Source organism: Hippichthys cyanospilos, chromosome 19 (genome assembly GCF_059441005.1).
Source record: "Hippichthys cyanospilos isolate Australia breed blue-spotted pipefish chromosome 19, RoL_Hcya_1.0, whole genome shotgun sequence".
Classification (NCBI taxonomy): domain Eukaryota; kingdom Metazoa; phylum Chordata; class Actinopteri; order Syngnathiformes; family Syngnathidae; genus Hippichthys; species Hippichthys cyanospilos.
This window is the reverse complement of record NC_142387.1, coordinates 2,730,161-2,835,792: the sequence shown is the minus strand read 5'-3', so window position 1 is coordinate 2,835,792 and position 105,632 is coordinate 2,730,161. Positions and strand designations below refer to the sequence as shown.

At 38.6% G+C, this 105,632-nt stretch overlaps 5 protein-coding genes across 11 annotated transcripts in view; 4 read left to right on the top strand and 1 right to left on the bottom strand.

The window, feature by feature from the left end:
• Window positions 1–1,342: 1,342 nt before the first annotated feature.
• On the bottom strand, window positions 1,343–23,073 carry rsu1 (Ras suppressor protein 1). The gene is made up of 9 exons (XM_088402453.1): window positions 22,926–23,073; window positions 22,671–22,781; window positions 20,711–20,761; window positions 18,258–18,378; window positions 14,629–14,747; window positions 11,849–11,931; window positions 8,517–8,631; window positions 5,542–5,674; window positions 1,343–3,448 (listed from the first exon to the last, which is right to left on the bottom strand). Exons 2-9 carry the CDS (start codon window positions 22,777–22,779, stop codon window positions 3,346–3,348), a joined length of 834 nt encoding a protein of 277 aa, XP_088258579.1. The 5' UTR covers window positions 22,780–22,781; window positions 22,926–23,073; the 3' UTR covers window positions 1,343–3,345.
• Window positions 23,074–23,621: 548 nt separating this feature from the next.
• trdmt1 (tRNA aspartic acid methyltransferase 1) lies at window positions 23,622–40,792 on the top strand. Of its 2 annotated transcripts, none has more exons than XM_088401704.1 (12): window positions 23,622–23,870; window positions 27,184–27,293; window positions 27,372–27,448; window positions 29,737–29,808; window positions 31,461–31,526; window positions 33,373–33,442; window positions 33,538–33,615; window positions 34,561–34,886; window positions 36,714–36,771; window positions 38,391–38,520; window positions 39,786–39,901; window positions 40,639–40,792. In XM_088401704.1, the coding sequence occupies exons 1-11, from the start codon at window positions 23,807–23,809 to the stop codon at window positions 39,890–39,892; spliced, it is 1,158 nt and encodes a 385-aa protein (XP_088257830.1). In that variant the 5' UTR covers window positions 23,622–23,806; the 3' UTR covers window positions 39,893–39,901; window positions 40,639–40,792. The 2 variants fall into 2 exon arrangements, with proteins under 2 accessions (XP_088257830.1, XP_088257829.1); XM_088401703.1 differs by lacking the exon at window positions 40,639–40,792 and adding an exon at window positions 40,038–40,630.
• An 818-nt stretch (window positions 40,793–41,610) lies between these two features.
• trappc11 (trafficking protein particle complex subunit 11) lies at window positions 41,611–75,789 on the top strand. Of its 3 annotated transcripts, none has more exons than XM_088401701.1 (30): window positions 41,611–41,652; window positions 41,966–42,194; window positions 42,339–42,508; window positions 43,290–43,360; window positions 45,320–45,434; window positions 46,747–46,846; window positions 47,785–47,858; window positions 47,925–48,021; window positions 48,395–48,528; window positions 52,613–52,754; window positions 56,458–56,551; window positions 56,645–56,724; window positions 56,811–56,889; window positions 58,354–58,408; window positions 58,532–58,677; window positions 59,717–59,778; window positions 62,239–62,371; window positions 64,436–64,566; window positions 66,965–67,090; window positions 67,651–67,832; window positions 67,941–68,089; window positions 68,881–69,002; window positions 69,164–69,283; window positions 69,345–69,410; window positions 70,900–71,053; window positions 71,250–71,361; window positions 71,866–71,957; window positions 73,013–73,146; window positions 75,109–75,273; window positions 75,488–75,789. In XM_088401701.1, exons 2-30 carry the CDS (start codon window positions 41,991–41,993, stop codon window positions 75,530–75,532), a joined length of 3,354 nt encoding a protein of 1,117 aa, XP_088257827.1. In that variant the 5' UTR covers window positions 41,611–41,652; window positions 41,966–41,990; the 3' UTR covers window positions 75,533–75,789. The 3 variants fall into 3 exon arrangements, with proteins under 3 accessions (XP_088257827.1, XP_088257828.1, XP_088257826.1); XM_088401702.1 differs by lacking the exon at window positions 41,611–41,652 and adding an exon at window positions 41,661–41,842; XM_088401700.1 differs by lacking the exon at window positions 41,611–41,652 and having other exon boundaries at window positions 41,661–42,194.
• Window positions 75,790–81,526: 5,737 nt separating this feature from the next.
• On the top strand, window positions 81,527–101,677 carry pdcd6 (programmed cell death 6). 2 transcript variants are annotated; one of them, XM_088402375.1, is made up of 6 exons: window positions 81,527–81,777; window positions 86,040–86,101; window positions 95,904–95,948; window positions 96,215–96,385; window positions 99,484–99,593; window positions 99,666–101,677. In XM_088402375.1, exons 1-6 carry the CDS (start codon window positions 81,695–81,697, stop codon window positions 99,762–99,764), a joined length of 570 nt encoding a protein of 189 aa, XP_088258501.1. In that variant the 5' UTR covers window positions 81,527–81,694; the 3' UTR covers window positions 99,765–101,677. The 2 variants fall into 2 exon arrangements, with proteins under 2 accessions (XP_088258501.1, XP_088258502.1); XM_088402376.1 differs by having other exon boundaries at window positions 81,532–81,777; window positions 96,215–96,373.
• Window positions 101,678–102,093: 416 nt separating this feature from the next.
• LOC148407626 (uncharacterized) overlaps window positions 102,094–105,632 on the top strand; it is a 34,118-nt gene continuing 30,579 nt past the window's right edge. For all 3 annotated transcript variants that reach the window (XM_088402621.1, XM_088402619.1, XM_088402618.1), the window contains exon 1: window positions 102,094–102,324. In XM_088402621.1, the coding sequence (XP_088258747.1) occupies window positions 102,222–102,324 (103 nt within the window). In that variant the 5' untranslated portion in view covers window positions 102,094–102,221. The remainder of the gene's footprint in view (window positions 102,325–105,632) is intronic.

The window sequence follows — 105,632 nt, the reverse complement described above, 5'->3', positions numbered from 1 at the left end:
AATAATTATAATGACTATAATAAAAGTCAATTTCATTTTACATTTATTTTTACGAAATATATATATTTTATAGATACAATTATTCCCCATATTCTGTTCTCTTTGTGTCTTTTTATATCCATTTGGTTGCACACCTTGCAGTGCTGTAGTTTTAGGTTAGTTTCTAGCCAATTAGAATTTAGCTAACTTGTGTCGCTATGTTGCGTGAAATCTGCCTTTGCTAGCAGCCAGGGCATGGCGCGGCTTCTGCGCAAGCGCAGATGGATATGTCAGTAGCCCTAATACTTAATGGACAGCCGTAATAGTCAATTGAGCCATAGGTTCGTCATTTGATCCACCATGTTTAACATTGGAAGTAGTTAAATAAAGTTATTGAAAAAAACAAAAAAAAAACATGTTGCTCAACCGTAAGCTAACAGCAACCATGAGGCATTGCGTACATTGAAGCCTGACATGCGGACATTTAGCAGAATATTAAAATCTAACCTACTCTTTCGAGGCATTGACCAGGTCATGAAGGGGGCGAGGCAGGCATACGGTAAAAAGTGCAATCTCTGCTAACAAGACATTTTACTTCCTGGTTAGAAATATCGGGACCATAAAATTCATATTTAAGAAGAAATCAAATTGCCAAAATGACAGATGTAATATATATGTACATATGACACTGTGGAAAGTCTGATATGTCATAAAATATCATTAAGTCTATTTAAACCTGCTACACTTGAAAACAAATATACTGTTGTTCAAAAACATTTGGGACCATTGAGCTATATGTTTACATGTGGCATAAAATCCAAAGTGGATTTATAGATTTCTGTTGCTCAAAGCACTTTACAAAGGCTCACATTCACTCATTTACACAACATATACATGCACCCAGGACACAACACATACATGCACCCAGGAAAGCTGAATTTGGGTTCAGTGTCTTGTTCAGGGACACTTAGTGATATGGTCACCATGATCGGGGATCAAACTCATAACCTTCCAAATGGAAAATTAACACTGCCACTGATCCTTGCTGCCCTATATACTGTATGCATAGATGCTGTGTGTGTGTTGGCCCTATTCCTCTTGTCATCAACATCATCACTTTTCGGGAAACTCTAAGTCTTGACCAACCATTAGAATTAGGGGAGTAACAATACACGGGTTTAATTGACGTGTCTGACCTACAGTCCAGCTGCATCAAATTTGTGCTATGTCCAGATATTTATTGTCATCATACAGTATGTTGACAACAGTTTTTTTTATGTTATTGATGTCACGGGGGTGCTCGGCGGGTAGGAGTGCTGGCGTGGTTGCCGAGGTGGGGGACCCAAAAACAGGGAGGCTATGATGCAGGGGCTTCATGTAATCCATATTTATTGACTTAACGAACGAGAACAAAAGCGGGAAAAACAGGACGGCAAAACTCTAACTTAGGGCGCACGCAGGCTGGCAAAACAGAAAACAAACACTACGGGCAGGCTGGCAGAAAAACACGGGCTGACAGACGACGGGAGAGACACGACTATACGACAATATGACAATGATCCGACACAGGCTGTAACAAAAACTAGGTTTAAATACATTCACACACTAATCAGATGAACACACGGCAGCTGGGCAGGGACAATAGGCAAAGGGAGCAGATTGGAGGACACGAGGGGCAGGTAACGCGGACAGGTGGACTAAATCAAAACTAACGCAGGGAGACACGAGAGGAGCAGAAGCAGGCACTATATACGTAAACAGAAAGGAACAGAACCCCTCAAAATAAACCCACAACCCAAAATCCAACAAACCATGACAATTGATTGCTTGGATATCATAAAATAATACTATACTCAAAATCCTCATTACCCCTTTACTTTTCTTAAGGTTTTAATTCATTTGTTAAAAAGTTTTTACGCATTTTTAGTTCATGCATGTCATCTTCAGTTGCCACCGATTTATGTCTGCTTGAGACACCATACATGTACCTGGATGGCATAGAAAAAAGTTGAATTTTAAGAGGAAGCAAAGCTTTTATGTAGGTGTAAAGCCTTTTGAGTTTTCAAGAAAGATGATGCCGTGTGGCTTTTGTAAATCCAGACTCAAATGTAACAAGAAACCAACAATTTGTGTGATGTACGTAGTGGGATGGATGAAAAAGCTGCTGCCGCCAATAAAATACTCAATAATAAATCTAGCTGTGTTCAAAGAATTACATATATTTGTGTAAGCACGTTGTCTACACAAAATAGTGCATACGCATAGTCTGTAAATGAAGTCCGTTGAAAGCATGCAACGAAGCATCTTGCTATCGACATGTACAGCAGCTGATATTTTTAATAGAATGCTGGATACAACTCTTTGACAAAATTGTAGTATTACTTCCCTCTACAATGGAATACAAAGAACCATCTTCTTGTGATTATATAATAAGTCAGTGTATAAAAAGAGAACTATCGGTAGCTTGTTCTGTTGCACGTTGTTTATGTTAGAATATTAATGGATGAATGGTTTCGGAGAAATAGCTTGTTCTGCTAAGTTGTTTTTAATGCATTTTCGTATCAGTCAAACGAAATTGGCTTTAAAATATGCAATTAAATAGGATTCTATTATTTTATATGGCATTACATTTATTTTGCATACGTTTATACGCATACGTTGCATACGTTTAGCAATTTCTATTTGTACTGAATCATTAGGCCTTAAAAAAAAAAAAAATCGGACCGCTACACTCCTGATTAGTTCATGTATCATGAAAAAGAGCAAACCATTTCCAACATAATAGACCAAACAAATCTTCAATTCCATGCTAGACTCTAACACAGTGGTATCAAAAAACTAAACATTCTATTTCTTGAAAATAATGGACACATTTTTTCAATATATTTAAGATAAAATATATGAGATGAGTTTTCACAAAATCAGGCTCTGAAAGGCAAAAGTGAGATTCTAATTCTACCCCTTTTTTCCTTTAAATGTATATCTCATACATGGAAATCGTTCAAAAACTGACAAAGTTAGAGCAATTTGAATGTTGCCAAGTTGAAATCCCTACTTTTGAGAAAAAAACATTGAAAGTTTTGCGACATTCTTGGAGTGGTTCGCATCAAATAGAAATCCCTTATTTTCATACACTTCCATTACAATTTGAACCTTTGGGCTGCTGGGAAATCAGTCGAGACCTTAAGGAGGTTGTTTTTGTAGAAAAATTGATTAAAAAATTAATATTTTCGTCAATAACTCAAAACTAATCTCTGTGACATAAGCCTGGTTTTGTGAAAACACAGCACAATTGTTTTTGAAATGAAGCTAGTAAAAGGCACATGCAGTGAGTAAGGCTCGTAAATACAAGAATAACAACTTTTCTTATTTGTTTTTGGCTGCCAGTGGTTTGCGGCTGATCTTCTTAGTCTTGTCGTTGCTCTTTTTTGGAGGTTCTGGGTTGGCCTGCATGTGTCTACTGTACAGACTGAGGAGATAAAAAAACAAACAAAAAAAACATTTTGTTACGTGTACAGTAAAAAAATTACATATATTTTTCTAAACATTTCTATGTGTACAGTATGTGCCTACTGAATGTGAAGTTAATCAACAAAGTAAATATTCCGAGGTGTAAATGTTGTCAGTCCGTCATTATTTCAAGCCGAACCAAAAGTGTCTATTGTCACTCTGTCATTCTTATTTTAACCATGCTTATGTCATCCCTAAACTACATTCTTCAAAACTACTTTAGGACCATCAGAGTCTTTTTGGCCTTTTTGATTTTTGCACCGTCAAATTGTTCTTCATGTTTTTTTTGTTCTGCATCCAACCCTAGCTCATGACATGACACAGCTAGAGGAGGGTAGGCCTATAAAAAGGTATGCAAATGTATGAGAGTCAAGAAATTGACAGAGATAATGCTGAATCTACAACATAGAAGTGAAAGCTAAGCACTTCACTAATTAGTGTTAGCGAACTGTACTTCCAGTGTTACCTTTTGATAATAGTTACATGATAAATGATCTCAATTTAGGACAAATGAAGATTATTGTTCTCAACCTTTTTTCAGTGCAATACTCCTGTTTTTTTTTTTTTTTTTTTTTCAGCCAAGCACCTCCAAACTAGTGCAAAGCATTTTTGGATGGGGGAAACATAAAATACTGTACGTGGAAATTTGCCATACTATTAGTTTCTGAATGAATACATTTTGGAACCACAATGTAGTGCTATCTGGGTGTAATTTGTTCAGCGACTCCAGAAGATAAATTGTGGATCATCATCTGTTTTATTTCTGGCTTGTCTATTTCCTACCAAATTTTGCAATCAATTGCATCATGCTCCAATTGATTTGCTCTTACCGTAATTCCCCAAATGTAAGATCCAACTGATATTGGCCCTTACGGTAATTATTGTAATTAAGAATACGGCTGAAATAAAAATGCACATCTGTGCATCAAAACAGCTTATGTGGCTGACAGATCAATCAACCTAGAATGGTGTTGGAAAAAAATAAAATCTTATTTTTAAGTTACCGTTTATAGGACACAACACTAATATTGGCCTTCATTTTGTGGGGAAAAAAAGTGCATCTTATATTTGGGGAATTATGGTAATTGGAAAACAAAAATAAAGTGTTCCTCTCATGGCATTAAAAGCATTAAATCTGAATTTCTTGATACCTGCAGAAACCATGTTCAAATTTCACATACCCCCTGAAGTGCCTTCAAGTACCCCCAGGGGTACAAGTTTGCCCATTTGAGAAACACTGTCTTAGCTTTTCTTATTCTTAGCTATTTATCTTGGGAGGTCAGAATTTGGGGCCGGGGGGTTATTTTTATTTTGAGGTAAATCAACATGGATTTCCTCTGCACACTGACAAAGTGAGATTGCAGCTTGGCGGTGAACTGCTGCCTAGGCAAACTTAGACATGAATAAGAAGAGCGGCTCCATTTCTAATATGAAGGTACAATTTTAGTATCTGTAAACTTTTGACTGAGAGAAGTAATACATTTTTTAACAAGCATTTTCTCATTCTAGCATTTAGCAAATAGGATTAAAAAATATACTGATATATTTCTAATTGACCTAAAAGAGGAAACGTGTTTTCTCTCTTCACAACAGACATTGAGAAATGAAACCGAAATGTCCTGTTTCCACTGCAAGGAGCATAATACGACCAATTGCGGGGAAACCAAGCCTTCAAAAACAGTGAAAAATTTAACTGTATCCATTTTAATTTGCGTAAGTTACAAAGTGATCATTTGTAGCACGGTGGTAAAAATGTATTGCAGCTAGAACAGGGGTCTTCACCACTCGTCCACAAGTGCCAGTGTCATGGATATTTTGAATGTCTCCCTTACACAACACCCCTGATTCAAATAAACAATCAGCAAGGTCTACAAAGTATCGTTCTGGTCATTTAACCAGGGGTCTTGCAGCAGGGAGACATACGAAACATCGAGAACACCGATCCTCGAGGTCCAGGAGTGAAGATCCCTGAACTAGACAAAGGATTAAATAACAGAAATTAGATTGTTAGATCATATGCATATTCATGTGGAACAGTGTGCTTATACATACTATTTGTAGGTCTCAGAGCGAACATATTCAAAAACATGTGAGACTCCCAGTTGGAACTGGTCAGAAATGGGAGTCACCCAGGGATTGTTCTCCGCTTTGAAGACCTGCTTTGGACCAGTCAGATCCAGATTACCTAAAGGTGAATAAAAAATGTGAATAAAAAGACTTTTAAGACTTGAATCAAATAAAACAATCTTCCGTGGCATAATGATTTATTTTATTTTTTTTGTAATTCATTACTGTAATTTCCGCACTATAAGGCGCACCGGATTATAAGGCGCATCATCAATTAATGACATTTTAAAACGTTTTCTGCACTATAAGGCGCACCGGATTATAGGGAGCACCCTCAATTAATGACACTTTAAAACTTTTTCAATCACAATACAGTAATACTCAAAGTAATAACAATAATAACTCAAATAATAACTCTAAACTCTCAATAGCATAATAACTCAATGTGAATATGACCAACCTTGTTCAACTGGAAACACACAAAAGAAAAAGGTAAAGCTTACTTTATCAGTTCATTCCCCATCTACGAATCCCAATCTCAATATTGATCCACATATAAGGTGCACCTGATTATAAGGCACACCATCAGCTTTTAAAAAAAAATTAAGGCTTTTAGGTGCGCCTTATAGTGCAGGAAAATACGGTAATTTATATTCTAGTCCAGTGGTTCCATGATGTTTTAAACAAAGTACCAAACTTTTTAACTCTCAAAGTACCAAAACCATTATGAACATTAAACAAATAGCATAGCAGGATTGAACGTTCATCAAAAGAGGAAGGTGAAAGTCAGAATAAATGGTGAATTGACAAAAAAAAAAAATCTGTATGCTCATTTTTATCCCTCAAGATTGACTGCTCTAATCTCATTTGTGTGAAACATGCCAAAACACACATGGCATGTGTATTTGGTACTCTAAACTGTCCTTAGGTTTGATTGGGTGCGTGTCTATTGTTCGTCCCTATGTGCCCTGCGATTGGCTGGCAACTGGTTCAAGGTGTCCCCTGCCTACTGCCCATTGACAGCTGTGATGGGCACCAGCAAGTCAGCGACCGGAGTGAAGAGAAGCGTCTTGAGAATATAGATGGATGGATGTTAGTTAGCAAGTAGAGGCGTGCCAAAAAAGAAAAAAAAAAATCACATACATAGAATCAATATTTTCATCTACTAAGACAGAGCAGTCAACACTTACGCATTGAGTGTGAAACTGGGATTTCTATCTAGTGTCACTCTCACGCAAAATTTTGAATTTCTCAGGCAAAGAAAAAGTACCAGTGGGAAGAAAAATGTTACGATACACAGTGACCACTGTCAAAATGATTGCTGGACTGGCCTGCATTCAATGCACTGCCGTACCACAGAACAAACCTCTTGAATTTCTGATTGGGTGCTCAAGCACTTGACGCGGGTAGGTGCATTGGTTTTGTTAAACTTAATCTAGTCAGTCTGGTTCGTGGATCACTTGATGAAAAAGATGTTTGCATTCTCACGAAGTCTGCATGTTCAAGTGACGTTACACATTGGTATACGGAGAAAGAGTAGTTGTGTCAAGCAATCATGTAAGTCACATGTATGGGAGGATTTTGGCAACTTGGGGTGAAACAAAGTCCTTGAGTCATGCAGGTACGTAAAGTATACAACGACCCTCCCCCCATTTTCCACTCCCATGTTTGTTCATTTGAAGCCTACCATTTTAACAATAAAATGACTTAACACCAACTCGCTACATCAACTTCAAAATAAATTAATCAAATACAAAATAAACATCAATAGCAATCGTTTTCCCAAGCTCTTACTCTCAGGGATCTCCTCTACGAGGTGTTAGCATTTTGATTAGGTTGACTCTTCATCCATCTAATACAGACATGTTCAAAGTCCAGCTCGTGGGCCAAATCCGGCCCGTGGTCAAATTTATCCAGCCCGCAGCCTTTGTCACAAAATCACTAACATCTGGCCTGCACGTAGACCGAATACATTGGGCAGCAGTACTGTTACCAGCACATGGCGTAGCTTACACACTAAATGCTGTTTACCCACTAGAGGGCTCCACCTCCTATGGCGCTTTGCCAGCAATTTTTTTAAATGGCGACAATGAACAAGAAAAAGAAAGTTGACTGCAAGGGCCGATGCTTCAAGGATGGGTGGAAATTGGACTCTTTCTTCACTGAAATACGCAACAATTGTGTCTGCCTCATTTGCAAAGAGACAGTGGCCTGTTTTAAAGAGTTCAATGTCAAGCGAAATTACCAAACGAGACATGCTGACATGTACGATAGGATCACAGGGAAGGAACGCAGCGAGAAACTGAAGTAACTCGATGATAGTTTAATCACACAGCAGCAATATTTTGCAAGAGCCCGAGACTCAAATGAGTACGCTAGGACAGCTAGTTCACACTTTAGCTCGATTACTGCTTGCGTCCTACCTCGAACAATTTCAAAAACACTGCGTGAAAGTAGCATAAGCATAGCTGCGGTAATTTACAGTGGTAACTCAAGCCAACAAACCAGGACGTGAACGTGAGAACGTGATTGGCAGCCAAAGTGATTGGCAGCCAAAGAGTATGTCACATCGAGATCAGGGTCCCATTTCTGGTTAAAATTGCCTTGTGTGAACCAAGTGTTTCACAACTTCCCTACAAAAAACGTTGCGTCCGGAGGGCGCACGTTGATTTAAAAGTATGGCAAAAATGATGTTTTGTGGACACAGGCAAAATGGAGCACGGATGACTTAACATGAGAGTTGTTTGACTCAACTGACTCAATTTGCTTGAAATTAAATGGTGACTCAAAATACTAGATTTTTTCCCCCACACAGTAATTTAAGAATTGCTTGAGACATGGATGTTCCGACTCGAGACTTGCATGTAACTCGGTCAGAAGTGACTTACTCCCACCTCTGGTAATTTTAACCTACATGTTTTTGCTAAATGGCATTGTCTGCAGATCAGTCTGGTCATTACCAAGTTCCGGAGGTAGTACAGTCAGTCTATTGCCCTGAATGTGAAGCTCCTTGAGTTGGACCAACTCTCCAATATCCTTTGGCAGTGAGATCAGATCATTGTCCCGTAGGCTCAACTGGGTAGAGGGAAAAAATTCATTCAATTAATAACAGGTCATTACAATTGCAATAGACTAACATTTGTACTGCATGGTCTAACTCAGGGGTTCCCAAGTCCAGTCCTTGAGACCCCCTCTCCAGCCTGTTTTCCTTCCTCCTTCCTTAACCTTGGCGCTCTAATGCACGGATGCAGAAGCTAGTTTTTGGGGCATGGAATGTCACCTCACTGGCAGGGAAGAAACTTCAGCTGGTGTGCGAGTCCGAGAAATTCCGCCTAGATATAGTCAGATTTGCCTCCACACACAGCTTGGGCTCTGGTACCAGTTCTCTTGAGAGGGGTTGGACTCTCTTCCTCTCTGGAGTTGCCCACGTTAAGAGGTGCAGAGCAGGTATGGGAATACTTATTGCTCCCCGGGTCAGCGTCTGTACGTTGGGGTTTACCCCAGTGGATGAGAGGGTAGCCTCTCTCCGCCTTCTGACTGTTGTTTGTGCTTAGCAGTTGTGGACAGCAGTCCAGAGTAGCCACCCTTTTTGGAGTCTTTGGAGGGTGTGCTGGAGAATGCTCCCTCTGGGGACTCGCTCGTCCTACTGGGAGACTTCATGTGGGAAAAAACTGTGAGACCTGGAGGGGTGTGATTGGGAGGAACGGCCCCCCTCATCTGAACCTGAGCGGTGATTTATTATTGGACTGCGCTCATCACGGATTGTCGAGAACAAACACCATGTTCAAACATAGGGGTGCCAACATGTTCACTTGGCACCAGGACACTCTAGGCTGCAGTTCGATGATCAACTTTGTGGTCGTGTCATTGCAGCTGCATGTTTTGGGCACTCGGATGAAGAGAGGGACGGAGCAGCGAACTGATCACCACCTGGTGGTGTGTGGGCTCTGATGGTGGGGAGGATGCTTGTCAGACCCGGCAGGCCCAAACATATCGCGAGGCTCTGCTGGGAATATCTGGCAGCGTCCTCTATCAAAGGAGCTCAACTCCCACCTCCAGCGGACTTTCTCTCATTTCCCAGGGGAGGCTGGGGACATTGAGTCAGAGTGGACCATGTTCCGCACCTCCTTGCAGTTGTGGCCGTAAGGTGGTCGGTGCCTGTCGTGGCGGAAATCCCTGAACCTGCTGGTGAACTGCAGCGGTAAGGGATGCTGTCAAGCAGACTCCTACCAGGCATTTATGGCCTGTGGGACTCCAAAGGCAGCTGACAGTTATCAACTGATGAGCAGTGTGTGGCTTCAGCGGTGTCAAGGCAAAATTTCAGGTGTGGGAGGAGTTCGGTGAGGCCATGGAAAGTGACTTCTGGATGGCTTCGAGGAAATTCTGGTCCACCGTCCGGCATCTCAGGAGGAGGAAGCAGTGCACCATTAACATTGTGTACAGTGGAGATGGGGTGCTACTGAACTCTACTCGGGATGTCGTGAGCCGGTGGACAAAATACTTCGTCTTCCTCTGACAAAGCAGAGACTGGAAGCTCTGAGGTGGGCTCTTCTAATTCTGGGGCTGAAGTCACCAAGGTGGTCAAAAAAATTCCTTGGTGGCTGAGCCACAAGGGAGGATGAAATCCACTCGGAGTTCTAAAGGAACCTAGAAAAACCTCTCACAACAAACTAGTTCCTAATCGTGTTCGTGTATGTTGAAAGATCGCCTATACCACAACATAGTGAAACAATTTATTTAATCCAGACAGAGCTGGAAAGTATACGGGGAACCCACTATTTTATTTCTACATTGGATTTAAAAAACATGTTTTTCCTTTAGTTTCTAAAGGCTATGGATGTTGTAGGGCTGTCCTGGCTGACACGCTTCTGCAACATCGCATGGACATTGGGGACAGTGATGGTCCCCCTGTTTAAAAAAGGGGGAGCGGAGGTTATGTTCCAACTACAGGGGGATCACATTCCTCAACCTCCCCTGTAAGGTCTATTCAGGAGTGCTGGAGAAGAGGGTCCGTCAGGAAATCAAACCTCACATTCAGGAGCAGTGTGGTTTTCGTCTCGGCCGTAGAACAGTAGACCAGCTCTACACCCTCGGCAGGATCCTCGAGGGTGCATGGAAGTTCGCCTGACCAGTCTACATATACTTTGTGGACTTGTAGAAGGTGTTTGACCGCGTCCCTCTGGGAGCTCTATGGGGGGTGCTTCAGGAGTATGGTATGGGCTGTTTAGTACCCGTACGACCGACGTCAGAGTTTGGTCCGCATTTCTGGAAGTAGGTCAAATCCGTTTCCAGTGAGGGTTGGACTCTGCCAATGCTGCCCTTTGTCACCAATTCTGTTCATTGCTTTTATACACAGAATTTCTAGGTGCGGTCGAAGCGTTGAGGGGCTCCGGTTTGAGAGCCTCAGTATTGCATCCCTGCTATTTGCGGATCATGTGGTGCTGTTGGCTTCCTCAAGCCGTGACCTCCAACTCTCATTGGAGTGGTTCACAGCTGAGTGTGAAGCGGCTGAAATGAAGATCAGCCTCTCCAAATCTGAGACCATGGTCCTCAGTCAGAAAAGCATTGAGTGCCCTTTCTGGTTCAGGGATGAAGTCCTGCCCCAAGTGAAAGGAGTTCAAGTATCTTGGGGTCTTGTTCACGAGTGGGGGCGGGATGGAACGGGAGATTGACAGGATCACAAGATTGACAAATCTGCATAGCCTGCCCCTCGTCATCATTGTTTATTTTAAAAAGATGTGTCTATATGAAACTGCATAGTGCAGTTTCAAGTTCGTCTACAAGCATACCAAGTCGCTAGTCGGCAGTAATGTCGCAAATTCTGTCCAAACAGAAGGAACCTCCACCTTTGACATCTCCAATCGGAAAAAAACTCCACCTCTGACGTCAACGGTTTCCGCGTCTTCTGCAAGAAAAAGAGTAGCGCGATGACGCTAATTCCCGTTGAAGCTGGTCACACGTAACCAGGAGGGCATCCAGGCTGGTCCCACTGAGAGGAGGCCCCGGGGTCGACCCAGGAGACGCTGGAGAGAATGTCTCTTGTCTAGCCTTTAAGAGGACCTGGATGAAGTGGACGGGGAGACAGAACTCTGGGCTTCCCTGCTCAAACAGCTGCCCCCACGACCCGACCAACTACCTCAATTTTATAAAGAGGTAGCTAATGGATGGGTGGAATTTGCAAAACATCGGCCACCCATTAAAAGTAGTTTCACAACAAAACACACTGCTGGACTGTTCAATTGTGTCTCTCATTGTGCCAAAGTCTCATGACATAGATTTGGTATTAACTTACTATTTGAAGCTTGGTCATCTTTCCGATGTCAGCTGGCAGGACTTCAAAGTCATTATCACTCAGATATAGAGCACGAAGAGTCGCTGTAATACAAGCATCACAGTTAGTTACTGGTTGTTGCAATTATGTTCCAGTATTGTTCCAACATTTAACAGCCACTGGAATGTACCAGAGAAACGCAAGTAGGTTTGGAGAGGGAATTATTCATTACTAAAACATATACAAAATTGCATCATATTAGACTTCCCCTGGTGAACCCATACAAATCAGCCATACCTAGAGAAAGAGAAATCTCAGAGGATCTAAGGAAGGGGGTAGTCACTAGATATGTGCTGATGACCGGATAGACGATGTTCCGTGATTTTAAAAGTCACAGTTATTTAAATCCATCCAAATCTGCCAAAACCGGTAAGTTATTTTCCCTTCTGCATGGTCTGCCTTGTTGAGCAACTGCACTGTGCAGTGGGAGCCTCCTCTCTCATTATCTGTCAAACGTGAGTCCTCCTTGGCTGCCTTCGCCAATGACATTACAGCTGCTGTTGTCTGTACAGAAAAATGCTCGTCACCATGCTAAGGCCCTTCATTGTAATATTCATTGATAGATACAGTAATTGAGTGATGGTAATTCAAAGTGAAGTTTAACTCAAAGCGATCATATTTTGTGTCCTTGTTACTCCTAATACTCAAAAGCTATAGGTCCAAACTGGAATACCGTGGGCTCCCATGTTACGAGATTAATCCGTTCCGCGGTTGGGCTCGTAAGGCCAATTCATTGTATGGCGGGCCATAAAAACCTATGTTAAACATCTAGGTAAAAACATCAAAATTGTACATACAAATTAAAAATTGGGACCAAAATAGTATAGTAAGTTCTACATATATAATATACATGTATACAATCAGAAAACATCATAAATAAAAAGTATAGAAAGGATTCATTTACCTTTGAGTGGCACGTTATGCCCATATTACTTAGTAAGGGTAGCCTAGGCTAGGCTAGCTTCGTATTTCTTGATTATCTCCAGCTTTGTTTCCATATAAATCATCTTACTTCTCTCTTTAACATCATTAAATCTTCAATCTTGGAACCCATTGCTAACCCATTCAAGTTTGAATTAAGCAGTAAAATGGTCTATAAATACGGTTTTGTAACCACTCATGATAGAACAAAGCTTTACCGCTATTTTGAAACGAGTGAGGGTGACCAATAGCAGACCAGCATCTCCGTGAGGAGACGCTGACCAATAGCAGACCAGTATTGTAGTGACACGTTGTTCAGTATTCCACATCGCAACATGAAAAAAATGTAAGACAGGGACACTGTAACCCGGGGGTCCAAAGTATTTGGAGTCCCAAAAATTATGCGGTAAAAAGGACAAAGTAAGTCTAAGGTTAAAAATCGAAAACCCAAAAACAAAAACAAAAAACAGATCCCAGAGTCTCTGTAAGGTGCTATTGTTAACATCCCAATAACCAGAGATGCAAATATTGTACACCAAAATATATTAATTCAATATCTCCTCTTTCTTTTCACAGTTTAAGTAAACGGTACACCATACGAATGAAAATACACATTTGGGCTGTGTCACTCTTGCATCTAATCTTATGTCCAACAGCAGTGAGAGACGGAGTCTGGCTCACTCAGCTTACTGAGTAGGCTTGCAGTACTCATTGCTTCTCCTTTAAGAAAGGGAAGAATGAAATGACCCAGGTAGGGTAGACATAAGCCACTTTCACACCGCAGGAACTCTTCTGTTATACCCTGGTAGCTTGTGTTCCCCTTTTCCTTCACACTAAAAAAAACATTCCGGGTAGGGAAGGTTCTGCTAAGCATCTAGCCGGAATCTCTGAGCTCCTAGTTGCGACTAGGGTCGGAGTCTCCGTACCCAGGTAGCTGACATGTATACTGACGTGAAAGGGGAAAAATAAGGGGGAAAATAAATAAAAGGAGACTTGACTACGCATTGGTCCTGTCGTGTTGTGCTATTTAGTAAAATGACAGCAGAATTGGGACTCAAGGTTTTATTTATGCTTTGGTAATCCAAGAAGCTTCCTCCTTCCCCATCTCAAGTTTACAGATTGCACAGATCAAATAATATAGATGAATTTACTAGTATCAAACTAACAAAGCTGCAAATAAAGAAAAGGGTAATGTTGGACTGTTTGGTGTGAAAGGGGCTATATTTACCGAGCGGTAACTATTAGACAAGATCAGGTTTTTTTTTTGTTTGTTTTTTTTAAATTCAGGGTTAGAGTTAGCTTGTTGGGCCAGAAGTAAAATGAGACTTATAGAGAATCCACTGGCTGTCGAGCAGCTCTACTTTTGTCAAGCAGCCACACTTGCAAGGAAGCCAGACAATGCTTCAAAATAAAATGTTGGATATCAAGTAATGTATGAAACGAACGGCATTGGAACACTTTTATTTTGTAGTTGATCCCGGCAGCAAGGTCGTGACCTACTACCTGATCATCTTTACCTCAGAGTGAGCAGCATTCAATGTTAACAGCACTGTTTTTTTTTCTCAATTGCCGTTCTTTTTTTCTTCAAACAAACAGGGCAGACAAAGTTGTCAAAAATGTTGATAAGTGGTCAGGTTTTACTGAACAAAAGAGTACATGATGATAAACATTTTGATGTGGAAAAAAAAACAAAAACACATTGATTTCAAAGTACGCGTCCCTGTCAAAATATATACTTCTAGGATGCAGGGACGCAAGCAAACAAGAGCATTGATGATGTAAATGTCAAAGTAAAGTAAAGTGCATGTGCATTTACTCACTGAGATAGAAGAAGTTTCCAGGCAGGGAATTGTGACTGAGGTTATTGTAGGTGAGGTCCAAAACTTCAAGTGCTGGTAAAGAACCAAAGCCTCTAGGCAAGTTGTAAAGGCGGTTCATTCTGTGCATAAAATTGAGCCATTGTTTTAGACAAATGTAAGGAATCAAGAGCACACAAGAGTACTGAACAGCAATCAATAAGCCCTTTAGTAACATTGATTTCAAGAAATCATACAGTAATAAACATTTTCAACAACTCAACAACAGCTAAAATGTATTAAATTTTTCCTGTTCACACACGGCAAAAGTGAGGTGAGGCACCAATTGGCAAAGCCCCGCCTCAGATTGTGCTTTCTCCAGAGACAGCATCGGCACATGCAATTGGTACATGACTATTAGTCTTTTTTCCATGAGCCCAATCATTCACTCTGTTCCACATTCAGTGTAGTCAACTGGGTTTATTTGATGGTTTAAAAGAATGAATAATTACATGTTTAAATTTTGAACACAATACTTAATTTTTTAGAATTCCAATTCAGAATATGAACATCCTATTCAGTTGGTGTTATGTATTTTGCCATGTAATGTGTTCTTTACAACCTTAATTAAATGTGATTAAGTATTGCTGTTTTGATTAGTACATTGCCATTCTAGTTTACACCTTGTACAGTCGGCCCCCGGCTTACGAGCACCCTGATTTACGAACAATTCACCTTACGAGCGTGGATCAGGGAGATTTTTGTCCTCCGCTTACGAACAAATCTCTCGCCTTACGAGCAATTCGACATGCCGGCCATTGAGTATGTAGAAATGTTCTCGTTTATTTGCGTCAATTAAATCAACAGTAGCGACATCATCAATCATCAGTAGATACTTGTGGCAGTAACGTGAACGCTATTGCTCTTACAACGTCACACTAACTGTCTCACTCACGGTGTCTAAATATATTACCATTTAAGTGTAGTGTTTGTACAGCTAAAGGGAAAAACAGCTGACATGAAATTAAATGTGCCGATTGCAGGACAAAGAATTGTCATTGGTTTAAATGTGTGTGTTTTTTTTAAATTAATTGTCAATACATTACAACCGTTTAAAAAAAAAAGTGCGAATAATTATCAGTCAGTCACGGAGATGCGAATATGCTATTGGTCGATTAAGGTCACCCGGTCTCACTCACGGAGATGCTATTGGCCGGCGTCACACGTCAATCACAGAAATGCCGATATGCTATTGGCCGAACGCCTTTATCTAGCTTGATGGGACAAGATGGAAGGAAGGAGAGAAAATTAGTGAAAAACGGAATGTTGTGAAGACTTTGCAAACTTTATCTGTTAGACATAGCTTCTAAAATTACTAGCAGCGGTAAAGAAAGAAATAAGAGGATGATGTTTTAGTATCTGCGTGATTTGCACCCTGACTGAAAGAGTTACTGTAACACTGTAAGACCAATAGCATATCTATCACCTTATTAACTTTTGAGCGTTAAACTCTGCCCCCCTCTGCTTACACCCAGCTCAAGTCTCGTCGTTTCAAAGGTAAAAGCTATTTATTCATTGTAATTATCATGTAATGCAAGTGTACAGCAGATTATGTCACTCAATTTTAATATATATATGCAGTGTGTCGTTTTTACCTAAGGCTTCGGCGCGCGTTGCACGCATTCACGAATTAACATGGGTTTGGATTGCCCGCTATACGAGCAATTCGAGATACGAGCGTAGCCGCTGAACGGATTAAGTTCGTAACCCGGGGGCCCACTGTATATGGAAGTACAATAAATGTGTATATTTCTATGTAGTATTAGTAATCAATTAAATAATGGAAATTGATTTTCATTTAGTAATTACGTTTTAATTTATAATATTCATGATGTCTGGAGGCGAAGCTGAGTGGTGAGTGCCTGGGGGCCATGCCTGTAGCCATGGGCCTGGCCACTTGTCCAAATAGGCAAAAAAGGTCAACCCATCTATTCACCACTTGTGGGAGTGCTAAAGGGGTCTCTGAGTGCTTAATGTACTGGTCTAGTTGTTAGAGACAGCTGCCCGCAGTCAAGGCATTATAATACACTACATACAGTCTACATCTGCGCCTTTCAGACTGCAGTAACCAATTAAAAAATGTCCTGAAATACACTGAGCATTTGAGTATCACCCACTTTCTTACCCAAAAAAACGTTCTGGGTCCGAAAGGTTTCACAAGGGTCTACAAGTAGGTACTTCGTGCACCTACCAGGAAGCATAGAGCAGGACATGTACTGCAAGTGCTATAAAATGCTGATTGGTTGGTTGAAGATTGTGGTGTGTTGTTTTTGGAAGATGTCCTCTTTTGTCATTATCAGCAGCCGCCATTACCCGATTCAGGCGTTGCTTTCACTACTGTGCTCAATTTAAGGTTTGGAAATAATGTAAGGAAGGAAAAAAATGATGAATGGATGGCTCATCCATCCACCCATCATTGATTAATGAATAGATGAGACTATATCTCGGCTGGCCTGGGAACGCTTAGGGATCCCCCCGGAGGAGCCAGATGAAGTGGTTGGAAAGAGAATAGTTTGGGCTTCTCTGCTCAAGCTGCTGCCCCCGCAACCTGAGAGGTAGATGGATGGATGGATTGATGGATGGATGTTATGATTCAGACCCAACTTTCACATGCACTTTGCATCTCTGGTCAATCTCAAAGTTAATGATTTCTTTTTTTAAAATCTGCTGCCCCAGCGACCTGACCCCGAATGAGAGGTAGATAATAGATGGATGGATACATGGATGAATGAATGGATGGATGACCTGTGTATTGAGTATTTACGCGTATGAGAACAACTAATGCCAATTTGCTTCAACTACAAGAAATGACAAGGCACAGCTGGGCATTTCTTCGACAAAGTGGCGAGTCGTTGAAAGATAGCCTGCTTTCGGCACATGCTTTTGCATTTTCAGCATGTAGCTTGTGACGTGAAGCTTTGGGGGAAAAAACACAGACAGAGCACCAACTGAAGCGGATTTATGTCTGTCGATCGGGGACAGTACAGGTGGTTATTCTCAGTTGGAGTATTTTAACTAATGCTAAAATTGTCTTTATGGGCGTGTTCCTATGGATTCAGCTTGGCGTTCCACCTTATAAGACCACAATTGCACTCTCTCACCATTAACTGGCAATATTTTCAAGGATTATACAACAGAAGCCTATATTTGTCACTCTTCTATAGTTATTAACCCTTTACTGGGTGCAGAGGCTGCTTTTGGAAGATAGTGTAAAAAGGCAAAAACGGCTGAAAGTGTCCATAACAGCCATTGTTTAAATTTTCACATCCTCCTAAATTTCCTGTTTAGGACTTAAAAATAGAAAAACATGTGCCTAATAAAGGCTGTTTTTGCTTTGGTAGTGGAAGAGGCAAACAAATATTACTAAGATATAGGGACTAAAATAATTACTCCGATAATTGAAGGAAACCTGCATGTGTTTGTTTGTTTGTTTATTTATCTATTTGTTTACTTTTTTAAATTAAAGATGTTTTGCAAGTTATTTTTCCGTGAAGAATTACAAAACAATTATAAATCGGTCTGAAATGAAGCAAGGAGATAGTAGATAAAACAGGCATTTGTTGTTGTAGGTATGAAACATGCATGTCATATACCCAAGATTAAGGTGTTTCAACTTCTGAAGACTGCTAATTTGAGTAGGTAGCTCTTCAATTTGGTTGTTGAACAGGTTGAGAACCTCCAGATTTTTAAGCTCAGAGATGTTAGCAGGCACCGCTAGAAAACAGGAGAAAAGACAAATAAACATTGTAGAAGGGACTTTGACCAATTACATCGGCCTGCTGATTCTGGTCCTTTAGAGCAGTGTTTTTCAACCACTGTGCTGCGAGATATTGTCAGGTGTGCCGTGGAAAATTATCCAATCTGTGTGCTTGTGCAGTCTAGCGCCTGGCAGCGTACTCATGTAGTACTCTTCCATACCGTGCACAGCAAGCTCGCTCCACTCCCCTCCCCTCCCCTCTCCTCGCGCGATTTGGAGAGAGGAGGAAAAAAAAAAAAAGGGGGGGAGGGTGGACAAAAACTACAAAAGCGACAGAAAGCCCCATCCATACGTTTGCAATGTGGTTTTTAAAGCAGCCAGCCCCAGCCCAGCCCAGCCCAGCCCAGCCCCCCCCCCGCAATATAAATCAATATAAATCTGAGGCGTAGTGACAAGGATGATGTGGTTTTTAGAGCAGACAGCACCCCCCCAACCACCCCCAAAATTTAAGGCGTTGACCGGGCCGCGTTGATCAAAAGGTTGGGGACCACTGCTTTAGAGATCGACCAAAAATAATTGGCCAAATGGCAAATATTTGCCAATAATTTTGACGGGGTGGCATTTTGTCTAAATCACTGTGAAAAGCCTCACTTTTTACTTGGCGGGCGCTACGTCTGTCCTTCAAAATATGCGCACGCCGTTGCACGCATGACAAAGGACTCGTTCGGACGCGTCAAATAAAAATGTGGGGTTCTTAATCAGTAGTTATTTTCACAGCAAAATAAAAATATGAAGATGAACATTTTTGAATGGAAATCATACTTCTATTATTACTACAAAAAAGGTTTTTGCTATGCATGCAAAGGTTTATTAATAGAGTTTGATGTTTTTTAGAACTGCCAGCTACTTCATAACAAAGGCTTCCTGCGGGTTTCACCACTGCACTCTAGTAAGCTGTAAATAGGGATTGATTGAATATGCGTCAAAGACTCATTGGTCCTTGATGATCTGTAAAACAATCCCTAGGTCTCTTTGTGCTGTATCTTTGTCAGTTGCTGCACATCTCACCATCTGCTTACAAGATTACCTTATCTAAACAGATTCTATAAGACAGGGGTGTCCTAACTCGGTCCTCGAGGGCCGCTGTCCTTCGTCTTTTCCAGGTTTCTTTCACTGACAGACCTGATTCAAATGATCAGGATCATCATGAGGCTTATGCTTAGCTTGCTGATGAGCTGATTATTTGAATCAGATGTGTCGGAGAAAGAAACCTAGAAAACATGCAGGACAGCGGCCCTCAAGGACCGAGTTTGGACATCCCTGCTATAAGATGTCCCAAAAATATCCTTTGATCTAGGTATGTGCATTTCATGCTGCTTCATCTCCTACCTGAAATGAATTGCAGGATTTTTTAAGACTACAATTTCTGTCATTACAACTACAAGTCATTCTGCCAATTAGATCCAGCATTATTTGAGCAAAAGTTCAACTTCAGCTGTACTTCAGTTCCCTCCATGCAAACACCAACCCAGAATTTACAAAAAGGGACTGAACTCAACAAGCAGATGTTGATTTCTTGGAAAGGTCAGGCAGGATAGTAAGATGCAGTTGTTTCCAACATTTACAAAGAAATCATACCAACTTGGTTGGAACATTGCATTTGGTAAAAAACTATACAAAAAAGGGGGGTTTGTTAAAACATACAAAAGATAGTTGGGGAGTGAGGGGGCAGGACTGACGCAATTTATGCATACTTGTATGTATAGTGTGGCTATTTGGAGTAACAATAAACATTATGGCTCTTAGCCCCTGACAGGTCGCCATCAGTAAATCCGAACATTACGCAACAAGTTTCCATGAATAATAGAGGAAATGCTTTAAAAACACACATTCACAAGAGAACTGTGAATATATAGGGTTCCAGTGTCATAGCTAGTTCGTTATTATTTATCAGGTTGATCTCAATTTTCCCACTCAAAAAAATAGGACAATTCATATTGTTCACTGATGGAGTACAAAAAAATTGTGAAAATTAATTATAAGTAAAATTATGGTAATTATCAATCAATCAATCAAATTTTATTTGTATAGCCCTAAATCACCGAAGTCTCAAAGGGCTTCACAGATGAAAAGAAGTCATAATTATTACTGTTCCCCTCTCTATTATTATTATCAATAGTCTCTTAAATGTGACTGTAACGGGCATAAATGCTGATGCAACTGCTGATTATGTCCTATTTCCGGGCATTTTAAAAAAACAAAAAACAAACAAAGGTAAAAATGAACCACTCCATTAAAATAAAAAAGATCACATTGAATACAACAAATATTATTTTATAGATGGCTTACCTGTCAGCTTGTTGTGACTCAGGACCAATTGAGTGATGTTGGATAAAGTGACTAAAAAGACAAGAAACATAGAATGAATGATAATATACATAAATATATACATACATACATATATATATACATACATATATATATATATATATATATATATATATATATATATATATATATATATATATATATATATATATTTATGAAAATACAGTGGGCCCCTGTGTTACGTCATTAATCCGTTCGGTGGTTTGGGGTCGTAAGGCAAATTCATTATATGACAGGCAATCCAAACCTATGTTAAATAGCTAATGCGTTTAAACCCCGGGTAAAAAAAACATCAAAATTGTGCATACATAATAAAAACCGGTACCAAAATAGTAGAGTAAGTGCTACGTATATATAATATATATGTATACATACAGAAAACATCATGAATAAAAAATATAGAAAGGATTTATTTACCTTTGAGTGGCGCTTGTTATGCCTGTATTCCCTAATAAGGCTTATCTCTAGCCCCATTTCCATATAAATCATCTTACTTCTCTCTTTACATAACGAGCAATCTTGGGACTCATGGCTATCCCTTTCAACATATAATTAAACAGTAAATGCACTATAAATACGGTTTTTAACCACTCACAATCTGACAAAGTTTTACCGTACCGCCATTTTGAAACAAGTGAGGCCGACCAATGGCAGAACACCATCTCCGTGAGGAGATGCCGACCAATAGCAGAATAGCATTGTAGTCACGCGTTGCATGGAAGCAGTTAAGCAACAGAAGAGAAAATAAGTGCAATTACCTAAAAACGCCAGCAGATGGAGGCAAAGCAACACAAATACAGCCAACCCCCTAGGGTCATGACAGTTGTTTTTGTCGCAAATCCGGGAAAATGTCATGAAGAAAGGATGAAAAAACTGAAAACAACGTAAATCAGGGACGTTGTAACACGGGGTTCCACTGTATACATATATACATACACACACACATTTATATGCATAAAATACTTCTGTCAACAAATGTTGGTAGTCGTTGAACATTGTATGAGATTTATAAATAACGTTTGATAATGGAAAAAAAAATAAAAGTTTGCACTTTATAAATCTCATACAAGGTTCTACTACCGCCATTTGTTTACAGAAGTATTTTATGCAAAGCAGACATTTTGCAATTTAATTCGAGGAGGGAGTATACAGTATATCATAGTATCATACTGGCTAAAATAAAAGCAACCCTTGATTAGAATTCTGTCATATTTACACATTTTCTTCTTCAAAAAAGGGAGGGCGGATAAGAAAAAAAATTGGAAATCAATATTTAAGGCAAAATCATCCAGCACTTACAATTGAAAAAATCCTTGCATATGTTTTAAGCGCATTACCCAAGGACTGGTTTCATCCCTCCTTGCAATCCCCTCATAGATGATCCAAGTGGGTTTCTGTCCTATTATTCTTAAAATGACTACTACAACTACTAGTTTCTTTCAACATCCACAAACCATGTGTGGCCTGAACCATTACAATTGTTGGCTACAAAACATGGATTAACTTTACCTGCCACTCTTGAAAACAAATAAACTATCTTTCAAAAACTACCTGTTTACATTCCATTTTTTACGTACGGCGCATCGTCTTAAATGTACCGAGCAAAACAATTTTGCAGAAGCGCATATTTAGAGCTTAGTCAATTAAAATTAAGGTACGTGTATCATCCAGTTTTTTAATCTCTATTGGTTTTCATGATTTTTGATTTTACAGTGGTGTTTCTTTTTGACATGGCCGAACGTTACAAAATTAGGACGTTTATTGGTGAACTGAAAATACTTAACCTGTGATTTTTTCAGGATAACAACAACAATACAGTAATACTAACAATTATAAAGTAAAAAGTACTACGATTAAAGTATTTTCGTTCGGATACTTTCACTTAACGACGAGTTTACAAAGAAAACTACTGCATTCTTACAAAGTCCAGGGATATCCAGCATGTTCGAAATGCCCCTGTCACACATTTCAACATCTGGTAGGTTCTTCTCCCGGGTCTCATCCACTATTTTCTTCAATGATTTTGACATTTCTGATGGTGAAAAAGAGAAATGCGGATTAACAATCGTCAGTGCAATTTCATCGGTACAAAACAGCTCAAACTTGGTAAAGCAAACAACAACAACAAACCCAAAATAAATACACACATGCAAAGAATAGGAAACAGGTAACTTACTGTGGATTTTTCTTTTAAAAACGGAATGGGGGGGAAATGTATCTTTTCAAACCGTGTCTCATGTATGAATTCGCTATGCTTGAGGATGAAAATCACCATACCAAAAAAGGATATGGCATTTGACAACTGTTCTTCTTCAAATACCGCTTAGGTATGATTTACGCGGGGAAAAAGTAATGCTGCCCTCCACAGGACAGACCATATATTACTGGCACAACTCTTGAGAGAAGGGACGATTATTTTTAATGTGCATATATAATGAAGTTCAAGAAAATAGTGTGTACATTTCCTAGAGTCTCTCGGCGTTGCAGTATGCTTCTTGCAGTATGCTCTCCTACAAAAAAAAGAGGAAAACGTGTTCTCCGTATATACTTTAACTCTTGTCCAACCAGCAATTTAATGAACTGCTTCTCGAAATTTATCTGACTACAATAAGTTAGAATAAGACGGTATGAACAATATTCCTTACTATTTTCGCAACAAAAGTGACCCATAAAACTACGACCCATAGAACTTTGCATGTACCGACCGTTCTGTCGCCAATGTGGCATTAAATGCACCTGTCATTTATTTACGTATTTTTTATTTATTAAATCAAAGCATACAAATACAACAACCTCGGGTGACAAACCAAGAGGGAAAAAAATATTTGACAGAAATATTGTAATTTCGTGACGTCATCATTCGGCGCGCATTTCACCGAAGGACCCCGATATCAATTTTCCAAATCGAGTTTAAATTGCCCAACTGTGCTTTTGATTAAGACATGTTTATATATCATCGCCACCATAAAGTGTCAACCGTATGACCAGAGAAGGACGTGGAACAGCCGATATTTTCTTTCTACCAAAGAGACCTCGTAAAGCCAGAGAAGACGACAAATGGAAACTCTCCGAGTGCTCGAGCTTTACAGTGGAATTGGTGGGATGCATTATGCCTTAAAACGTAAGTGTCCGTACTCGCTTCCTTTTTCATTAGTTTACCACTCCCTTTTACAAATATGTTGCTGCATTCGAGGATTTTTTTTTAAGTTCTCTATTATTGAAACAACACAATATAATACAATGCAAAAATAAATAATAATAATAACAACAACGCCAGGGGGATACAATCATAAACAGTGCAACATAATACTGTATTAAACAAATATATTAACAATAGTACATAAATTGCAGCAGGTTTTAATGGCTTTTAAATTATAAGAGTTTTTGTTGTTGTTGTAATGTATTGTTTGGCTTCATTGATTAAAGCAGAGAGTTTCGGTTGCATTCGAGGAGGGTGGAAAAAATAGTCTTCTCAGACTACTCGACGAACGCCTCTTTGAACTATGGGGTAGGACCTTCGAGAAAAACTAAACAAAAATGGAATTCATACTAAATTTGATGAGAATGCAGTAAAGAAACTAAGGACGATGTATTTGAAGCTTCCAGTAGCCTCCAAAAGTAAAGAAACACTCTTTAAAATAATGAATGATTTCTATCCATTAAATAATTATTGCGTTTACGTTTTAGTTTTGAAGACAACATATGCACGTTCTGTAAAAATGATGTTGAAAACACGGATCATATGTTCTTTTCATGTCCAGTAATACAACTATTTTGGACGGACCTCTGTCTCTGCATCTCTCCTATGGTTGAATCACTTCCAGCTCATTTTCAATCGATCACATACCATTTGTTGTCATGCTCAGGAAGAAGAAAATTGAAATTCTTGTAAATATTATTTTAAGTATTATTTTAAGCCAAACTATCTGCCCACAAAAAAGTTTCACACATGTACCCCTGTCCTGAAAATTTTTATAAAAGAATTTGGTAATTATATTAAAACTTTGGAGTTTATTGAAAGACAAAGTGTGCAAGTAGTCTACAATATCCTGAAGGAAATCCCATGTGTAATATAGATATATTGTTTCATTGTTAGATTTATTTTATTTTTTCGATTGACGTAGTATTTTTTTTCTTTATTCATTAGTTGCTTATCTGTTTTGAAATTGTACATGAAGATTTTTCTTTAATTATTAAATCTATGTATTTTACCTTGGCAATTATGCTGTATTGTAGTAAGGTTATTGGACTGTTGCCTTTATCTATCTTAGTCTGTTTGTTAGATAAAGGTTAAAAAAAACAACAAAAAAACTATGGGGTAGGACCCGGATTTGGTCGACAGTCTGACGTCACTTCACTCGACAATGGTGATCGACAATGGAGAAACAGACTTAATGGCAAAACAAAATTTACAGAAGCATAAACTTTTTTTTGATGGGAGCATAAACATAAATTGATCTGAATTCCTTATTACGTTAATTTAGTTTGACACGCAACACAACATGATATATACTGAGTGCGTGATTATATGCCTTAATGTGTATGTATGTAGGTCAGTAGCTATGTATTTTTTGTTATCTCTATGCATGAAGTTATGTAGAACTAGCAATATATGAAATGCGGACATTATAATGTAATGTTTTCTGGAGGTTAAAATGATGAACCAGAACAACTATAAATACAGTGATTTAAAAAAAAATATAAAATAAGAACAAATATAAAGCAAATGTGTGTATCTGTTAAAGGTGTCAATTTAAGGAATGGCTATGAAATAAAACTGAAAACATGTACATCTATGGCTATGTTCAAAGAGAGCTTTAAAAATTTAGTTTTTAGAAAAATACAAAAGGTCACATATGAACTGAGTAAGATCTTGCGTAAAAGTTTGTGACGTAAAAAATAAGATATGCTGTATGTTTATGTTAGTATGTATGTAAATATGTGTATGCATCTTTTTGTATATTTACATACAGTATTAGCATATACATTATATTTATATAGAAATACACCTGTATGCATGAATTACTTTAGTTTATTTATATTAATGTTTTGTGAGGTGAAACTATATATTAATATCTCAGTAAATAGAATACAAGAAGTAGGGCTCAATAAGATTCATACTTCTTCCTACTTCCTTTTGAACATATACAGGCTGCAAATCTCATTAAGATGAACATATACTGACAATTTCTTTTACCTGCTTCTTTCTTTGTGTTTTTTGTTCTCACATTTTTAAAATGTGTTTATTATATACAGTATATGTTCAATTAATCAATCAATCAATCAGTTGTACAGTATTTCCAAATAACTTATACTTGTATTTTGTATGAAATGAAAACGTTGTGATGGAAGGTCTGCTGGCGTTCTAAAGGTTTTGTGATGAACCAGAACAACTAACAATTTATCCTTATGAAATAGACAGCTGCAATAAGCTCTAGCATGTTGCATTTGGCACATTTGTGATTCAATTTCTGCTTAAATATAAGTTTTATGTTCCCGATATTTATATCCATCCAAAAGCCGCTTATCCTCACAAGGGTCACAGGCTCGCTGGTGCCTATCTCAGCGAGCTTCAGGCAGTAGGCGGGGGACATCCTGAACTTGTTGCCAGCCAATTGAACGGCATACAGAGACAAACAACCATTCCACGCACCCAATCACACCTAAAGACAATTTAGTATGTCCAATTCGCCTGCCATGCATGTTTTTGGAATGTTTGGGGAGAACATGCAAACGCCACACTGGAAGGGTGGACAGTTTGGGTGTTTTTAGTGGGTGTGTTTCCCGCTTTCAAAATCAAATCAAAAGTGTGTGTGTGTATATATATATATATATAAAATGTAGCATAGTATATATATATATAGGCCTGTGTGCCTACCAAAGACATGACCATATAGTATCGATAAATAATATATGTACCGCGTTTCACAAAATCAGCCTTGTGTGTCTGTAAAAGAAAATTGAGATATTTATGTATCTTAATTCTACCTACAGTAATTCCCTTTTAAAAAGTTATGTAATACATAGAGGTAGCTTGAAAATTGATGACAGCAATTTGAACAATACCAAGTTGAAATCGCTAGTTTTGAGGAAAACCCGTTTAAAGTTTTGGAACATTCATCTTTCAAATGTCAATTGTGACCAGTTCCTTTGGAAAAAGTTATTGGTTCAAAACTTTCAGGAAGTGTTGAATGACCATTGGAAAGTCAATTCCAATACCAGTTAAGTATGTAATTGTGAGATATGAACACTTTCAAATCTGGGGAAGTTTTACATTTCATCAACTGAAATTGGACAAAAATGTTTCTTTGGCTTCAACCCCAATACTACCTTTCCCATTAAGATTAGATTTAATTTCTGGGGCATCATCTGCCAAAGTTTGCTTGATTTACTGTAGCTAAATGTGTCTGGCTCTGTGTTTTTTACTTCTCCAGAGTCTGGAGTACCTGGTCAGGTAGTGGCAGCCATAGACATAAACACAACTGCCAATCTGGTCTACAAACACAGTTTTCCTGACACTCCACTCTGGAACAGAACTATTGAGGTAGGTATTATTCAAAAAATTAGAAAGTCTGAAATATGATTGTGTTCAACTTAAGCCTTTGTTTCCTTTTTTTCTTAGGGCATATCACTTGATGAGTTCAATAACTTGCACTTTGACATGATATTGATGAGTCCTCCTTGTCAACCTTTTACCAGGTATGCCCTGATGTGTCTATAAAATTCTTATAGTATGTTCCCTTCGAAATATAGTGTTTCAGTATTTACTCTCCATCATTATTTTTTAGAGCTGAAATGAGTCCTTGAATAATTCAAGAAGCTTTATTTAAAAAAAAAAAAAATCCGTTAAGAGATGCTGCCAATGCTATAAGAAGGCCTACTGAAAAGTAAACTCTACCTCAACAAGTAAAATATGGACAGGAATACCTTGGTATTCTTATGGTTTTCTTGATTTTTTTTCTTAATATTGTAGTCACAAGCTGTTGTCCCTGACATGTACAACTTAGGAATCACAGTCAATCGCAAATTTAAGGCGCTAAAAATAACTTACCCTAATCCCCAAGTAGAGAATACACATATAGGATGCACCCTTAATTTTAGGGTTAAATTTGGTATTTTCTTTGTTATCATGCACAGGACGCACCAACAGTTTGGCTACAATGTAAAAACTTTAGCAAAACAGAATAAATCTCATCTTTGTTATTTCCCCATTTTTTCTTGTATTTATAGTTGTAAGTTATATATTTGTTGTGGGTAAAGTGCCTGCTGTGACAGTTGTGTGTTGCTTGCAGCTGAATGAGTGAGCGAACGAGTGAACGAGAGAAGCAGTGTGGCAGCACCACGCTCGTTCAGTGTAAATTAGCCTTTAGGAGTTTACAAGAGCCCCATGTAGGCTGACGAGAGCAGTCTGATTACTTTTCAAAGGATGTTTAATAAATCTGAATGACACCGTAAACTTTGTTGCTAACAAACCAGGCAGGCTGAAATCAACTTTTTTAGCCAGCAACACTGCTTCTGTCATGCTGACATCACTTTGTCACCTACTCCAAAATTTATGGGCCAATATTTTTAAAAAATGTCAATAATTTAAGTAAAATTAAATAGGGGTGGGTATCTTTGACTGTCTAGCGATTCGATTCAGAATTTTGGGTCCCCGATTCGATTCAGAACGATTGTTTATTTAAAACAATTTGATTTGATTAAATTAAAAAGGATTTCTGTTTCAGTCTATACATGTGAAAAGAATTATCATACGACTACTGCATTTAGCTTCGCGAGACAAAATAACGAAGGGAGTCGTTTAAGCGTTTACAAGTACAATGAAACAAAAAACAAAACGTATGTTTAAAAAAAACAAAAACAATTGAACGAAATACTACATCATTCCACAGAAAATTCATATATCCATTTTCTACCTGCGCTTATCCTCACAAGGATCGCTGGTGTGCTGGTGTCTATCTTAGCCATCATTGTTCCATTGAACTGGTTGCCTGCCAAACACAGGGCACACAAAGACGAATAGCTGCTCTGAATGAATATTTGTTCCTGGTTAGAGCATTTAGTTCACGTGAGTGTGTGAGAGATAACAGTGCATTAAAACGAGGAGAGTCGCCTGTCAGGAGAAAAATATGATGAATAAAAAGACATGACTGAAAGCTATCTATGTAATAGAAAGGCGGCTTTAGTGATGGGCCCAATGACGGGGAAAAGCCTCTTTGATGGTCAAACTCGCACAAACATTCGCTTGACTTTCCTGAACAGGCTGTGTGGTGATGTCATGGCACAGCACGCCTCCGACACAGTACAGAACCCGACAGGAAGCGGATTTTTTTTTCCCCTATTATATTGATTTTTGGGCCATTTTAGATTTATTTAAATGCTAGTAAATTAAACATTGATTCTTATGTGAATCAATGTTTTTGTGTACACCCCTAAAAAAATATCAAATTATAGAACAGAGACGTTAGAATATTTTTTCCAAATATAATTCTATTGTGCTCCAATTCAATTTAGCATTTTCAATTAGCAGGTTTAGCAACACCTCATTTGCCTTTGTTGGAAAGCACTACTTGTTGTTAGGCTAATTCATTTATTTGCTGCATTGTATAAAAACTCAGATTAAAAATTGTTAAAATAATTAAAATAGTGAAAAATAGTCTTTTGAAATTAAAGAACAATGATGTTAACAACCAATTAAGTTCATATGATTTGTCCAAAAGTAACCAATTAACTTGTTTTTTTTTTTTAAATAATTTTTAGCATTCTTTAATGAGGGAATCTCTAACTAGTGTATTCTTATATGATTTGTCATGTTGCTGTTTGGAAATCAATCTTTTTTTAAGGATGTCGTAAGTGATGAGCTTTCAATTTTAATTACCTTCATTATGATTTGTGCAAGGTTTTGTTGAGTGACTCAATAAAGTTGTTTTTTTACATTACTCACAATAAAATATTTCCATTGTATTATTTTGTATCTAACTTTATAGGCTGGGACTCCAACGTGATGTTGCTGACCCCAGAACCAAGAGCTTTCTCTACATTGTTAATCTTCTGCCAAGGTATTTGTTCCACAATTTTTTATGTCTAATCTAAAATCTACTTAGTATATACATGTTCCTAAGTACAGTATCCTGAATCATCAGGATACGGATGAATATGTGTGTTTGTGTGCGTGTGTGTGTGTGTTTGTGTATACAATTGTTTTAAGAAATCTTACATTTTATTTGGTAGTTTGACTTTGTGTTTTTTATAATGTACTCAAATTTCAAAATCCTTGAGTGATATCGTAATAGAGTTGGAGTAATTCACAAGTTTCACACAGTCTTTTTATTAATATTGACCAATTGAGTGTAAAAAATATACCCAAATTTATCCTCTCAAAGGACCACAATAATATATTTACAGTGTGGAATACCAACACGGCTGTATATTTAGGGGACAGAGCTGCAATGTAATCCAAGCATTGGCAAATATTTCAATTATTACTCATTGTCAGTTCTGGGATCTCTTTCTTTTACAACTTTCTTTTTATTCTTAAATCAAAGCTTTGATTCATGCAATAAAGTACGTTGTGTCACAAGGCTGTTTGATATTTGAGTACAGGCAAGCATGCTCCTCCCACCAGTGGAGAGTATAGTAATTTGAGATGTTGTGAAAACGTTTTGAATTCTCTTCTAAGAATTGCAACATGGTAGAGTTAAAACTACAAATTGCCCATAGTGTAAATCAAATATTTTTTTCACCCTTTAACCACTGAATCTTGACTCTGTGTGAATAGGCTTCTAATTACAGTCCTAATACAGAAAAATAGAACATTGTTTTTTTTCTTTAATCTACTTGGGTCGCTGGCCGTAAATCTGCTATTTGGCATTAATCTAGCCTGAGTGTTTTTGTCTACTCTGCCCAGTAGAAATGACGCAAATGGCACAACATCGCTCTTAATTCTTAAATTCTTTAGTAATTTTGACACAGATTGGTTTGTTTAAAACATCAGACATAATGTAAGCTGTACAGCTTTTTACACTTACATTTTTAACATGAAGACCAAGGCGCCCTGTTATCATGGCAGCCACTCAGGGTCAAGGATCTCACAATGTTCTGACTACAGAATAATTGTGTTTTTAGTTTCTAATGGCTTACCTTTAGTAGGATCTCACCTTACTTTGACTGTGGCACAGGGTTGAATCTGCGGATGCAATTGCACCATTTGATTTTGTAAAAGACTGTAGTGGTAAATTGCTGCAAACATCCTGCATGCTTTTTTTCTGGAACAAACATGGTTGGCTGATAACGTTCATACAGCCAGTAGTGCACATTTTTTTTTGTGGGTTACTCACATGAGTACCAGGATTACTTGTAATTGTTTGGTAGGCACCCTTTCATTAATGAAAAAGTCTTCCTCAAGTAGGATACATGTGCCAGGATACCGATAGATAGAAAAACGCAGAGCAAAGATAACAGTCACAGTGACAACAAATATATCTCTATATACTTATGTCATCGACAGTCAAACGTTTTCAACACTTTAAAACGTATAATATAAGCATATGTTCATTAAACATCTTTACAGATTTGCAAAATTTATTTTTTTTAAATAATAGATCATTTACATCTTTTTTTATTATTCAAACAAAAAAAGCAAGGAGCTTCTCACAAGTGCCTCATTATCTGTCTATCTATTTTTATGTGTACTGGATGTCACGGTGGAAAGGCTAAGTAAGCTTCCTCGCTTTATCCTGCTCGAGAACGTCAAAGGTTTTGAGACCTCCTCTGCCAGGTAATTTTTTCACTATTCTTGACTTGGAGGAACATCAAAATTGATCCATCCATCCATTCATTATCTGCTCTTTAATAAACAAAGGGAAATGCACCTACCTGGTCTCGCTATCCATTGGCTTTATATTTTATAGCCACAGCATTTGAGAGATTTATCCATCCATCCATCCATTCATCCATTTTCGATAGCTCTTAAAAAAAAAGTAAGTGGTTGAAGGTTTTTCATGTTTAATTCTGACTTTTCGGAGGAGCTCCAAGAGGGACAAAATATAGATGGATGGATGGATCGATGGATGGATGACAGGAGGCTATACAGTATTTTATCTTATATTTTGTCTGTCTGTCCTGATCCGATCTTAAAAAATATGACGTAAAAGGTAAGCAGAATGAAAACAATTCTGCCACAAAGTTGTGACACACAGTAAATTTAAATGCAAATAAATCAGTAGCTTGTAACATCATTAATTTTGTTCCATGAAACAACGTGGTCAGCACTTTTTTGAATTACTCACTCAATTTAACGTATGGATAGATAACTAAATGAGACAAACACTTATAAAGTTTAAGCTTACCCAATTTCAAAAGAGTAACATCACAAACACATAGAAGAAATACTGTAAGATCATGCCTGCTTATGACATTTTTCTATTTCATTAGCAAATACACATCGACAGGCACTACCATTCAAAGGCACCTTCTCGTGAACTCTAGGTTCAAAACCTACCTTCATCCTCTTATTAATAATATTTGACCACTGGACAATCTTTCATGGAAGCACTTTAATTCATCCTGACTCAAGTATTCAGAAATTATCATCCCTGTGCATGCTCAAACTTAAGGGACACACAAAAAAAAGTCACTGTGCGCAACCTAAAACAATGTAACCTATGTATATGCGCCAGAGGTGTAACTTGATTTTGGTGAAGTAGATGGACACTTGGCAAACACATTCTGCACTCTGATTTGTCGGTGGATATCATCGAATTTCATTCATAAATATGACATCAGTGTGGCACAATCTTTCTGAATCATAGAAGAACTAAATTGTTGAATCAATTATTGTTATTGTCATCTGTTTTGGGGGGACAGCATGGTGTATGGGTGCAAGGTGCTCAAAATATGAAACAAAAATCAATTAATGGAACACCTTTAAAAAATATTTAAAATGATTTTAGAGCACCCCCCGTGACCACCTAGTACAACAATTGGGGTGGGAGAGATGTATGGTTGTGGATGCAATGCTCTCTCCAAATGCCTACGTCACATGAATACACATCCATCATTTACAAGGGGGTAGCTTGCAGTTTACCATTATAAACCTCTTGCATAAAGTTTGTCATGTGCTTTAAATGCGCTGATTTTAATGCAAATGAAAGATATTGCTAGGTTTTGCTGGACTATGTTTCATTCCACAACAAAGCACATGGTCTTGAATGCCCTGTTATGCCCATTTTTACCTGCACAAAGTCTTGGAAAATACCAAAGAAAGAAACATCCACCCATCAACACAGATTGTGCTATTCTGAATTTTTATTTTTTAGCATACTGTGACATGCTCCAAAATATTCCGTTATAAAATAGCATATGAATGTCTCGCAGACCCAAATACAAAATTCTGATTAAAATGTTTTCTTCTCTGTCACGCTAATTGTTGCGTTAACGTCAGCCATTTTTGGTATTAAAACATCTTCGAATCTCGTGAGGACAAAGCAGTACAGACAGACTAATGGATAAACAGTTGGACAGACGGATGAAACATGACTGATTACTGTACCAATAAAATGGTTTTGTTTGTTGGGAAAGACTAGTTGCAGTTTAACTTATGATGCGTTCTTCTATTTTTGCAGGCAGTGTTTTGTCGACATGCTGGAAAAATGTGGTTACACATACCAGGAAGTGATGATCTCTCCTACAAGCGTAAGAACCTCAATGTACAGTAGGTTGTCTCTTTAACTGCCTGATACTTTTGCACACTTTTTTTTTTTTAAATGTATATATATTCTGGTATCCAGGTCCGGATCCCGAATTCTAGACTGCGTTATTTCCTGATGGCTACGATTTCAACAGAAGCAATTTGTTCAAACTCAAAGGTCAGTCATATAGCTGTATTTCCTTTGTATATTATCTGGATGTGATCAAAACGTCTGGGCTCGGTGACTCAATCTTATGTTGAGTGAATTTATTTGTAATTTAACAAATTTCTATGGTTTATTTTTGTAAATTCTATTAATATTTATCTTTCATTTATATCACAAACCTGTGGAAATTAGTCCCTCATAAACTTTATCTGCTTCTGTGCCTATCTGTGCTTTTGCTCCTTTTCTCGACGAAACATGTTGTGTGTGTAATGTGTTTTCCACCTTTAAAATGTGAAAAATTAAACAACAGATGCAGTCTGCACAGTGGGCTGCAACATTCTCATGTGCTTTTCCTCATCCAGTTCAAATTGTCCACACTGCAATACTCGTAATACATGGAAAATAAAACTATGCATATGTTCTATATGCCTCCAAGCTAGATTTGTACATTGTTTATCGCTTTCAAAATATCACATGATGACTGGCGTGTTCTTTACAACTTTGCTTTTCAAAAGACTCAATTTATGAACGTTACATCACTGGTAAATAATCAGCGATCTTAGCAATTAAATCTTCCATGATGTTTTGCTAATGGTTGAGCATACTTGCCATTTTTGGGATCGCCTGAAAAGTGGTGATTTTAGTGGTACTGTGTTTCCACTTGACACCAACAAAATAGAATATTGTCAGGGAAATATTGTAACTGATTGCAAAGCAAGAAATATGTTCACTCTCAAAGTTGGTTCCCATTTGAGCGTTTGACGGCACCATGCTTCCTGAGACTACCCAAATATTCATAAATGTTTTGCAGATTTTATACCAATTTAGATAGTGTGGTTAGTCAATCTTCCCCTTTATATTCCCTTCATATCTGAGTGTCTTATTTGTTGATGTCTTGATTTGGAAATATTTAAACTTGTGCAAAGTGAGTTTGTAATTCAGTTTATTTTATTTTAGAACTTTCAAATGCCGCTGCTCCCCGCTGAAGTAGGGTTTTCAGTGGAGTCTACCCTTTCAAGTCTTCTCCAGCCAGCAAGTTCCCTGACTAAAGAGCAGGAAATGGAACCTCATGTCCTTTATAAACTTGAGACAGCAAATGATGTTCAGAGGAAGATGAATCAGAATATGGATTTGTCAATCAGGCAGATCCAAGACTTCCTTGAACCACAGGAGAAGGTTGATATGGATCAGTATCTTGTTCCATCGGAAGTATTGTTGCGTTACGCTCTAGTCCTGGATATTGTGAAACCCATCTGCCGGAGGTCGATCTGCTTCACCAAAAAGTAAGTAGATTGATATTTAACAGCAACACAATAAATGTGCTCATAATCTTCCATTTGCATTTAAGGTGTTTTTTCTTACTTTTCCATCTATACTTCTGACTTACCCATCCTCCGTAACCTGGAAATATCTGAGCAAACACCCAAAAGGTGTGACACGTTGAAGATTGAGGGTGGCCCTCATTCCCAACATGACATGAATTCCCAAGAGATCTTTTTATAAAATATGTCACACTTCAATTGTTCACGAACAAATCACAAATGGTTGTAAATCTTAAACTCATTCTACCATTCTAGAATGAGAACTTTCATTCTGCACTTAACCGAAGCAAAAAAAAAAACGTAAAGATGTTCTCATCTTCATATTCATGAACAATATCCAACAAATATCAAATTGAAGTCTTCCCAATCATTTTATTTCCCCTTTATTTCTTAGCCCTTCCATACATTTGATGTGATTGCTGCTCTAATTTAAGTACCGTTAGTGTAACACCTAAGTAGCTACCACCAGTTGCTAGGGGCAAAAGCAATATACAGTGGGCCCCCGGGTTACGAACTTAATCCGTTCAGCGGCTACGCTCGTATCTCGAATTGCTCGTATAGCGGGCAATCCAAACCCATGTTAATTCGTGAATGCGTGCAACGCGCGCCGAAGCCTTAGGTAAAAACGACACACTGTATACATATATTAAAATTGAGCTACATAATCTGCTGTACACTTGCATCATATAATAAATACAATGGATAACTAGCTTTTACCTTTGAAACGACGAGACTTGAGCTGGGTGTAAGCAGAGGGGGGCAGAGTCCAACGCTCAAAGTTAACACGGCGATAGATATGCTATTGGTCTTACAGTGTTACAGTAACTCTTTCAGTCAGGGTGCAAATCACGCAGATACTAAAACATCATCCTCTTATTTCTTTCTTTACCGCTGCTAGTAATTTTAGAAGCTATGTCTGACAGATAAAGTTTGCAAAGTCTTCACAACATTCCGTTTTTCACTAATTTTCTCTCCTTCCTTCCATCCTGTCCCATCAAGCTAGATAAAGACGTTCGGCCAATAGCATATCGGCATTTCTGTGATTGACGTGTGACGCCGGCCAATAGCATCTCCGTGAGTGAGACCGGGTGACCTTAATCGACCAATAGCATACTCGCATCTCCGTGACTGACTGATAATTATTCGCACTTTTTTTTTTTAAACGGTTGGAATGTATTGACAATTAATTAAAAAAAACACACATTTAAACCAATGACAATTCTTTGTCCTGCAATCGGCACATTTAATTTCATGTCAGCTGTTTTTCCCTTTAGCTGTACAAACACTACACTTAAATGGTAATATATTTAGACACCGTGAGTGAGACAGTCAGTGTGACGTTGTAAGACCAATAGCGTTCACGTTACTGCCACAAGTATCTACTGATGATTGATGGTGTCGCTACTGTTGATTTTATTGACGCAATCAAACGAGAACATTTCTACATACTCAATGGCCGGCATGTCGAATTGCTCGTAAGGCGAGAGGTTTGTTCGTAAGCGGAGGACAAAAATCTCCCTGATCCACGCTCGTAAGGCGAATTGTTCGTAAATCAGGCGAATTGTTCGTAAATCAGGGTGCTCGTAAGCCGGGGGCCGACTGTACTATATTTTGTTTTCAATAAAGGCAATTTTCAGTCTGCCAATTCCTCCCAAAGGATTTAGAATTGCAGTTATTTTTTTATAGTGTCTAAAGACACTACTTTTTCCACAATTGATCAATAAAGGCCTCTTTTTTTTGTCCCCACGAACCAGCCATTTAACATGTTTTTGTATGTTTTTTTGAAAGCTATGGGAGGTATGTGGAAGGGACTGGCTCAGTATTGCAAAGCTGCCTGGAAACAGAGGTATGTACTGTATCTAAAAAAATGTTTACAGGTTTAGAAACAAAGCAGCAACAACAACAAGAAAAACAGGGAATATGTGTTCATAAAATACATATTTTGTATACAACACTTAATAAGGTTTTTCTATCCATCCTTTATCCGGGGTCAGCTCGCGGGGGCAGCAGCTTTTGCAGGGTAGCCCAGACTTCTTTCTCCTTGTCCAGCTCCTCCGGGAGGCTCCCCAGGTGTTCCCAGGCCAGCCAAGAGACATAGTATCATCAGTGTGTCCTGAGCCGTCCCCGAGGCCTCCTCCCGGTGGGACATGCGCGGAACACCTCACCAGGGAATCATCCGGAAGGAATCTTAACCAGATGCCCGAGCCACCTCAACTGTCTCCTTTTAATGAGCAGGAGCCACTGAGTTCGACATTGAGTTCCTGCCGGATGACCGAGGTTCTCATCTTATCTGTAAGGGAGACCCTGGACCCCATGCAGAGAAAACTCATTTCGGCCCTTTGTATCTGGGATTTCGTTCTTTCAGTCACGACCCGACCCACAGCTCATGCCAATAGGTGGGACAGCGTCGACATCACAGCTGACGCTGCACTGATCTGCCCATTGATCTCCCGTTCCAGCCTACCCTCACTCATGAATAAGACCCCAAGATACTTGAACTCCTTCACTTGGGGCATCCTCGACCCCAAAAGGGTATACCATCGTTTTAAGACTGAGAACCATGGTCTCGAATTTGGAGGTGCTGATCTTCATCCCAGTTGTTTCACACTCGGCTGCAAACTGCTCCAGTGAGACTTGGAGGTCAGAAGAAAGCCTAAAGAAGCCAACAGCACAACATCCCTAAATAGCAGAGATGCAATGCTGAAACCCCCCCTAACCGGATCTCCTCAACGTTACGCTGCGTCTTCTGTCCATAAAGATAATGAACAGAATTGGTGACAAAGGGAAGTCTTGGCGGAGTCCAACCCTCATTGAAAACGAATTTGACTGCTGGCTAATGCAGACCAAACTCTTATATTGGTTGTACAGGGCGGTCCCTGTCAAGCCCTTATTAAAGGGTGCAATACCATGGACTACCAAAGTACCCCCCCACAGGACTCTCAGAGGGGAACGGTCAACGCCTTTTCCAAGTCCACAAACACATGTAGACCGGTTGGGCGCACACCTGTGCACCCTTGAGGATCCTCGAGGATAGGGCTCATTTTGGACACTATGTTGCAACCACATAATGACGTACATGACAAAAGCAGTTGAAACGTCACAAAAAAAGATGTCATGCTGTCATGTGAAATACAAAAGTGCTGAGTACTAAATGCTGAGCTGTAAATAAAGTAAATTTAAAAGGAAATACAAGATTGATTAATTATAATATGGCCCAAAGCTGAATGTAATGGGCCAGATGGCCACCCCTGCCCATCGTGGTTAGGGCTCTTTTCTGGGCTTTTGAAGGTTTTTACCTACGCTGATCAGTAGGACAACAAAGTGAGATCCTAACGCTAACATGAACTCTCATGTAGCTTTTAGTTTGGGTTCTGTAGGAAAAAAAGTACTTAGGCCATTTTGAGTTAAAAAAAGGTTATTTACACTTCTAAGTGGATCTTAATATGTCATTCTTATGTGCTGCAGATCGAGAGTGTGTTTAAAAATCTGGACCAATTCTCTGAAGATGAAAAACTTCAAAAACTGCTGCGACTGAAGCTTCGTTATTTTACCCCCAGAGAAGTAGCCAATATAATGGGCTTCCCAAAAAGCTTTTGTAAGTATTAAAACCATCAGCACTAGAAAGTTGTATAGTTTTATGAAAGCCTAACATAGTTCCATCAAACACAGTAAATACATTGTAGAAGTAATGAATGGGGAATTGAAAAGATCCAGTCCACTTGTTTACATATCCATTGCAGGAAACATGAATAAGTTTCATGCAACATGAAAAGTTAGATCTGTTGAAGTGGTAAAGCTTGGTAAAGTTTTTTTTTTTATTATTATTTTTATAATCTAGGCTGTCTACATAATCTAGGCCTGGCTTGTTTGATTTCTTACTCATGTACAGTGTAGTAAACGAATGGATGGATGGATACAAAAATGTTTAATTTCATGCTTGTATGGCATTGGTAATGATGAATGCTGACAAGACTTTATGTCACCAGCATTTACCAAAAATGTCACCAGAAGGTTGCCACATGTTTGGCAATGGCTTTAATTTGTTTTCATGCTTCTGCCACAAGAAAATTTTGAACACATAAAACACATAAAAAAAAATAACACGTTGAAAATTTCGTTTTGGCAAAAATTTCGTTTTGGCAAAAACTGTACAAGCAAACGACTTGCAAACGCTTGGCAAAATGTTGGCAACCTTGTTGACCTTGAATTTGAATGCACCTTGTTGTTGTCAAAAGAGCGGCTACCTCTGCGAACACTCACCAATGTTCAGGGGAATAGGGTTGGATGCATTATAGGGCAGGGTTAGGACCTATCACAATGATCTTTTCATCTTCAAGGTTAACAGTGTTCTTAACAGACTTAGGTTGCATCCCATTCGTTTCATCACTACGAAATGTTGCAGGAAATCACTACATGGAAAAGTTATCAAAATATTACATTAGGTACATGACATTATTACATGTAAGGCTTTTCAAAACCTTTCCACTAAATCTAACATTAATCTTCGGTGGGAATAGCAGGCTAGCATCTAAACACAACAGAGAAGTTTTCCCTTTGTATTAGTGGGAGTTTCTCTGTTTACAGATAAACAATTGAGGAGCTTCGAGTGTAATGCCATTTTACAACAAGAAAATTAATGGCGAAGAAAACATTTAATCTGTTTAGCTGTTAATAGTAGCTCAAATTGTTTACTATATTGTTAAATTGTTGTCTGTCCAACTGCAGGACTAGAAAGCTTGCATATTCTCAAGATAATTGCAAACGCATTCCCACACATACCATGAGTTATACATGTTGTATGTACAGTTCACTGCTACATGTTCAACTAATGCATGTCTCTTTAATGTCTTTTTTTTTTAGCTTTTCCAGAGCAAATCCCAATCAAGCAGCGTTACAGACTTCTAGGAAATAGCCTGAATGTTGTGGTGGTGGCAGGATTGCTACAACAGCTCATCTCCAAGTGTTGACCATCAAAGGTAAAAAGTTGCCATTGCAGATATTATTTCAATTGCTGCACTCAGAAGATCCCAGTTTATACTCTCTTAATTTAGATTAATGTTACAATTGAGTACGTGTTTATTTACTGTTCAACCATCCATCCATTTTCTACAGCCGCTTATCGTCACAAGGGTCAAAGGATTGCTGGTGCCTATCCCAGCTGTTTATGGCAGTAGGTGGGGGAAACGCTGAGCTGGTTGCCAGCCAACTGTAGGGCACACAGAGACGAACAACCATTCACGCACCCAATCACACGCAAGGACAATTTAGTATGTCCAATTCACCTGCCATGCATGTTTTTGGAGTGTGGGAGGAGCCTGTGTGCCGTGGGAGAACCCACACGGGCTTGGGGTGAACATGCAAATTTACTGTACTATTTACTGTACATTTAGTTAAATGTAACCCTGCTTTACACAAGGTGCCATGACCTGCCAGAACCCTAACCCTTTGTTAACCATTGACTGATTGACTTAAAAAAAAATGCATAGCCTAACTATAGGACACAACTGTGTATAGTATTAATTTTAGGGTCAAATTCTGGTATTTTGTATGTTACTGGGTATAGGATGCACCAACATTTTGTGACAATGTAAAAACTGGTAAAACACAATAAATATCATCCCTGTAATTTCTTCTTAGTTTCTTGTATTTATTTTTGTAAATTATGGTATGTAAATAAGTATTGTGCCTACCTCCTTTTGTGTGTGTCTTGTAGGTGAATAAGTGGGCGAGCAAGAGAGTGAAGGACTGGGAGGAGCATTTGATGCGCATATGAGCATTGAAGAGATTTTCACACTGTTGAAATAAATGTATAATAAATGTACCATCCCTCCTCATTTTTTAATAAATTAAAAACTTGAAATATTTTATGATTATTAGTATTGTTAATCTTTTGTAATGAATTGTGATGTTGTGGTTTAACAAATTTGGACAGTAATTAAATATACTAATACATTTGAAGTTGTTGTTTTAAGGTTATATAAATATATACCATGATTTTATTGGTCCGGCCCACTTGGGTACAGGTTTTCCTCCACAAGGCCTGCAAGCTAAAATGGCTTTGACACCCCGTTCTAAACATAAATAAACCGTACTTAAGTGCCTAGGATAAAAAAAAAAAAAAAAAAAAAAAAAAAGATGCCAATCATTACTTTATCACAAATATGCTTCACAAGGCAAAACAAATCCTGTTCCCTGGGGTCATGATGCAACTGATCATGTAATTGATTTCTCACAATAAATAAACAGTAAATGTAGGAATAAATATGTGAATGTGTAATATGTAATGTATGTCATATATGCATAATCGTTAGAACATTGTGATTTTGTAGGAATTTTACTATCTCTTGTAAACTATTGTAACTCTTGTAACTACCCAGTGCCTGCGGGCACCATGTTGGTGACCCCTGCTTTATTTATATTTATTAAAAAAAAAAAAGTCAAAAGCGATGTTTTGCTTGAATTTTGCTGAATGAATGCCGTTTATTTGGAAATTTAAAAACTACTATCATGCATTTCCCGGTTAAGAGCGAGCTGGTCACTCTGCTTTAAAACCCTGCTTAAAGCAATTTCGAAAAAAAAAAATCGCAATTCAATTCAATATCCATGTCCATCTATCCAGCTCATATTTTACTCCGGACCAAATGGGGGCGGTAATGTTACACAGTCGCTTTTTGCCAACCACTTAAAAGGAAAATGCAAGAACACCCCACCCATGTCCTGTTTAACAGTACGTGTTTTGTTTCTTCCATTTATCATATTTGAAGTAAAATGGAAAGTGTGATTCCGGTTTCATAAATCAAGTCATGGTCTAATTATACTTTTTGTTTTCCTTGTTTGGTGGCACATCTGACCGTGAGTCACCTGGGAGATTTTGTCTGTCCGATTTTATATGCAAAAGTACTGTGCGTCCTCCTGAGGTATTCGCGATGTTTTTGTCGTCGAGGATACAGTAATTGCTAAGCTGAATTGGCCGTGCAACCCAGAAGTAGGTCGTTATCGATTGTATATTTATTTTGCTTGCTCTTGATTTGTCGTTGTAGTTGACACCGCTGTTGAAAGTTAAGGATGGCCGGTCTGCAGTGGGAGCTTCCCACAGAGCTATGCTGTCGACCGATGGCTTTTGTAGCTCTAACTGGCTTGGATGTTGTGTACAATGCTGTGCACCGTGCAATTTGGGATGTGTTCAGTGCCAACCGACGAGCTGACAGAGTGCCCATCTCTTTCAAAATCCTTCCTGGAGACCATGAGTATCCGAAGTGTCGAACTAAGGTTTGTTAAGAAAGATGATGTTTCCTTCAGAAGTTCATCGTCGTCACGTAGTAAAATACAGTAGTAGCAAATCCCACTCAATTTTAGATGAAGAGTTGTGTGATTGTAATTTTACGGTTATTATATTTTTGTCTTCTCCCGCAGCGTACGTCCTATGAGTGGTATATTCCTAAAGGAATGTTGAAAACATCCTGGATGAACAAGCACCTCAACGAAGTACCAGCACTGGTTGTCGTCTTCTACGAATTGGATTGGGATGACCCGCAGTGGAAAGAGAAACAATCTGAATGTGCTACCAAGGTTGAGATTGTCAGGTATATTTTTACTTACGTATTTTATTATTTGTCATCATTTTCCTTTGATAATTTTCGTCACCTTCAAATTGTATTTCAATCATGTACAATGTAGTAATATACAGTAATAATAACTGTACTGATGTCTGCAGGGGTGTAGCCAGATGTTTTTCATTGAGGTGGTCAGGTTAACACAACTCCACTCAGTTAAGGATGATCATGTATGCGTGCATCATTCCTCGTCAAAGCCAGTGGCGTCCATGTTACTTCAAAATTGCAGTGCATAATTTATTACTTACTACTGTTGTTTCAAAGTACTTAGTTACATTAAAGCATTGCTGTATTTGAAATGTAGGGCATTACACTACTATTGTACTGTTGTACTATGCTACAAAATTGGAAATATGGATTTGCCATTCTAAAACTAGCTCATTATACATCCAGTGGAAGGTTGTCTTAAGCCTAAAATTAGTACAAATCATTTAATCTGTATTGCATTGTAAACTTTTAAGGACAAGATACAAAATATTTTTTTGTATTTTAATCATTTTATTATTTAGCTTCACAACATAGTGAGTCATTGTTTATGCTTTAGGCAGAAACTGTCCAGAGAGTGACTTGGGGTTGGCATGGCCATCACGTAGAGCCACCCTTGTTTCCTTTTTTTCGAATAAGTATTATCTTTATTAGCAAAAAGCCACTATTACAGACAATACATTTAGGACATAAAAACAAAAGCACATAGAATCCTTAAGCACTATTGTGTGTCCAGTAGCAATTCATGTCACCTCTTATGTTTTAGATCCAGTCTCCAAAGCAGGAATACAAAAGTGGCCATAGTCTTAATTCAAAGGAAAACGCCTCTGCCTCCAGGTAAGGACCCCTACTGAATTTTGAAACACGGTGTGCTCTTTTAACTCCCATTTTAGTGGCGGAATTTAAGTAAACCATCGTGCAAATTGTGATACAACCATATTATTTGGCATGAGTGTTTCTTAAAGGTTACTTTTTCTTGAAAAAAGTACCAGCCATGAAAATAAAACATATATTGATGGTGGCCATTATTCGAGATGGCCACCAAAAGCACGTCTCTTCTGCATTTTTTTTAAAACAACCGCACTGTTAATTAGTAATAGTTGAATGACGCCTAGTCAAGCGTTTAACACATTCTCTTCTTATGTTGACACAATATGTCGGTGGGTCATTTAATTGTAATTTTGAGGTCTTGAAAAATAATTGCAGTCTGCATAAATAGCACGGAGTGCGTTGCTTCAGTAGTGAATATCAAATTATTGAAGTTCTTACTCTTTGAAAGAAGAGCTGAAGTTATCCCAATAATCTGAATGCTATGAAAACAACAAATGGATGTAAAATTGGATATACAATAACAATATCTATTATATTCTATTCAAAATATTTGTGTTGTAAAGAAGTACAAATCTGAAATTAAAGTTTGTTTTTTCAACATTGGAGTGCTTGTGGACCTGTTCATGAGGTGGCAAAGAACGGGTTTTGTAAAGTTTTTTTTTTTTTCTTAACAATTTTGGTGAAAAGCGGTTTTGCCTTTTTGACACCAGTTTTCCTGGTTTTGAGAAAATGCTCTGTTACTTATTGATGTGGCTGGTGTGCCTAAGAACAGTAACCATCCATTTATCCATCCATCCATTTTCTTAGTCTAAAGAAAATGGATTGAAGTGAAGATTATAGTGAAGATTATAGCAAATTATAGATAGATGTATTAAATACTAAAGTGATTAATTATATCAACAACTTCCTCAAGTCTAGACATTTTCTATGCAAACCTTTATGTGCAGCAAAACATGTAATGGCTCATGTATTTCATGGACGTATGCATGGTTATATAAATAAATAAATAAATGAAACTCATAAAGTTTTATTTAATTAATATCATTCCCCCACCAAGGATTGAACCTACATAAGAGTCTGTTCACTGGCAAAGAGCTGACCATTGAGCTAAAGGCCCATAAGTTCATTAACATTTTCACATTTATGATGGGGATACAGTTCAATCGAATCAGAAAAAATACGAAAAGTATTTTTTAAGATAGCTTTTGTTATGTCCTTATGCTCCAAAAATGGTAATTGTGAAAATCGTAACAAAATCAAATTTGACCGTCGTGTTCTTGATACATCACTTTTTCAGCAAAAAGTGCCATTTTTTTCTCTATTGTCAACAGTGCTCAACAAAATGAACTGCTAGTGTGAGTGTGTCAATCAGGATGACTTCTCATTGCTCACAGAATTAAGTTATTGTAACAGTTCACATGGTGTTTTATATTCCCCAGTACCATGAAATGGGAGTTGGTTTTTGGTACATAAATTGAAGCTACTTCTTAGATGTGGTTTTAAGCACTTAAGCTTTACTTCCACTGAGTAAATAGGTTTTCTTGACATTTAATGACCTTATTGTTTCTGGAATCACTGAAGTTTCTATTTTTTGTTTGTTTTTTATATATTTATATATGTAAGAGAACGTTTGAAGCTTTTTTTTTTTTTTTACAACATTTTGTGCTATACCACTAATGTGTAAGGAATGAATTAATAAATAAATAAATAAATAAATAAGTTGCGTTTTTAGAACACTGCTGCTCCTACCAAATAAAAGGTATGTTGTGATAGAGTTCCTAGAAATAAAAAAGTAAATTAAAAAAATAGAATGCTGTCTTATTTTCTGCCATTATACATTGCAGATGTTTCAGATTCGAACTGTAATTAACCAAATTCAGATGACTTTGACTCTGTGACGCATCTTGGCCACTGTTTTTGCGTCACTCACAGTATGTTTGCTTTTTTTCATATTTTTTTTTAAAGGAGAAGACTTGGTAGCATCGGAAAGAGCTGCAGCAATATGTCATGCCTGTGATCTTTCCGGGAAGAGTCTGTTTGTTCTGCCACATACCGACCACCTGGTTGGTTACATTATAAGGTAATTATAATAAAAATGATTAAATAAATGCACAATCAGTAAATGTTAGTGCAGTAGTCCTTGAATTACAACTCCAAAACGCAAAAGATGTCATTTTACTCATTCTGTGTCTAGACATTTCCCAAACAACCAACTCCTTTTATTGCATTTTGAATGATTTTCACTGACCATTCAAGGCCCACAGAATATTGTGTTCTATATTAATATGAACACCAACATTACCAAAAAGTTTCTTACCTTTCTCTGTTCTTAAATAATCCAAAAATATTTTTTTTCTGACAAGAAAATGGGAAAATTACCCTAATTCCCAAATGTAAGACACATATTACATTTTCAATCAGTGTAAAGATTTGTGTTGGGGAGTTTTTCTTATCCCATAAACTGAAAAGACGTTTGTAGATGATAATCTTTTGTCAATACAATAAAGCAGGAATCTCCAAACCTTTTCATCTGAGGGCCACATCACTCTTCTCAGATGGGGGGCCGTGGCAGTTTGTGACAAAAAGTGTGACAATCGCTGAGATGTCTGAATGTGAACATTTATTGTTTTCCAGAATGCCACACATAACTAAATATTAAAAACCTTTTCTGGGATCTCGACAGAGAAAAAAATTAAACTAAATAACAATATTAATGGCACACTTAACCAAATATTAATACGCCTATCTTGCATATCAGAAAGAGAAAAAAAAATCAGAATGCGTCTCTAGTATTGTTCCGGGGGCCGGGCAAAATGCGGAAGCAGGCCCTAATTTGGGGACCACTGCGATAAAGCATCTAAATCTTTGAGCAAAAACTGTGAAAACATTCATTGACTAAATACACATGGAAAAGTGGATCTGGCAAAAACAATCAAGAGAATATTGGAGCCAGATCGTTGATGAGTACTGTACAGTTTATTACTCATTAAGTCAATGCATCTTAGACGGTGCATTGTTGTAAAGGTGCAACTAAATACTAGTGGTGTGGTAATATTTATTTCATGATTCCATATTTTTTCCTTAAAATTGAGTGATTCCATCCACCCCTCAGTGCTTCCTTTAAACTGTCAATTATCATTTTTTTTTTCCTTTGAGCCAGAACATTACTATTTTATATCTTAAGTTTTAAGTTGGTAAGATGGTGACTTGCTTTTCTCCTTACAAATTTGAACAATTGAATGCTAATCCATATTTTTTGCACAATTGTAGTTGCCCACTTTCTATTTTAAAACTTTTTATCTTATGAAATACGATTTTAACAGATGTGTGAACTTTCATCTGCATATCTACATTAAATGGTGTTTTAAAATGATATTTCTCCCAATCTCTAGGTTGGAGAATGCCTTTTATGAACATGCACAGACGTATTATTACAATGAAATCCGCCGAGTAAAGTCACATAAAGAGTTTCTGAACAAGACAACACATCAGGTGAGGAAAAAAATACTGCTGGAAAATAATCCCTCAGGGACACACATGTTCTTGTTCAGATGACTTGTCTTTGGAAGATGAAAACAAAATCACTAACTGTAAGCAACTAGTCTTCCTTCTTCTGCAGCAATGGATTTACAGCAATACCAAAAGGATTAAATAAATAAAAATAACATCGGAAGCAATTTTATAATGTTGATTTGGGAGGGTATCCCAGGCTTGGCTAGCTTAGCATTCTTAGTATTTATTGATTATCTCCAGCTTTGTTTCCATATAAATAATCTTCTTCTCTCTTTAACAACACTAGCAATCTTTGGACCCATGGCTAACCAATTAATGTTTGAATTAAGCACTACAATGCACAATAAATACCATGTTGAAATCACTCTCAAACAAATCAAGTTTTTTGGCAGCCATCTTTGTGACCCCTTGCGCCAACCAATAGCAGACCAGCATCTTCATGACGCCGACCGATAGTAGACCAGTATCTTAGGGAGTTGGGACACCGACCAATAGCAGACCAGCATTGTAGTGATGTAGCAGAGAGGCGTATATAGACATGAGTGCTCACTGAATGCCATGTTGAATGTGTCATAAGGCGAAATAAATGGCTCAAAGAGGGGACAAAAAAAAAACATAGCAGGTCACGTCAGAAGGTGAAAAAAACGTAAGGCAGGGACGTTGTAAACCGGGGTTCCACTGTATATCTTTTGTTAGTTTTCTTTTCCTCTTTAGTTTCATGTTTTTGTTGAAATGTGGACATTAGAGGTGAAGCTAATATTAGAAAAAGATTTTAAATTATATTGGTGTTATTTATATCACAGGAACATTTTGTTTGAACATGTATTGGGAGAGTTCTGATTACAACTGTAGGTTTTACTTTATAACATGTAAATCCTCAACAAACACATTTTCTTAAATTGCATTTCTGTTTCTAGTTGCTCTTTGTCCGACACCAATTCAAGATCGCTTTCTTCAGTGAGCTTAAGCAAGATACCCAGAATGCGCTGAAGTAAGTCATTAATAAGTAACAGAATACCGGTATGTGAGTACCTTTCATTTTTTTCTTTCCATGCAGGCACTACAGAACTGCATACAGTCTTGTTCATGAGTTGAGAGCTCACGAGTCAAATATGTTGGAGATTAAAACTTTGGCAGGATTCATTAATTACAAGGTTTGTAACAGTCTAGTTGGACTTTTTAACCCAAAACATTATTCAGACATTATTTCAACCCTGTATTTTCCAGAGTATGGACCTGTGTTCAATGTTGTTTTTTAATCATTGGGAAATTAATTCTTTTAACTCCCAAGGAAGGACTCATCTTGACACAGGTGTCAATATCGCCTTCGTTTGTCCAAAACACATTTGTTGGACTTTCAACTCCTTTCAAGTCCTTAAGTAACATGCACTGAGCAATGTAATGTTCTGATTACTTCTTGTCGTCATAGGAGAAGCCTGGCAAACCACTTCAACCATACCGAGTGAAAATCTGTATTGTTTGTGTAATGTTCCACTATGAGACATTCTTTTTATTTTCCTGTTTTAGGTGTGTCGGCTGTGTTTCCAGCACAATACTCCCCTTGATGCAATTTCCCAGTTCAGAAAACACATTGATCTTTGTAAGAAGAAAATTGGTAGTGCTGAACTGGCTTTTGAGCATGCTGCATGGATGGCAAAACAGTGAGTTATACTTATACATACACACTAACATAAATGCACCATCACCATTTTAACATGAGTGAATGGAGAAATTATTGAAATGACTTGATTTTAACTGACTTTTAAGAGGATACGGGTACACAACAGATTAAGGGGTTCTATGAAATTAGTACATTACTTCCTACTCTTTATATTGCATGCTATACTTCTATCTGTGGCAGCCATCTATTACAAAAACAAAATAAAAGAAAACAAAGCCTAACCAATTATGTAACCCTCCCCAAATCAGTAAACATATAAAAGGTTAATTTGCTTTTGAGCATGCTGCATGAATGGCAAAATGTGAGTTAAACACATACAGGCACACTAACTTAAATGCACCCTCAAAATTTGAATGAGAGAATGTATTAACTATTGAAATTACTTGAATTTAGCCGGGACCTTTAAGAAAATAAAGGGTACAAAACAGATTAGTAGATGTGTCTGTGAAGACGGTCCAATACTTTTCTAGGTAGGTGATTCTATATAAGATATCTATGGCAGCCAAATCAAAATTTGTATAAGATAATCACATATGGTTAGATAGCTTTGGCAGGCCTTCACACCACATTTGGCTGCATGTTTTACTGTCGTGCAGCACATTTTGCTGAGGATTCTATTGCACTTTTGGCCCAACAAGCCAAAAACAAAAATTCCATGCTGTTCAAACCATGTCTCATGTTTTAATCTTGTGAAAATCGTCCCATCCCTAATACAGTACAGTGGACTTTCGCCTTCAGATGTCGACCGCGGCGGTTTTTTGTCCCCTATTTACGCCATTTTTTTCACGTTGCGACAAAAACTCCTCCTCAAACATGGCTGGCAGTGTGCCTGCGTGACTGCGAGTCGCTCCGCGCTCATACGGCTATAAACACGTCACCGCTTAAGTCACTAAAATGCTGGTCTGCTATTGGCCGGCGTCACAGAAACACTAAGATGCTGGTTTGGTATTGGTCGGCGTCACGGTTTCCGAAATGACGGAACGTTAAAGCTTTGTTTGCCTGTTAGTGCTTACCAAAACGTCTTTGCATTTTAGTGCTTAATTAAAACTTGAATTGTTCAGCCATGGGTCCAAAGATTGCTAGTGATGTTAAAGAGAGAAGTAAGAAATACGAAGAAGGCTAAACTAGGCTAGGCTACCCTCACTATGGCATATGGCCATAACAAGCTCTCACGGCCCTCAAAAGGTAAAACAAAAATATTTCTATAGTTTTTATTATTATTTAACTGTATACATGTATATTACTTATAAGTAGCATTCACTATATTATTTTGATACCAATTGTACATACATATTAAAATGTATGTACAATTTTTATGTTTTTACCTGGGGTTTTACACGTATTTGCTATTAAACATAGGTTTGGATCGCCCGCCATACGGCGAATTCGCGTTACAATCCCAACTGCGGAATGGATTAATATTGTAAACCGGGGGCCCGCTGTATATACAATTATCCATCCATCCATCCATCCATCCATTATTAACTGCTTTATCCGGAATCGGTTTGTGGGGGCAGCAACTTGAGCAGGGAAGAACAGACCAATCTCCCTGGCCACTTTGTCCAGCTGCTCCGGGAGGATCCCCAGGCGTTCCCAGGCCAGCCAAGAGATATAGTCTCTCCAAGGTGTCCTGGGCCAACTCCGGGGTGGGACATGCCTGGAATGCCTCCCGAGGGAGGCGACTGGGAGAAATCCTACCAGGTTCCCGAGCTACCTCAACTGGCTCCTCTCAATGCAAAGGAGTAGCGGCTCGACACGGAGTCCCTCCCGGATGACCGAGTTTCTCACCCTATCTCTAAGGGAGAGACCGGAAACCCTGCGGAGGAAACTCATTTTGGCGGCTTGTATCCGGGATCTCGTTCTTTTGGTCACGACCCACAGCTCCTGATCATAGGTGAGGGCAGGAATGTTGATCGACCAGGAAACAGAAAGCTTTGCTTTTTGGCTCAGCTCTATCTTCATCACGACAGTTCATAAAGCTCCATCAATCCGCCTGACGATCTCCTGTTCTATCCTGCCCTCATTCGTGTATAAGACCCCAAGATATTTGAACTCCTCCACTTGGGGCTGGACCGCATCCCCGACATGGAGAGGGCACGCCACACCTTTGCGACTGGGGACCATGGTCTCATATGTGAAGATACTGATCTTCATCCCAGCCACTTCACTCTCTGCTGCAAACCGCTCCAGTAAGAGTTGTAGGTTACGGCCTGAGGAAGCCAACAGCACCACATCATCCGCAAATAGCATAGATGCAATGCTTAGGCTCCCAAACCAAACCCCCTCAACGCCTCGGCTCCGCCTAGAAATTTTGATCATAAAAGTAATGAACAGAATTGGTGACAAATGGCAGCCTTGGCGGAGTCCAATCCTCACTGGAAACAGATTCGACTTACAGCCGGCAATGCAAACCAAACTCTGACATTGGTCGTACAGGGATTGAACACCCCGTGTCAAGGCGTCCGGTACCCCATACTCCTGAAGCACCCTTCACAGAGCTCCCTGCGGGACACGGTCAAACACCTTTTCCATGTCCACAACACACATGTAGACTGGTTGGGTAAAGTCTGGTTGGGTGAACTCCCATTTTGGGTGAACTCCCCTCGAGGACACTGCCGAGGGTGTAGAGCTGGTCCGCTTTTCCACAGCCATGGACGAAAACCACACCGCTTCTCCTGAATCTCAGGGTTGACTTCCTGACGGACCCTCATCTCTAGCACCCCTGAATAGACCTTACCGGGGAGGCTGAGGAATATGACCACCACCCCAGTCTGACAATCGAGGGGCACTGTCCCCGATGTCCACGCAATGTTGCAGTGGTGTGTCAACCAGGGCAGCCCTACAACATCCAGAGCCTTTAGGAACTACGGGTGCATCTCGTTTAACCCCTGGGCCCTGCCACCAAGGAGTTTTTTTACTTCAGCCCCAGAGATAGAAGAGCCCACCTCGGAGCTTCCAGACTGCTTTCTCAGAGGCGTCGGCGGATTTGAGAAGGACTTTGAAGTAGTGGACCCCCGCTATACGTAATTAATCCAGCAGTTGGGATCGTTCGGCGAAATCGTCTTATAGCGAACAATAGAAACTAATGCAATTAGCTAATGCATATCAAACCCCAGGTAAAAACATCAAAATTGTATATACCTGTACATATTAAAAATTAGTAATAAAATAGTCAATCAATAGCAAACCAGCATCTTAGTGACGCCGTATCGCCAACCAATAGCAGATATATAGACTAGTATATTAGGGAGCCGTGATGCTGACCATTTGCTGACCAGCATTGTAGTGACGTATGTACTGACATATCAGCGTGGTGCAACTCGCAGTCACGCACGTACCCTGATCACCATGTTTGAAATATGTCCGCACGAGAGAAGTTGTTGTTTTTGATGCCGTAAGGCGAAAAGACTTTCATAAAGAAGGACCAAAAAAAAAAAACCTTCACAGTCAATGTCGTAAAGTGGAAAATACATAAGGTAGGGACGTTGTAAACCGGGGGTCCACTGTATTCTGCCCACCGGCTCACGACTCCCTAGTAGAGGTCAGCAGCGCCCATCCCCACAGTAAACCGTGTTAATGGTGCATTGCTTTTCCCTACTGAGACGCCGGATGATGGACCAGAATTTCCTTGCAGCCATCTGAGTGACGCTCTCCATGGCCTCACCGAACTCTGCCCACACCCGAATTTCACATACATTTATTTAATTGAATAGTCTTGATCTGTGTCCCTGCAGGAGAAAGACAGGATGCTACAATTGCTTTTAAATCATCTTTGGCTATATTTTGGTTTTCGAGTCGAAAAAAAGGTGGGGAGAACATGCAAACTCCACACAGAAAGACTGGAAAACGCTGAAATTGAACTATAGAACTATGAGGCAGATGTGCTAACCACTCTGTCACTGAGCCGCCCACTATTTGATATATTTAACTAAAATTGCTGATCTGAACAAACAATGATAGGGAAATCTATGAATGAAATATGATGCCGTCCACATACACACGTCGTGGAGCACAGAATCTGTCCACCCCCACCTTCCGTAATATGTTTTGTGTGTTTTCTACAGGTTCCAATCTTTTGGTGAACTGTTTGATGATGCAATAAAACTGGGTCTGGCGGCTATTCAGACACAGAACCCTGGTTTTTACTACCAACAGGCTGCCTGTTACAGCCAGGAAAGAAAACGGCTTGCTCAGCAACTCATTCAGGTAAATTATGGACCGGAAGACAATGCAAGTTGGCTAGTATCAAGGTACTGTGATTGAACTTTTTTGTTCTTTAGGATTAAAGCTGCAGCATTTTGTACTAACTGCAGACTTTTAACACTAGATAGTGCTCATTTTACCTTGGGAAAGTGCTTGGTCCCTGCAACTCGCAATACTTAATCACTTCAGAATAAATTTTTCTGTTCAAAATGATTCAATTGAAGTAAAAATTGTTTCTGCTTCAATATATTGATGTGCAAAGAATCATCACCCAACTTCAGTCTGCTTTGCAAGACAGAATAAAGAAGGGAAAGTTTTGAACTAAGTTTTTAACTAAGTTTTGATTTGTAAGCCACACGCCTTTTACCCCTAAACACATGGACAACTGGTACTTTTTGAAGTTAGCTATAAATTTTATAACTTTTACATTATAAAATGAGATTTAACAAAAATTGAAAAAATGTTGCCCAAAAGAAAATTATTATTATTTCTCAGTGCATTTATGACAAACATGAGATGAAAATATACCTTTTGAAGTGAGCTTCTAAATTGTATGCGCAGAGATTTCAATGTGTGCTAGTTTCTCTGTGCATATCAGGAGAATTATCATTCACAATTATAACACATAATGTTATTATTTTGAATGTTTGTGAGAAGGCATAGGACGATATCAGAATCTGACGTTATGACAACCATGAATAAAAATATCACCGTATTGAAGTGACAGCTCTAAAATGTATAAATTCTTAATCTTTTGGTAAAGAGCATTTTTTGTAAATTATATAAACAATTTTGTTTGTAGTATAAATGCACGAAAAATATTTTGAAAGATGACTGATTTGAAATTAACTGCCATTGAGTAATAGTAGTTTATTTCAAATAAATTGTTCTGTACTATGTGTATTAATAAATAGGACAATGTGGATTCTGTCATTTCATGTCAATGAGAGTCTTTTTTTCGAAACCCGAAAAACTTCCTGACAGCCAACTCTGTATGTTTGGATGGGGGAGAATGTTTGATTGGTTTGCCTTTTTGACCCACACTCTAGTCACAATCTCGCAGTGGCCGAGACCGTGCTGACAATTATTATTGTGCTGACAAGGCTGCGCTATCGTTAGCGTAGATCTGTAGGATGGTGGGAAATCTCAGAGCAGGACGCTCTCAATGACTGTCCCCACTAACTGCGGCCTAGACTTTGGAGTGAACCTCTACGGCAGAGGCTCCTCCGAACCCCTGAGACCGACTCACCAAACCCCTAGGGTTCGATCGAACCCAAGTTAAGAACCACTGCTTTAGAGCATTTATACAGTGATGTCTAAGCGGAAAAAAAGCCAAGTGCATCTAAGTGCCTGGAAAAAAAGGCAATCCTTATTTTATCACAATTAACCTTCACATGGCAAAAAGAAATAATTTTCCCTGGTGTCATCTACGCTCCCCCTGGCATCAACCCCCCACCCATCCCGCAAGGGGGGCCTGCCCCATTATTTGTGAAGCACTGCATTAGAGCAGTGGTCCCCATTCCCCGGTCCGCGGACCGGTACCGGGCCGCGTGGACTGCAATCGAAATAATGTTTTGGAGATGATTTAGTTTAATGGAGTTCGCGTGACTGGGCGCGAAGGCACGTCGGGCGACGCGATGGACGCGAATGGAGTGACGCAAATGGCCGCGTGCGGTCACGAGAAGCGAAATTTCGCCTTTTGCGTGAAGTTATTTTTTTATTTACTTTTTCCGCGTTTCGAGTCGCCACAGCCGATAAACTTCGGGAACATTCAACGGGTCACGCAGGGGGCAGGAATGAATCTTGGCGGCCGCTTTGCGGTCACCAGTGATCCAACACGGCCGGCTGAGCTTTCAATACGAAACAGAGCCAAGCAAGAGCCCTCGCCTGGCTTGTCGAATATGGCGTTATATTTGTGCCACAATTACGCACGCGCGGAAAAAAAATTTGAGCGTTGAAAATAAAACTGAGCGAGCGAAAACAGATTTTGAGCGCAGAAAAAAAGTTCTTGAAAAGAAGTTTCTCGCTCAAAATTCCTTTTTGCTCGCTCGCAATAGCATTCTCGCGCTCAACATCTCGCTCTCGTTCGCAATACTCCTCCCTCCCTCGCTCAACATCGCGTTTGCTCAACATCGAGCTCTCGCTCGCTCGAGTCGTCCTCTGCGCTCGCTCAGTTCTGCTCACACGTTACGTTTGTGCCACAAAACCAGCCAATCAGAGCTTGTAAAAGCACATTGATTGACAGCTTGATATCCAATGAGATTGCTTGTTGTGTTCACCCGGAAGGAGCAAACGAGAGTGCGTCACATCGACATGGGCGGGAGTTGTGGGCTTATATTATTAAAGTACAAAAACTAACAAGGTATTTCTGTCAAATGATACAATTCAGTAATAATAATGATATAAAAGTAATTCTCCAGCCCAAGACCGTGTTGACGCACTCTCGTTTGCCCTTTCCGGGTGAACACAGGGCAAACGAGAGTGCGTCAACGGATAGCGTACAAGCAATCTCATTGGATACTGAGCTGTGTCAATCAAAGTGCTTTTACAAGCTCTGATTGGCTGGTTTTGTGGCACAAACGTAACGCGTGAGTAGAACTGAGCGAGCGCAGAGGACGACTCGAGCGAGCGAGAGCTCAATGTTGAGCAAACGCGATGTTGAGCGAGGGAGAGAGGAGTATCGCGAGCGAGAGCGAGATGTTGAGCGAGAGAGGGCTATCCCGAGCGAGCAAAAAGGAATTTTGAGCGAGCAATTTCTTTTTCTGTGTTCAAACTCCATCGGCGCGCGCTCAAACTCTTATCATTACGCGCTCAATAGTTTTTTTCTTGCTCTCAAAATCTGTTTTCGCTCGCTCAGTTTGATTTTCTCCGCTCAATTTTTTTTTCCGCGCGTGCGTAATTGTGGCACAAATATAACGCCATAGTCGAAAGGCGGAAGCGAGAATTTGGGACAACTGGTATGTGCAGCGTTTGCTTCACAGCTGTTGAACCATAGTTACTGTGCTAAGCTAACGATAGCGCAGCATTGTCAGCACAATAATTAGCACGGTCTCGGCCACTTGATTGCGACATTGAAACTTTTTTTTTGGCAGGCGAGTATTGCAGCAAAGAATAAAGTTGGTGAAAATATTGGCTCTGTCACATTCCAGAAAAGTGAAAGTTCTCAGCAATGCTCTTCTTTCCGGGACCTTCCGTAAAGAGCACAGCAAGCTCGATCCACTCCCCCCCCCTCTCCTCGAGCGATAAAAAAGTGGACAAAAAGTACAACAGCGACAGAAACCCCCGTCCATACGTTTGTGATGTGGTTTTTAAAGCAGCCACCCCCCCTCCCGCCTCCCCTCCAGTCCGCAATATAAATAAATATAAATATGAGGCGTAGTGCGAATGATGTTTTTTCCACCTTCTGTTTGTTTTTCACTTGCCACACAATGGCATTCCAGAATGCTTTGCCCTGAGCTTTTAAAAACGTTGTTTTTAATCAAGATTTGGGTCACATTAAACATAGAAGAAAAAAGATTTAGATGATTCATATTAGTTTTTTTTTTTTTAATCAAACCTATTATCTTAACAGGGTTGTGTAGATGTTTCATTTTTATATTAATTATTTATTCGTGATTCATCACATTAAAAATAAATGTTGCATGATCTAGTAAATGCAAGTTAACACTTGTTTAAGATTTTACTCAACATCAGTTTATGGTTTTAGGTTGGAGAAACACATCCTTCATCTCAACCATTGGACATACTGAATGGACGACTGGAGTACTATGGCCAGAGACCTTGGAGACAAGGACACCAGAGTAGGCCATTCATATCTCATCTACTCAACATGATATTATCTCATTGAGTGGGAACTTGCAATTTAAAGAGTGTTCATGCCCTTGAATTTTCAGGTATTGATCCTCCTGACCTAGACAAGGAAAAGAAGGGAATTCTGGCATTACAGCTACACGAAAAGGATGTCCCTCATTCAGTGAGTACACACAAACATGACTGTCTTTTCATTTATGTCTTGTTGTTTTTGTTGGTGCTGTTTAAAACACAAAATTATTTGTGCAGGAGCTGATAATAACTCTTCTCAGCAATGCTGTTGCCCAGTTTAAGAAGTACAAATGCCCACGAATGAAAAGTCATTTGAGTAAGTAGCATTTGCAATGGTTCTGCTGTGCCATTATTTGAACTCATAAATGAATCTTACACAGTAATCTGAGACTCAACTAAAATCATCTTGGTCTTATAAAGTACTTCTGCAAAATACAAATTTGTTAGTATAGAGCCAATCCCACCTTTGGCGGACCTTTGGCAAGATGTGACTTTTGCGCTTAGTTGTCGGGTACAACACTTGCAGCTCATCGTGTTTGTATTTCTCATAACAGTGTCTTACAGAACATAAAAATGGCAACAGGTCTTGAAATATAATTTTTTTTAGCAGAAATTATAAGGGTAAATAAGAGGTTCATAGAATCCATGCAATCAATTATCATTCACAAGCATGAACAGCATTCTCAAATTACTATTGTTTTTTTTTTAAATGACCGTTTCTAAGAGCTACTGCATTACATTAATGTTGCATTTGAGTGGACTGAATTCTTTCACAGATGAACAGATATTTTAGTCCAGAAAAAAAAAGCATTATTTTGTTTTACTTCAGAAATAGCTTTTTCTTAATTAAACTGTGTTTTAATTCACTAGTTGATATGTCTAATTTTATTTCACATAGCTGGGCGACCAGGTACAGTGCTAATTGCCCTCTTCCTGATTTAGGTTTATCCAGGTTTATCACCGGTCCACGGATCAACTTGTACCGGGCCGCATGGGTTGCACCCGAAATAATGTTTTGGAAATTATCTAGTTTAACAATTCATTTGTGCTCGATCTTTGTTTTGTTGGCGCTGCTTCTGGCAGCTGTTGATATTACATACATAGTGAGGAGGATGATGTGGTTTTTGGAGCAGCCTTGGTCTGTAGTGATATTACATAGTGAGAACATACATAGTGGGAAGGATGATGTGGTCAGCACACCCCCGGTTCCCAATATAAATGTAAAGCGTTGATTGGTCCGTGGTGATAAAAAGGTTGGGGATTGCTTATAAATAAGCTGCAGTTTCTAAATTATATATACGGAGGACCTCCGTTTTACAGCATCCCTGGCTTACGTTTTTTTTCATGTTGTGACGTGGAATACTGAGTTTCTTCGTCCCCTCTTAATGGTATTTTTCCGGAAAATACTGTAGATAGCTCCCTGTTTGGAAAAACATGAATTTATCTGAAGAATCTAAGAATCTAAGAATCTGAATTTAGAATCATTAGGGATTAGATTCAAATTAAAAAACAGAATCTTCCAAATTCAAAGGATGCCCAACCCTAATAATAACTATTGGTGTAGATTTCCAAATAAATAAATCAATCAAATTAAATCAAACATGTTAGGTATTGGCCCAACTCTAGCAATATTATAGGGCCAGTGCTGATTCTACTGTCGTAGTAGTTTCCACAATTTGGCTTATGGCTCACCTGAAAAGGCTTAACTTTGAGGTTTGGTGAAAGAAATATACTCACCAGTTTTGTTTATACATGTTCATCTGTTTTATTTTCTCTTTAGTGGTGCAAATGGGAGAGGAGTACTACCATGCTCAAGATTATGCCAAAGCCCTCAAGTATGTAAATAGGTTTGATGGTTTGTACAGTATCCGAACCCAATTACATTTGAATTTTATACTTTACTGTCATCGCTTAAAAGATAACCCTACCCATTAATCTAAATTTGCTTATGTTTTTAGACTGTTGGACTATGTAATGTGTGACTATCGCACAGAGCGTTGGTGTGGAGTCCAGACAGCTATATTGACCACAGCGCTTCATTGTGCCTATTTAATGGCCAGCGTCAAAGATTACATCATATTCAGTATGGAGCTATTGGGCAGAGGTAAGTACTGCTTTTACATTCATCATCAAGCCTGTAGTCTGTATAATTAATTTCTGTATATTAACTCCGGACAGAAGGTCTGACAGATGCCTTTGACATAACTGGCTTAATTACCTGTCAATGTCTCATTTGCAATTGTCCAAATACTGTCAGTAGAGCAGTCATGAACAATTTATACTGACCACAAAGACTTGATATCTTTTATAGAGTTACTTTGCCAGACAAACTGTCATATTTTGTTACCGAAATCACAGAAAGCTACATTAGGCCTGTACAGATTGTTTGGGATATTTAACTCATTCACTGCCAGCCATTGTAGAGAATTTTGATATTTTCAATACCCACACGATATGGTGTTCTATGATTATATATACACTGAATCTACCATTTGAAAGCATAGAAAAGCCTTTTTCTGTTCTATTATAATCAGCAGAAGACAAAAGATAGGTTTACCAAATTTTAGCAGTTTCTCCCAGTGGACTCTCACACTGTGTTGATCTCATTTAAAATGAGGCATTGTTGTCATCTATAGTTGTGCATCAGTAAAGTTGAGACATCTGATTTTACCTAGTCCTATCACATACAGTACTGGCCCTCTGGTGTCGAGGTTGATCATCTAATTGAACTCATTCTTGCTGTCATTAATAAGCACTCCTCACTAAACATTGTGATATCATTGGACAGTGCTTCACAATAGAATTCACAATAGAATTCACAATGACTTGATGTGTACTGTTAAATATATTTTGTAGCTCCTCAAATGCCTAACATCTCCAAATCCCTCCACCGTGATAACATGTTGGCTCAGGGGTAGTCATATGTTTGTTTGTTTGTTTGTTTGTTTTATCCAGATAATTCTAAAAAAGAAAACCTTTTCAGAATATTTTCATTATTAATTACTTTGATTCAGTTTGAAGTGATTTTTAAGGATGTGTGTGAGTTTCATTTAATAAGACAGGGCTATCGATTTTATTTGTGTTGATGCTGTAAGCTTTTATTCTTTAGTAAGGTTGAATTGAAATTTGTATTTCTGTTTCAGCTTCAACACTGAAGAACGAGCAAAAGTCAAGAATTGAGCAGAATCTCATACAAGTTCTGAAGGTGTTTCAGAAGCACACTATTTTCACAAATTTATTTTGAGTGATCAAAATTCAAAAACTATATGGTAGTCTAAAATATTTAATTTAATTTGCCGAGAGGATAAATCGTTTGAGATGAACCATTTTGTTTCAAGGGGGTCCTCAATTATCACAGAACGAATAAATCAAAACAAGATGTACAGATATAGCAACACGGTCATTCAAAATAATACATAACCCAAACTCAAAACAAATGAATACACACACACACACACAAAACCAAAGCTCTCCAACATCAATCATCCAATACAGTTTGTTAGTAGGAGAGAAGTTGGTCAGAAACAATTAAAATATTTAAAAAATGTTGAAAAAGGTCATTTTTTAACAGATGAAGGATATAGAGCGGCGAGAGCACAGGTCAAATTCAGCTTGCCACATAATTTTATCTGGCCTTTGAAAGCAAATTAGGTCAATTTCCATGACCCTTGCTAAACCCAGTTTCAAAATTTCATCTTTTATATTACATAATCAAGTTGAGAATTTCCTGGTTTTTTGGTTTGTTTTTAGTAGAGTAACTTTAACAATATTCAACAAACTCCTATCCTTTACTTCTGTTTTCAAAACTACCAACTGAAGGAAAATCAAGCAACAAAATGGCCCACGACAAAAACTAGAGTGACACCCCTGAGCTAGAGGATGGTAAATCCAGTCAAAAGATGCCTTATATCTAAATAATTACAATTTAGCAATTTATTTTTGGATTCTTGAAACTAAAAATATTTTTTTATGCTTGTGTTAAACTTTGAGAAGACGTAAATGGAGTTAAGAACTGCTTGAAATAATCAGGACAATTAAGCCGGATGCATTTAAAAATGAACAATGCCTGTTAAACACAACATTGAATGGTTGAAGATTAGTGGCTGTAGTATTTTGATAAATTATATCACTAATTAAAAATAGAAAACAAGAATTGTGATTCTTATCAAAATGGATCAGCTTAAAACAATATGTAATTCTATTTGTTACAGCCTGTATGTGAAAATTAAAAAAAGACAGGGTTCAAGCCACAGACCTACAATAGATATTCATATTTTTCAACCAGTACAAATGAACATTAAAGCTAGCCATGTGAAATTAAGAACGCAAGCAGGTAAAGACCTATTTTGTTTCTGAAATAACATTGAATGAGTTTTGAATTTTGAATATTGAATTGGTTTTTTTAAAAGTTGTATTTCTTGGCCTGAAGTCAAAATTGTATGCTATGAAAATCGGATTGAAGAGAGAGCTGGATATCATTGAAATTGGGTTTTGTACAATAGATAATACTGTCGTCAGCATAAAATTGAATATTAGTCAGTGCAGATTAGTGGATGATCATTAAACATTGAAAATAAGAGGACCTAGTGAAGAGCCTTGCGGTACACCTCTAGCTATAGTTTGAAAGTTGGAATGGCTGCGTTTAAATGAAAAATGTGTATTGACGATTGATAAAAGTTCCTTTTAAATATGGAAAGTTGGAATAGCAGATGATTAATATACACAAGCCCTCCAAATTTTAAACTTGGTGGGCAAGCACGTCTTCGGTCTTAAAAAATACATGATATCGGCATGCTACCTCCTCATGTTAACGAAACAAGTACACAACGACATACTTTTATTTCAGTACAGCTTATCTCAAATAAAACCTATCCAAATTTGCAGGCAACATATTTATCTGGCCAGACAAGGCAGATCTACAAGTTAAAGCAAAGGAATTCTTCTTTAGAAATTTTTTAAATAAAAAAAATTCCTGTCCTTGCTGATTTCACAAATGCAGCAGCTGCCTTGCTCACTATTAGAGGTACAGGGCATGAGTTCTTACGTGACAAAATGAAGGTGGGAGGAACTGGATGTTGGATATCCTTCATTTGTCGGAATAAAATATGGTAGTCTCTAATTTGCTGTTTTAGTAGTATGAATGGACCGTGGCTTTTATCCTGAGTCTTCTTAGTTTGTTTGATTGTAATAGTCAAAACTTTTAAGTGATTCAGTGAGCACTGTATGTATCATAGCACACTTTTAAAAAGTTGCACACTCATTCTCATTTAATGAATGGAAATGTATTTCCAAACTAGTAAACAGTGTTCCCTCACCACATCGCACTTCACTTTTTGCAGCTTCAGTGATATTCTTTTTTTCTTTTCCATAGGAACATCCCTTAACAACAGCATTGCAATAACTGCAATAACACTCAAATGCTCAGTCTTCATGTGGAGTTTGAAGCAGTCTAACAGCCTGTTAATACACAATCTTTTCAGCCCCAAGTGAAGGCAATTTAGCTTTAAATTAAACTACTGCTCGTCAAACTGCATTGACGAAGTTCTTATCGCAGGGGTTTTCTGGTCCCCATGAACTGCAAAAAACAAGGGAACACCATACTGTATGTAGAAGACAACATGACAACAATTTTCTTTCCATTAGAACACAATTTTCTTTCCCTTAGAACAAGATACCTGATGCAGAGCCTCAATGTGATCAATCCTCAGCTCAAGCGGGGCGGTCACTGTGGAATGAGTTCATGGCGTCTGATGGCTCAAATGAATTTGTCATTGAGGTGCAGGACTACATACCATTCAGTAAGTAAAACTCACACAGTAACCTAAGTACCAATTATCCCGTATTAAAGTCGTATTATTGGAGGGGGATCCTTGACTCGCAAGAGTTTTGCCGCTGCTCACACTGAAACACAAATATCCTATATCACAAAGCTATGATAATGCAATATTGATGTCATAATTACAGTAACTATTTGTATGAAGTGAATAGTCAATTTAGATATTTTAAAATGAAAAACAGGCTGAAATAAAACATCCTTATTTGTGCTCCTGTGGTTTATTTATTTTTTTCACACTGGAATTTCTGACAATGAGATCTCGGGTAAAAACGAGAAAACATGACTTGCGAGATCAAAACAAACATGGTGGACTAAGTTGTAAAAAATGTTAGTAAGTGGTCAAGTTTTGCTGAATAAAAGAGTAAATTGACCACAATTAATATTCTGATTTCCAAAAGCAAGGGGTGGGAATCTATGACTATCTCATGATTGAATTCCGATTTTGGGGTCTCCGATACAAAATGATTTGATTCAATCAAAAATGTATACATTTGCAAAGAATCATCATACAACTTCAGTCTGCTTTGCAAGACAGAGTAAAAAAAAGAGCAACAGTTTCTGTTTTCTTCTTCTTCTTTACATTACTCAGTTTTGATTTGTAAGGAACATGCCTTTTCCCCCAAAAATAACATGTGGACAACCGGTACTATTTGAAGACAGATATAAATTACATACAGTATGCATCCCACGGCATAAATCATGTGTTGGGGACACAGGCAGAGCACTGTCAAAATCTGAGCTTTTTGAGAATTAAATATTTGTCAAACCAGGAAGAAGAGGTTTTCTGATGGTAGTCTGGAATGAGGGACTTGAGTAAGGACCCATTGTCTGGTTGTAGTACATCCTTCATTACACCTTTCTACATCATAGTATGATGTAACTACAGTAAAACTCCTCTATAACAAAACCTGCATGTGCAAAAACCCCCAGTGAGAAAAAAAAACATGCATTGAAGCCTTTCCCTCTTTCTTACTTCCTCATACAACCAAAATCCCCCTGTTGCATAATACAAACTGTTTTTTTCTGTATTTGCATTACACTGAAATTCACTATGGCAAAAACAAACCTGCACCAAAAGTGTAGCTTGGTTTATACTTGACGCAATGGCACGTGTTTTGTAGCACTTTATACTCGGAGGGGCTTTCCCCTGCAGTCATGCAATATTCTCCCATATTATACAGTAGTTGGCAGCAAATGGACTCTACAGCATACAAACAACACTACTCTATAACAGAAGTACAGAATCCTTGTAGATTTAAATGATCTCAACAGACTTCTCATTTCTCCTCAACGTGGTGCTCGCCAGGAGTTGTTTCCGGCATTTAGATCACGGTATTCTTTTTCAGAAAAATCATAAAGGTGTTTGTACTGGCAAACTTCTATAAGCAATAGTTTGTCTGCCATGTTGTCCGTTAGTAAAGAAATTCCGAAAGCTACACGTTGCGAAAAATAGGGTCCACGTGGACTCCGTGCAGAGGGGAGCAGTTGCCAAAATAACGTCATCTGACACGTGGAATTCGTGGAAGCGTCAAGCTTAAACCAAGCTTAACACTTGAATACAGGATAAAAGTAATAAAGACCTGCGACAAAGTGAAAGACATTATGCAAGAAATTGATGTAAGTATGAAATTGAATGCTTATTGTAGAGTTGGCATTTCTTTCTTACGTTTTTCTTTTTTTTTTAAATGTTGGACGGTTTTGTTTTTAACTTCAGTCAGATTGTAGATTGCACAACACGTTTTTATGTTCACGTCCGAGACATAGATTTCCTTTAGTTAAAAGTCCCCTGTTGTGAAAAATTTCTGGCTGCAAATATGATTTCGTTGTAGAGGAGTTCTACTGTAACGTTAAAACAAATACATTTATTTCTACAACTCATAGGTTTGGAACATACAACATCAACCTCTGGAAAATATCTGACGGAGTACTTGTCGTTGACAACATTTGTATAAACAAATCTTTTTAGGCTCTCTGAATTGTGCAATTTTCTTCTAACCTCACTGTCTGCTTCCCTCTCTGACCCTAGTTCAATGTAAAGCCAAATTCCAGTCTCCCAGTTTTCATGTGGATGAAGTTGTCCAACTCCAGGTGTTTGTAAGAGCTGACTGTCCTCATCCTGTGTCATTCACCAAACTGGCTGTCACCCTTAGCAACCAGGTACAAAACATATATGCACTCTGACTAAGGCTGCACGATCAATCGAAATTTAATCACAATCACAATGTTTGCTGCCACGATTAATTAAGATGATAATCGTCGATATTAACATTTAAAAAGCCATTTACTTGTACATGTCAAATCAAGCACTTTCAGTCATCCTACCACCAGGGAGCAAACGCAAGGTTAAGACTTCATTAAGCTTAAGAAATAGCAAGCGAGCAAATCTTGCAAGAACAGCGGCAGCTTGGTTTATGCTTGATGTGCTCCAAGAGTTCAACGTAATTCCACTTGTCAAAATGACGTCTTCTCCGCAACCACGCCACTTCGCCTGGTATCCGTGGTGGCCAGATTTTCTTTTGGAATTTCTTTACCGCGCTGAAGCGCAGAGCAGAAAACAAATCCGACGAACTATTGCTTATAGGAGTTCGCTCAAGAATACCGTAAACAACTCCTGGCGAGTATGCACACAGAGGTGATGAGTCTGATTTAAAAAAAAAAAAAAAAAAAAAAAAGCTTGGAAGAATTTCAATCGTTTGAATCTACTAGTGTTGTTTGTATGCTGTAGACTCGGCTGCGTCAAGAGTGGGACGCGATCACAACGGTGAAGTTGGTTTCATGGAAGCGTTCCTGAGATATCAGGTTTCAATTCAAGCTTAAAAGCCTTTGGATGACAATGTTTCCTAAATGTTTGCATACCAAAAGCTTCTGTTTTTCTCAGCCCATATTATACTGTACTAGTTGTTGAGGCCCATTTTGGAAACTCTGATTGGCAAAAATTTGAATAAATTGGGTTTAAAATGACCAAAAATGACATTTTGACTGCTAAGTCCATATTCACTTTGAATGATTCTGGTACTTTTGTACAGTTTTTTTTTTTTTTTTTTTCCCCCTTGTAAAAAAACTTTAAGGCTGTTGTAGGTGTTGTTCCAGGTCTGTTGTAATATGTGCTTGGTTCTAAGTAGGCTTCATTTTTTACATTGGTTTGCACTCAGCAAGTAAGTTAGTTATTAGTTATTATTTACATTATTTATTTTAGTTTAATATTGTTATTTTTAAGTATCAAGCCTTGTTTATATATACTGCTTGTTTTAAAAAAAAGTGCAATAAATAGACATGTTTGACCAAACATGATAAATAATCATGATCTCAATATTGACCAAAATATTTGTGATTATTATTTTGGCTATAATCATGCAGCCCTAACTCCGACTAACCACTCAGCAAGAATCAGAGTTCATTGTCATAAAGATATGCTTCGTCATTGCATTTACATAGTCCTCCACTCCCCTCTTTTTTTAACAATTATGAACAAATTGTTACTTATTAATTTCAGAAAGATCAGAAAAATAAAAGCTAATTATGGGACAAATAAACCAAGATACAAGATGAAACAAATTAGTATGATGGATGGCATGGTTCTAATAGGTTTTCTGCAAACATTGAAATGTATTGCATTTGTTGAAGAGAAAAAAGATAATAAATAATAATATGATAATAATAATAAATATGTATTTTTAAATATTATTAATAAACTCAGCATGAATGGGGATCAGGAGTGATGCTTCAAAATGTGCTGCAGATTTGGAGCGTGGGTCGTAAAGCGTGGGCATGCCAAAGCCCCGATTTGGAGCATATGTCGTTTTTAAGAAACACACTTGACCAATGACAAATGGAGTTTTGAATTGTGCAAATCTTGTCATTGGTTCATTCAGTATATCGTTAACTCACAAAAACACCTGAGACTGTGTGCTGCTTTGCAAGTCATTTTAGCGTTTTGTTGTAGCTTCATGTTAATTGGAGAGTCACCCTGTGTGAGAAAAGAATAGTTGATGTGGAGTACTTGTGTAGATTAGCATTTTTATCTGTTTGCACAAGTGAAGAAATTTATATCATTGTGTTTGCTTGACGCAAGCTCACATATATGTATTTTATGTTCCCTTTGCGCTTCCAATAACAGTGTCGTGGGTTCTTTTCATACAACTAGCTTAACAATTTTTACAATACTTTACATAAATCACTTTTAACTTGTGCCATATATGCAGTTTTTCAGTTTTATTTCAAATTTTAATTCAATCGTTTCTAGAGGTGTCATCATTTCAATCTCAGGCTGTTTCATTAGGTTGTTTTTTTTAAAATTAATTTTGTTAAACTATAAAAGTAACGTGCCATTTTGATTGGGCAAATTTAGTAAAGTTTCAATAATTTTTTTCTTTAGTCAGATTCAAAGTGTTTCTGATTAGTCTCATGATATTTTGTTCAATTTGTCATAGTGGCATTAAATAATACACACTTTGGCACACTTTGATTGTTGATGTTTTACCTACACATTAAACTATGCATGCACTCAAATTATTCCAATGCCAAATCAGTTTTTGTGTTTGGTCTGTGTTTGTAGGAGTATAATCAATGGTGTGTTCTGGAGACTTCAAGTCAGGAATCCAAAACCCTTCTGCCTGGGAAAACGAAATGCTACAACTTCAGCTTTGTGGCAAAAACTACAGATGTTGGCAAAAAGATTGAGGTGAGAAAAGCATTTGTTTATCTGCAGAATTTAGTAAAAGGTTAAGTGAAAATAAGTACCCCATTGATACCTGGTACCCCCCTAATTCAACTGTTGCCAGAGTAAAAGAGGCAGTGGTTAACATCTTATGGTTCAGTTGATCAGTTAATATCTTAACAAGGGAATCATTCAAGCCCAGCTATAGTTTTTATACTGAAATCGATACTAAAAATCTTCCAAACATAAATGGGAAGGATGCTACGGTCCGATTAAACAAGAGTTGGAATTTTTTGCCATGATTCCAAAAAAGTCTGTTCACATAACACTCCTCATCATCTCGTTCGTTTTTCATGCAAGCAGTTTATTCTGAAGTTCCTTAGAACAAAAAACATAAATAATTTGTTGTCACATAAAGTAAACTGGAAGCACAACCATGTTTACATAGGATGGTGTGCTGTACCTTTTATCTTTTTAGCATGTTAAGGTGTTTTGCTGTTTTACATTAAACTTGAACTGACGTTTAAATTGTCAAATAATTGTGTGAGTTCCATCCAATATTTTAGTTGATTTCTGTCTGTCAGATAACAGGTATAGAGGTCATGCTTGGCTGCAGCAGTGGTCGCTGTGTGTTTCTGAGGTGGAGAGGGGCAGGTGGAGATGCAGCCACAACACATGAATTCCTGCTGTCTAACAAGTCGTCATGTTGGCGTGACACTGAGGAAGACTTGGATTGGGATCGTATGACCATCCTACAAAATACCATGTAAAACTTTGATTTCTTCCCCTAATGAAGTTATCACACTCCCTGTCATATACTTATTCTAAATATCTTCTGTGATCTTTATTTCAACTGTGGTAATGTATTGTGCAGGATAATGTCTAGAGTTCCAAAGATCTCTGTAGAGCTGAGTCATCAACCTCCTGCGCTCACCAATGAAATGTACTGTATTCACTGTACTGTCCAGTCGTTGGAGGATGGTTTAGCCAAGGATATAAAACTGACTGCAGGACTCAAACCGGGTAAACAATCAAATTAGATCACCAACTCATTTTCCATGAACTGCCCAATTTACTTTACGACTTTTACGTTCTGATTTGCCTTGTTGCAGACAATTATTACAATAAAATATTTTGCAAAAATAACAGAAGGAGGGTTCCTTTGCTCCCTCAACTCTGTCACTCTCAATCTTTGTCATATGAAATTTAGGATAAGCAAATTAACCCTACATTTGCATGACATTATCATTTTGCTCCACCAAAAGCCTCCCCTTTCTGCTGAAAAAAAAAAAATTCTAGATGAAACACTGAATTCACAATGTCTTCTGTGGTCAAGGTCTGAAATAATTCATGAGTATTGTGAAAATTAGACAGTTACAGACACTACTACTCTATTCAGATTTTGTCCATTAAATTCAGATTCCTGTTAGTTCCAGGTCTTTTCAAATGATTTTCCTCTGTAATAATAGCAAATCTAAATCAGTATTTTTCAGTTTATACAACAAGTATTTGAAAATGCAAAAGGAAAATGCAGGCAATTCAAAACAATAAATAACCCAATATGTTTTTCTTTTCTGTAAAGCGATCCAAAATGTCATGCAATTTGTATTGTTTTGTTTTAAAATGAAATAGACATCGTTCCAGTGCAATTGATAAAAACATTTACTAGGATTTTTAGCTTTACTGTATTTGAACGTTAATACATTTTTTTAAACAACCGTCCGTGAAGATTTGCGGTACGAATACAGTTCGAGTTTTTATGTGTCTTGTCATCTGTTTTTTTTTTTTAAATTTTATTATTATTGCTGTTGTAGGGCAAGATGCCAATTTAAGTCAGACTACCCGAGTGACGCTTGACAATTCCAAGGCTTGTGATGATACTACACCTTCTCTTCTGACTGACATACCCCTGGGGAATTTGAAACCAAGTGAAAAGGTTCAAATAACTTCACTTGGGCTTTGCTTTCCAAATACAATATAGTATCTCATGACCCAAACAATTGATATATGCATGAAAATGTAGAATAGTCACTCATACAAATCTATCATATTTAAATGCTCCTTATGATAGATCATTAAGATTACCTTTGTTTCTAGCTCAACAGCTGTGTATATGTGACATCTTTGACAACCGGACCAAGGCTGTTCCTCTTCCACATAACTTACAGCATTGCTGTAACTGTTAATGGACAACAGATTGTTTGCAACTGTCAGAAGGTAATTTTGTTTTTGCATTACCTAGTGTCTTTTTCTTATACTTTAATTTTATGTGTCCTAGGATGAAACAATTACCATAGAGACAGTTGTCCCATTTGAGGTCTCTGCCAACTTTCTGTCCACCAAGGTATGTCAATTTATTTAGATAGTGTGAAACCTCTGTTCACCAAAGCACTGGTTCGTGACCAATTTGGTTGTATGAAAAAAAGATTCTAATAGTTATTGAGCATTTCTATGATTTATTGTTGTGAAAATTATGTGTGCAGCACATATTGCGCGTGTGTGTGTGTGTTGGAGGGGGGGAGGGGCTGAGGATATTCAGTCACTTGTATTCTTTGGCCGTTTTCTACACACAATGTGCTCACACCCAAAGGAGAACTGTAATCAATCTCCTAATTAGCATTTTACAGTCTATTAGCAATCTCTATTGATACAAAGTTGATACTCCAGTAGATCTAAACAAATGTTTTTTTCACAGACGATTCAGATTATTAGTAGTCAAAGAGGCTAATACCCATACTTAGAGCACAAAGAAAAAATATTCATGTAAAAAAAAAATTCAAACTCAAATCAGTTGTACTCTTTGCTGAAATTTCCTGCCTGCCAAATATGGTATGAACCACTCTAGAGCGATGCCATTAATGGTGTTGTAAATGAGCCTGCAGAACATTGTGAATGACCAAATCCACTGCTGAGGTTAGATCCAACAAAAACAATACACATTGTCTCCAGAGTCATTTTCCAGGAGGATATCGTTAAAAACAAGGCTGACTCAACTTGTCACACATTGCCCCACACTGAGTCTCAGGTGTACTTAGAGGGGCAGGATCATGAAAAGTCTTTTTTTTTTTTAGCTTCTAACCATGCTCCAATGTTGATTTCTTATCCTAAACACTCTCAAAGTCTTATTTTATGTGTTTTCTAAGCATTATTTGCTTATTCCGCACTCTCGCAAAGGCCCTGCCTGTAAAACGGCTTGAAGTGCGCTTATGACGACAGGAGCAATTCGTACCTCCCCTACACCTTCCTCGGTCACATAAATGTGTTAGTGATAGCCGTGTACTGATGGCATTTTGGATTTTAATGTCAGTAAAATGCTAGTTTTGGCCCCGAATTCACGCAGTTGGAATAGTCTCCATCCATTGCGAGAATGAGTGGTCAAAGTGATGGATGGATTCATAATGCGAGGGCTGTCGGCATCGAGCGACTTCATGAAGGGGGCAAGGCATCTACTCCATAAGAAGCGCAATCTCTGCAAACAAGGCGTTTTACTTTCTGGTTAGAAATATCAGTACCATAAAACTCTTATTTAACAATAAATTGAATTGCTGATGTGCCGAATGGAATTTATATGCACATATTACATTGTGGAAAGAATAAAATATCATGTTATAGGACCGTGAAGGTATTTTACCCAAGAAGAAGTTTGTTGTCTTTACCTTTGTCACCTTGTTGCTCATGTGCAGCACAATTGTTTGATGGGTGTGTTTCTAGACCTGCGACATGTGTAAAATATAACTTTTGTTGTATTGCACTATAGAAATTAAAGTTTCTGTCCTTTTTTAATTTATTTGGCGCATTAGTTTGTGTTCTTATAAATATGTTGTTCTTTGCAGTTTGAGCCCCTGGAGCAGGTAGCTGTGGACCTTCCCTTTCTGATGTTAACAGAGGTCCGGTCATCATCTCCCTGGCCCCTGCTCTTGGCCTCCTCTTCTCTGCAGAATTTCAAATTAACACAAAGCCAGCATCATAAGTCCCAGTTACAGGATGGTACATCAGTATAATTACTAGACATGCATTGTATACCACTTGTTTCACATGATTTTAGCACCTTTTGTTCAAAACATTTGCTTTCATTGGCAGTGCAACCCTGTATATGTTGCTGTAACACATATACACCCCAAATACTGTAGGTAGCAAATCAAGTTTTAAATCATTAATATTACTTTGTGCTTTTTGTGGTCAGTGATTCTGCAGAAAGATGAATGTGCAAGTGAATGTTTCTGTCTTCGGTGTCCACCACTGGCCGAAAATAATAGCGCTGTGGCTACTGGACAATACCTCATATCATGGAGAAGGTAAATGCTTATACATACTGCACTCACATACACAGAAGTATTGACAGTGCTTCAATTTTTCCTCATTTTATTTTACTGTTTCCTTCCAGAATTATATATGTTTTCATTCAACATTCTTCCCTTAACAAATCAAATGTCGATAAGTACTCACTGCCTTTGCTCAATACTCTTGTTGATGCACCTTTGGCAGTCAATGTGTTTTTTAATATTAAAAATTAATTGGGAATGTCAGTGAACATTTTTAGGTCTCTTCATGTTTGATCAAATTCAAAGTTTGGGTTCTGGGTGACCAATCAAGAACATTCATGGGGTTGTTCTGAAGCCACTCTTTCCCTGTCTTGGTTGTGTGCCTCGGGTGGCATGATAAAATTATGTTGTACCTTTGGATGAGTCCACACCATAATAAAATGTGGAGAAAAAAGTATAATGCTGTGAATACTTTTGAGATGCGCTGTAACTATAGACACTCTGAAGTTCTTAATACTTCTCTGCAATTTCTTTAAGACAATCTTCGAGCCCAGGGAGTACTCTCATCAGCACCACGGTCACTCTGCCGCATGCCTTTCTGGAGCCTGTTCCACTTTACATCCATGCTGGTTAGTATACCCTTACATTTATTTTATTTTTTTGCATGGCACCACCCACCATTAAACATCAGAAGTAGAGGTTATATATTTTTAAGGAGACTAGGACCTCAAATCGCCAAATTTGTACCGACAACTTAGTTGATGTTTTTTTTTCCAGGAAAGTGAAAATGTCACTCACTTTCAATATTGATCCATTTTAGAGCAACTAATTATTTACTCCTGGAATACCCTTTTTATGTGGCCAAAATCTATATGCTCCCATCTTTTGGTGTAACATGAGCCAAGGAAACAAATTTCTTGTTCCTTTTTACACTGGTTATTTCTAATTTATCCATTATTAGGTTTCAATGTCCTCTATACACACACAAATCCTCCCAATTTCTCAGGCTATACGATTATTTGTTGTTTTCAAACAGGGTTTATCTCTCTTTCTGGTAGTGCGTGTATGTTAACATAACTCCTGTCTGATCAAGAATACCTTTTTACAATGACATAGCATCCTTCAGTTTTTATGTTTTCCTGGCATTAAAAAAAATGAGTTGAGTTGGTTATTAGTACAGTATTATCACCCCTCCTTATTTTAATGTTGGGTCCGTTCATGTTCAAGTGATGTGTGTTTCTTGTAAGAAACTGATCAGATGTTTTCTTATTTTTAATTTTTACTTGCAACTTTGCTCTCTTGATTGAATATCCAAGTCTATTTACATTTATAGTATACTTTGTTGGAAAACAACGGGTGCCACTTATGGTACATTTTAAACTCTTCTAAACATGCACCAAACACAATAAACAAACTATGTACACAAATGACTTCCAAAAGAAGTCAACAAGTGTCTTTCTAGAGGAAGTCCTTCCGAAAATGTAGAGCTGTAGAGCAAACCGTCTCCACCAAATCTATAAAATAGGGACAATTATAAAGCCAATTTAATTTTCTGACAGAGACCTTGTTTCTATAGTTTCCAATAGTGACCAATAATAATGGGGTGGAAACCTCTCCGTGTAATGTACAAATGAATATGCATATCCACTGTGTTCTGCCATGTTTTGTTTTCATGTTGATGAAGATATGCCTCCTTTTGGGAGAGTCCGAGAGTCCCTTCCAGTTTGTTTCCACATAGAGAACAGAACAGCACTGGCACAGGAAGTGCAGATAGCCATCGAACCATCTGAATCCTTCATGTTTTCTGGACTGAAACAGGTAAAATTATGCTGGTAGCGCTGGTAGCAGAAGGCCTAACATTTTGTGTTTGTCTTGCCGAATAGTAATCTGGCCTTGTGGCTACGACCACAATCCTAACCAATTTGTAGTGTCAGTAGCCATGGGCTCATAACCGGGTTGACGGCTTACCGTCTGGCTTTGTTGTACAACTACACAACACAAGTAAAATCCCTCAGTTGTAATGGATGTCTTTATAATTGGGTTGTCGTCTGAGCCATTATAAGACATTTCATGTGGCAGTATTAACAATCAGTCTTGTATTTCATTTTAAATTTACTTTATTTACAGCTTAGTCATTTTTTCCATCATGACTTCGAGTCATTTTTTTACATCATGACTTCATGAGTTTCCAACATCCTCTGTCATGTATGTCATTATGTGGGTGCCGCTCAGTGTCCAATTTCAACAATACAGGTGACCCCTGTTATATATATGAGGAATTGGGACAACACATAGCACACACAGCAAAAAAAAAAAAAAATCAACATATTATTGACACACACTGCTTTTGAGAAATACAGTGATCCCTTGTTTTTCCACGGTTAATGTGGACCAGTTATTAATTTATACACCACACTATATTAATCATGAAACATTTCAAATGTTTCATTTATTGTAAAAATTCAGCACATTTTATACTTTGCATGACAAAATCATCTTGCGGGCTGAATTAAACCCATTTGCGGGCCATATGTTTGGCATCCCTTTTCTAGGAGTTTCTTTTCCTTTTCATACCATCCATTGTGTATAAAATAAACTGTTTTAAGTATTACCAGTACTTTGAGACGCCCATGTGTTAAAGGAATGTCGGAGACTAGTGGTGCTCAATGCGTCAGTCAGCCGAAAAAAATCAACTGTGCAACTGTGAGCTCATTTTGCATCATAAACAGGTAAGATGGAAGCTCTTGACTAAAATAGATTTTTGTGACGTCGCTATAAAACATTTTAAAATGGATGCATAATATGGACAATTAGAGGTAAGAAAGTTTATCCGCCTTCTACATGATACGACTAAATTCAACAATCGAAAGAATGTTCAAATAGATGTGTGGAGAAAATTGGTCTGATCTCAAGTTACCGTATACCATTATAAGTTGACCCCCTGGTATGGGGGTTGAAACTTATGGCAAAAAAAACAATCTTAGTATGTAAGGAGAATAAAGTCTTTGTCTTAAATATAGTGACTGGACACTGACTTGTGACACATAATATGGGCGTCGTCTTAAAACCACTTAACTCAAAACAGAACACATTTTTCCATGATCTATGTCACCACTAGTCAGGGGTAGCATTTTTGTAAAATTGATTCAAATTGAAGTAAAAAACTTTTAAGTGAGGTCGACTTGAACTCAGAGAAATACAGTGTGTATTCATTTGTACTAAACATGTTACACATTTTTTAACATACCAAATATTCACTATTTTGTTTAAAAATAAAAGATTGTTTTCAATCGAAAAACAAATTATTCTAATAACCGTTTATCACACTCTTATAATCAATCTGATATCGGCCCCTGCTTAATTGTTGGTGATTTTGTGTCACCATACTATGCTCTTACCATCAACTGGTTTCAAGTGATACCAGCATGCCTATTGATAGGACGCAGAGACAGAAAAAAAAAGGTCACAATGACACAACAGCCAATCTAAAGTCACTTGTGTCAAAAAGATGACTGTAACACTATTTTAAAATAAATTAATTAATCAGCTGGTTTCTGGTAGGTTTCTCACTTTGTTTCTCATTTGTTTTTGCGTTTGCTTGATTTTGGCAAGATGCAGGATGTCATAGAGAAGAGAAACCAAGTAAAAGTGATGCTTCACTTTGCGATGGGTGCTATTTAAGTAGAGAACAAGAAATTGTAATTGTCCTCCAATCAATCTCTTTGACTCGTCATCCTCACTCTTTTTTCTTTTAATGTAATGTTTTTCTGTTGTGCGCAGGTGCATCTCCGTATACTTCCTGGTTCAAAGCAGCAGATGTTGTATAACTACTATCCACTGATTGCGGGTTACCAAACGTTACCACAACTCAACATCAGCATGTCACGCTGCACCACCAACACATACAACCTGAAACATTTCCTTCCCCATCGCATCTTTGTCAAGGTAATGCATGCATTGATTTCTAGAATAGCCATAACATCATATAGCCTGTCATATTTTATGGATAGATGTACTTTTTCAGTATATAGAGAGTGATGGCATGAAGAAAAGTTGTTTTTCTTACAAGAAGAAGTCAACAATTAATCTTAGTGGGGGAAGTCCCGAGTAAAAAACTGCACCCATTTTAAATTGATTATGGATTTTTCTTTGTTTACAGCCCCGGGGCAAAGAGTTGGACGATGACTCTATCGCTGCTGCTTGAGGTTTGACTTTCATCTTAGAAGATAACATTGTATGTTGTATGTAGTTTTTTTTCTTCCTCTCTCTTTCTCAGATGACTGTAAGACATGACATTTAATTTGGTAATTTGGATGTGGTGATTATTGTGATTCTGATGCAGTGTAAACTAAGAGAAATCTACTAAATTTTGGAATTGTCATCTAACATTGGGACTGGAGTATTGTTTGGCAAACTGGACTATTGTTTGGCATGTCTTAAATAAAGTCATGTTTCCTCACACTTTGAACCCTGCCATTTATAACCCTGCGTGGTTTATCTGCATTTTTTTAACCAGCCACTAGGGGGCAATCTCCCAATCTATAGTAGTTTATCCTCACAAGGGTAGCTGGTTTGATGGTGCCTGTCACAGCGTTTTCAGGCAATGGGGAGGGGGGGGGGGGGGGGGTGACAGCCAATCAAAGGGCACACAGAGGCAAACAGCCAATCACACAATGTGTCCAATACACCTGCCATGGATGATTTTGGAATGTGGAAAGAGATCGGAGGACCCGCAGAAGACCCATGTGAGCACGACGAGAAGATGTCAACCAGTGTTCCCTCTAAGCTGTGCGTGTGCACAATTGCGCACTGCTCGCACTTTCCCAGCGCACAAGAAAATCTATACTGCACATAAAACAAAATGCAATATAAACGTGTTAAATAATATCCAATATTAGACATCATCTTATCTGATTAATTACCGGTAGACCAATAATGTTGTTTTCTGTACCATTGTAACCGCTGGATTGTAGGAAAATGCCCGAGAGTGATGACGTCAGAGGAGGCGACGGGGGGGGAAACAGTTTTTGGAGAGAGTTGTAAAATAAATGAGAGTCGGCTGTTCCACTCCCAAAGGAGTATCTTGTTCTGTATTTTCTTCTCGGTGCACGAAGAGCTGTGGGACACCTCACGCGTGCACATGCTACATTGGTGGCAGCGGTGGAATACTGTATTGTTCTTTCTATTCAGCACAGCTAGCCAGCTAGCAGTACAACTTTGGGGGCGCCATGCTTGGTGGAGTGAAATATGGTGGTTTGGACTGTGAAATGGAAGCGGAGTACTGCGAGTACAACACCTCATGGGCTGCCGGCCTAAGAGTGGAACTCCGCGCGCCGTTTGGTGGGGACGGCGAGAAGCTGTTCGCCACTTGGGTGAAACCGTTTGAGGCTGGCGTCTCGAGTTGTCCACGAGATTGGATGGTGCCGCTTTCTTATTGTGGGACAGTTTGCCACGGGAAGTACAATGCGACTATGGGCGAGTTAAAGAGAAGCTGATGGAGGATTTGGACAGAAACAATTTCTACTATATTTCCAGACATGTTTGACTGCCCATCCATGCCAGGCCAACGACAGTCTGGATGCTTATGCAGCTGATGTTTCCAGACTGGTGGCCGAAGTGTTTCCAGAGTATGACCTGGCTGCAAGGAATGGAGAAACGTATCGGCGTTTTCTAGCTGGTCTTGACCCTGCCCTCCAGGTCAAGTGCCATGAGCAAGGGGCCGCAGACATGGAGAAGGCCTTGATCATCGCTGAGCGTTGTGAGCGGGCCAAACAGGCTTTGAGGGCAGGTTCGCTGGCATCTCCCTACATTGACCCACAGGCCACTGTGGTGGCGTCCCTCGAGTCATCTGCACAGGACAGGGCAGCAGCCAAAAATATCCACAGAGAAGCTTGTCCATGTGTTGGAGCGGCTCATGTCAAGGATGGATGACCTGCAGATGAAGATGAAGGACTTACGGTCCTGCACAGGGGAAAAGGAACACAGAGAACGCGGTGGACGACGACCAGACTGCTGCTATGATTGCGGGGGATTTGGCTGCCAGTCTGGCTTCAAGGACTTCCGGAGGGACGACCAGACGAGGGGCCCTGCAATGCTACTCCTACGAGCTACTCACCACATCACGATGCGATTCAGGGCTCCTCGAGGGCGGCCCCTCCAAGGACCATCCAGCAAGGCGTGGAGGAAGATTTTTGTCACCAACTAGGCATTCTCCCTCACCCATCGGTCTAAGGCAGGGAAACTCCCAGTAGCTGGCATTTGGGCTCAAATGCCAGCGTTACCAGCCAAGGGTCATGACAAAGACACACCTGCAACAGCACCACTGCCGCTGAAGCACTCCTGTTCTACCAATGAGTCAATGCCTACTGCCTATGTTAGGGGAACTGTTGAGAATATGAAGGTCAAAGTGTTGATAGACTCTGGTTCTACGGTTACACTGATTTCGGAGGAGTTCACAATGTCCATCCTCACGCAGTACCCATTTGCCCTGGCGGTGAATTGACAACTATTGGACACCTTAGGACCATAGGATCCCACTTCCTGTTACATTGGGTGATAAAAACTATGAGCACACTGTGCATGTCGTGCGGGGTGCTACCCAGGCCATTCTACTAGGTCATGTAGAATGTGGGCCCGCGCCCCACATCGAGTACAGCTTTAGTCTCTAGCATAAAGTCAAAACCAAGTAGTAGTAGGATAAAGTCAAAACCTAGTACAGGGGTGTCCAAAGTCGGTCCTCGAGGGCCGCTGGCCTGCATGTTTTCCAGGTTTCTTTTCCTGACACACCTGATTCAAATGATCAGGATCGTTATCAGGTTTCTGCTGAGCTTACTGATGTGCTGATTATTTGAATCAGGTGTGTTAGGAAAGGAAACCAGGAAAACATGTAGGACAGCGTCCCTCGAGGACCGACTTTGGACACCCCTGTACTAGGTTTTGACTTTATCCTACTACTACTAGGTTTTGACTTTATGCTAGAGACTAAAGCTGTACTCGATGTGAGGCGCGGGCTACGTGTTATTGACAATGTCACCCTTTCTTTCACCCTTTCATGCAGCAGACTTCATTCCCACATGTTGTAATGTCTCAGTACAGGCCAACATTGCTATTTCATCTTTCAGCAAAATGCTCATTCCTGTTGCCTCCTATATGGGTTATGTTGAGCCCGAGGTCCAAGAAAGCATGTGACTTATGGTCGCACGCTCCATGGCACCCGTGACCAATGGGTGCACTGTGGCGCGGCTCCTCAACCCCACTGACCAAGAATTGACACTGCACTCTGGCTAACATTTGGGTTTTTTTCACCCCGTGAATGACTGTGATATATTTACCCCTGCAGAGTGGTCGGTTCCGGACCAAGGGAATGCTCCTTTACCTGATGTGTTTGCATACCTATTATCTTGGGGTCAGCGGCAGCAACTGGAGGTCCTGTTGGAAAAACCCCAGCTTGCTCAAACATCGCATCCAGACGGGTAGCCATCCTCCTTACCGTTCCCGCCCTGACAAACGGAAGGAAATTAATAGACAGGTGCATCACTTACCGGAGAAGGGTGTCATTGAGGAAAGTTGCAGCCCTTGGTCTTCTCTTGTGGTTCTGATGAAGCAGAAGAATGGCACCTGGCGATTTTGTGTGGATTACAGGGGCCTCAAAGCAGTGACAATCAGGGACTCTCACCCATTACCACGAGTCGATAACTCCTTGGATGCACTGGCTGGGGCTCTCTAGTTCAGCACTCTTGACATTTCTGATGGCTACTGGCAGATTGAAGTGGCCCAGGAGGATCATGAAAAGACTGCCTTCACTACCGGGCAGGGGCTGTACCTGTTCAGATCCATGCCAACGGGACTCACAAATGCACCATCAACCTTCCAAGGTGTCATGGAGTTGGTGTTGAAGGGGTTGCCATGGCATATCTGCATGGTACTGTATATCTTGATGACATACTGATATTCAGCAAGTCATTCGAGGACCACCTGACTGCACTGGAGGAAGTTTATTGTTGGATTGGGGCTGCTGGGCTTTGACTGGATGAAAAAGTGCCACCTTGCACGGGTTAACGTTGTCTTCCTGGGTTATGTCGTGTCGGCAGAAGGATTTCGTCCTGACCCAAAGAACATGGACAAGGTGAAGGTCTTGGCCTGTGCCCCGATCTGCTACTGAGGTGCGAGCTTTCCTGGAACTCTGCTCATATTACAGACGCTTTGTGAGAAGTTTTGCCCAGCATGCTGCCCCACTCAGCTCACAAGAAAAGATGTTCCATTCCTGTGGACATCCGAGTACCAAAGGGCTTTCGAGTCCCTTCAGGACATGCTATGCACCCAGACTTCTCCCGCAGTTTCATTCTTCATATCGATGCGTCACTAGTGGCCGTGGGGGCCGTGCTGGCACAGAATTAAAATTGATATCTATTTTCTATAGAAGTTTGCTGGTGCCTATCCCAGCTGTCTTTGGAAAGCGTGTGGGGACGTCCCAGGCTGGTTGGCAAGCCAATCAGAAGGCACATAAACAAAAATAACTATTCACACTCACAATCACACTTAAGTGTATCTCTGGCGCTCTGAAAAAAATAAAGGTTCATCAGGAAAAATGGCATCCAATCATATTTTGATTACACTGGTTTGGTTAAAGCAAGCTTATTGGAGCTCACAAAAACTTTCTTTTTGTGATGCCATTGCAGCAGCCATATTTGCTCCTACATTGCTCCTGAGGGCGGAGCCATGATAGAGAGTCGTTGATAGGAAAGTCTGAATTGCTACTGGCGATCACAGGCATTGCCATCATCATCTATGCAAATGCTATAATGGCACAACACAAAGCGTACGTATGGGCTTCCTTGAGAATAGGAAAATCAAAGACAAGCACTACTTTTTATGTGTCTACATTTATTTATTCGAAAAGTAAACCGATCACAAAAATCTAGCTGCATAACATGAGTATGTGACACTAACGGAAAACTTTCAGTAGTTTGCAACCATTTTCTTGAATAATGTTACAAAGACAATCTACACGCAAAGCTACTGGGATACACGCCCAAAAAGGCTCAAATTTGATGTGGTGCTGACAATATTCGACAAGGAATCAGACAAGACCAAGTCATTCTGCTGACATCATTATAAAGTGATTAACACCATTATAAAATGTGAAAAAGGCCATTGTGGAAACGGAGGGACAGTTTATTATGGTAAAAATGCCATTATGAAAATTTAAAAAGTCACTGTGGGAAAGAACATAGTGAAATAAGAGACTTTGTAAAAAAAAAAAAAAAAAAAAAAAACCTTTTGTTTGACATTCTGGAAAACTAAAAAAAAAAAAAAGTCAATTCACCTCTTATTTTAATCACAGATTTCATAATAATATCACTTAAAGTGAACAACCTTCATTCTCTGTAGTTTAGAATCAACTGTTGTTTTCCTTTTTATCAGGGACAGACTTAAACATTTTAAAACTAAAAAAATAGAAATCTTAACATTTCTAAGAGGTTTTACCCGACGACATGTTTTGGCGTTATCTTCCGCCTTCAGTGTCACATGATGGTCCGTCACTAGCCTTTTTTTTTTTAATCACCTGATGATTCATGAAGGCGTGATTCACCTGTCAGATTTGATAGAAGGGTCATGCCTCCTGCTGTCAGTAATGGCCGTTTACATTATTTTATGTTAATTAAGAAGTTTGAATTTATTTGAATTCCTTGTGAGGCTGAGGGTTGATAACAAACGATGGTGTTTTTTTTATATTTAAGTTTGACACTTTGGGGCTTCCATAGGGAACAGTCTGGTCATTCACTAGATTATTTTCTAAACTGAAATTCCATATTGACGATATTATTTTTCCAGGTCTGAGAGCAAGTTTCCAGTTGCAAGTGTTCCAAAGATCCTCAGACTGTGGGTGGCTGCGAATAATTTATCTTTGTACGAAGATCGCGATATCATGCCCGCTTCCTTAAATCATTTTTTTTTTAATCTGCTTAAACGTTTTATTCAGTTAACGCGTAATTAACACCGTTTACATGTTAATAGATGTCTCGTCATAAAAACCAAGTCACTCATTTTCTATTTTTACGCGAGAGAGAGAGAGAGAGAGAGAGAGAGAGAGAGAGAGAGAGAGAGAGAGAGAGAGAGAGAGAGAGAGAGAGAGAGAGAGAGAGAGAGAGAGAGAGAGAGAGAGAGAGAGAGAGAGAGAGATGTGACGTCACGCCTTATGGAAGTACTGAATGATTGGCCGCGCCCCTATGCGTGAGTCAGGAAGGAAAACTGCCAGCTCACTTTGAGGTGGAAAAAAGAAGAGCAGAGTCGAGGCGGCGGATTCAGTTTGAAGCAAGACACCCGGAAGACGTGCTTGTCGAATCTCGTGTTTATCCCTGTTAAAATGGCTTATCATAGTCCTTACAGAGCTCCTCCGCACATAAGCAACCCTCCGGATCAGAGCTTTCTGTGGAATATCTTCCAAAGGTGAGTACCGCGATTGACTGTGCCCGTTTTAATGTCACAGCTAGCGTTGTGTGTTGCTGCTCAAAAACTTCGACTTCGACGTGATTCCATCGGGTCTTCCTGGAAGTGCACTACTACGGCAATTGTGCGTGAACACATCCACGTCACTTCTAAGGTCAATTCCCCAAAGGCGTAGTGACGTCATAGAACTGCATTGCATTAAAAATGTGGTTATGGGGATGTGATTTATTCGTAGTACAACCACTTAAGTTCAGAGTATTTAGTTAACAAACAGTATTCCGAACTAAAAAGCAAAGTGTTTGTAGCAAATGACATCATCATGTGTGATTTTTATGTTGCTGGCAGACGTTGCTTTACTCTATAGTCTTATGTAATACTGCAGATGCACTGCTTTGTTTCATTGGAATGCTGCAGGCTTTGCAAGACACACAAATTATTTATGCATGCTGCAAACTCCTTTTGAAAGCAGGTCCTTTAAAAAAATGTTTTCCTCTCTTTTGGTGTGAATTCATGTGGGAGTCATGGAAAGTCACAGTAGCAGTGCAAACACTGCCACTTTTATGACGAGTACAGTCATCCTCACATGAGTGAGCTGTTTCAGTAAAGGCTGAGGAAATTTTGGAAGTCACTCCATGATGTCATCAGAGTCAATGGAGCTTAGTTGAAATGGGAAGCTCCTGTATCACACACTAAATGACTCAATGTGAAAACTCATTTATTGAGACTTTTCACTTTGATTTTTGATATCTGGAGAAACTGTACCCATTAGTCAAACTTTTTTATTATTTTTATTTTTGGATGATTAGACCTAAAATAAGCACCCTGGTTGTTAATACCGTGCATTTGACCTCCATGTTGACCTCCTTCAAAATAAAAGTAACGAACGAAGTCATGACTGCTATTACACCTGACTTAAAAATATCCAGCCAGCCATCTATCTATCCATCCATTTTCTAGAGCCGCTTATCCTCACACGGGTCGCAGGCTTGCTGGTCCCTATCCCAGCTGGTTTTGGGCAGTAGGCTGGGGACACCCTGAACTGGTTGCCAGCCAATTGCAGAGCACACAGAGACAAACAAGCATTCATGCACTCAATCACACCTAAGGACAATTTAGTATGTCCAGTGCACCTGCCTTGCATGTTTTTGGAGTGTGAGAGGAAGCCGGAGTGCCGGGGAGAACATGCAAACTACACAGGAAGACCGGACATGAACTTGGGTCCCTTGAACTGTGCTTTTATCACTACTCCACCGAGCCACCTATACTTGTTGCCGCCATTTGTTTTGAGACTATGAAGACTACCATATATATATATAATATATGGACACATATAATATAATATAATATAATATAATATAATATAATATAATATATGGACACAAATGCTGCAAATGGTCGGAAGGATGGTTTACGATGGCAGCGTTGGCAAGTCGAATGTTCGTATGTAGAGAAGTGTCTGTATAAACAAGGACATTATTACTCAAAGGGGGAAACATACGTGTTGTAACCACATTGTACTGAGCAGCTTCACCTTAATTTTGGGTGGTTTATTTGGAGAAAAAGCTGACCTACATCTTCCAAACTGTATGGTTCTTTATCGGAAATAATTAAACATGAGCAAAATGGTTGTCAGTTCTTAAGGGAAAACGGTCTTAAGGGTGTCTTCTATTTTGGACTCTTTTGGGAACAAGGTAGGGCTTAGCTCAAAAGTAACAAGAGAAAACGCAAGGACTTTATATGGCACAGTCACTGCTTTGACTTGTCACTGTTTGGTTAAGGTTGTATAACCAGCACCAATCAAAACTGCCTCAACTCCATAAAGCAGTCCTTCATGGGAATGCTCTGAGGGTTGTTTTTCCTTTTCAAGGTCGCCAAACGTTGCTTTATTTTTGTGGGGGAGGTTTTAGCTCCAACACCTTGTAAGCAAACAGAGCAGATCACATTGAGAAAAGCCATAGGCGCTGAAGAGACGGTAATACACTAGACGTGAAGTGTCACACCTACAAGTGGAAAATCTACTCACCAAGTAAGCGCTGGGCCGTTTTTTTTTTGTCAAGAGGTTTCCCCAGCTCCTCCCTTACAGCCTTTGTTGGAATTCAGATTGTTAGTTAGGTATGCGCAACGTCGACATGTTGCTAAGGAACAACTGAGTCGCATTTTGGTCATGCAAGCTGTCATAAGTGAGGCCCATTAGCTTTGCCAACGTCAGGTCATGAGACTGACCGTTTCTAAAATTTACACAAATATTTTTGTTCTGATCAAGTGGGGGTAAAATACAGTAATCCACATTATATTCATCTAGCTTCACCGAAAAGTGGATATTTTAAACCCAGAGGGAAATTTTGACCCAACTCTGGCTTTTTGATGTCTTTGATTTATGATATTAAAGGAAAAACATACAAAAAACTCACTAGGAGGCTAAAATATTAAACATGACAACTCAATATTCCACACTGCCATCCCTTCTAAATGCTTACAAACAGGAGGTCAAGAGGTACACCCAATAGGTGTCAAATTTAGCCCATGTCAGGCTCATTTATTGTACAATATTAAAATTTGAAAATATTGTCATTTTTTGGACATATTAAACACCCAATGTTTTATCATGCATTTCCCCTGATTTTTGCATTAATCATTTCAACGCTTATTCATGAAAATTTTAAACCACAGGGTGGCGATAGCGGCCAACTTATGGTATTTGCAAGCCTTTCATGACTTCTTTGATTGGCCTAGCCTGGACTCCCATCATGCAAAGGTCTTCAAAAGTCATCATATTCTAATTATGACATATAAAATCTTCCCATTTCAATTTTTATTTCAATACACAGTGTAGTTACTTTTGCCATGATCACAATTTTAGTGATTGCACATAAATGGGATGTGGGTTCCCAAGGAAAAAAAAATGCCGATATGTATGGATAGGACTGATGCCACCAAACAAAGTCCAAGTTGAGTGATAATAAGGCCAGGTTAGTGAAAAATCCCCAGACACCCAGGGGTCAAAGGCCATTAAGTGGCAAATTACAGATGACTTGAGGGCGCTTTTGTTCATTTACTAAATCATTTTCACAATATAACTGAGTCTGTAACTTTGTCAAGTCTGTGAACCGCACACGAGCATGCACACACCTACTCACACACAAACTTTAGGTGCGTTTAGGGTGAGTAATTAGCATTGTATCATGGTTCAAAACTCCATAAAGTTGAGCTTCCATGAGAGGCCCTTTAACTGTCAGAAAAATCCTAAATCAAATTTTCCATTGTGATAATTTGACTTTAAATACACATACACATAAATAAATAAATACACATAGGTAGCAACACAAGCAAACTTTGGCAAATGATGCCTCAAGTAATGAATTTTAATTTAAAAAAAAAAAGGTTGTTTTGGAGTTGAGGCCAAAGAACAATTTTTGCCCAATTTCGTCTGGTGAGATACTTCCCCAGATTTTAAAGTGTTTAAATCTCAGATGATAATCTCACCTCACATTTCCTGGAACAGTTTTGGTCAATATCGTTTTCATAAGGCACTGGTTACTATGGACATTTGAGAGATGTAAAATATGTGTAAAGTGAGTATACAGTTCTTTAGAATTACAAGAAAGAATGTTCTTATCGTTTTTTCCAAACCTTTACATCTGTATACTATCAGCATCCTGCAGCCGGGTATTTGAATCAGACCCAATTAAAATTTAATGAAACCTTAATTCTTACTACATACAGTACGTTTTCTTAATATATACATTCTTTGTTTCTTTTGAATTGTGGTGGAGCTTAATGATTTCATAAACACTCATAAAATACCAAAAACAACTATTCAAAGCAACCTGGCAATGTGTAAACTAGTACTTCTCCCCTGAGTTGTGCCACTGCTGAGGCCATGGTCTTCGTGGGGCTTCTCAGTCACTCTGCGCAGTGATTATGACCAGGCCAGTGTCATATTTTACCACCTTGAAATGATTTGAATTGTGAAGTTAAGTAATTTTTGCAAATCAAGCCTATCTTACATAGCTAATATTTTGATTTCGTCACATTATCAGCATACACACACACACACACACACACACACACACATGCGCACACACAAAATCTTCACTGTGTGTGGAATGTATAAACTGCCTTGTGCAACTGTTGACCTACGTTTGTGTTTCATTCATCTTCTCTGGAGCTGTTGCGAACGGCAATCTGCCCATAAGGATAATCTTTCGGTGGTTGTCCTCTGCAGTTTTTTAAATACACGCTCTTCTTTGCTCTCTTCACAGGGTCGACAAGGACCGCAGTGGAGTGATATCAGACTCAGAGCTCCAGCAGGCCTTATCCAATGGTACACATCCATGTGTGACTGTTTCTTTTGCTTCTATCTTTCTATGCTTTCCTAGTTCCTCTTGTTTAATCCCCTGGGAAAATTCATGGAATTGTCAGTCTCTGATTTTGTTCATTCAATTATTTATTTTAAAGAAATGAACCAGATCATGGACATAACACAAAACCAAATTTCATTTCATAAAACAACTTCAAGAAACACTAAAAAGAAAACACTAACAAAAACGTGATTATAACAGTTACTTGTTTAGAAGAAATGGAGAGGAAAAATATGGAAAAATAGGGAATTTGTCCCCAAACGCCCTTTCAGTTGATAAGAGGTAAGAACAGTGACAATAGAAAATTGTGCACTTATTGAGGATGTAATGGCAGCTATCTCCCCAGTGCCTTTCAGTATCACAGTACTCTGCAAGCATGTTTTAGTGGGAACAAGTTGGAGGAAAATCAGGACAGCTCCTGATGAGTAGCTTATGGCAGCTAGCGTGCTGGGTTAGCTACAGTATAGAGATGTTTGATTCAAAATACACACATTTCAACAAATAATTATTAATTATTGGCCTGACTTGTAATCTCATCTATCCATCCATCCATCCATCCATCCATCCATCCATCTTCTATCACTGCTTAATGACATTGAAACCTCTTTCATAAAGCTTCATCACCTTGCCTAATGCAAGTTTTGCGATTCACCACTGAATATGACATCCAGTCATCCTCAATCATGATTGCTTTTCTTAGCCCATTGTAACCTTGTTTTTGAGGGTTCAGGTGTTAATGATGGCATTGATTTAGCTTTTCAGTAAATCCCAGACGCGGACAGTTCGTCGATACCGTCACCAATGAATGAGGAGAAAACCTTTTCGACACGATTACCAAGCATGACAGAGCAGTTGGTTTTATCTGTAGTTTTTGCCCGTCACAGTAATCATCAGCTGTCACCCAACAAATCTGTCTTTTCGTTGGGGTAATGACAAAACTGTCTTATGCTCATGAATATGGGAGCATAAGACAGTCAGATTTAGCAGCAAGTAAACAAGGTTGCCCTCATGGCTTGCTGATTACTGACTGTATGAGCGTAAGGGTGCAGCAGTTCTATACACTATGCTAGATCAATTACTGACTATATGAGCATAAAATTATCCGGTATTCTATCACACAACACAGTATGTTCAGAGTGAGTGAGACAATAATATGTTGCAGTGTGCAACTTTGCTTACTGCAACGTGACTTACTTCTTAATGCTTGCTAAGCATTACAGGGACCTCTTTGTTTGTTGTGCGGTCCATAGTCATTGATTCATGAAGTGAAAAACATATGTGTATGCAATCATGTTCAACACATTTTTTGTACAGGTGGGAACAAGTCTCAAATAAAAAGCAACGTGTGAATTTAGAGATTTGTGTTATTTTACGTACAATTTGAATGAATAGGTTGCTTGCTTAATAGCTGAGTAAAGCAATCTGGAATGGCTTTCCTTCCTCATGTGGCATGAGGATGTAACGTCACATGCAAGTGACCCACAAGCAACCAATGGGCTCATCTCATCTCTTCCGGTGCCATGGAAGAGAATTCTCGTCTTTAAAATAGTACTAAAATAATAAATAATAAAATTCTCATTAATAGGATTTTTTATAGAGAGTAGCTGACACCCTTGACTAGTGCTTATCTATTTTTAAACCCAATTGAGCACTGTAGTGAAAACTGCGGCCATTTGATAGCAGTGTTGCCATACTTAGTGCACAAAACCTACATACTTGAAAATCTTAGTAAGGAATGGGAATCAATCTTTCTGTCACAAAGTGTGCATGTCACTTTTGTAAAACTGTCACCATTTGAAGCGCACATGTCAACATTTGTAAAACTAATCATACTAATTATACTGGAACTCTAGAGATTAACTTTACCGATAACGCTTGGCACTGAAAGAGTTAAATTGCACACTCTCAGGTGCTCGCTCCTCTCTCTGCTGTTTACATGCTCGCACCTCCCACCAGAATCTCCATCAAGGAGTGGAGAATGACAAAGGAGCGAGGAGAGTTGTGCTGAATTGTCAAAATTCTGGTTAAAAACCATTACTGTTATATACTGGTTGTAAGTGGTGTAAATTCGAAATGTATGATAGTATTAAGTGTTTCTAATCTTTCAATCACCTTCTTCTGTCCCGTGAGACAGACAAGATAGTACCGTATAACATGTCTTTTGTAATTTGTCTTTTGTACTTGATGCTTTGTGCTCTGTATGCACTTGGCATCTTGGCAGGTTTCCCAGCCTTGTCTTTTGCCACTTGATTAGATTCTCTGTGATGTGAAGCATAGTCGGTGAGGCCGAACACACATTTTCGCTCCATCCTGGCCTCCATCTTTTAGTCTACTCTCGCTTCTCCGCTTTGACCTTTTCTTCTTGCTGCTCATTTTATAATGTATTGTGCCTCGGAAACAGTATGAGGAGCCCCACGCTTCTTTATGATCAAATTGCTTTTGCATGAAAGTTTCCTAATTTACAGATGTGCTTTTATCGGTGGATTGCAACTTCAGAGATGAGTTTTGCTCATATCAGAATTATTTCAGTTGTCCTGACCTACTTTGTGTCTTGCCAAGGAATTTGTTGCCTGAAGGAGTGTGCCATTTCTTAATATTATGACACACATTCTGTTGTTTTAAGCTGCTTTTAGTGAACTATGCAGTGGTGTGAAAAGGTATCTGAACCTTTTAGAATTTCTCACATTTCTGAATGAAATCACCATCAAATGTGAACTGATCTTTGTTAAAATCACACAGATGAAACAACAGTGTCTGCTTTAACTGAAACCAGCCAAACATTTATAGGTTTTCATGTTTTAATAAGAATAGCATGCAAACAATGACAGAAGTGGAAGGAATAAGTACTGTAACTGAGCTCTCTGCCTAATGATACTTAAAGAGCAATTGAAACCAATTTTTACCAAACAATTTAAGTCAGCTGTGTGCCCGGTCACTGATGTGTGGCTTAAAGCTTTCCTGCCCACTATAAAGCACACACCTGGAAAGAATTGTCTTGATGAGAAACACTGTATGATATGCACCATGGTTCGCTTAAAGGAGCTGTCTGTAGACCTGCGATCAGGAATTGTTGGTTTGTATGAAGCCGAAAAATGAATACAAAACCATCTTTAAAAGTCTGGATGTTCATCAATCAACAGTCAGAGAAGTTGTCTACAAATGGAGAGAGTTTTGCACCGTTGCTTCTCTCCCAAGGAGTGGCTGTCCACCAAAGATGACGCCAAGAGTTCAGTGCAGAATACTCCGAGAGGTAAAAAGGAACTCGAGAGTGTCTGCTAAAGACTTACAGAAATCACTGGCACAGTCCAATATCTCTGTGCACGCATCAACTATATGTAAAACATTGGCTAAGAATGGTGTTCATGGGAGGACTCCACGGAGGAAGCCACTGCTGTCTAAAAAAACATTGTTGCTCGTTTAATGTTTGCTAAAAGGCACTTGGACACTCCTCAGAAGTTTTGGCAAAATATTTTGTGGACTGATGAAACCAAAGTAGAATTTTTTGGAGGAACACACAACATCATGTGTGGAGAAAATTGGAACAGCTCACCAACACCAACACCTCATCCCCACCATGAAGCATGGTAGAGGGTGCATCATGGTATGAGGCTGTTTTGTTTTGTCAGGGCCTGGACAACTTGAAATCATTACTGGAAAAATTCAAATATTCATCAGGATATTTTGCAGGAAAACCTGAGGCCGTCTGTCAGACAGTTGAAACTACAAAGAGGATGGCTGCTGCAACAAGACAATGATCCAAAACACATAAGTAAATCAACTTAAGAACGGTTTCAGAAGAACAAAATACACGTTCTGGAATGGCCAAGCCAAAGTCCAGACTTGAACCCCATTGAAATGCTGTGGTATGACCTCAAGACAGCAATTCTTGCCAGGCATCCCAGGAATCTGACTGAACTACAGTAGTTTTGTAAAGAAGAATGGGCCTAGATTAGTCCTGATCGATGTGCCCCCAAGATTAGTCCTGATCGATGTGCCCGACTGATCTGCAGCTACATGAAGCGTCTGGTTGAAGTTATTGCTACCAAAGGGAAAGGGGTGGGGGGGGGGCACAAAATATTAAATGTGATGGTTCAGTTACTTATTCCTCCCCCTTCTGTCATTGGTTGCATGCTATCCTCATTAAAAGATGAAAACCTATATAAGTTTGTATGGTTTTAGTTAAAGCAGACACTGTTTCATCTGTGTTATTTTGACAAAGATCAGATCACATTTGATGATGATTTTATGTAGAAATGTGAGAAATTCCAAAAGGTTCCGATACTTTTTCATGCCACTTTGCTTGTATTCACTTAAAGGACATGAGACTACAACAATTTCTGTATCAGTTCCCAGGTTGTGAGTGGTGTACCAAGAGTAGACGTTTGTGAATTATCTTTTTTTTTTTTTCCTGAGTGGTAAATTGGACATTCACGTGATTTCCTGGTGAACCGGACCGCCATGATGCTCGGGCCTCTGTTTTAGGCCAAACATTTTTTCTTCTGGTACACTATTCTGTTCTGAAACTTTACCACTGTAGCTGTAGAAATATCCCAAAGATGATCAGTAGAAAAAAAATGCACCTGAGCTTTATTTTGAACTTCATGGCAAAGGCTGGATATACTTACAGTATGTAAATGGTATTTCTCAGTTTTCTATTTTTGATCAATTCAAAAAATGTTAGAAAAAAACATTTTGCATTGTCAATAATGTTGTCATATGTAGAATTTTGAGGTTAAGTATTCAAAATAGTTTGAGAATGAGTTTCAGAATGAGGCTTTAAGATGACAAAATGTGGAAAAAAATGAAGCGCTGTGAATACTTTTTGGTTACACTGTAAATATGGCAAACACACTTTATTTACTGAGAAGCTGTGTATATACTGACAGATGACGCGACAGTTTCATATGAGGGGATTTCAGTAATCTGACAAAGGGTAATTGGTTGCATCGAAGCTTATTAGAGACTTCATAACAAAAGTTGCGGATGAATATACAATTGGATTTTGTTTATCTCACCCTAATTAACCTTTTCATTATTATGTTGATTGAGAACAGATTCTCATTTTCAAATGCCAATTGTATTTAATGTGGGCCGACTAGATGGAAGAGTGGTTAGCAGGTCCACCAAACAGTTCAGAGTTCTGAGTTTAATACCAGATCGCATACGCACAGGCCTTCCTGTATGGAGTTTACATGTTCTCCCCGGCAGATGAATTGCACTCTCTAAATTGTCCTTAGGTGTGATTGAGTGTGTGAATGTTTGTTTGTCCCTATGCGCCCTGCAATTGGCTGGCAACCAGTTCAGAGTGTCCCCCGCTTACTGCCCGAAGTTTGTGAGGATAAGCGGCTCTAGAAAATGGATGGATCTAGTTCATGTTTTGTTTTAAAAAAAGTTTGTTATACTTGTATGCAGACTTGGACACAATTTTATTATGGTTCATTGTATGTATTTAAAAATAACGTTAAAAATAAACAAGGAATGGAAGCGGCCTGAACAACCTTTGTGCAGTATTTCAATCATTTTTGGAAAATTCTCTTACACATCATTCTTGCAGTATTTTAGCCGAGCGATGACACACTCCTGTTAGTGTGATAACTGAGGGGTCATAGTATGTTGAACTTTGACTTGTTGTCACCATCTTGGCGAAACCTAAGCTCCCTAGTGTCTTCTTTCAATATTTTCCCTTTGATGTGAAATGCCTTTTATGTAAAGCTCAAATGAGTGGACAAACTACTGCACAAAGGACAACGATGATAGAAAGAGAACAATTTAAAAATAATTTGACCATAAGGATATGCTCAACAAAGGCATGTCCTCAAATTAGCGTCACGTGTCTCTATTGCCACTTTGTGTCCAACATGAGTTGCTTCAGTGAACGATGCTGTTCTGTCACACTCGTTTGCATAGGCATCTTGGAGAAGTTGAGGCAAAAGTGTGAGTATGTCCTCAGCCGCTCCTTCTGCAAATATGTCTTGAGATGTGAAGTCTGGACAAAGCGTTACGTTTTTTGACTTTCATGTATGCAAGCATCTTACTGAGAACTATGCAAGTCATTATGTACACATGGGTTAATATACAAAGCGTGTTCATGCTCACACACTGTGGTCACATCATCCAGTTTTTCCTACCCCTCCTTGCACACACACACACACACACACACACACCTTTCCACCTCACGTCGTGAGAGAACCTTGTGTTGGGCACAGAGAGTGTATTGTCCAATTAGTTTTTCCTCAAGCGAGAAAAAAATATTCGAAGCATCGGTGCGATAGAATAGAATAGAATCCCCTTATTGTCATTTTACAGCAGGCGCACAACAGTGTTGGGAGTGCTCACTCCTATTAATGTGTATTGAATAAATATGAAAAATAAATAAAATAGTGAATCATATTCACACAGGGGTGCAATATAGAATGGATGAAATACAAATAAAAAGTAGAAAGAATGGGGGAAATCAGTCGGTGTCACAAGTGAGGAGAAAAAGTGCTCAAGTGTATGAAGCGCAAAAGGACTCTGCATCATCACACAGTCATCAAATATTTTGTAATTACTGCACAACCAGATACTTTAAATTGTGTGGTGATTCTCTGCATCACCTTCACAATTGCCATTTTACCCTGAATGCACTACTGGTCACGTTATTGTGCTTGAGGATGCAATGCATCATTGCATTACTCAATGCAACTATGCTAATCACGTTCTTAAATTGCATAATGACTCTTTGTACTTGTGTTCGGTCCTAAATGGTCTTTTTGTTATTCAGTGCTCCAGAAAGTATTCAAATTGCACTTTTCTCACATTTTCTTTCACTTTCAGAAATGAGACGAGACACAAATCCCAAGTTGTCTCATGAGATTGAGTCCATGAGAACGAGTTGGGATGTTTGCAGAATTTAATTATAAATGATCGACCTTTATATTTTTTTTGTTAAATATGAACTGAGATGTTTGACAACTCGCCACAAAATTTTGGTCCAGACATCAGAACACATTTGAGATGCATGATTTGTTAAAGAATGATCAGGAGGAACGGCAACAGTTCCAGGATGTCAGTATCAATGCGTGCAGTAAATTACGCTAATATATACTGCAAACTGCCTTTGAAAAGTATTCAGACTGCTCTCAACAGCTAATATAGAGCATTCAAGCGCTGCTAGCTGGTGGCTAATTTATGCTATAGGGTTGCCACATGCTTGAAACAGAGACCTATAGAAAATTGTCAGTATAGTGAAGTTTTTTTTTTTTTTAGTGCCCTGAATTGGCTATTGAATGTGATTTCCGAGCAGCGACGGCTGTTTCAAGAATATCGGCTAGAAAGAGTCAAGTCAGCCGTTCTTACAGCATTCTCCCATCAAAAAAAAACCGTTTGTGTTCATACATTATTTGTTATGGTAACCATTTCTAAGTTTAATTATCTTTGGCGGCATGTTTTACTGTCATGCAGAGCAGAAACAAGTGGCACAGAGCATCAAGCGGTGCATTCTCCTGTGTACTCCACTACAAAGACAGCCACGAGTGAAAAATACCTCGTGATGTGCAGGATTGTGAAATGTTGTGGTGTTCTAATCTTGTGAGATCTCACTGTACGAGAGATCGTCCTATCCATATTCAGTTTCATACTAACATAAAATATAATTATTTTTTCCTCCCTCGGAAACCCCTACACCAAACATCCATGTCCAAAGTCCGGCCCGGGGGCCAAATGCGGCCCGTGGTCAATTTCAATCCGGCTCCCAGCCTCCGTCATAAAATCAATAACGTCTGGTCCGCATGGAGAATTAATACATTGGGCAACAGCGCTGTTACCTGCTTGTGCTAAATGCTGCCTTCTATAGGCTCAATTAGGAACAGCAAATTAGTATATGAGTAATTGACTGTATGAGCCCCTAACTTTCTAAAATGGCGACAATCAACAAAAGGAGGAAAGTTGAGCTGCAGTGTGACGCAGTGAGCTGCGGTCAGCACCAGCAGCTTCATATCGCCAACTTTTACTGACAGCTGGATAACTGCAAGTTTCCGAGAGATTCGAGCATTTGGTAAGAAAATGCTAAGCTTGTTCAGTTCGATGTATTTGTGTGAGAAGACATTCTCGGTTATGATCTTAAATAAGAGCCGTGTGAGGACACGGCTATCGGACTCTCACAAGACATCTTGCGCATCCATAGAGCACTGCCATAAACCACACCTGGCCTTTGTCCTGCACTCCAGATCTATTCTACAAATATTAAACAGCCATGGTGAGATTTTTTTATGTTTCAAATGTAATTTGCACCTAAGAGTACAATTACTTCTGTTCAACTGTTATAAAAAGGTGAAAAAGGTTATAAAAAGTGAACTTAAGTGAATATTTAATTTCAATATTTAATGTCAATTCATTTTTGATATGTATGTTTCAAATTAACCAAAATACATGCTTACGATAGCTGAAATTAAAATAAAAAAGCAAATGTTAAACACAGAACGGTTCGCTGAAATGTATTTAAATTAATTGCTGTTATATGTAAAGAACTTCTGCCAAGGTTGGCCCCCCTACATTTTTAACACACCAAATCTGGCCCACTTTGCAGAAGGTTTGGACACCCCTGTCCTACACACAACCTTCCAAAATTACAAAAAAGGTTTAGTTTTTTTTTTTTTTTTTTGCACATTGATAAAAATAAAAGAATTAAACCATCATGTAAATATATAGCCTGGCCTTTCTTGAGTATGATGCCAAATACATGGCACACTTACCTTTGGGCATTTTCTTAACTCAACTCAACTTTTAGAAGACGGGGTTTTGCACTGGTGCTACCAAATTTTTCCATTGGCCGCACCACACAGTGTTTGGTCACACACTTTTTCAAGGAGGTACAGCATATAACCTCATTTGTTGATGTATTGTCTCAATTTGCATGCTATAATTCAGAGGTGGGCAATTTACATTTTTCTTCTGGTACAATGAACCACCCCGCCCGGTTTCCATCATCAACGTTCCGTAATCATCAGTTCGTCTGTGTAATTTTGCCCAACCTTCCGCCACCACTAGAGTTTGAAATTTGACTTTTTTTTTTTTTTTTTTTTTTCCTGGTCCATGACTCGTCAGGTCTACTTTGGGCTATTTCATTGTTCTGCTTTCATACTTACACTTTAGGTTAACAACATGTCTGTGGTTCTACAGTAACACTGCAATTGTTCATAGTCAAGAGGCCAGCTTTTATTGCGCAGCTAGGTTCATCAATGGAGTGTTTTCCATCCAGGGGTATGCCAGAGAAGTGAAAATGATCACCAAACGCCTACAATACATAGTAATCAGTGTAATCTGTATTATCAATATATTTCCACAATACTAGGTGGTTAATTGAAGAGAAATTGTACAACGCAAGCTACCCTGTTGACAGTGGGCCCAGCACTGGCTTGTGTATGAAAAGTTGCTAGTAGCCACCAGAATGTGTCGATAGGTGTGTAAGTAACCGCTGGGATGCCATTTCATCTGATTGCTACCATTCCTATACCCACTGCCATTTTTTCAGAAGCTGTGGGACACAGTGTCCCATTGGGAGTGAAAGGGTTAAGAATGGCCATTCCAAAAAGAGAGAATGGCAACGAAAAAGCTCAAATCCTCTCTAAGATGCTGCTTAGTGCTTGATACTTCTAGTAACAACTCTCACGCATTCCTCTTTGTTTTTGTCATGAATCACCTCTAAAATGTGAAAAAGTTGCAACATTGCCTAACTAAAAGAAACAAAACATTTATTAATCTAAATCATCATTTTATGTTTTTTAGGCACATGGACACCGTTCAACCCTGTGACCGTGCGCTCCATAATATGTAAGTAATGGCTAACGTTGCTAACTATACACAACAAGCTGTTGTGCGCTTGTTTGTGTATGGTTGTTTGTTCGTCATGGCATCTCGATAAACACACTTTTAGTTTTGGTCAGATGCTAAAGCGGAGTCCAGATCTGTTTTCTAGTTGAGATGAATATTAGCATAAACTAGTCATAATGTTTTCATGTTAAGGAATGAATTCCACAATTAGACAACTGTGTCAACTCTTAACTCTGTTCTAAACACTGCCTCTGACTATGTTTCAGCCATGTTCGACAGGGAAAATAAAGGGGGAGTGAACTTCAACGAGTTTGCAGGCGTGTGGAAATATATCACGGATTGGCAGAACATCTTTCGAACGTACGACAGAGACAACTCAGGCTTCATCGACAAGATGGAGCTCAAACAAGCATTGACCGGATTCGGTGAGCTGAAAAGTATGCGTTGGCATTTTCTTTTGCGTTGTGTGGTGGAGGGCTCTGCTGTTTCTGTCAACTACCTTTCTCAGTGGGGCAAAAGGTTACATGTAACATACTTGGGTTCCCTCTAGGATTTCTTTGAGTAGCGGTGGCATACTTTCCGCTGAACTGTGGTGGGGGGGAGATTTTTCTTCTGACAGATCTTGATTTTGAGTTTTTTTTTTTTTTTTTACAAATTTCAAGTTTTAATGCAATAAACACAATGAACATTCAAAACACCATCAAAACATGAAAAACTATTGATCTAATAATACAAACATTAAAGAGATTTTGTGATAGAAGCAAGTGAAGTAAGAACTGTTTATTTTAGGTTGTATGACTTTTTTTCCCCCTCATATTTGCCTGAGACTTAAGTACTTCAAACAGAGACTAGGGCTTTCGTAAACTAGCCTGAAAGTCTAAAACTGTGGTAGTAGAAGTGAGGAAAAAAAAATCACAATGGAAGTACTTTTGATTGCGTTATTTAAAGTTGAACAGATATTCCCCAAATATAAGACACACTTGTGTATAAGACACATCTTTAATTTTGGGGTCAAATTCTGGTATTTTCTATGTTACCGTGTATAGGATGCACCAACAGTTTGGCAACAATGTATAAACTATAACAAAACAGAATAAATCTCATCTTTTGGGAACACTTCATATTTTCTTCTTTTCATATTCATAATTTATTTTTATTTGTTGTGGGTTAAGTGTGTTTTAGGTTTCCTACATTGAACGGTCAATGAACACCTTACCAGTCTGTCGTTGAATGTGCTCCAAGCAGTTGTTTTTCTTTTTCCTCGCGATGCGGTTCGAGTTCATCTTACCATAAATACCCGAAGTTGAGCAGCATCTCTGTTTCCACAAGTGTATGATTGTGTGTATATGCCAAAACACCGCAATTAGTAAACGAGTCAAATTAAATAGCTTTCCTTGTCCTATAACTGGTGTAATCTTAATTGAATCAGTGGAAGACATCATAACTTTGACATGATCCTCTCTGTTTTCTTAATCTACCTGCTTGTGAAGAAGGATATACTCAGACATACTGTAGGTTCAGCCTGTCATAACATTCTCAGCTAACTTGAGGTACTGTTAGCTGCAAAAGCACTGGTTGCTGACAGCCAACTGACATGCGCCCTCTAGCTCATCTGGTTGGGTAGTGCTTCTCAACTAGTGGGGCGAGGTGATGCCATGGGGGCCGCGGATGACCCCAGGGAAAAGGATTTGTTTTTGTCTTGTGAAGTGTAATTGCAATAAAATGAGAATGTTCATCTTTTTTTATAATTAACGCCGTAAAAAATAATTAACAGTTGTTGAAAGTTGATTTATATTGCTTTTTTTTCTTTTGTTAATTTTAAAAAGAATACAGGTTTCAGTATACTTTCATACAATTTTCATAGATAATCGTTTTTATAATCAGCATGTCGGGTGAGGGGGTTCTTTTTCCTAGGGGGGGCTTGGCAAAATATTATTGAGAAGCACTCCGTTACCGTAAATATTTTAGGTAAGAATGCGGCTGATATAAAATTGCACATCTAAGTGTCAACACATCCAATGTGGCTGACACAATCTTCCTCAACTGGTATTGAATTTAAAAAAAAAAAAATCACATTTTTAAGTTACAGTTTATAGGACGCACTCATACTTTTCGCCTTTGTTTTTTTGGGGGAAAAAAGTGTGTCTTATATTTGGGGAATTATGGTATTTCTTCTTTGGCTGTACTAGAATGTGGGTAATGTGCACTTAGTTTGGAATCTTCCATGAATGTTTATGAAATGTTGGGGGAGCTGAAATACCTGAAGACAACCCTCAGGGGTGGGCGAAGAACTTGCAAAGGCCACACAGGAATCCCATAGCCGAGGTTCAAACCCCAAACCTCAAATCTGTGAGATAAATGAGCTAAGCGCTTTGTGCTGCCTTAATCTAAAATGACAAAACAAAATGATCTTTTCTAACCCTACTACAACAGATATGTATAAAATATTTTTTGATAATAGTTGAGGAAGGTTACGTTGAATTTGATTGTTCACTGTGATGTGTCCAAAAGAGAATTGTTTATTGTTTATATTGATCCAAGTACTGTAAATTTCAAACTATAAGCCACATCGTATTGCATAAAGTGGCAGCAACAACAACAAATAATTGTCATTGATAAACCACACCTGACTATAAGCAGCAGCTCGTCACATTTTTTGCAGAAAGATTGCATATGAAAGTTTTTTTTAAAACTTTTTTTTTAAATTAACTGCCTTCTTACAGCAATATATTAGGTAGACTCAGCATGCCCGCATGTTTAGCAGCAACATAGTTTCAACATGACGCCGACAGAATGCTGCAGAGTAAAATAGCAGTTTAGACTAAACACCTCAGCATCTTCTTTTTCTGTCTTCCTTTTTTTGATTGATTATTTTATTGAACATCTAAACACATACGTATGATTCACATATATAATCATATATAAATATATATTATCAATACATATATGTTTAATTTACACATGTAGCAGAGATGTTTATACAAGCTCTTATTGAAGTTATACATCATTTTTTAAAACTGTTTTTAACACAGCCATTGATTTACATTTTTTCAGTTCTATTTAACACAGCCATTGATTTACATCTTTTCAGTTCTATTTGATAGTTATTCCATAAATTGACCCCCCCCCCCCCCCCCTCCCCGATAATAAGATAGTCAAACCACAAACACTCATGATGATAATACTAATAACAATTCATGAATTCGCCATCAACACCGACAATTATTGTCAAAAGTACAAATTTAAGTTGAAAGAAAATGTTCATAAAAATGACTGGTCATGGTTTAGTAAATCTTACCTACCTCTGCACTTATGGGACAATTAGTTAGTTGTTCTAATGCAGTCTTTAAAGTAGAAATGTGATTGACAGATACAGAGTGTGAATTTACTCACAAAACTCCTTAAAAAAAAAAAAAAAAGGTCTGTTGCATCTGGTGTATGAACTCCAAATAATGAGTGACTTCTGAAGGGACATGGTGAAGATTCTAACACTTGCCCTGACACCAACTCAACTCATTTTTTTTACTGGTGGCAGGTTATCGTCTATCGGATCAGTTCTACGGTACGCTGATCGAAAAGTTTGATCGACAGAGGAAGGGACAGGTGGCCTTTGATGACTTCATCCAATGCTGTATTGTACTTCAGGTAACGTTATTACAGAGTAACCAAGCAATGTCAGTTATTATAAATATCTCAAGTCAATATTGTTGTCCACAGAGGCTGACTGATGTTTTCAGGAGGTACGACACAGACCAAGACGGCTGGATCCAGGTGTCATATGAACAGTATCTATCCATGGTCTTCAATATAGTATAATGGCACACAGGGGCAGCAAAGAGGAGCACAACTAACTGGACATAATGGTGCCAAAAACAGCTACTGGCAGATCCTGGATTTCCGCCTTGGTGGACGCTACAAGATTTTTTTTTCCAAACCTCAGTAATAGCCGCTCGCTCACACACATGGATGGAAATGAGAGTACAGTATATTCAAGGTGTGTCAGAAAAAAATCTGGAACCGGTGACACAGAATACATTTCAAATTTGCACAACAAATCTTGCCCCTTCAAAGTCATTATGGAGTCTCAAATGCATTTTCCCTGCCTTCTCTGCTGGCGCTCTTGGATGGATTTATGTGGCCATATTGATGTTTTTATTGTCTTCAGAATGAGTTCTCTTGGTGGAACCCTTGAGGTTGGTAAAAAGGTCACAAAGCCAGGTCAGGTAAGCAGGGAGGCTACTCCAGCACAGTCTTTCTTTGTCTGTCTTTCTCTGCCAGCAACTGTTAGATGCTCAGGGTATTGTGAGCAGGCATGGGTTCGTGCTAAGAGCTGTGAGCCGTTCTGCCACAACTATCACATCTTCTTATGCGTTGCTTGATCATCTGGACAAAATTAAGGGGAAAACTCCCTAATTTGTTATTACATTTTGAAATATTCTGTGACACCGATGCTGAAACATTTCTGACATACCTTGTGTCTGTGTTATATTTTAATGTTGTCAAATTTAAAGTACATACTTTTTTGTGTTTAAAAAAAAAAGTAATTTTTTGCCTGAAGACCAATCTTTATTTATGTCCATATTGGGCACTCCAGATCAGTGATTGCAGTGGTGCCTTGAGATACGAGTTGATTTATTTTATGTGCCAGTTTTCACTTGCCAGCATTTGGTCATTATATTTTTTTGTTTTTTATAGCATTGAATTGTGACCTCAAACTTGAGGTACGAGCTCGAGCTCTATATAGAAGCAGTGAATTGCAGTCAATTGACTTCACGTTAGAACTTTGGCAGATACAGAAGAATTCTTGGAAAAAAATAGAACTCAAGCGATTTAATGCCATCCTCTGTTGATGTTTACTGCCACTCAACGAGAACTGAAAGAAAATTTGAAGTTAAGTATTTGAAACTGGATTCGTCTGTTTTCATGCTTAACCAAATTAGCATCTACTGTATCATGCGCTGGTTCGACCCTTTGAGCAATAAAAAACAGATGGTATGGATGAGAGAGTGGAGGTGAGATGCCGTCGATCCCACTCGTATTTGGACTTGTTGCAATAGTCTCAGCTGTAGCATTCCTAATAATGCTTCAATGAAACGGATTCTCGCGTGGCGGAGGCAGGCACTGCCCATGGAGCTGCCTTCATCGATGCAGTGACAAAACAATGATTTATTAATTCTATTTTGTCATATCATTGTGTGTTTTCGTAAAACACTAGTATAAAGTGCTATTTTTCCTCAATAAAATTATTATACTGGGGAAATGGAAAAAGATCAATTGATATGAGTGGTTTGAGCTAGTCATATCTCAAGGCACCACAGTATTGCTGTTGATAACACAAGTCTTTTGATCGTTTGTCTTTGTCATTTTAATGTCTAAACATGATTATTCTAACTAGAGAGGCATTGTTAATATGATATATTACATCGCATGCTTTTCGGGGAAATTTATCCCCTTAAGTTGTAGCATGTTCTTCTACTTCGTCTCGTCTCCTCGCTTCTGTTTTAAAGCCATGTTTACAAATACTGTGAAAGCAGTGATGCGTTCTGCTTTAAAATGTACTTGCCAGCTTACATGCCATATTTATACAAACTTATTTTCTAAACATCAAAACATTAACGAAAGGGTCGAAAATAACGCTATAGAAAATGCTTATTTTTGTGCATGATGCCTTAAAGACGTTTTAAAAACACAAAAGAGAATTCTTTTATTAAAAAGAAAAAAGAAAATTATTGTGGTCTTTTTTTCTTTCTTTTCCCAAGCTTCAACCGAAAACACATGCTACGCGGCTCAATGATGCCCACTGCTGTTCATTTGTAATTCTTAGCACTGCAATGCGCCACACGTTTTTAAAAATTTCCTCTAACAAAAGTAAAAACAATTAAAAAAAAACGCGCAATGAACCATTACACACAGAATTGTGCATGCAATATGTAAATTCTCATGTTTGACCAAGATTTAATCATTTTTAGTGTCCAACTGAAATTCTCAATATCTAATGAACAAACTGCGGGTGACATTTTGTAGATGTGCAGCTATGGATACATTGTTTTGCAGTAGTGATCGGTGTTGAACGCGTCAGTGTTGACACTTGCGGAAATCGGAACTATAGTCTCATTGCCTTGATTTCCGGGGGGAACTATTTAAATTTTGCACATTCAGAAGTGGTTATCGTACAGCTTTTTCTTCCCAAAGTTTAAAGTATTTCCAAGGACATTCTTTTAGGTTATTATTGGTATTTAAAATTGTGCTCATTATTTTTCAAGACTTTTTACAATGTATCTAAAACATATACGGATGAGAGTGAATCGAACTATTCTGTGCGGTCTGTCAATCAATCACCTGGCGCCAATAACGTTCTTCTGCAGCACATCAAAAGGTACAAACACATTGAGGTTTACATGTACAATATTTCAAGATAATAATGGCGGCACATTCGCCTCAGGTTCTGGTTATCAGGCTTCTATTAATCGTGCAAATGGGCTGATCAATTGAATCAGGTGTGTTGGAAAAGGGGTACAACGAAAACAGATTGGCTAGGGGCTCTCGATGACTGGCCTTGAAGACCGCTGTGTTAAAGGACGGATCAGATTTTATTTGTGAGCTTTTTAACAACCTCGGTGGCTAAATAAGCAGAGTTATTGGAACAGACATTGATTTTTAATAAACAACTTTATATTTGGTGGAATAAAAATATTCTTACTTGCAACAACTCTGTCAAGCCTGTTACATTGTCTTCGCTGGACTGCTGCGTTCTTCATTTGAAATGCTACACCCAAGCCTTTACAGCCTCTTTCAATTCTTTGTTTCTGGGGTTCCTTTTCATCAGGTGGCAAAATGCATGTGTAATCATTGGGTTCAGTTTAATTTTTCCTGCTACCATCAAGCTACTTCATCAATAAAGGGGTAATTACATGACAGACCCCCCAAATTGATCAGGAATCTTTAACCAATGAATGATAAAACTTGGTTATTTTTAAAATGTCTTTATTGCATTTTAAATCCATAAACAACCATACAGAAATAAAATACAAAATGTGCTTCACCTGTTCAAGGCCCCTGAAAAAAAAAAGAATAAATGGAGAATGGAGCAAAAACATGAAAGCAACAAGGCTGCATAATAGGAGGCTGGTTAGCACTTTCACCTCACATTCAGCGGCTGCGTGTTTGAATGTGGTTCTGGCCTTCCTGTGTGGACTTTGCGTGATCTCCCTGTGCTCACTTGGGTTTTCTTCGGGTACTCTGGTTTCCTCCCACAATCCCGTGTGGTAGGAATATTGGACACTCCAAATCGGCCTTAGTTGTGGTTGTGGGTGTGAATGCTTGTTTGTCTCAGTGTACCCTGCAGTTGTTTGGCAAGCAGTTCAGGGTGTGCCCCGTCTATTGCCCAAAGGCAGCCTGAACAGGCACCATCAGTAAGCCCACAACCATCATGAGAACAAGCCGTTGTTTACAATACAGTATATCAATTGCCATGCAAGTCACAGTCACCGCAGCCAGGTGAATTTGAATTTGTGTCCCTGTAACTGTGAGTCAGACGTGCTATTCACCACACCACTGGCCCGCCTCCCAGGGGAACCATGTAAATACCAAATAACGGGGTGACTGATAACTGACTTGTTGTATACACTAAATACTAGAAAACGTCATTTGAGGAAGTATAACCCCAGAATATATGCCCAATTGTAGCAGGTGCAAAACTGCGGCAAGCTAAACATGAATCGTGCAGCCGCCCAAAAATGCTAAGCAAAAATGCCATCAGTTTTGTCAACATTTTACTGCATGTGGATAATGCTGTCAGTTGTCATTTTGACTCAAGGACTATTTTACCTTCAAATTCATGTAGTCTCAAAGAGGTCAAAACATGATTGAAAGGCACTGTTGTGAACTGAAAGTCATTCCACGTCATAAAGCAAAATCCATAGCATAAAACTGACTGACAAATTACAGATATGCAAAGGTGTCACCTCAGCAAAAAAATTGCGTACTTTGAAGAATCTTAAGTTCTAAAATTATTCCTTGTGTGTTACTGCACAATCTGAATGACCACTGTAATACACAATGTAAGGAAAAGTTTTTTTCGAATTAGTGCAGACATCAAAAAACATTTTTAATGGTACAAGAGTGCCGTCATTTTCATATTTACAATACGATTAGAATTGAACAAACGGCTGTAATTTAAATTTAGATGTACAGTGCTACTTTTATAATGTCACAGCAGAAAAATGAAGGACCCACCAATGTGGGTTCCAGGCTCCAGGTCTAGGCATATACTGTACCCACATAACAAAGTAGAGCCAGGTGATATGGACAAAAGAAACCTAAATGTTTTGATGTTTTTTTATTTTTTTATTTTTTTTCACTCATGCAATCAGTTTGTACGGTGGCCGAGAGCCCGATTGTAACTATTGCTATATTGTATTGTAAACCGCCCATCCTGCATTCTGCCATTTGTGCTAACCTGGATTGCATAATTTAGCTCTTTTCATAATGTAGAATTCTACAATGACTAATTAATCAACACTGAATTTCTCAGAGTACAAGTCGACCTCACTTATAAATCACCTCTCCTTTTTTTAATTTGGGTGAATTTTACAAAAACGAGATCATAAGTCTACCCCTGACTTTAGTGGTTACATACTGTATATCATGGCTGTCCCATTATAACACATGGTGTGTGTTATTAAAATGACACATAATGGTACGTTGACGCATTTCTTCGGATATCGAATACTGTTGCGGTTATTGGGCGGGGAGGGGGGGGGGGTGATTATATACACAGTACTATTATATATATAGCCAATGATGCATTGAATTACATTTTGTTTTGTTTTTTTAATCCTCAGAATAGAAATGATTATATATACTGTACAGTATACACTGTATACTATACAGTATATATGCTGTATATATATATACATATATATATATATATATATATACATATATATATATATATATATATATATATATATATATATATATATATACATATATATATATATATATATATATATATATATATATATATATATATATATACATATATATATATATATATATATATATATATATATATATATATATATATACACCTGCATGGTGTTGCTTTGGATTACATTTTGTTTTATTAATCTTCAAAATAGAATTGACAACAAAAATCTGATTTCTTTACATTGGTCATTTTGATAGTCAGCTAATATAGCTAATGTAGACAATATTTGTTGCCTTCAGTGTAAGGCATATAAAAGGCTTTTTTTTTTTTGTGGCTCCACACAGATTGGTGTTTTGTATTGTTTTTGGTTCAATTAGCTCTTTTAAAATTTTGATTTGCCGACCCCTGCTCTAAATTGTCTTTAAGTGTGATGGTGTGTGTGAATGGTTGTTGGTATATGTGTGGCCAGCAATTGGCTGCCAACCAGTTCAATCAGCAGCCTACTGCCAAAAGGCATCTTAGCTAGGCTCCAACATGCCTTCAACCTTCGTGAGGATAAGCGATTAGGGTATGGATGGCTGGGTGAATATTTCAAATTCTTAACACGCTGATAAATCATGCAATTTGAAGTCAAGTTGTCTCATGAATACAAAGTTGAAGTCAAGATAGAATTTTTAGCCAGTGGCAAGTCCTAAAATTGGCGACTCAAACAAGTCTTGAATCAACATAACTTGATAACTTCCTTGTATCGG

Bases quoted from the DNA above. Each gene is read 5' to 3' on its own strand.
- rsu1 (XM_088402453.1), bottom strand. From the start codon at position 22,779: ATGTCAAAATCATTGAAGAAAATAGTGGATGAGACCCGGGAGAAGAAC. The intron at 11,932-14,628 runs GTGAGTAAATGC...CTTGTATTACAG, and splicing joins TGGAAACTTCTTCTATCTCA to CGACTCTTCGTGCTCTATAT. The intron at 5,675-8,516 runs GTAATGACCAGA...ATTCACCTTTAG, and splicing joins TGTACTACCTCCGGAACTTG to GTAATCTGGATCTGACTGGT.
- trdmt1 (XM_088401704.1), top strand. From the start codon at position 23,807: ATGGAAACTCTCCGAGTGCTCGAGCTTTACAGTGGAATTGGTGGGATG. The intron at 31,527-33,372 runs GTAATTTTTTCA...CTATTTTTGCAG, and splicing joins TTTGAGACCTCCTCTGCCAG to GCAGTGTTTTGTCGACATGC. The intron at 33,616-34,560 runs GTCAGTCATATA...ATTTTATTTTAG, and splicing joins CAATTTGTTCAAACTCAAAG to AACTTTCAAATGCCGCTGCT.
- trappc11 (XM_088401701.1), top strand. From the start codon at position 41,991: ATGGCCGGTCTGCAGTGGGAGCTTCCCACAGAGCTATGCTGTCGACCG. The intron at 58,678-59,716 runs GTAAGTACTGCT...TTTCTGTTTCAG, and splicing joins TATGGAGCTATTGGGCAGAG to CTTCAACACTGAAGAACGAG. The intron at 73,147-75,108 runs GTAAAATTATGC...TGTTGTGCGCAG, and splicing joins TGTTTTCTGGACTGAAACAG to GTGCATCTCCGTATACTTCC.
- pdcd6 (XM_088402375.1), top strand. From the start codon at position 81,695: ATGGCTTATCATAGTCCTTACAGAGCTCCTCCGCACATAAGCAACCCT. The intron at 95,949-96,214 runs GTAAGTAATGGC...ACTATGTTTCAG, and splicing joins GACCGTGCGCTCCATAATAT to CCATGTTCGACAGGGAAAAT. The intron at 96,386-99,483 runs GTATGCGTTGGC...TACTGGTGGCAG, and splicing joins CGGATTCGGTGAGCTGAAAA to GTTATCGTCTATCGGATCAG.